The following is a 104,605-nucleotide window of genomic DNA, read 5'->3' as shown; positions in this document are numbered from 1 at the left end:
CGGGCAGCCCGGCTGGCCAATGGGAGCCGAGCGGGGAGCGGCAGCAGCCAATGGGGGTGCAGCAGGGGCGGGTGTGGGCAGGGCAGGTGAGGGGTGAGGGTGAGGAGTGCGACTTCCTCCCCAAAGGTCATTCAAAGATGAGTTGTGTCCGGGCTCAGCCCAGCACTTATCCTGCTCCCTGGGGGGAAACGACATTTCCCAGATGCTTGTCCAGTGTCACCTTCCCAAAGGCTCCCGCCACCCCCCGGGAACACCCATGTCTACTCCAGCTATTCCGGGATGCGGCGGGAGGGAAACTCGGCACTCCCGTCCCTGCTCTGGTCCCTGCGGAGGTGAAAATCCAGGGATGGGATCCGAGCTCTGCTCACCCGCTCCGGAGGAGCAGGGAGCCTGGGTGGGATGGGGAGCGCGGCAGCCGGCACCGCGGATCCGCCAGGGATCCATTGGGAAAGCAGCCGCTCTTCCCCTCCAAGTTGCATCCCGGGAGCCTCATCCCTGAGAGCGGGAGCCACTGCTGTGCCCGGAGCTGCTTCCTTAGGGAATGGGGCTCGGCAGCCCCTGCTGCAGTAACTGGCAGGACGCTCGCAGGGCTGTGGAGAGGAAATGGGAGAAAAAAAGCCTAAATTGGAGCTGTTGAGTCACAAGCTCCAGGCTCCGGAGGGGGAGCCGCGGGATGGGGCCTCCAGGAGCCTGTTGCACCAGGTCTGCAGGAACCGGCCCCACCTGTGACGGGCAGGAAAACGCCCGGCCCGGCCCATGCCCAGGGCCACTGCCCCGCTGGCGAGGAGGAGGAGGAGGAAGAAGCTGCTTCATCACCAACATGAGCTTTACACCCTCGGTTGAATGGATGAACCCCACCCTGGGCGGATTTCTTGGGTGCATCCCGTGTTTCCCTTGCAAACGCCACCACCATGCCCGGAAAGGAGGCTCTGATGTTGTCCCCTGTGTCCCCCCCCGTCGCGCTGTGGCGCTTCCCCCGCGACGCGGCACGTGCAGGGCAGGAACGCCGGGACTTCCCAACGGAGCATCCGCGTGGGCGGCTGGACCTGGACACGGCCGGCCAGGAGTGCTAGGGGCCACCTCGCTGGCTCGGCGTGGCCCTGGGTGCTACGTGTCCCTCGTTGTCCCCAAGTGCTACCGGGGTGGCCTTGCTGGTCCACGGCACTGCCCGGGCCGCAACGCACGGGGACAACGGAGCGCGCAGGAGCTCGCAGCCTCCAGCAAGGCATTTGGGGACCTGTTTGTAGCTACTAATATTTTTTTAATTATTACTATAATTTCTCAATATTTCCCACCCCCAGCAGCTGGGCTGCTGCTTCCCAGCCTCTGGGGCTCCCGGATGCGGGCGACGGTGGCACCGGCTGATGGTGGCACCAGAGGGATGGTGGCACCACGGTGGCATTGCCCGTCTCCCAGTGTGGCATCACCCGCTCCATGGGGACAAACTGGGCTGAGCCCCAGGGCGCTGCCCCTCGTCTCACCCCAATTTATGGCCAAAAGGGAAATTTGGGTGCGATCCCAAAGAGAAGCTGCTGCCGGAGGCTGTTGCACTCCCGAGGCTGGGAATGGGGCCGGCTCCAGCCTCTGCTTCCCGGCCAGTGCTCATCCCGTTCTCCCGGAGCCAAGAGCTGATCACGGAGCATCCCCCAGATCCGGGAGGAGGAAGAGGCCTGGGAGGAAGTCTCAACATCCCGGCCCACTTCAACCCTCCGGCATTTCCCAATCACGAAGAGACGGAAAACCAGGAGCAGACGCCCAAGTTTCTTAAGTAATAATACTTTAATAAAATTAAGTTCTTAATGTAATTTAGCACATTTAATACATTAACCCTTTCCCTTCTTTGTTTTCTACAAGTTGTGCAACATCATTATTTTAATTTTTTATTTTAATTTTTTTTTCCTTCTCCCCTTATACTATATGCCTCAAAACTCAGACAACGAGCCTAACTCTACTTCTATGTTCGCTTATGTCTCTCTCTCAGGCCTTTATTTTTGCGGAACGCCAGAGAGAGGAAAATACCTGGCTGGAACGTGCGATGGGTTTCCAATAGTAACAATCCCGACTACGGGTTTCCTATGATGGTGAAAGCAAAGAAAGAGGGAAAAAATGGGCTTTAAAGGCCGGGCAGACGCGGGGCAGCTCGGCGCGAGGCGGGTCGGAGCGTGCGGGGCCGGAGGCGACGGCGCTGGCCGAGTGGAACCCGGTTTCTTTTTGCTTTATTTTTTCCCCTTATCCCATGGAGAATCCTGGGCTTCTCTGAGGGTTTTCCCAAGGCCCCGGAGGCCGGAATGGAGGTGTCAGCACTGGCCTCCGCATCCCCCGGCCTCCGCGGTCGCTTTTAGGAGCAAATCTTAAGGGCGAAGCAGGATCTGGCCCCTGATTTCCCCTTGTTTTTACACCTATTTTGAACAGGCGCTATATTCCTAAAGGAAAAAAAAAAAAAAAAGTGCTGCTGGTTTTAGGGATGAGCGGAGCGGGCTACGATCCCGGCCTGGAGCCAGCAGGGACCAGCCGGAGCGGAGACTCGGAAACCTCATCCCGCGGCTGAGCACCGCTTCCAATGTGCATGGAGATACCGGGAATAACGGCGGAAGCACAAGCCGTCCCTCTGTGCCAAGTGTATTGGAGTCACAGGACTGGGGAGAAAAACCCCGATAAAAGAGAAATTGTTCCCTAACGGCCTAGAAAACCTTGGTTTGGCTTTTGGTTTCTTTTTTCTTTTTTTTTTTTGCCTTTTGGGAAGAATTGACCCATTCTGGGTCTGCTCCTTTCGGCAGCGGCCTCGGCCTCAGCAGGACGGACCCCAGCGGGGGGAAACGGGTTCCTGTAAAGTGCGACCGCTCGGCAGCCCCGCGCGTCCCCGCGCGCCCTCCGTCACCGGCCCTTCTTCAAGTATCAAAACCAAAAAATGAGGTAAAACGAAAAGGAAAGAGCCAAGGGCCCGGCACGCGCCGCGGCGGAGTCACAGTGCTGGGAAAGGGGAAGGCCGGCTCGACTCGGAACCGCTTCCGAAAAAAAGAAAAAACCCAAAAAAAAGGGAATGAAACAACCCAAATGTCCTACGTTGTCCCCGCTCCGGCTCCTGGCACCGTCCTCCCCCTGGAGCCCCGCGCGCTTGGGGGGGACACGAGCGGCCCCGGTGCCCCCGGTGAAGCCCCGCGGGGCAAAACCAGGCAAAAACAACGGCCTAAACCTTCCTGGGTTTGCTCAGTGACTAGCCAAATCTTTATAGTTTTTTTCTCTTTTTATTAAAAAAAAAGCAACATAAAAACCCAAATGTATCTTTTTAAAAAAATACATATTATTAGATCCCATCTTTTTTTTTTTTTCTTTTTTTTTTTCTTTTTCCCCTCTATAAAAATAACTTCAGTCCTTTGATTGGCAGAAGGGACTGGGCTGCTATTTTCGTTAGGCTTTTCTGTTGCTCGCTTGGTTTGCTTGCAGAAAAATAGTACCCAAATAAAAGCCAAAAAAAAAAAAAAAAAAAAAAACCCAAAAACATGGACTTTCTGGGGAAGCTAAACCCGAAAAGGGAGCGCGCATACACGGTTATTTTACATTCTGCTCTGTCTGGGATCACTTGGATCTACTATAGATTAAACAATATGGATAGCATCTACTATTTGAGCTAGTTAATTTTCTTTTACTCTTTACTCTAGGATTATATGAAATAAATTTGAACGTTTATTATTATTATTATTATTATTTTAACTTTTTTTTTAATACCCCCTCAACACAAACGTTTTCCCCTCCCTCCCTTCCCCTCCTTCTTTTTGGTTAAAAAACAAACAAAACCGCTCATTTTTCGCTAATGCTTCTTTGAAAGGCAGCGGAGCAGGAGGGTCCCGCGGCCCCGCTGGTTCGGTCCCCCCGTGGGCCTGCACAAGCCGGGGGTGTCGCTGCCGAAAACGGGGCCCCGCTCGCTCCGGAGGCCGGGACGGCCCGTGCTTGCCGGCACCGCGGCCACGTAGGCCCGGATGGGCCGGGAGGGCCCCGAAACGCTCCGAACGCCCCCGTTTTGGCGACGGTGCCTGCTCGAGTGCCGACGGGACCGGGACAAGGGACAGAGGCGACGCCGAGGCCGCGGCCTCCCAAAAAGCCGCCCCAAAACCCCACGCTCAAGCGCTCGGGCAGCCCCAGCGCTAGACGCGCGGCCTTCCTAGTGGTTTTTTCTTTCTGCTTCTCCGTTTTGCAATGATTTCCTTGGGTTTTTCTTTCTTCCTTTTTTTTTTTCCTTTTTTTTTCCTTTTTTTTTTTTCTTTTCCTTTTAAATACATCCAAGGGGGTTAATTCCGCATTTCTGGAAAGGGCTATCTGCACCATAACTATCACCTTTTACATACACGCACGCACACACAAAAAGAAAAGGAAACATATATTAAAAACACTTTTTAAGCAATACTCTGGATACAAATGTATTTTTTAACCTACATATATTCTAAACCTTCTAAACTTTTAAGGATCACTTTATCATAAAATAAAATATCCTTTTTTTTCTTATAATAAATTACCTAATAAAAAGTATTTTTATTAGCCCAGTTCCTTGCTACATTTACATGTAATAAATGCATTTATTAAAATAGAATATTAAATTATAAAGAAATGTTCTAATTTTAAAATCTTCATCTGTTTTTTTTTTCCCCTCCTCTCTCTCTCTTTAAAAAACACCAGAAAATGCATCAAAATAAACCCTTCAAATACTAAATAAACAGGTTGGAGCATTTTGATTAAAGAGGTTCACAACAGTAACAGTCTGAGCCTTGGTACATATGGAGTTTTGTTTTGTTTTCTTTTTTTTAAGAAAGAAAGAAAAGAGAAAAAAATAATAGTTATCCCTCCAAGCTGAAAAATACTTTTGCAAATGGGAGCTAGGACAAGATATTTTTATAGTATCTCCTCATTAAATATAAATCCAATTTTGGTTCTTTTTTCCTTTTTTTTCTTTTTTTTTTCCCCCGTTATGTATTATAATACACGCTATTCTCTATATAATTTCTGTCGCTGAGGATGATGCCGCAGCAGGATACTACTCCACCCCATTCCCAAAGTCTGGAAGCCTGCGGGTGCCCTGGGGCACCTGGAATGCTCCGGAAGCAAGCGGAATGCTTCAGGAGCACCTGGGATGCCCCAGAAACATGCCAGATATTCTGGAACATGTTGGATGCTCTGGGTGCACACGGATACTTTTGGGATGCTCCGAGTGCACGCGGATGCTAAGGGTGCACGCAGGACGCTCTGGGAGCAAGTGGGATGCTCCAGAATTTGGAATACTGCAGGAGCATGCAGGATGCTCCGGGAGTATGTGGGATGTTCCCGGAGCTCACGGGATGCTCCAGGAGCACTCGGGATGCTCTGGGAGCACAGAGGACTCTCCAGGTGCACATGGGATGCTCCGGGAGCACACCGGATGCTCCAAGCGCATGCGGGATGCTCCGGGTGCACACATGCTCCAGGATCACACAGGCTGCTCTGGGAGCACACGGGATGCTCCGGGAAGCACTGAGGGATTGGGAGCGAGCGGAGCGGAGGGAGCCGGCTGCTGCCTTCAGCTCAGCGCTATTGCTGGTGATCGAGACCAACAAGCCAGTTTTAGTCACCTACCAAGGAAGATACAAGTCAGAGCAAATAGTTAAGGTCGTGGGCATTTTTGTCATTTTTTTTCTTTTTATTTCTTTTTTTTTCTTTTTTTTTAAGATTTTATATATATATATACATATATTTAAAAAAAAAAGAGGAAAAAAATTGAAAAAGGAAAAAAAAAATTACGCAAGATTTGCCGCCGGAGCCGTGCGGCCGGGCCGCCCTCAGTGACAGGCCGGGACGGCCACCAGCCCCAGGTGGCACCGGGGACGCCCCGGTCCCCGGCGCGGTCCGAGGTGGCTCTCGGTGCGTTTACAGCACCTGGTTTGCTCTTTTCCAAGGATGCTACATCAAACCATGGGAGTGTGGGATCGGGAAGGGGGTACTTTAGGCAGGGGGACGGGGGTGATTAAAATAAAACAGGGGCCGAAATACTTCTATTCGTTTTAAACTAGAGCTGCTACATCAAGCTTTCTTTTAATATATATGTATATGTATAGATATATGTATATATATAGAGATAAAGGTTATTGGAGCTGCAGGTTTTATTAAAGGCCAACTTGGAGGCTTGCGCAGGAACCGCGGCCGCGGGGACGGACGGACGGACGGCCCCGCGGCCGCCCCGCTCCCCGCGAGCCCGGACGTTTCGTTTGGGTCAGGACTTCTTTTTTTTTAATATATATTTTTTTTTTTGCGTGTGGTTTTTTTTTTGTTTTGTAAAAAAAAAAAAGGACTTTTTTCTTTTTTTTGTCTTTTTTTTTTCCTTTTCTACCGTTTTCAGCATGCAGGAGGCTTTCGCATCGCTCTTCCGCCCGGGGAGGGGAACGGGGCTGGGGGTGTCACAAGGTGCCCCCCATCCCCGCGCCGTCCGTCCGTCCGTCCCCCCCCGCTACCCCCATTCCCTTCCCACCCCCTCCCAAACCCCCTCTTCACAACCTGGCACCGAATACAGACACGGATCAAAACAACTCGCTCACATCATCACCACGACAGACGTCACTCGGCCAAGAACCACTACAGCCACTCAACGAACACAGCGGCCCCGCGCGGGCCGGCGCCTTTCCAGCCCGCTCCGGGCACCCCTGCGACCTGCGGGATCGGCTCGTGTCCCCCCCAAACCCCGCCAATCTGGGGCCCTCCGGCCACGCTCCGGAGCGCGCGGAACCCTTCGCACGAACGGCTCCAAATGCAGCTCCCTGCGGAGGGCACGGGTGTGCGGGGAGCCCGGAAAGGAGAAAACGCCCCCTCCGCCGCTGCCGCTTCCCCTTCTTCCCCTGGGAGCAACCGGAGCCCCTTTTCCAAAGCGAATTCCGCGCAGGATGGTCGGAGCGGGGCTCCGAAGGGCCGAGGGAAGGAGGCGCCCGCGGGGCGCCCGGATTCCCCCCCGGCCCCACATCCCGGGAGAAGCAGCCGGCCCAAGATGTCTTAAAGCTTCCGGGAAGGAGGCGACGACAAATCCGCCCGGACCGCATCCCTTTAGCACCGCTTCCTTTTGTTCTTTCTTTTTTTTTTACCTTTTTCAACTAAAAAATCATTCCTAACTGGTGGCCGAAGCCGGGCACGTCGCCACTGTCCGCCTCCGGCCCCTCCACATGGTTTCCCATTGCGGAGGCACCTCTTTTCCAAACCCTCCGCCTGAAATCCGCAGCCCGGAGCACCGGATAACTGGATCACCGGCTCAAGCAACCAGCCGCCGCAAACCAAGCAGGAGGAGGGGGGGATGTCCCTGGGAACGTTATTTTACGATGAAAATTAAAGTCTCCTGGAACTGAAGGGAAAAAAAAAATCTCAGGTGATTTTTTTTTTTATTTCTGTTTTTTTGGGGGGGTGTTTGTGTGGTTTTCGCTGTAGAACCGGCTCTGCCAAGCTGCGAAACTTTGCGGGTTCGGCTCGAAACCAGGGTCCCCGCGGGATGTGTGAGCAGAAGTGGAGGGGCAGGAGAAAGGGGAAACGGCGCTGGTGGGAGAAAACAACATATAGAGAATTTTGTATACACATACATATATATATAGGTGCTCGACGCATTAAGTGCCCCTATATATATCTATATATGTATATATACACATATATTTATAGATTTCTATATAGGTTAACCCACCGCAGCGTTTGGGCATCCAGAGAGCATCCGAACAAACCTGGCGCCGGCTGAGCCAGGTCCGAGGACCATCCTCTCCCCACTTCCCAATGGTTTAAAAAAAGGATCTGATTTAACCAAACCAGGAGTCTTGAAATGCTTAAAGGATGTTCGACAAGGCAATTCGCTTTTGTTTTGTATTGTTTTGTTCCATTCTGAAAAAAATATAATATATAAAAGCGGCCAACCTCAGGAAGATCCAGGTAAAGGACAGTTGAAGAGGTTTTGGTCCATAAAGAAATATTTTTTCTTCTGTTTTTTTTTGTTTGTTTGTTTGTTTGTTTTCCTCCACTCGGTTTTGGGTAACAAAACTTTTGGTCCAGTTTAAAAACGACAACAACAAAATTATATATATAAACTCGGGTGGTTTTTTGCTTTCTGTTGGGATGCATGTTGGTTTCATATGGGCTCATTGCCTGTATTGCATGATCGTCTTTCTTAGGTTTTGGTGTGATATATATATATATATATATTTAAGAAAAGAAAAGCACAACATTGTGTGTGTGTGTGTTCGGTGTAGCTGCAGCTGGCATCACTTGGAAAAAAGGATGAAGTGTGAATTACGGAAAGACGGAAGTCGAGACACTCCCCGCACGGATGGGAACTCAAGACGGCTTTTGAAATACCCTGTTAGTGACTCCTGATTCGTCGGATGAACAAAATCCCTGCTCGGATAAGGAAAAAAGAACAAAGTTCCAGACTCCGCGGTGGCTCAGAATAATAAAATAAATGCTAATCGCCCAGTGCGATTCCAATAGGTTCTTCCAAACCTTCTTCAGTTTCACTGGCGTCATTTTAATTTCTTCTTCTTTTTGTGATTTTCTTTTTTTTGTTTTTTTTTCATATTTTTTTTAGAAAAAAAGGAAAACAATAAAAGTTCTTTAGCTGCTGTGGTTTTTGTTTAAATCTTTGAGGTAATACAGTTGTGCCCTCGTTCTAACAGGTTCCCAGAGGTTGATGGTTTCTTTTTTTCTTTTTTTTTTTCTTTTTCACATCCCCGTCATCCGTTTTCCTTTCTTCCTATTTGTTTCCTTCCGAGCTCCCAGTTGGGCTGACGTCCCTGGGGGGGAGGAGGGTGGGGGCTTCGGACCAAGGCGGCCGGAGAAGAGCGGCAGGGCCCTCCCCGCATCCCTGCTCCCTCCTCCATCCCGGCGGGAAGGCCCGGCTTGGTCAACGCAGAGAAGTCCCAGTCTCGCCACCAAAAAAAATGGAACTAAACCGCTTTGCTTGCAAGATCCGAGTGTGCGTTCAGAGTACTTGCTTTCAAGAAGACATCGCAGGCTGGAGCATCGTTCGCCCTTCACAATTTCTGGCTTTGCTATTCATTTTAATTTTATTATTCACTTTCTTTTTCTGCTTTTTTTTTAAAAAATAACATACATTGCTCGTAAAATAATTTCTTTTTTTCTTCTTCTTCTTCTTCTTTAAATTAATTTATCCTTTCACTCATTCGTTTGTTCTTCAGATGTCATTATTATTATTATTAATTATTATTATTATTATCAGCATCTTTTCTTTGCTTCCTCCTGGAGCCCTCCCTTCCCCGCCACGCTCCCTTCCTCTTCCTCCCCCCTCCCGCCGCCCCATCCCCATCCCATCGCCCTGCTCTGTCTTTTTTTTAGGAAAATATTCTAATGGCCTGAGTGGCTGCAGCGTGGCAGACGGGGCACTCGGGATCAGTCCTCTCGCAGATCCTCACGGCGCACTCCATGCAGAAGAGGTTGTGGCCGCACGGCACCAGCGCGGCCGTCACCTCGCTTTCGAAGCACACCATGCACTCGCGGCTGCTGGACACCGACGTCCGGGCGGCGGCGCTGCTGCCCAGCTTGGAAAACCCTTGGAGCGGTTCCCCTTGCGACCGCCGCGGCAGCCCGGAGAGACCGGGCTCTTGGATGGAAGAGGAAGGCGAGCGATGGGAGTTGGGGTGGATGGCGCCGGTGCTGCTGGACCGCTGCTGCTTGGAGAAGAGCACGGAGACGGGGTTGGTGTTCTCCTGGCCGGCCCACATGGGAGCACCCGACTCCGGCACCCCGTAGTAGAGATCTTGCTTGTTGACGCCGTAGTTGGGGAAGAGGTAACCGTAATTGAAGTCGTTTTGGTCGTTCAGCCGCGGGGTCTCGTAGACGGGGTCCACGGAGCAGTCGCCGATGCAGCCCAGGCTGTTCTGCCGGAAGGTGGAGAGGGGCTTGCAGCCCGGGGCCGGCGTGTGGACCCGCCAGGCCTCCGAGTAGCGGTTCTCCATGCCGGAGTCGGGGCTGCTGGAGAGGAAGTCGTTCTCGTTGTTGTACTCCAGGATCTTGCCCGTCCGCACGGCGATGTGGGTCTCGATCTCCTCGCGGGCGCGCTCCACGTTGCCCGGCGCTCCAGTGATTTCGAAGACGGGGTCCCGGTCCCGGCTGGGCGTGATGATGTAGGTGTTGGTCTGCTGCTGGATCCGCTTGATGGTGGCTCCTTTGGGTCCCACCACCAAGCCCACCACGCGGTAGGGCACCCGCACCCGGATGGTCACCTGGCCCGGCAAGGTGGGCGCGCTGCCGAAGGTGGTGCCGGCCTTGTTGCGGGACGCGCGGATCATGGAGAAGTGCTCGGCCGCGGAGATGATCTCCCGCCGGGCCATGGCCACGTCCTCCCGCCGCCCCGTCACCATGAAGACCGGCTCCTCGCCCCGCACCGGCGTCTTGATGTACGTGTTGGTCTTCGCCCGCAGCGCTTTGATCTTGCAGCCTTGGAGGGTGAAAGAGAGGGGAGAAACAAGCAGGGAGGTTAGAGGAGAGGCCGCCTCTCCCGCTGCCCGCCCGCCTCCTTGGGGAAGCCCTGGAGCCACCATGTCACGAGGAGAAACCCCCAAGCTGCCATGGTGGGAGTGGGCCCCACACTGCCCCGGAGCGGCTCTCGGAGCAGGGAAGAAGGGGGAAAAATGCTCTTTTAGGTGCTTTTCCCCCCAATCCCAGCATGGGGAAGAGTCCAGGGAAGGCTCCCTCCTCTGCTGGCCACCACAACCCGCCTCAGCCCCCGTGAAACCTTCGAACCCTGCTCAGAACCAACCCGTTTTAGCTACCCCTGGGAGGTTTTTGGCCAAGCCGGCGCTGCGGGTGGCAGGAGCAAGGCCAGGAGATGGCCGGGAGGGACAACCAGCCCACAGGCAGCAACGGCCAACACGGAGCCCGTCACCACACGGCTCAGGAGGGGCGGGAAGGGAAAGAAATCTGCCCCAAATCAGAGCAGGGGGATCTTCCCGGGGACTTCTTGCTCCAGAGAGGCTTTGGGGGCTTTGGGAGCCCACCCAGCCGCCCCCCTGCTCCTTGCAGCTCAGAAAACAGCTTTCTGCTCTTCCAAAAAAGGCAAGAGACTTTTCCATGTGCCTTGGCTTCCGAATATTTTTTTTTTTTGGATGGGAGGGATTTTGCAGCCAGAAATGCAACACTGGGCTCCTAGGTGGCACTAGGACATCACCAAGGAGCAGAGGATTCTTAGAGCCACGGCGCGTGGCTTCCGAAACCTTCTCCCTTCGGCCCTGGCACCGAGCTTGTGTTCGTCTCCAGTGGGAAGTGGCAGCCTTGCTCCAAGCTCGGATCTCCAAGCAAAACCCAGGAATGAGACTCCATAGGGAACCGTGCTGCTACCAGTGCCAATGGGATAAGAGGAATCTTGCCCCGGTTGGCCAAGGATCCTGGTGTCCGCGGCCAGATACGGCATGGAAAGCTCCCTGAGCTCCCTCACCTCCTCCCCGGTCTCGGTGCTCCAAGAGGAGCCCTCTCCTTGTGTTTTCCTCAGACACAAGCGTCATGTCATTAGCAAACTTGGTCCCAGAGCTGGACTTGGCCATCGCAAGCGTAGAATGAAAACGGCCAGGCAAAAATCGCAGGATCAAGGTTTATTCCAAGGAGTCATCGGAAGGCTGGATAAAACCCTAAGGGGTCACCTAGGCCACAGCGCAGGCCTGGGTCTGTCCCTAGCCCGTCCCTGGCAGACATGTGCCTGCCCTGCCCCTGTGGCACTCGCTCCAAAGCCGGTGATTCCATCTTAGGAAGATGATGTGAGATGCCACCATTTCCCCAGGGATATCCCCGACGCTTCGCATGGCAAGAGAGCGGGTGCTAGCAGCGAGCACGCATGCTGGAAATGACTTCCACGTGTGTCACCTAGGACCAAAGTGACAAATTCCTCTGCCACCAGCGCGTCTGCCTCCCGGGAGCACGAGGAGCTCTGCTTTGGGCTGGATTTGGGCCTCGTGTTTCCTAATGGATGCGGACGGGGGCAGCGGACACGAGCCCGGCACAGCAGGAAACAACACGGCAGTGGCAGAGGGTTGGGCAGCGGAGCGGTGACAAAGGACCGGGGGGCTCCATGCTGGGGACGGATGCAAGGAAGCGGCGGCAACGAATACACACGGACGAGGGCAAACGGAAGCGAGTGACACGAGCGGGCGAGGGCGTTCCGGAGGGAGGAAAGGTGCTGGAAATCGCGGGAGAAGCCTGGGGAGACCCTTCGGAGCCAGGGGAGGAATCGGAATCGGCTCCCAAGGGAGCCGGACAAGGAGCGAGGCCGGCGCGAGAGGGGGAGGGAAGATGCGGGAACGGACAAAAGGACTCGTGGTGCAGCCGATGGTGCGAGAGGGAGGAGGAGGAGGAGGAGGAGGAGGGTCTCCTGCAGACGGGAAAGGCGGCTTTGCCGCCACGGACAGATGGGGGAACCCTGCGCTTTAACACGGGAGAAAACAACCCTGCAGGAACCGAGAGCAGGGCCAGCGAGGCCGCCCGGATCGTCTCGGAAGCGCCGCAGACCCGAGGCCAAACCCGGGCACCGCCGCCAATTTCCAAGCGTTTTCCAGCACCTAAAACCAGGCCGGGCTTTTCAATGTGATCCCCCTACTCAGTGCCAGGCTGTGCCCAAAACGGGGGCTGCATTTCACACCGTCCGGACGAGGCCTTCTGCACCCTGCCCCGAGGAGCAGCACAGCCCTAGGGGCATTTTTTAAAATGAAATTTGCCCCTTAGCTCATTTAAACAAAAGCTTTTCCTCGTGCGGGACTGAAATTTGAAAACGACACACAACAAACTGCATTACCCGGTATTGTTAAAAGGGGAGAGAACTGCTTGGTGGGTGGTGTTAAAAATGTAAAACTAGGAGAAGAAAAGGACCTGTAGGAACTATAATAAAACACAACTTTGCCGTAGTGCTCCGCTCTTTAAGGCAGCACTCAGACACCACTAATTGATCCCTGGCAGACCCCTGCCAGGTAGATATTTATATTAGTGAGAGAATTAAACCTTTCTTCTTGTGTTTCCACCACCTAAATACTACTATGTTGTGCTTTTTTTTGCCAATAACACAGATCTCAAAGCATCTTGCAAAGGAGGCCGGTAGGGCGATTTCCTCTCCCCATCGCTGCCTCCTTTGAACTCCATTTAACTCCTTGCCAATGGACTCGGTGTAAATGCACTTGCCCATGAGCAGAGCAAGCCACGAGCACCGTCCCCAGACCAGTTAGCTCGCTGGAATTAATCTGCAGAGCAGCTAGGGAGAAATAAATATATAAATCTAGTCTAGACGGAGGCAACGGAGGGGTGTAGGGAGGGAAAGTGGGGGAAGATTTGGATGCAGGGAGCCAAATTCTCCTCTCTTTTTACACTGGCACAAGGTGTGAACAAGGATTTTTCCCCTTCTCCTTATATCGAGGCTCCTTTGCACTGCGCTGGTATAAATTACACCTCTAAATGCCCCACTTAAGACATTTTGACATTGCTGGTGTGGTACAAAAGAGCCTGGAGGCAAATTAGGACTTGGTCTTTTTCTCTTTCTTTCTTTTTCTGTAATGGTTATAAAATTAAAAGGGACCCTAAAATAAACAACCATCAAATATCTCCAGGAAGGTGGGGCATTCTTCTCCCATTTAAGATGAAAGCCACGCTAAAAGACAAGCACACAAAGAACATCGCAAACAAACCCTGCTGAATATCTGGGGTTGGGGGGGAAATTTCGCTGCATTGAAAATCTGATGAAAGGGGTGTCAAAAAAAAGAATCCCAAAACACAAATACACACAAAAGCATCACAAACAAACAGCCAAATCCCTGGCACGGAGTTTTTATTGTACGGAGGACGGGTTTTTATTGTACGGAGGACGCAAGTTGTGTTTGCAAGAAAGGAGGGCGGGGGGAAAAATCAGCGCGCCACGAAAATAAGGAGCCACTTTGGGGCGGCGATTTGGGCTTTCCCCACGCAGCGACGGAAGTTGTTTTGAGGGGGGAAAAAGCAGAAAAACAACTCGCCCCCCTCCCAAAGCAGTGAATCCGTGTGAATCCACCCCATCCCGATGCCGCGGGCGCCGGAGCGTTGGGAAGCGCGGAGCGGGCGGCACGCGCGCCGGAGCTCACGCGTGCGCGCGGGGCCCCGCCAGCCGCCCCGCGACGAGGCCGCCAGACAAAGGGAGGGCAGGGGGAGGGAGGCCGGCGGCCTCCGGCGCTTCCCCGCTGCCCTAGATTCGGGCCGCCCGCGAGGCTCCTTGGGGCATCCGGCGGCCGCGGTCGAGTGCGGAGCCGGTGCCTTTGCCCCTGGAAAATTCCCTTTGTCTCCCTCCCGGAGCCGCCTTCTCCTCCCACCTCGGCTTCAAACGGCATCGAGTGGATCCCGCTCGGCACTTTCCCCCCACCCCAACCTCGATCCAGGCGGATTCTCATTAACACTTTCCAAGGATGTGACGCCAACCTCCCTCTGCCCCCACGGGCCACGCCAGCAGCACAAGGACCTTGGTCATCGGCCCCGGGTGGCCTCAGCCCTCAGGTTGACGCCCAGCGAGCAGAATGTGGCCTCCTTGCTCCTCCTGGGATGCTGGCGGGGAAAGAGCTGCAACCGGCACATTTCCTCAATGGAAAAGCCTTCCCGGGACTATTATTAAACATGGAGCGAGTTAGGAGCTACACAAAGAGCCCGATCACCTGGGGCGAGCGGGGCCTCCTGCTATTCGGCTTCACCTTGCCGAGAAACAGAGATTGATGTGAAGCTCCCCTAGCACACACGCTCCTTCCCGGTGCCGAGGTTGGGAGATGCTCCATTGCGGGATGTCACCGGACGCAGGTGACAATGGAGGCCGCGTGGATGCGGAGAGGAAAAAAACACCCTTGCAGGGAAGGTAGCGGCAGAGGGACCGGCCACCTCGTCCCCACGCGCACAAAGGAACGCGCCCGCGCCGTCCGCTTTCCCACGAGGAGCGGAGTGAAAACGGCCGGAGAAGTCAGTTCTGCACCTTCCTTGGGCTGATCCGCGCCGATTCCAGGCGATCTCTGGGGAAGAACCCGGCTGTCCCGGTGGCCAAGGGTTTCTGCTGTTCCCTAAGTTTGCAGCCAGCGCGCTCCCCATCCAGGCAGCCTCCGCCCTTCCCCACATCCCATCCTCTCTCCGTACGGCTGTGCCCTGGGTTGCGGGAAGCTTTTCCTTCGCAAGTCACCAGCTCTTCACAAATCACCCGCGAAACACTTGGGTGCTTTGTTTTTCCACCCGGGCAAATTTCCCCGCGTCGCGGTGAGCACACGCGCGCTCCGGGGAAGCGACTTGGAGGGAAAATGCCCATGGACGGGCGATGGACACGGGAGCGCCGCACGGGCCCGGGTGGCTCCAGCCGCAGGGAGCATCCGCGCGCTCCGCACCGGGAGCTTCGGCCCATTGCGCGCGGCCCGGCTGGAGCTCACGCCGCGCTCCGACCAAGGGGGAAACGGCCACAGGAACGGCGGGACAGGCAGAGACATCCCCACTCCTCAGCCCAGAAGCAACGGGTGGGGAAACACGGAGCTTGCCAGGACTTCCTGGCCTCATCCTGCCTTTCCCAGGTTGCTCCCTTTCCCTCCAGTTTCCAAAAGTCCTTGGCACACCCCAAAAGCCGCCCTTGGGGTCAGATGGTGGAAATAGCACTTCTGGGCACCCGCGCAGCCCAATTTCCACCCCAAAAGCCGCCCTTGGGGCCAGATGGTGGAAACAGCAGCTCTGGGCACCCACACAGCCCAATTTCCACCCAGTTCCCTCTTTTTCTTATCCCAGTCGGATCCCCCATCCCGCTCAACTGAAGAAGCTCTGCTAGGATCCAGCGCCAGGGCCGGCAGCGCCGCACGCTCCCGCAAGCTTCCGAACGCGCGCGCGGCTCCGGGAGGGCACGTCACAGCGCCTGGGCACAGCAGCAGCCCCCGAGCCGGCCGGGCATCCTGCAATCCCATCGTCTCCGCAAGGAAACCTCTTGGCAAATCGCACTCGCAACCATCCCAATAAAAATACATGGGGCTCGAGCCTTATTTATGCTGAAGTCGCTTGGCGCACTTCTGGCAAAGCAAAGGGTGCTCTTAGAGCAGGTGGAAATGGGCCTCGGATCCAGGCCTCCTACGTGCCTGCGCTTCTCCAAGTTACACTTTCCAAGACAGGAAACGCTATTTCCAAAAAAAGATGAAGGCACCTGATGGTTCATCAGGTCAGCACACTTTAAGATCCGAAAAAAAGCCAACCTTGACACTGATTAAAGCCCTGCAGTGGATTTTATTCCAGTATTTCACATTTTTCCCCTCTTTTCCAAGGTGTTCATCAGAAGTATCCCTGGAAACACTCATTTCCTTGGGAAAGCAGCCTGCAGCAGCCCCTCGAGTGGCGCCAGCAAGGGGGTTGGTGCCGAATCTGCAGCCTGGGGGCTCCGCTGTCCTCCCTACATGTGCACCCTGGAGCGCGCAGCCGCCCCGGGAAGGAGCCGGGTGTCCCAAGGGCTCTGGACTCGGCTCTGCCAGAGGGGAGACCCTCCCGAGCCGGATTTCCAGGCAAAAGCAAGGCAGAGGCAAGAGCCATGGCTGGGTGGGATCCAGAGCCATCTCGGCCAGCCCAGGATCCAGCCCCAGGTTCCAGTTTGTCGGATCCGCCGCGCCTGGCGCGCTGCCTGGCCGGGGCTCCAGCCCACGGACACTTCCCAGCTGCGGGAAGAGCCTCCTCCACGCATCCCGCATCCCCGCGCACACACACACACAAAAAATGGTGGAAGCAATCCAGCTCGGCACGCTCCTCTCCATCTGTCCGCGCGCTACAGACGCGCTGCCGCGTAGCCGGCGGATGCGAACACACCCCCTTCCCTCGAGTTAGCCGGGGTGGAAACGCAGCTCCCGGCACGGCCCCGCGGTCCCCCCACCGTGCGACGGGTCCCCAACTCGGTTACACAAAGGGGACCTGATCCCCCCGGTCCCAATCGGCCACCCTTTTCCCACGCCGTGATGGGCTGAGGCTGGAGGCCGCCGCGGATCAGGCCCAGGCGGGAGCTCCCGGCCCTGCCGTCACCCCGCTCCATTCCCAAGGGCCAGGAGCTGAGCGCAGCAGATGGGGACACAGGGCTGGCTTTGGGGGGGGGACAGCACCGTAGCGCGCGCTCCTCCCGCTCGCCGGCCACCCAGGGCCCTGGACGCGCTCGGAGCGGAGCCCGCGGGTGCGAGCGGAGCCGCCGGAGGCCCCATTGTTCCCGCAGCACGTTCCAGCGGAGCGCCGCGCGCTCCATCCGGCTCCCGCTCCGGCGCCCGCATCCCGCCCCCGGAATGAGCATCTCCCGCGGGGACCCCCCCCCGCCCCCTGCACCCCTTGCCAAAGTGCAAAACTCCTGGAGCGCAGAGGCGGCTCGGGATGCGGAGCCGTGGCCCGGCACACTTCCCGAGCGGCAAGTTACTCGCTTGGGAAGAGAGGGAGAAAAAAAAAACAAGGAAAAAACCCACTTAGCCACATTATTATTATCCTCCCCCCCAAAAAAACCCCAACTTCTCACCCCGCAATGGCCACGGGGGGCCCGTGCCCTCCCCCAGCTCACCTCGCCCCCACCCGGGGCGCCGGTGGTGGGCGCGGGGTGACTTAAGAGTGGGTGTGGTGTGTACATATATATATATATATTTCTATATATATTTCTCTCTATATGTGATTTTTTAAAGCCCTCCTTCATTCCACCTCGCTCCGAGCGGGGCCGGAAAGGAGAACAAAAGCATCGCTGTGGCAGAGCGCGCTGGGCGGGGGGGGCCCGCGCCGTGTCCCCCCCTTGTCCCCTCCACGCCCCCCAACCCGCAGCGCCGCGGTCCCCGGGTCCCCACCGGCCCCGCGCAGCTCCGGGACCGGCGGCCCAACCACACCCCCCCCCCGCGCCGTTTTCCACCCAACAAAGGGGATTTTCCCCCCTCCGCGACGCCGAGTGTCGCCGGGGCGGGCGGGGGGGCGAGCCCGGCTCGGCCTCCCCTTTAACCCTCCCTTAAAAAATAATTTGGCGGGGGGGCGGGTGGGTTAATAAAGGGACATTTGGCGGCCAAGCGGCTGCATGGAGGGGGGGTCGGTGCAGACGGGCGCGCACATTCCTATGGACCCCCCCGGCCGGGAAGCGGCGCACGCCCCCCCCCACGCCCCCTCCAAAGCAGCCCGGGCCCCGGCGCCGCCGCCTCCCGCTTTGTCCCCGGGCCGGCGGCGGGAGGTGGCGGAAGGGGGGGGGGGTAACAAAGGGCGGCGGCGGCGGCGGGGCAAGTTTGCGGCACGGAGAGGGGGGGAAGTTTGCGGACCCCCCCGGCGGGGCGGTCCCCGGCGGCGCGCGGGGCGGCGGCGGCGCGTTCGCCCCGCGACATCGCGACAAAGGCTCGGGGCTGGGGACCGCGCGGCGGCGCGGGGCGCGGGGGGGGGGGTCCCGGTGGCCGCCCCCGCCGCTCTCACCTTGTCGTCCCACGATCTCGGCCACGTGCTCGGAGCTGGGCACGGGGACGCACTCGGTGGTGTTGGAGCTGCTCTTGAGGCGCAGCTCGGCCTCCTTGTAGAGCGCGCACAACTTGGGCTCCGCCGCCGCCGCGCTCGGCCCCGACGAGCCCTTCGGGGCCGCCGACGGCGGCGGCGGCGGCGGCGGTGGCGGCGGCGGCTGCTGCTGCGGCGGCGGCGGCGGCTGCTGCGGCGGCGGCGGCGGGTTGTTGTTGTTGTTGTTGCTGTCCTCGACGAGCACCACGGCCGAGGAGGAGGAGGAGGAGGAAGGCTCGCCTAGCCCCAGCAGGCAGAGCTGGTCCAGGGCGAGCTGCAGCGCCCGGTCATCCTCGAGCAGCGCTCTCTCTTTGCCGCTCCCACCGAAACAGCCTAAATCGCCGAAACCGCCGTTCCTTTCCATTATCCCTGGTACTACCAGGCTAGGCATGGCTAACAAAGACTTGAGAGGGGGGTTGGGTGCTGGTGGTTGGTTGGGGAGGGTGGGGGGGGTGTGAGAGAGAGAGAGAGAGAGAGAGAGAGGAGGGGAGTGGGGGGGGGGGACACAAAGAGCTCGGGAGGGAGGAAAAAAAAAAAAAAAAAAAGGCAGAGAGGGAGAGAGAGAGAAACGGAGAGAAAAGGACCCTCCGCCCACTCCCCTCCCGCCTGGCCAAGCCCCTTTCTCCTGTAACCCGAGCCCGCCGGGGTCCCCCCGCCGCCGCCTCCGCCCCCGGCCCCGGCCGCCGCCGCCGGGGCTGTGCGGGAGCCCCGCCGGGCCGGGGAGGGGGGGGGACGAGGGAAAGGGGGGGGAAACTCTTTTGTTTGAAGGCGCCTGGGCGCAGCGGGAGCTGCCCCGGCCCGCGGGCTGCTGGGGCTTGTAGTCCCCGGGCGGGCGGTCACACCCCCCTCCGCGCCGCCCGCCCCGGGGCCGCGCGGGAGCCGCGGGCGTGGGGGGGGGGGGGGCACGGGATGGGGAGGGGGGGGTCAGATCGGAGGGGGGTCCAAGCGACCCGGCACCAACGCGCGAGGGAAGGGGGGGCTTAGTGGGCTGCCCCCCCCCCCCCAATCCAGGCAACGGGGGCTGCTGGGGGGGGGGCAGCGCTGCTCCCCCCCCCCGCTGGATTTTCCCGTTGGGATAAAGGGAGCTGGAGCGCCGCGGGCTCCGCCGCTCCCCCGGCCGGGGCTGGGGGCGTGTGCGCTGCCCCCCCCCGCCATCCCCGTGCCCCCCCCCCCCGCCCCCGGGGCGCCCCTTGCAGCGGCGGGGGGCGATGCGGAGCCTGCGCGGCGCCCATCGAGCCGCGTCGCGCCGCAGCGCGGGGGGGCGGCCCCGGTGCCGCGTCCCCGAGGCAGGAATTTCCGCCCCCCCGCGCCGTATCCCGTGCGATTTCCTCTCTCCCCCCTCCCCCGCCTCTATTTTGCCCCCTTTTCCCTCTTTCTGGGTCTCCAGCAGAAGAGCGAGCTCCGCTTGCAAATGAACTGAGCAGATGGGGACACGGCGCAAGGAAATGGCTCATGCAGTGACTCAGACGGTAAGGTGCTGCCACAGCGCTCCCCGCAACTTCGCTGGGGTGTTTTGCTTCTGTTTTATGTGTTTTGGTGGGTTTTCTTGTCCTTTTTAACGCTTTTTGAACATATAAGTATTCATAGAATTTTAATAGAATGCTTTTAATCCATGCTCAGCCCTATGTGGCCCACAAAGGTACAGAAACGAGCGCGTGTATGATTTAATAATCCTGGATGTTCCCGTGCAAGCAGCCCGTTACTTTTGCACACACCTGCTGCCCGTGGCTCACTTGCACGCTTAAACATACGTGCAAAAAGGCTGCGTGTGCACGTGCGTTCCAGACACGTGTGTGCAAAGGCAGATGTGTAAAGTGAGTGTGCAAGTGGCTTAACTGGAATAAGTATATATGTGTGTGTGTACGTATATGGGTGTGGATCTTTATATTAAGGGTTTTGTGTGTGCATATATCTATATGCAGGCGTGTTCGTGATGGACTTGTGTATTTATGCACCTCTATGCGTACACACGTGTCCAGTACAGGGCTGCATTGTTGGGAATCACCGTATTTTAACATGCAATTTATAGAACTGCCTTTCCACCGGTCAGAATTTGAGCCTGCTGATGAAGCTGATGATGACGCCTCATTTCTAGGTTTCAGGTCATTTTAGGGAGTGATATGGGGTGGGTATGGGAGCACATAATTTTGCTCCCAACCTCCATTTTAAGTTCAGTAGCTCTCAGAAAAGAAGTGTCCCTCCAAACCGTGAAGTGAGAGGCTCTCAAACAGCATGAAACAGGCCCAGAAATAACTAATCTAGCTAAAAAAGTTGTGGGACTCGGCAAAAATAGTGATGTGGGGTTCCTTTCGGTCGCCTCCTCCTGGATTGCGCTTCAGTTACATCACCTCCCTTTCCTCCCCTGCCACGAGGTCTAGAAACTTGCTTAAAAAAATGCAAATTCATATTCTCACATATTCACATGACTCACGGAGCTGGGAATTGCAGGCAAACATGAATGCTCCTAGAAGAATCGCAGGATTTGGCAGCACGGGCAGTGACTAATCCTGATGGGTCCCTGATAGCAGCGGTTTTCGGTGCATCCAGTGTTTTGGGGCTGCCCCTGAGCTCCAAGCGAGGCTTTGATCCTCCTTGCAGGGTTGTCCACTGCTTGGGAATGCTCTTGGCTGCCGTCTGGCATCGCTGCCCTCCGAGCAGTTTTCCGCGGATGAGGACGGTGTGCGGTTACGTCCGCGCCGTGACCTTCCCTTCTGGAAAACTTGTCCGGAGGGTTCGATTCTGCTTAAGGAGTTGGTGTTTCCAAATGCTTTCGAATCCACATCCCTGAATTACTGTCCGGGGAAAAAAAAAAAAAGAAAGAAAGAAAAGAAAGGAAAAAAGAGCATTAATTAAAACCAGGGAGGATGGAAGGCTCTGCTGAGCCAGAGGGGTTGGGATCGAGTAGCAGCATCACGTGCTCCTCACTCCTTTCCTGGGCAAGTGGCTGCAGTGCAAGCAAAGAAAGGGGAGAAACTGCAAGTGCAGTCGATGCCGGAGCCGCCGGAGCGGAGCCCGGGCACCACCGGAGCCTGGGATAAAGCTGCCCTTGCCGGAGCTGGTGCCAGGAAGGTGTCATTAGGCCAAAGAGCAACTTTTGCTCTTCATTAGGAGTGAGCACAAGGAGGAAACTTTTCTCCAGGAATTTGTATGGCGGGAGAGGGTCGGGATTTGGAGCCGCGGCCAGGGTGGTCCCTGCAAATGCCACATGCTAATTTTAAACCTCTTTGCTTTATAGACGGCACCAAGAGCGAGAGGTTTCTTAACGTAAAGTGCTTTGCCAACGTGTTAATTAAGCGCCTCTAGGAGATAAGTAAATTACCGGAAAGCTTTGGAGCTCCTAGCAGTCCATTGGCTCCGTCGAGCCCAACTCCATGGGATCAGGCCCGTGGGAGCAGGTTTAAGAACCCCTCGGTTTTGCTAAGAGCTCAGCACCGCAGCCGGCGCACTAAGGGACCAGGCAGTCCGGCCGTGGGCACTACGTGCTTTGCAGAGATCCCTGCAAACGGAATTGTTGGGATTTGGGATTTCTGGACCCGCGGCACACGGGAAAAGCAGTCTTGGGCTCCTTGAATAAACCTGGACTTGGAATTCGGATGATTTCTGGGATCTAACGTGGCGTTCGCTTGCAGGCCCACGTGCTGCTCCTCGTGTTGATGGTTTTATATCCGTGTTTTCTGAGAAATGTCTTGTGACATCGGAGCCCCATGGCCTGCACGGTGCATCTGCAGCCGCCCGGACAGCGATGGTGACAAGGCCCCTTTGGGGACAAGCCCGAGCCTGGCGTGATGCGGCAGGATGGGGCCCTGAGCCAATTTAACCCTTCTTCTTATCAGTCTAGACATCCTCATTATCCAGATAAATGTCTGATCCTGTGCTGAATCCTGCTAAGTCGCTGCCTTCGCGAGGCCGGAGGCTGGGGACACTCCCCAGCCATTCCTGATGTTATTGCCATTATTTAATGTATTGTATTAATTGTTATTATTGGTTGGCAATCTTGTAGCAACGGAGAGGCGTGTGCTGCTATTGCGACCCGACAAGAGGACATGTCCCCCGGTCGGCTCCGAACGGGGCAGACACCGGGGTTCTTGGGAAGGAGCTGGGGTTCTCCAGCGCTGCTCAGTGTCCCGGACTCCTGGATTCCTGGGAATTCGGTGTCCTTTGCCCATTGGTAGCGCCAAGAGCTGCCGCCCTCGGGGCCAAGCAGAGGGTCCCCATGAGGCCGGGATGAGCCAAACTGTCGCCGCGTCCCTGTCGTGGCAGCGTCTGCCTGGCGCCGCGGTGGCACCGGGGAGCGCCGGTGCTGCAATCGCGATTCCCGAGGGCGGGAATTGGTTCAGAATCGGTCGTTTTGGGGCAGCGCGCGGCCACGTGAGGCAATCCAAGGTGGCAGCTCCTAAACCAGGGTCTCAAAGTGGTGGCCTTAGGGGACCGCTCGGCTCCGCAAGGACAAGGGCAGGTGTTTGGGGGGTGGCACCGAGTTGCCCTGCGATGAGGAGGGGGGACAAGAGCCTGCGCTCCCTCTGCTCCGCATCCGCACGGAGCAGCACAAAAGAGAGGCAGGAGCCGGGCTGGGAGCCGGGGCGGAGGGCGGGAGCTTCCCCCCCTGCCCGGCAGCTAATCCCGGCTCCGCTGCGCCAGGGAGCTCGGATAACAACCGGCGCGGCCGCGGCCAGATGGATTTGATTTAATAACAAAGCGGGAGCTGGGGGCGGGATCGGGATGGGGATCGGGTCGGAGGCTGCCGAGGGCCGGATCCTCCGCAAGCAGCCCAGCCAGGGGGAAAGTCGCTCCCCTTGTTGCCCAAATGGCCGCGGTCCCAGTTTGGGACCAGCGCCGGAGGGGAGGATGCTCAGGGACCGCCTGGAGCAGAGGGAGCATCACGGAGCAGCCGTGCCGCAAGGCGCGCTCCGGAGAGCTCCGATGAGCTCCGGAGAGCTCCGGGGGGCTCCAATGAGCTCGGATGAACTCCGGAGAGCTCCAGAGAGCTCCGGTAAGCTCTGGGGAGCTCCAGTGAGCTCCAGAGAGCTCCGGAGGGCTCCGGTGAGCTCTGGGGAGCTCCAGTGAGCTCCAGAGAGCTCCGGAGGGCTCCGGTGAGCTCTGGCACACTCTGACAAACCTGTCCCCATGTCTGCCAGGTGGTGCCCGGGCAGCCTCCCCCGAGATCCCGTTTCTGGAAACCGGAGAAGCTTTGGCTCTGCCCCCGGCACTGCCGCGGTGCCCGACACCTGCAGCTCATCCCAGCTCCCAACCCGCTGGCCATTCCCAGCAGCATCTCCTGGCGCTCCGCCCCGGAGCAAGGAGATCCCGCGCCAGGAATGTGGCTGCAGGACACAGCGGAGCCGTTAGTGCTCAGGGGATGATGCTGGGGGCTGCGAAGGCGACAGGATGGAGGAAGGAGCCAGGAACCATCCTGCGCCCTCGGGGACACCTGGAACCGCGGGCAGGTTTGTCCCAGGACTGGACTCGCCCGGACTGCGCTGCACGCGGCGGACACGAGATGGAGCTGCCGGTCGCGCTTGTGCGGGCGGCCGGGATGGCTCCGAGCCTCCCACCTCCACGCGCAGCAAAGCAGCCGGGATGGGCATCGGGAAACCAGGAGCTGCCGTATCCCGCTTGCCTGGTCATCAGTAACATCCCGACTTCCCTGGTACTGCAGGAGTTTCCAGCACGTGTGAGCAGGACCTGCCTTGCATGGGGATGGATGCGCGCTCCAAAGGAGCGTTTCCGCGTGGAGAATGTCCCCGGCTAACGGCTGAGATGGGAGAAGGCTGGGAGAAGGTGGGTATCCCAGTCTGGCTGGGGGAGCGGGAGCAGCTGGAAGGACAAACTCACCAGCAGCCGGGGGCTTGGGCGGGTTTTGCATCCCAGGCCTGTCCTGCAGCCCCCCTTGTGCAGCGGCTCCGGGGTTTCGCGTGCGTATCCTCCGGGATGAGCCGGGTGGGTGACATCCCCAATATCCTTCCATGCACTGCTTTGGTTGCGCTTCCAGCAGACTCATCCCGCGCGGTCCGGCGCAGCCCCGCAATTAGCTCCGTATCCGCCAGGATCAAAGGCAGGGATTTCCCTGGCACCCGCCCGCCGCCCCAAAGTGCCTCTGGAAGGAGCACGGCAGCCGCGGCGCTGCCGCCTGCGCCCGCAGCCACGGGGCACGTAGCAACGGCAAACAAACAGCGCGGCCGGGCCTGCCTGCCGCCGCAGCCCGCGGAAAGCGCCCTGGGTCCGCCCCGACCATCTCCTGCGTCCTGGGAGAGCTCCTGCAGGATGCGGGATGAGCTCGGGGGCGGCGGAGCTCTGAGGGCTTTAGGGAGGAATAATCCCCTGGATCCCTAGGGAGGAATAATCCCCTGGATCCCTAGGGAGGAATAATCCCCTGGATCTCTAGGGAGGAACAACCCCATGGATCCCTAGGGAGGAGTAACCCCACGGTTCCCTAGGGAGGATGGGGAGGAATAACCCCATGGATCCCTGTGGAGGAGTAACCCCATAGATCCCTAGGGAGGATGGGGAGGAGTAGCCCCATGGATCCCTAAGGAGGATGGGGAGCAGTAGCCCCATGGATCCCTAGGGAGTAGTAGCCCCATGGATCCCTAGGGAGGAGGGGGAGGAGTAACCCCATGGATCCCTGTGGAGGAGTAACCCCATGGATCCCTGGGGAGGAATAACCCCATGGATTGTGAGGGACAAATAACCCCATGGATCCCTGGGGAGGAATGGCCCCGTGGATGCCTAGGGAGGAATATCCCCATGGATGCCTAGAGAGGAGTAACCCCATGGATGCCTAGGGAGGAGTAACCCCATGGATCCCTAGGGAGGAATATCCCCATGGATGCCTAGAGAGGAATTGCCTTATGGCTGCCTAGGCAGGAATGGCCCCATGGATCCCTAGGGAGGAGTAACCCCATGGATCCCTATGCAGGAATGGCCCTGTGGATCCCTAGGGAGGAATAGCCCCATGGATCCCTAGGGAGGAGTAACCCCATGGATCCCCAGGGATGAATGGCCCTATGGATGCCTAGGCAGGAATGGCCCCATGGATCCCTGGGGAGGAGTAACCCCATGGATCCCTAGGCAGGAATGGCCTTGTGGAGGGAATATCCCCATGGATGCCTAGGGAGGAGTAGCCCTGGCAGCAGCCGCGGGGTTGACCTGCCGGCTCCCCGTGCTGCACCGTGTCCCTGCTGTCCCTGCTGCTGCTCTGCGCAGCCTCCCAGGGCTTTTCCTCCTTCGGGCTGCGGGACATCCCCGGCGGTTCCGTCCCGGGCTATTTTTAGTGCCCTTCTTTTGCAGCGAGCTAAATGTGCAACGTGGGCAGCCGCAGCCCCGCTCCCCCCGCGCGCGGAGGGAAATGAATGAAGCAGCCGTGCGTGTCCCATGCGAAGGTTACGGAGCGCTGCGGTTCGTCTCCAGGAAATACAGAGGGGCCGGAGCAGGGAGATAGAGCACGAGCGTTTTCCCCTCCGGCTTCTGCTTGCTGCGCTTTTCCAGGGATGTTTTTGCACAACGGGGCCCATTCCCGGGATCCCCAGCAGCGCGTTGCTGCTTGAGCAGAGGGTTTAACCCAGTGCCCAGCAAAAACGGCCCCGGCGCCCGCTGCATCTTCACCCATCCGCCCTCGATTCCCTGGGTCCGAATGTGGCATATTTGGGAGCGTCACGGGAGGCTCCTGGCTCCATAGGGATGCTGGGGAGCCCCGGGCTCCCCCCGCGCTTCCCTTCGCACGTCCTGGCCAAGCACCGTCCTGGATCTTTTCCAGCCCCATCCTGCACAAACATCCCCATTGGCACCTCCAGTGCCCCACGAGGAAGCCCATAAGTGGCCGCCCTGGTGACTCAGCCCGGGATCTCCACGGCTTGGGATGAAGCCGGGCAGCTCCCAGTATTTTATGTGCCGGGGCGGACACGGCTCCGCGTGCGGAAGCCTTTCATTTAGAGCAGCCCCAAAGCGCCCCTATTTTCCCTCAGATTTCCAGGCAGGAGCGCAGCAAGGAGGGGTAGCTCCATCCTGGAGTAACTGGGCGGGCGCATCCCTGTTGCTGCGAGTTTCGGCTCCTTCAATAAACACAACTGCTAAATCTATTAACTTTGCAGCTCTAGTTGATGCAATTCCATCATTACCTTTTATAACGAGGCAATTAAACCCTGTTAGAGATTATTAGCTAATTAAAACTCCTCCACGCACACGCGTGAGCCCCCTTTACGTGCGTGGATGGTTGGTGGGAAGAGTGGGAAGCTCCAGGCAGCTTCACGGCTCATTCCAGAGGCTGGGATATTGGTCCTGCCTCTGTTACCACGTCATCTCCATGGGCATCGCTGCTGGGGGAGCCGCAGCCGTGATCCGATGGGAACAAGCTCGGAAGCCGGGATGTTCCCTTCCTAGCAGGGCGCTGGGAGAGGCCGGGTGAACGGTGCAGCTCCATGTCCTGTTTGCCAGCAAAGGGAAAAATCCCCCTTTGGAGCCAGGGTGTGGCTGCATGGGAATGGGAAGAGCTGGAGCGAGGGCTGCTCTGGGGCCTGGAGCAGGGGGGTATTTCGAAGGTGTCTCCATGGGGTCAATTCCTGGTTGAAATCCCAGGGATGCGGCTGCTTTCGGCCTTCGCAGGGCCCAGGAGCCGCGCGGTCTGTCCGTGTGTCCGTGTGTCCGTCCCTCGCGGTGCCTCTCGCTCGGCCCCGGCCGCCGGCAGCCCCACGGGAGAGCGTGGTGGAAACCGCAGGAATTTGCGTGCCGGAGCGGCGGGATGGGCGGCGCGGAGCAGAGCCCGGCTCAGCTGCTTCCCATTAATCCCTCCCGCCTCAGCGGCATGGAGGACACAGCGGGGCCGGCGGCCGCTCCGGGCCGTGCCGGGCTCCTCCATCTCCAAGCGGTTGGATTCTCCATGTGTGCGGGAGTCAGGGCCGCATCCTGGGACGGAGCGGCCCCATTCCCACTGCGGGATCCGCAGCAGGAGCAGGGATGCAGCACCCCAAGCTGCCTGTTCTCCATGTACTCGGGATCACAGGGTGGATGCAGCCCCAATCCCAGGATCCCGGTGCCTGCCGGGACCGGCCGGGCTGCACCGTGACCCTTGGTTCTGATTTTCCCGATTGCTCAAGCCGGAGCCTCCCTGCCTTCACCCCGGCCTCCATTTCCCCTGCAGCTGAGGGAAAAGGATATTTCCCCTCGGAGCGGAGAGGGGGCTGGGGGATTCAGGGCGCTTTTCTCCCGCCCGGGCCGATGATTTTCTTTTTCCCTTTTCCTTTTTTTCCCCGCTTTCAACCCAAACAAAGCTGCGGAGCGGCGGAGGCCGCCGGCCTCCCACAGTGCCCCGCGGCTTGGCAGGCGCCGCGGCCAGACCCCGCCTCCGCGCCGGGGAGGGGGACGGGGGACACCGCGGCCACCGTCCCCTGCCCTGGGGACAGCGGGGGGACACACGCGGGGGGACACGTGGGGACACACGCGCGGGGGGACAAGTGGGGTACAATGAGCGGGACCCCACGAGCGGGAGGCCGGCGCCGTGGGTGTCCCGGCGGCTCCGTCCCCGTCGGGGCTGTTGATTTTCGAAAGTTGGCCCTTGGGTTTGCGCTCCCCACCCGGCAGCGGCCGTTGGCGGCCGTGACTCACGGCCCCCCGCGCGCGCGCGCGGAGGGGGATGTGTCGGTGCCAGGCGCGCGGGCGAGCGCGCGCGCCCGCCGCTCTGTTTGTGTGTGTTGCTCCGGTTGCTGCGTGAGTCATTCCCGGGGGCTCCGGTTCGGCGCAGAGGGAATGCGGCGCTCCGGCGGGCTCGCGCCGGGCACCGTGCCTGGCGGCCTTGTACCATGATCGCTGTCGCGCGCCCGGCGTCGGGGAGCGCGGGGATGCAGGGCACGGCCGGCCCCTCGCTTTTGGGGCGAGATTTGCCCCTTTGGGTGCAGGGGCTGGCCAGGAATTGAGGGACTGGGAATAGCGCTGGAGGAGCTGGGAATAGTGAGCACTGGGAATGGGGGGGAGGTGGAGCAGGTTGGGGGGGTCGGGGGAACTGGGGGGAGCTGGTCCTGGGAATGGGGAATGTTTGGGATGGGGAACCGGGCACGGGTGGGTGCCACGGAAACGTGGGCAGAGCCGGAACGGGGCGAGCGGGAGCTGTCCCTGGATAGGGAGGTTTGTGGAACGGGGAGCACCGGGAGCGCCGAGCGGGCACGGGGGGCACCCACCGGGGTGGGTCCCAGAGCGGGGCGGGTTCGGGGGGGTCCCAGAGCCCCCGTGTCTGGGGGGGGTCCCTTGGAGCCGCCTTTGTGATCCCGGGTGTTCCGGGCGCACGGGGTGATCCGGGGTTGCCGGGGCAGGGGACAGCCGGTGTCTGAGGTGCCACCAGCCCGAGGGGCAGCATCGTGGTGCCGCAGGGGGGGCCATCCCGGTCCCCGCGTTCCCAGCGCCGCTTTCCCGAGGAAAAGGGCCCCGTTTGACGCACGAGAGCTGCCTCCTCCCCGCGCCGGTGACTCCACCTCCTCCTCCTCCCGGCCCGCAGCCCGGCTCGCATATAAGCGCGCTGCCGAGCGCGCCGGGAGCAGCGGAGCGGGACGCGGGACGCTCGCCGCGTCGTGCCGGGTCGGTGCCGCGTCCTCGCCAGCAGGCCCCATGGCGACGCCGTCGCAGAAGCGGAGCACACGCAGCGGCGCGGGGGGCACCCCGCTGTCGCCCACCCGCATCACGCGCCTGCAGGAGAAGGAGGATCTGCAGGAGCTCAACGACCGCCTGGCCGTCTACATCGACAAGGTGCGCTCGCTGGAGCTGGAGAACGCCGGCCTGCGGCTGCGCATCACCGAGTCCGAGGAGGTGGTGAGCCGCGAGGTGTCCGGCATCAAGGCCGCCTACGAGTCGGAGCTCGCGGACGCGCGCAAGACCTTGGATTCGGTGGCCAAGGAGCGAGCGCGGCTGCAGCTGGAGCTCAGCAAAGTGCGCGAGGAGCACAAGGAGCTCAAAGCCCGGTGAGTGCCGGCGCGCTCGGCACGCGCCGGGGAGGATGCGGGCGGGCGCGCTTGGCAGGAGGATGCGGGAGGAAGGAGCGAGGAGGAGGAGGCAGGGAAAACGGTGCCGTGGCCGGGCCGGGAGCGCTGGAGCAGGGGGAGCCCTGGCGGTGCCGTGTCCCGGCGCCCTTGGAGCGCTCCGGCCCTGCTGCCTTCGTCATCCCGGCGCTCTTCCCAGCGGCATCCGGCGCAGGCGGGGAAGCGCTGCCAGGCAGCTGCCTCCGTCCTGCCCACGGCTCTCTCCGGCTCGTCCTATTTTCCTCTGCTCTCTTTGGCTAAGGAACCTGCTCGGTGCGGGGGGGGTTGCCTTAACCCTACCAGTGCCGACACTTCGGGAACGCCTGGGTCCCCTCCGGCGCTTCCCCTTCCTCTGGCTCGGGAGGGCCAGCAGCGGGATGATCCCGTTTTCCTCCATTCGGGCGCGTAGCTCTTATTCTGTCTACCCCACGTCAAGTCGCTCCCGAGGCTAAAATTAACTTGCTGGGAATATGCTGTAAATAATCCGCCTCCCGGGAAGCCACGCAGCCTCTCCCAGCTGCCTCGGAAAACTGGGCAGCGTTTTATATTTAGCTTTCCCTTTCCTTCGGCTCCGGGCTGTGTCCGGACAGCAGCCGAGCCCAGGAGCCGCGAGCCCCGGGCTGCTTTGGCTACGCTCTTCCGTGAGCCACACGCCGGAAAAAATGCCGAGCCCGCAACCACAAATAAAAATACAAAAAAAGAGAAGGGTGAGAGGGGATTCCCTCTCTCCGCGAGGCCGGAGGTGCTTTCGCGGGCGCTGGGCTCCGTGGTGTGGGGAGCCCAGGGCTGGCATCGCGGTTTCGACGAACGCGTTGAGTCACCTCTGAGTCACGCGGCTGCGCGCGGGCAGCTCCCCTGCCCCGGGCTGGTGGCGTCGGGGTGTCCCAGCGGGGACGGGACCTCCCCGCGGGCCCCGGATTCCCTCCTGGATGGCTTGGCCAGGGGAGAAGGGCCCAGGCGTCCGGGTGCTGCCGCCCGCCGCCGCTCCGGCCTCCCCGTCCGGCTGGGCAGGGAGGTACCGGTCCAGCCGGCTCTCTGGAATCCCGGGTCAGCACCGGGGCCGGTTCTGCCCGCTCGCGCCTTGCCCAGCTGCGAGGAGCCATAGGAAACGCTCGGTTCCTTCCCGCCCGGAGCGCGCGGAAGCGCCGGGTATCGCCCGGGCGGTAGGCGGCCCCGGCCGGGCGTTATCAGCTGCCCGCAGCGCTGCGCCCGCCGCGGGGCCCGCGGTTGTCTGTGGCGCCCAGCGGGTGCCCACCCGGCACCGCCTGCCCCGCCGGAGCGGGCCGGGCCGCGCGGCGGCTCCGTGCGCGCCGGAGGCTCCGGATCGGCCGCCCGGGGCGCGGGATCGCAGGGCAGAGCCGGGCTTTGCTCCCTGTCCCCATCCCGCTCCCGGCTCCTTGCGCCGAACGGGCCCCCCGGGAGCGCCGTGCGGGCAGCGCAGCCTGGATCCTGGCTCCGAAACAGGAACCAGGCGCTTGTTGGCGGCTCGTCTGCCCAGCGCCGGCTTCCTGAACCGCGGCCCCTAACTCGATTAAGCGGCCGCCTCGCCCGCCCGCATCCCGGTCACGGCATTAATGAGGAAAAATCACCTGCCCGTGCGTGCTCTGCCGGGGAGAGGCAGCGTCGGGAACCCGGCCGCGGTGCCATGAGGCCGGGGTGGCCCCCAGCAGGTCCCTGCTCCCCAGGGCCACCATGGTCCCATTGCGTCCCCCCCCACCCCGATCCCAGGGAAATCTTTCCTGCAGAAACGCGGCTGGGAACAAGTGAATAAGAAAGAGGTTGTGCAACGTGATGGGTGACGCCGGGCCGGGTCCCCGCGGTGCCACCGCCCTGGGGATGCCTCGGAGCCCCTTGCAGTGTCCAGCAGCCCCTGGGTTCATCCCCTCCATGCGGATCCCTGCTCAGCGCAGGCCGGTGCAGTCCCTGGCTCCCGGGAGCGTGCGGGTACTTGTCACCCCCCGAGGTCCCTATTCGAGGAGACAAATCCTGCCGTTTCCAGCGTTTCCTCCCACTGGGATCCCCCCAGCGCATCGCAGGGCTGAGCTCCCCAACAGCAGCGATTCTGGGGACAAACAGGGCCACTTTGGACACGTCGGCATCGCCGGGGAGGCGTCCGGCCCCGCGGAGCTGCTAGCGCGGCGGCTCCGAGCTCCTTCCAGCCTCACGCACGTCATCCCCATTAACGCTTGGGCGGCCGGTCCCGCTCCCGCCGGGAATGCTGCTCCCACCCTGTTTGCCAGGGCCCCTGGGCCAGCGCTGGCCATGACTCCGCGGTTGCGGATGAGCCGGGCGCGTTAAAGCTCCGGGGATCCATGTGCTGCTTCCCGGGGTTTTGCAGCCCTGGGTCCCATGGAGCGAGCGGGGCCGGCGGGTGCAGGATGCTGTGGGAGCTGCCTGAACGGAGCCATGCGGGTATCATGAAACCCAGCAGGAGCCCCGACTCCCATGTTGGCTCCATGAGCCACTTTCCATTCTGGGAAGCGATGCCAGAGGCTCAGCCCCGCACCCATCCCTCCTTTTCCACATGTGGGTGCGGGCGAGGGAGGGCAAAGTCCCCAACGGCCCCGAGGAGACACGTCGAGGCTCCGAGCGCCCGGACTTTGTCCCCCTTCGCTTGGGTCGGAGCTCGCAGGTGTGGCGGAGCGGGAAGCGCGCGGTGCGGAGCGGCTCTCCGAACCTTTGGCATCCCGCGCCATGGCCGTGCCACCGAGCTCGCGTGCCGGCAGCTCCCGGCGGCCCCTCCGGCTCCAACGCGGCCTCTCCATCCCCGCTCCCACATCCTTGCGGAGCGACACTTAATGCGTCCCAGGTGGAGCGCTTGGCCGGGGGCTTCGCCTGGCGAGTGCTTAAGCCCCAGCTCCAAGCCACGTATCCGCGCCGGGAAGCGCCGCGCTCGCCGTGCCGAGGCGGAGGCCGCGCCGGGCGCGCGCGGTGACTCACGCTCAGCCGCGCGGCCGCAGGGTGCGGCCGGGCTTCCCCGGCCTCCTCCGCGGCTCCGGCCGCGCTCGCCGGCCCTTTCCTTCCTGCCGCCGCGTGCCGGGAGCGCGCCGCGGCTTCCCGGGAAACGAGGGGAGCCCCGCGGGCTTCACCCGCCCGTGCCTCTGTTTCCCCAAACGTGGAAAGGAGGTGCTGCTCTGTCCCTGGCTCCTTGGCAGCCTCCGAGCCGCGCGCTTGCAGCGAGCCGAGGGCCGGGGAGAGCAGATTTGCTCCCTGGCGTGCCATTCCCGGGCTGTTCCTGCAGGCCGGGACACGGCCGTGCGGATCGGGAGCAAACCCGCAGCGTGCGTGTCCCAACTAGCGCGGGGCTTTTGCAACCCGGCTCTCCCGCTGCGCTGCAGCAAGCGCCCGGGGAGGCGCCGGCCTCTCCCTGCGGCCTCCGTTTGCGCCCAGGCGCTTCCCAAGGGACTCGGATCCGCAGGAGGATCCTCGGGATGCGCTGGGCCCTGCCGAGCGCGCGGGGCTGGAGCACATAACTGTGTGCGCGGGCGGGCGGCGCGGGCGGCCTCGCCGAAACGCGCAAACACGGCGCCGGCCTTGCCGCAATGTAAATACCGCGGGCGCCGTTATCAGCGCCGGCGGGAGCGAGCGCTCCGAGTGTGAGCACTTTTGTTCCCTGCCACGACAGCGGCAGTGGCAGCTGGAGCCAACAATTCCCCTCTTGTTCTGTAGGGAAATGCGCCCGGCGGGCAGCTTTGCATGCCCAAATCTATGGAAAACGGGGGCAGCTGCATCGTGCCTGTGGCTCTGGGGTGGCTTCGCGCTCGCTGTCCCCTCTCCCGAGGTGTCCCCGCCTTCGCCTGGGGACGCTGGGGCTCTGCACGCAGAGGGTGACACGGGATTTCCATTTCCAGCCGGGATGAGTCACCGGCGCTGGCAGGACCGGCAGGACGGGAGTGACACAGGGGCTCCCCAGGCAGCGCAGGGCGCGGGAGGCTTTTTGATGTGGCGGTTTTTCCCCAAAAATCCCATTTCTGGTGGCTTTTAAGCAGTTACGGGGAGGAGAGGGGAAGGGGGAGGAAAATCCCCTCATCCACACAGAGAACACCGACCGCTTTTCCTCCAGGGAATATTCGTGCACGGATCCCAGTCCCCCTTGGCCATGTCCCCCTGCACTGGTCACTTGTCTGTGCCCGCTGCTCCCAACAGCATTTGGGGATGGGCAGGGATGATCCCACTGGGAAAGCCCAGGCCAGGCAGGTCTCTCCATTGCCAGGGACAGACCGACGAATCCATCGTGGCCCTTCTGGCTCGCAGAGTTTTGCCTCATTTTTGGCGGGCGAGCAAAGGGGAGCATCCCAATTTCTGGAAGGGCAATGTCAGCCCTTCAGAGATGCCGAGTGGCTTTTCCTGCTGCACAGGGGGACGCAGGCGCGCCGGGAGCGAGCGGCGCAGCGGCTCCGGTGCCCGGCAGGATGCCAGCGCCGTGCGGATGTTCCCCTCGCTATACGTTGCGGGGCTGTTTATGGCTCCCTCGCTAGGAGACCAGCCCGTGTTTATCCTGGTGATTTGGCCCGGGCCTGGCGGCACCGATGACTCAGGGGCTGGGAGAAGCCGCTTTGCCACATTCCCAGTGCCGAGGTTTTTCCCAACCCGCCTTTCCTCCCGCACTCACTGCTTGGGGACACCCAGGGACGCCTGGGCCCATGGGAGTCATGATGGCACCAGGGACCCGTTCCCGGCACTGGGATGCAGGAATGAGCCGCGGCTCATGGATGGGTCCACGGGAGCTTGTGAGCTCCCGGCGAGCACGGCCGGCTCCCGGCTTTGTCCGGGCTGGAGCAGCTGCAATTCGGAGGCAGGGCAGGAGGCACTGCCTTAATCCCTGTGCCTTGGTCCCCTTCCAGCTTCCCAAAGCTCCGTGTTGCCCTGCATGCCCAGATGTGCGGGAAGGAGCTGGAGCACAGCTGGCCGGGGGGCTTTGCCCTGCACCCTCCCGCTCGCTCCGACGCTGCGGCTGTGTCCGTGCAGCCAGAGCCGCTCCAACTTTCCATGAATTCTGCGTTTGCTGGCAGCTCCACCACAATTTTCTTTTTCTTTTTCCTCCCCCTCAACCCTTCCTGCTTTAAAAAGCTAAAAATAAAGTGTCTGGAGGCCCCTTTTCCCCTCCACGCTCCCTCCCAAGACGTCGCCTCCGGGCGGATTTGTGCCTTGGCTCCCTGCACGCCGGGATCCCAGTGCCCCGGGCCGCATCCCGCAGCCCTCTCCTTCCTGCAAACCTGCTCCGGCCCCGCTGCCGCCCGGGATCCCTGGCGGCTCCGGGCGGCTCCGGGCCTCGGCAGCCGCGTTTTTGAGCCATGAGTCACTGGCACGGGAGGAGGAGCGGGGCGTGCGGGAGCGCCGGGCTGGCAGGCGCCCGCCGGGCGGATGGCGGGATCTCGGCATGCCGGGATATCGGCACAATGGGATATTGGCAGCAAAAGGGCACCGGTGCCAGCGCTGCTGGTGCGCGTTTGGCCCGTCTTGCTCCCGGGATTGCCCAGCCGGACGCAGATGCCACCCCGGGGTCTGATCCTGCTGCTGGTGCCCAGATCCCCACCAGTGTTTTTACCCGTGATCTCACGGCTCGAGCCCGTTCCGGGAAGGAGCACCCGGATGGCGGCCGAGCTCATTGAAAGCAGGAGGGCTCCCGGGTACCGCGAGCCTCTTTATATAGGACCCACCAAAACAGCACTGGGTTCCCCGGGGATTTTTGGGATAGGAAATTCTCTGGAGTTGCTGGGGTTGAGACCACGTGGGAGCAGCCAGGACCTGGTGCCGGAGGGATTCAGAAAGGCCCAAATGCCCCTGGCCGGGGGGAAACTGAGTCACGCGACGGGGAGGAGGCAGAGGGAGGCTGGGAGATGTGGCCGGGATACGAGGGGATCGTGGGGATCATGGTCCCGTCCCACTGCGCTGCAGGAATGCCAAGAAGGAAGGGGACCTGCTGGCGGCCCAGGCGCGCCTCAAGGACGTGGAGGCCCTGCTCAACTCCAAGGAGGCCGCGCTCTCCACGGCCCTGGGCGAGAAGAGGAACCTGGAGACCGAAGTGCGGGACCTGCGCGCGCAGGTGGCCAAGGTGAGCGGGGACACGGAGGGAGGATCCCGCCATCCCGACGGAGCCGATGTGGGGGACAGCACAATCTGCCTCCATCCGTGGATCCCTCCCAGCGGTGCCCGTCCTTCTCCTCTCCCCGCAGCTGGAGAGCGCCCTGAGCGAGGCCAAGAAGCAGCTGCAGGATGAGATGCTGCGGCGGGTGGACGCCGAGAACCGGCTGCAGACGCTCAAGGAAGAGCTCGAGTTCCAGAAGAACATCTACAGCGAGGTGAGCGGGCACCGAGCGACCACTAGCGGCTCCGTGCAGAAAGCCCGGGCCGTGCGCTGGCCCGGGTTGAGCCTCCGGTCGCCTGGGTCTCATCCCGCCTCCCGGCGTCCCCAGGAGCTGCGGGAGACCAAGCGGAGGCACGAGACGCGCTTGGTGGAGATCGACAACGGGCGGCAGCGGGAGTTCGAGAGCAAGCTCTCCGAGGCGCTGCAGGAGCTGCGCAGCCAGCACGAGGCCCAGATCAAGCTCTACAAGGACGAGCTGGAGAAGACCTACGGCGCCAAGGTGAGCGGCGCCGGGGCGGCGCGGGGACGCGGAGCAGGCGGCGGCGGCGCGCGGCTCACGGCCCCGCGCCTGCCCCGCAGCTGGAGAACGCCAAGCAGTCGGCCGAGAGGAACAGCAACATGGTGGGCGCTGCGCACGAGGAGCTGCAGCAAACGCGCATCCGCATCGACAACCTCTCCTCCGAGCTCAGCCACCTGCAGAAGCAGGTGAGCCGCGGCCGCGGGCTCTCCCGCGGGATGCTCCCTTGTGGGAACGCTGCCCAGCGGGAATGCTCCCTTGTGGGGATGCTGCCTTGTGGGGATGCTGCCTTGTGGGGATGCTCCCTTGACAGGGATGTTCCCTTGCTGAGATGCTCCCTTTCCGGGGATGCTCCCTTCCTGCAGGATGCTCCCGTGCCAGGGATCTTCCCTTGCTGGGATGCTCCCTTGCTGAGATGTTCCCTTGCTGGGATCTTCCCTTGCTGGAGATGCTCCCGTGCCAGGGATCTTCCCTTGCTGGAGTGCTCCTTTGCTGGGATGTTCCCTTGCAGGGATCTTCCCTTGCTGGGATGTTCCCTTGCCGGGATGCTCCCTGGCTGGGGATGCTCCCTTGCTGGGATGTTCCCTTGCTGGGGTTGCACCTTGCACCCTTGTCAGGAATGCTCCCTTGCAGGGATCTTCCCTTGCTGGGGATGCTCCCTTGCCGAGATGCTCCCTTGCTGGGATGCTCCCTTGCCGGGATGCTCCCTTGCCGGGATGCTCCCTTGCTGGGGTTGCTCCCTTGCCGGGATGCTCCCTTGCTGGGATGCTCCCTTGCTGTGGATGCTCCCTTGCTGGGATGCTCCCTTGCTGGGGATGCTCCTTTGCTGGGGATCCTCCTTTGCTGGGGATGCTCCCTTGCAGGGATCTTCCCTTGCTCGGATGTTCCCTTGCCGGAATGCTCCCTCACTGCGGATGCTCCCTTGCTGGGATGCTCCCTTGCCGGGATGCTCCCTTGCTGGGGTTACTCCCTTGCCGGGATGCTCCCTAGCTGGGGATGCTCCCTTGCTGGGATGCTCCCTTGCTGGGGTTGTTCCCTTGCCGGGATGCTCCTTTGCCGGGATGCTCCCGCATGGAGCAGCCTCCCTCACCCCCTTCCCGCCCAGCTGGCCGCCAAGGAGGCCAAACTTCATGACCTGGAGGATGCCCTGGCCCGGGAGCGCGAGAGCAGCCGGCGGCTGCTCTCCGACAAGGAGCGGGACATGGCCGAGATGCGGGCGCGCATGCAGCAGCAGCTGGACGAGTACCAGGAGCTGCTGGACATCAAGCTGGCCCTCGACATGGAGATCAACGCCTACCGCAAGCTGCTGGAGGGCGAGGAGGAGAGGTGCGTGCGGGCCCCGGGTCTCCTCATGGCTTGTGCCGGTCTCAGCCCTCGCATCCTCACCAGCTCCATCCCACCTTCTTCCCCTTCCCAGGCTGAGGCTGTCTCCCAGCCCCTCTTCCCAAAAAGGAGCATCTCGTGGGCACGGCGGCATCCACTTCTCCGCCCCGGGCTCCTCCAAGAAGCGGAAGCTGGAGGACAGCGAGAGCCGCACCAGCTTCTCCCACCACGCTCGGACGAGCGGCCGCGTGGGCGTCGAGGAGGTGGACCTGGAGGGCCGCTTCGTGCGTCTCAGGAACAAGTCCAACGAGGTGCGTTTAGCCTTGGGGAGGACCCGCTGGCTTCACCCCACGGCAGCCTGGAATGGGGACCCGGGAGGGCTCACGGGTGCCTCTCCCACAGGACCAGGCCATGGGCAACTGGCAGATCAAGAGGCAGAACGGGGACGACCCCCTCATCACCTACCGCTTCCCACCAAAGTTCACCCTGAAGGCCGGCCAGATGGTCACGGTGAGTCGCTGCCCGTGGCACCGCCGGGCCCAGACCCTGTCTCCAGAGCAGCCGGGAGCACTTGGAGGCGATGGGGAGCCGAGGATCCCGTCGGGTTCCTCAGCGCGTGGCGCTGCCCATGGCCTGACCCATCTCCTTGGGTCTGTCCCGCGCCGCCACTTTTCTCTTTGCCTTTTCTTCCCTCTCTAGATCTGGGCCTCGGGGGCCGGGGCCACCCACAGCCCGCCCAGCGACCTGGTGTGGAAGTCGCAGAGCAGCTGGGGCTCTGGGGAGAGCCTGCGCACGGCCCTCATCAACTCCAGCGGCGAGGTGAGCCCCGGCGCGCGCGGCGCCCGCGGCGGCCCGGCCCGGCCGCCCATGGCGCTCACCACCCGCTGTCCCCTCCAGGAGGTGGCCATGCGCAAGCTGGTCCGCACCGTGATCATCAACGACGAGGACGAGGATGATGAGGACGACGAGGTCAGCATCCACCACCGCCATCACCACGTGAGTGCCGCGCGGCCGGGGAGGTCGTTGGGCGCCGCGGTTGGGTTTGGTTGTAGGGAGGCCGGGTCCGAGCTCCCGGTTGGCGCTTCTGGCTCATTCCCACTGCTTGGATTGGGGTGGGGGGCAACTTGGCACTGCACGGGATCAAACCCGATGGGAGGAAACCACCGCATGGAGGGACGCAGTAGACTTGGAGAAAGCTTCTGGAGAAGACGCCTGCTTGCCAAGAGGGCTCTGCAGACCTTGCTGGGGACACATGGGGCGAGTCGAAAGCATCTCCCACCCAGAAGGACCTTGAGCGTGATGAGACGGAGGAGCTGGGAGGAAGCCAGGCTGGTACCCGTAAAGCCTTCCTGGAGCTGGAGGACAAGGTGCACAAGGCCGATGGAAGGTGCTCCCCGACGGAAGGTGCTCCCCAACGGCAGCTGCTCCCACCTCTCTGCTTCGCCAGGCCAGAAACATTCCTCATCCACGGAAACATCCCCAGCTTCAGCAATGGGAGCTCCCACCAGCTCATCCTGGCGGCAGACTGGTGTCTCCTGCAGGATTTGTGCTCTCTGCACATCCATGCCCAGATGCTGCTGAAAAATCTGCCGGCTCCCTGTGGAGGAGCTGGATGCAGGAGCTGGATGTGAGGCAGATGATCCGCTTTCCTTCTAATCGCTCTGGATGTGAAGCTCCGAGAGGGATATTGATTATCCTGGGAGGAACAAGCCAGGCTCCTGCAGGCCAGCACTGCCCATTTGTCAGGGGGCTGAATCCTTTCCAAGAGCGACTTTCCCATCAGGAAGCAGGAAGCTGACATGAGTCGGACCCTTCAGAGGAACTAGGGAAAGAGGATGCCAAAGATGAGCACAGATAAAACCTCGGCAGAGCAATGGGAAGAGTTTGGTCAGGCCACACGTGGTGCTCCCAGGTCCCCAGGGAAGGATGCATAAACCAGAAGATGCTCGAGCAGGTGCTCAGGACCCTTTTTGTGTGTTTTTCCCCCCATTTAGGCCAGCTGCAGTGGCTCTGCTGACCCTGGCGAGTACAACCTGCGCTCGCGCACGGTGGTCTGCGGCACCTGCGGCCAGCCGGCCGAGAAGTCCGGGAGCCAAAATGCCGGCATCGGCACCATGTCCTCAGGATCATCCACCTCCAGCGTGACCGTCACCCGCAGCTACCGCAGCGTCGGCGGCTCCGGAGGCGTCAGCAGCAGCCTGGGGGACAACCTGGGCACCAGGTCCTACATCCTGGGGAGCTCCAGCCCCCGTAGGCAGGTTAGTGCTGTTCCCAGACCCCGCAGAGCCCAGGGGAAAGACTCTTCTTGCTCTGCTTGGTCATTATTCTCCTGGGCTTGCATCATCCTTGCTCCACCAGCCAACATTGTGGGTGTCTCTTCACTCTCCCATTGCCTCCTCTTGTCTTCTTGCCCTGGGCATCTGCTGGCATGCACAAGGTCTACAAGGTCTACAGGGTCTGTAAGGTCTACAGGGTCTTTACGATCTAAAAGTTCTACAGGGTCTATAAGATCTGTAAGGTCTACAGGGTCTACAAGTTCTACAGGGTCTATAAGATCTGTAAGGTCTGCAGGGTCTATAAGATCTACAAGGTCTGCAGGGTCTATAAGATCTGTAAGGTCTACAGGGTCTATGAGATCTGTAAGGTCTACAGGGTCTACAAGATCTACAAGGTCTACAGAGTCTATGAGATCTATGAGGTCTACAGGGTCTACAGGGTCTACAAGGTCTATAAGGTCTACAGGGTCTACAAGATCTACAAGGTCTACAGAGTCTATGAGATCTATGAGATCTGCGGGGTCTGTAAGATCTGTAAGGTCTACAGGGTCTACAAGGTCCACAGAGTCTATAAGATCTGTAAGATCACAGGGTCTACAAGATCTGCATGGTCTATAAGGTCTCGAATAATGAGGTTTTTTTATATAATAAGGTCTATAATGAATGCTCTTCTTGTCCGTATTATCACTCTCAATCATTACCACTGGTTCTCCTGACATCAACACTATAAATACCCTGGAACTTGGCGCAGCCGGGGCCAGCAGGATGGGAGCCAGGGCCGCACGCGGTCCCGGCGCTCGGGGCCGGCGCACGGGGCTGCCGAGAGCGCGGCGGGAGCAAGCGGGTACTAACGCTCCCTTTTTTCCCCTTCTTTTCCTTCTCTTTCCTTCCAGGCTCAGGCTCCGCAAAACTGCAGTATCATGTAACTCCATGGCGCCATTCCCATATTTCCTGGCCATCTTGAGCTAGTTTTTCCCAAAGCAACAAATTTCTTTTTTTTTTTTTCCATAAAAAAGGGGTCAAAAACCAAGGTTGGGGTTTTTTTGTTTGTTTTCTATAGCAGGAATTTTATATATATATATATATAAAACGCTAAAAGATGCTTTTTTTTTGTAAAGAAAAAATCTATTTCTAAAAAGAAACCAAAAAAAAGAAAGCTTTTCAGCTTGAGCTTTTTTTTAAAAAACTTCAGCCAAAGACACCGAGGAATTGTTTACTGAGCAGCAATGCAGCAGCAGAGCGTAGTTTAATAGCTCCATAGATTATATCTTTTTTGCCAAAGCTTTTTATATAGGACAAGGAGAAGTAAAGCCATCCTCAGCAGTGCCGGGGCAGACCTAGAGCGTCCCCATGGGGCTCAATGTCTCAAGGAGAGCAAAGCACCATTGCAACCTTTTTTATTAAATCTTTTTTTTTTTTTTCCTGGATTTGGACCCAAATTCCTCTTTTTTTCTGTGTGTTTTTTAATATTTTTCCCCCTTTCCCCGCCTCTGCTTTTTTTTTTTTTTTTTTTTTTGGGTTTATTTTGTTTTTCAAACCACCAAGTTGTGCCTTAAGGAAGGTGCCAAGAGGCTACGGGTGTTGCCGGACACCGCGGTCCCACAAGCCCCCGACGAGTTTAATGCAGGACAGGTTCACTCAGAAAGAGCATTTTGGGGCCAAACAAAGCGGTTTGGGGGCCAGCTCCCCCTGCCAAGGCCGATGCAGCTCTCGACGGAGATTTTTGCCTTTCTTTTCCCCACTTTTTGGAGGGGAGAGTTCCCAACGTGTCCCCGGGCACCTCGGGCTGCCGGCACCCGCGTCCCCGCTCCGAAGCATCGCCGTGACCCGAGCTCGCGCATCGCTCCGCGCTCGCAAGCTTCTGTACCCCCAAATCAATACACCCGAACCTCCCCAGCCCGTGTGCTGTCGTGCTTGGTGTCACCCCTGCGCCTGGGGAGGGAACGCGGGCGCCCAAATCCGGCAGCGCCACGAGGGGATGGTTTTTGGGGGGAAATCGGTGACTTTCTGCCCCGCGGGAGGGCTGGGGGGCCCCGTGCCAGGCGGTGCCGGCGGGTGGCACCCGCGGGCGCCCTCCGGGGTGGCTCTAATGCGAGCGGGAGGGGACGGAGGGCGAGGGAGCTCCGTAAAGCCGGCGCCTAATCCGCTTTGCGGGGCAGCGCGCTGGGGCGCCGCGATGTGAGCGGGGGCTCGCGCGCGGCCGGGGCGCACGCACAGCCAGGTGGGTGCCCGGGGGGGACGAGCGGGTGCAGAGGGGGGACACGGGGGGGCCCCGGGGGTCCCTCCTTCGCTGCGGGCCGCCCACGCCAGCGTCTCGTCCCGTGCGAGCGCTCGGAGCTGCCCGAGCGCCCGCTTGCCCCGCGGCCACCGCAGGGGACCTCGCGTATGGGCGCGTGGCGACTGGCTCCCCCAGGACAGGGGGGAACCCACCCGGACGCTCACTCGTGCACTGAGTTCCACGGCCTCTGCAGCGCCCCGCGCTGTCAGCTAAAAGACTCGCTGGGGGAAATAGGGCCCGGTGGGTGGCTCTGGGGCGGGGGGACGGGCCACCCGCAGGGACCTGCGGCCAGGGACGGTGCCAGGAGCGAGCCGGGAGCGCACCGGGTGGCCGGCGCTTTGCCAAGTGGTCGCGGGGCCCCGTAGCCCCCCACATGCCCCACGGGATTAAGGTCAGGCCCTGCTAATCCCGAGGGTGTTAAGGAGAGGGGGGAGCCGCCGGCACCCCTGTCCCCATGGGCGCTCTGGGTGCTGCCACCCCAGGGTGGCCGCGGCCGGCGGGGTCCCGGGTGCCGGGGCAGGAGTCCCAGGACCAGCTCGGCCGCCCGGCGCCGGCTTTGGCTAAGCCCCGGCAGCCGGAGCGGGCAGGCACGAGGCACAAGCTCCTTAGAACCGGGGCCAGGGCCGGCGGCCTCCCGAGCCCCGTGGGAAGGGCCAGGCGCCCGGGTTGGCTCCAGGCTCCTTCGTGCTCCCGCGCCTGGGAAGGAGGAAGCGCCGCGAAGCAGAAGTGGGAGCTGCTGTCGCCAGCCCGGCCGGGGCTTCCTCTGCCAGGGGATTTCGGGGGGGAAGTGATTTGGTGATTTGGCAAGAGGAGAGCGGGACAGGCCGGAGCACGGCACTGCCAGGGGCTGCTCTGTGCATGTCCGTGTGCGCACGCATGTGCAAGCATGCACGAGCCTGCACACATCCATGTGCACGTGTGTGTGTAAGCATGCAGGGCATGCACAAGCCTGCACATATCCACGTGCACATGTGTGTGTGCAAGCATGCAAGGCATGCACGAGCCTGCGCACATCCATGTGTGCAAACATGCAAGGCATGCACGAGCCTGCACATGTCCATGTGCATGTGTGTGTGCAAGCATGCAGGGCATGCACAAGCCCGCACATATCCACGTGCACGTGTGTGTGCAAGCATGCAAGGCATGCACGAGCCTGCGCACGTCCGTGTGTGCAAGCATGCAGGGCACGCAAGAGCCTGTGCACATCCATGTGTGCAAACATGCAAGGCATGCATGAGCCTGCACATGTCCATTTGCACGTGTGTGTGCAAGCATGCAAGGCATGCACAAGCCTGCACATATCCACGTGCACATGTGTGTGCAAGCATGCAAGGCATGCACGAGCCTGCACACGTCCGTGTGCGTGTGCAAGCATGCAGGGCACGCAAGAGCCTGTGCATGTCCATGTGCGCACATGTGTGCAAGCATGCAAGGCATGCGTGATCCTGCACACCTCCATGTGCAGACGTGTGTGCGGGCATGCATGAGCCTGCATGCTTGTGCATGGCCGTGTGTGTGTGTGTTTGCAAGCATGTGTGTGACTGCACACTTGTGAATGTCCGTGCACACACTCATGTGCAAGCATGCATGCTTGTGCATGCATGTGCAAGCACGCAAGCCATGGTGATCCTGCACCCTTGTGCATGTCCGCGTGCATACGTGTGTGCAAGCATGCATGAGCGTGCAGATCCATGCGCGCACACGCGTGCGAGCCAGAGCCTGCCCGCGGGCTTGCGCGTGCCTGCGCGCCGGTCCGTGCCGGGACATGCAGCGGGCGCCGGGGCAGGTCCTCGCGTGGCTGCGCGTGCGGGCGGCCCCGGGCGAGCGCGTGGCGCCGCGCGAGGGGAGCTGTAGCCATGGTGATGTGAGCAGCATCCGGCGACCCACAAGGGATGCCGGCCCCGCCAGGCCTCCCCCGCGGGCGCCGCGGCGCCGCTCGGCCAGGTCGGTACCGCCCCGCGGGGACGGGGACAGGGACGGGGGGCCCCGGGGCACCCCCAGCTCCGGGGGCTTCGGGATAGGGATGCGGAGCTGCGGCCGGGCCCGGCGGGTGGTGCCGCGGGGCCGCAGCTGCGGAGGCGACGGCGCTTGCAGCCCTGCAGCCCCCGCGTTGTGTCCCCCCGACCTCCTCTTTAGCCTCCCGCCCTTCTGCTTCCTCCGCTTGGGAAGCCCCCTTGGAAGCCCCCTTTGCTTCCCCCCGACTTTGCTTCCCCTCCGCTGCAACAGCCCCTTTCAATCCCCATTGCGACCCCCTTTGCACCCTCCTCTCACACCCACCCCCTTTGCACCCCCCGTTGCATCCCCTTCCTTTTCTCCTCTTTCGCCCTGTACCCCCCAAAATGCCCCCCCATGTGCAACAATCCCCCCCCCCCAGCCTTCCCGTATCCCCTGCTTTGTGTCTCACCCCCCGTTTTGTTTTGGCCTGGTGCTAATGGCACCCCCATGTCCCCCCATCCCCGGCCACAGGGAGGCCCCAGGAGCTCCCTGCACCCTCGGGAAACTGAGGCACAGGGAAAGCCCTGCCGGGAGCTGAGGATTCCCAGGGCCGGGAGCAGGGGAGGGTTAATCCGCTCTTTGCAAAGCGCCTGTATTTTTCCCAGCTCACATCATATTCCCCAGCTGGGGAAAAAGAGCAACAGCTGCAGCTGGGATGGGGGAGCATCAGCATCCCTGGGCCCCCCCCCCGGCCCGGTGCTTCCCGGTGCTGCTGGGAAGGAGCCGGGAAGGAGCCGGGCCGGGGCAGCACGTTGCTCTCCGGAGCCGCTGGAGCAGCCGCTGGAGCTGCTCTCGCTTCCCGCTGGCTCCTGTGCCAGGGCTGGCGGCCAAGCCGGGGGTTCCGGGGGCTTTTCTCCGGGAGCGAGGAGCCGTGTCCTCGTTTTTCCCACCCCTCCGGTGGCCCCTGTGGCTCCGGCCCAGGGAGCAACAATGCGGCCGGCGCGAGGCTCCCGGCGGCCCCGTTTCGCAGCCAAGCGGCCGCCGCCGGCGGATCCACTGCCCTGGTCCCCCGGCTCCCGGGGAGCTTCCCGGGGGAGCAGGCAGGTAGGGAGGTGGGCAAGGGGGGCAGGATGCCGGGATGAGGGGCAGAGAGGTAGGGCAGGACCCTGGGGTGTGGGGCAGGATGCGGGGATGCAGGACACCGCGATGGGGAGCAGGAGGTTGGAGCATGGGGCAGGATGCCGGAATCGGGGCCAGGACACCGGGACGCAGGGCAGGACACCAGGATGGGGACCAGGACGCTGGGACGCAGGGCAGGACGCCAGGCTCTTTGCTCCAGCACGGGGATACCCCCCCAGCACCACGCAGGGGGCCCAGGCGTCCGGGCGCCGCCGTGCCGCGCGGGCGAGGCGGGCGCGGGGCCCGCGACCTGCCGGGGCTCGTCCTCCCCCAGCAGGACTTTCAGGTTCACGGAGGCCCCGGCGGCACCACCGGCTCCTCCCCAGCCGGAGCAGCCGCCGCGGGAGCCGGGAGCGCGGCCGGGCGCCGGGCACGGGCCCGACGAGCCCCCGCCGCCCCCCGGGGCCGGGCGCCCTCCGGGTGCCGCCGCTCGACGCCCGCGGGTCACCCGGCTCCGTCCCCCGCAGAGGTAACGCCCCGGGGATGCTCGGGCGCCCGTCACCGCGGCGTCGGGCCTGCTCCCGCGGCCGCGCGCGTAGAACCCCCCCAAAACGGGGCCGCGCGAGCACCCCCGCCCCCAGCCCGGCGTTGCCACCCCCGGGTGCCCCACGAACTTCCCGCTCTCGCTTCCGCTCGGCGCCGCTCACGCTGGATCTCCGCGCAGGCACCGTGCCGGGGCCCCCCAGGACGGCGGCGCGCGCCCGCGGCGCCGGGCCCCCCGCCATGCCCGGCGCGGCGCTCCGGCTGCTCTGCGCGCTGCTGCCCGCCGCCGTGCTGCGCGCCGAGCCCCTGCCCCGCGTCACCTTCGCCGCCGGTGAGCGCGGGCGAAACGGGGCGAAACGGGGTGAAACGGGGGAGAAAAAGCAACGGGGGTGGAAGGGGAGCAGCCGCTTTGGGGGGACGGGTGTTTCTGCCATCCGTGTGGCACCCTGCCCGGTGGCATCATCCGGCTCCGGGTACCACGGGGCCAGCTGGGATGGGGCAGGACCGCAGCATCCCGACAGCGCCGGGGTTTCCCGTGCGGATGGGGATTACGGAGCGGGAATTTGGGGGCCTTGGAGGGCTGCAGAGCGGGGGGCGGCCGGACCGGGCCGGCGGGGTCCCCGCGCGGCCCCGGCGCCACTTCCCCTTTCCCGCCCGGCCGCGGGAGGTGGCAGCGCCCAAGTCACGTCCTGCCCGCGCAGCGGATCAGAAGCACCAGGGGCGAGCGGGACTGGGCGGATCTGCTCTCCTGGGGGGCATCGGCTCTTTTGGGGGGGATCCGCTCTGGTTTTGGCACTGCAGTGGCAGAGGGGGACAGGGTGGAGTGCCCAGACGCGGGTTCTGACACCGCCGGGGGGGACCCCGCGGCCAGGGGACCCGCGGCGGCCACTGGCGCATTTCCGCGCGCCCAACGTCTCGCACTACGACGCGCTGCTGCTGCGCGCCGACGAGGAGCGGCTCTACGTGGGCGCCCGCGACCGGCTGCTGGCGCTGGCCGTCGGCGGCCCCGGCGCCATCCTGGGCCAGGCCTCGGTGAGCACGGGCGCGGAGGGGACGGCGGGAGGCGCCGCGCGGCCGCGCCGGCCCTTACGGAGCCTCTCGCCTAGATACCGTGGGGCCCCACGGCCGAGAAGGCCTCCGAATGCGCCTTCAAGAAGAAGAGCCAGGAGGTGAGCACGGCGCCGGGGACATTCGTGGGGACACCCGTGGGGACGCTGCTGGCACCCATGGGCCACCTTTCCCACCTTGCCCGCTCGGCCTTCCGCAGACCGAGTGCTTCAACTTCATGCGGGTGCTGGTGGCCCTCAACCAGAGCCACCTCTACGCGTGCGGCACCTTCGCCTTCAGCCCCGCGTGCGCCTACGTGGTGAGCGGCCGCGCGCGCCGCGGTGACAGCTCCTGGCACGGGGGACGTCTGAGGGTGACGATGTCTCTCCCATTCCCTCCTATCCATCTCCAGCACCTGGAGAACTTCACGCTGGTGGCCAGCGGCCGGGGACAGCCCTACCTGGACGGGAAGGGCCAGTGCCCCTTCGACCCGCAGCACACGCACACGGCGCTGCTGGCCGGTGAGCCAGGGGCGCCGCCGCGGCCCTTTTGGGGGGGACACGCGGCGGGTGACGGTGCCCGGGGCCGCCCGTCACCGCCGCTGCCCCGCGCGCAGACGGCGAGCTCTACGCCGGCACCATGAACAACTTCCAAGGCAACGAGCCCATCATCTCCCGCTCGCTCGGCGGCCGCACGCCGCTCAAGACGGACGCCTTCCTGCGCTGGCTCGCAGGTGGGACGTGGGGACAGAGCGGGGGACACCCCCACCCACCCCATCCATGACGATGGCCACATCCCGCAGCCGACGCCGCCTTCGTGGCCTCCTTCTCCGCGCCGGGCGACGACAAGGTCTACTTCTTCTTCGAGGAGACGGCGGCCGAGTTCGACTTCTTCGAGCGGCTGCTGGTGGCGCGGGTGGCCCGCGTGTGCAAGGGGGACGTGGGCGGTGACAAGGTGCTGCAGAAGAAGTGGACCACGTTCCTGAAGGCGCAGCTGGTGTGCGCCGAGCCGGGCCGCTTCCCCTTCAACGTGATCCAGCACGCGAGCGCCGCGCCGCGCCGCCCCGGCCACGCCGACTTCTACGCCGTCTTCAGCTCCCAGTGGTACGGCGACGCGAGCGGCGGCGAGGAGGGTTGGGATGCATACGGGGATTTGGGATGTGCATGGGGATTTGGGATGCGTGCGGGGATTTGGGCATGCACAGAAGGCTGGAGGTGCATGGGGGTTTGGGAGGTGCCTGGGGATTTGGGGTGTGTGCTGGGATTTGGAATGTGCACTGGGATTTGGGCATGCATAGGGATTCGGGATGCGTGCGGGGATTTGGGATGTGTGCAGGGATTTGGAATGCGTACTGGGATTTGGGCATGCATAGGGATTTGGGATGTGCATGGGGATTTGGGATGTGCATGGGGATCTGGGGTGTGTGCAGAGATTTGGGCATGCACAGAAGGCTGGAGGTGCATGGGGGTTTGGGAGGCGCCTGGGGATTTGGGATGTGCATGGGGATTTGGGCGTGCACAGGGATTTGGGATGCATGTGGGGATTTGGGATGTGTGCAGGGATTTGGAATGCGTACTGGGATTTGGGCATGCATAGGGATTTGGGATGTGCATGGGGATTTGGGATATGCATGGGGTCTGGGATGTGTGCAGGGATTTGGGCATGCACAGAAGGCTGGAGGTGCATGGGGGTTTGGGAGGCACCTGGGGATTTGGGATGTGCATGGGGATTTGGGCGTGCACAGGGATTTGGGATGCATGTGGGGATTTGGGATGTGTGCAGGGATTTGGAATGCACACTGGGATTTGGGCATGCATAGGGACTTGGGATGTGCATGGGGATTTGGGATGTGCATGCGGGTTTGGGATGCATGCAGGGGTTTGCGCATGCACAGAGGGTTGGAGGTGCTTGGGGGTTTGGGAGGTGACTGGGGATTTGGGATGTGTGCAGGGATTTGGAATGCGCACTGGGATTTGGGCATGCATAGGGATTTGGGATGTGCATGGGGATTTGGGATGTGCATAGGGATTTGGGCATACACAGAGGGTTGGAGGTGCTTGGGGATTTGGGATGAGTCTGGGAATTTGGGATGCGTGCAGGGATTTGGGCATGCACAGAGAGTTGGAGGTGCTTGGGGGTTTGGGAGGTGACTGGGGATTTGGGATGTGTGCAGGGATTTGGGCATGCACAGTAGGCTGGAGGGGCATGGGGGTTTGGGAGGCGCCTGGGGATTTGGGATGTGCATGGGGATTTGGACGTACACACGGATTTGGGATGCATGCAGGGATTTGGGATGTGTGCAGGGATTTGGAACGCGCACTGGGATTTAGGCATACATAGGGATTTGGGATGTGCATGGGGATTTGGGATGTGTGCAGAGATTTGGGCATGCCCAGAGGGTTGGAGGTGCATGGATGTTCGGGAGACACCTGGGGATTTGGGATGTATGCAGGGATTTGAGATGTGCATGGGGATTTGGACATGTACAGGGATTTGGAGGTACATGGGGGTTTGGGATGTGCACGAGGATTTGGGATGTGCACAGGGATTTGGGGGCAGGTGCAGGGATTTGGGCATGCAGGGAGCTTTCAAGGGGATGCACGGGGATTCGGGGGGTCTGCAGGAAACTTTTGGGGCATGCACTGAGATTTTGGGGCATGCACTCGGATTCTGGGACACACACTCAAGTTTTGGGCCATGCACTGGGATTTTGGGGCACGCACTCAGATTTTGGGGCACGCACTCAGATTTTGGGGCTGGGGACGTGCCGGGGGTCCTGCCTCCCATGGCCGTGGCCGCTCCACAGGCAGGCGGGCACGGAGGGCAGCGCGGCCGTGTGCGCCTACAGCCAGGAGGCTGTGGACGAGGTCTTCGAGGGCAAATACAAGGAGCTGAACAAGGAGAGCTCCCGCTGGAGCGTCTACGCGGGCCCCGAAATGAGCCCCCGGCCCGGCAGCGTGAGTGGGGGGCGCACGGCGGCACCGGCTCTGGCACCGGCACCGGCCTCACGTCGCCCCACGCCACCTCCGCAGTGCTCGGTGGGGCCCTCGTCGGACAAGGCGCTCACCTTCCTCAAGGAGCACTTCCTCATGGACGGCAAGGTGCAGCCGCGCGGCGGGCGGCCACTGCTCGTGCGCGCCGGCGTCACCTACACGCGCGTCGCCGTGGACGAGCCCCGCGGCGTCACGGGGGGCACCTACCGCGTCCTCTTCCTGGGCACCGGTAGGTTGGGGGCCTTGGCGCCGGGTCCCGGCCCGCGGCGACGGCGGTGGTGGTGGTGACGGCCCCGTGTCCCTGCCGCAGCCGACGGCTTCCTGGACAAGGTGGTGGAGCTGCCCGGGGCGCCCCACATCATCGAGAGCATCCAGCTCTTCCGCACGCCCGAGCCCGTGAAGAGTCTGCTGCTGGCGCCCGGCAAGGTGGGTGCCGAGCCCCGGTGAGGGGAATCGAGTCCTGTTGAGCCCTGTTGAGGCATGTTGAGCCCTATTGAGCCATCGAGCCCTATTGAACCCTGCTGAGCCCTGTCGAGCCCCTATCGAGTCCTGTTGAGCCCTATCGAGGTGTGTTGAGGCGTATTGAGCCCTGTCGAGGCATATTGAGCCCTGTCGAGCCCTGTCCAGTCCTGTTGAGTCCTGTCAAGCCCTGTCAAGACCTGCTGAGTCCTATTGAGCCCTGTCGAGCTGAGTTGAGGCATATTGAGCCCTATCAAGCCCTGTCGAGCCCTATCGAGTCCTGTTGAGCCCTATCGAGGTGTGTCGAGGTGTATTGAGCCCTGTCAAGGCATATCGAGCCCTGTTGAGTCCTGTTGAGTCCTATTGAGCCCTATTGAGCTGAGTTGAGGCATATGGAGCCCTACCAAGCCCTGTTGAGCCCTGTCAAGCCCTATCGAGGTATGTCGAGGCATACTGAGCCCTGTCGAGGCATATCGAGCCCTGTTGAGCCCTGTTGAGTCCTATTGAGCTGAGACGAGGCATACTGACCCCTATCAAGCCCTGTAGAGCCCTGTCGAGGTGTGTCGAGGTGTATTGAGCCCTGTTGCGGCATATCGAGTGCTGTCGAGCCCTATCGAGTCCTGTTGAGCCTTATCAAGCCGAGTTGAGGCATATTGAGCCCTATCAAGCCCTGTCGAGCCCTGTCGAGGTGTGTGGAGGCGTATTGAGCCCTGTCGAGGCATATCGAGCCCTGTTGAGTCCTACCGAGTCCTGTTGAGTCCTATTGAGCCCTATCGAGAGCAGTTGAGGCATATTGAGCCCTATCAAGCCCTGTCGAGCCCTATCAAGGTGTGTCGAGGCGTATTGAGACCCGTCGAGGCATATCAAGCCCTGTTGAGCCCTGTCGAGTCCTGTTGAGCCCTATCAAGCCGAGTCGAGGCATATTGAGCCCTATCAAGCCCTGTCGAGTTCTGTTGAGGCCAATTGAGCCCTATTGATGCATATCGAGCCCTGTTGAGCCATATTGAGGTGTATTGAGCTCTATCAAGGTGTATCGATCCGTATCAAGTTATATCAAGGCTTATCGATCCATATCAAGCCATATCAAGGCGTATTGAGCCCTATCAGGCCCTATTGAGGCATATTGAGCTATATGGAGGAATATCGAGCCCTATTGAGGTGTATTGAGCCCTATCAAGCCACATTGATCCATATCAAGCTCTATCGAGACATATTGAGCCATATCAAAATGTAACAAGCCCTACTGAGGCCTATGGAGCCTTATTGAGCCCTATCAAGCCCTATTGAGGTGTATCGAGCTATATTGAAGCATATTGAGCCCTATCAAGATGTATTGAGCCATATCAAGGTGTATCTTGAGACGTATTGAGGCATGTCAATCCATACTGGGCCATACTGAGCTGTGTCAAGGTGTATCAGAGTCTAGTGAGGCATACTGAGCCATATCAATCCGTATGGAGGTGTACCGGAGCATACTGAGCCATATCGAGCTATAGCGAGGTGCATTGAGACATATTGAGCTGTATTGGACTGTATCAAGACATACCAAGCCATATCAAGGCCTACTGAGCCGTATCGAGGCATATTGAGCCATACTGGGCCGTATTGAGCCATATCAAGCGGTATCAAACCATATAGAATAATAGAATGCTTAAGGTTGGAAGGAACCTCTAGAGGTCATCTAGTCCAATCCCCTGCACATGCAGGGTCACCTAGAGCACGTGGCACAGGGCTGCGGCCAAGCGGGTTTGAAGATCTCCAGAGAAGGAGACTCCACAACCTCTCTGGGCAGCCTGTTCCAGGGCTCTGGCACCCTCACTGGGAAGGGATTTTTCCTGAAGTTCCTGTGGAACTTTTGGTGCTTCCGTTTGGGGCCGTTTCCTCTAGTTGTGTCGGTGGCCACCAGTGCAAAGAGGCCGCCCCATCCTCCTCACGGCCTCCCTTGAGGTACTTCTAGACACTGCTCAGGTCCCCTCTCAGCCTTCTCTTCTCCAGGCTGAACAGGCCCAGCTCCCTCAGCCTGTCCTCACAGGGCAGATGTTCCAGGCCCCTCCTCATCCTCGGAGCCCTGCGCTGGCCTCTCTCCAGCAGCTCCACATCCCTCTTGTCCTGTGGAGCCCAGAACTGCGTATCACAGCATATCGAGGTGTATCGAGCTGCCGGGGCTCAGCGCGGCGCCTCTGTCCCCAGGGCGTCCTCTACGTGGGCTACTCCGACGGGGTGGTGCAGGTGCCGCTGGCCAACTGCAGCGGCTACCGGAGCTGCGCCGAGTGCCTGCTCGCCCGGGACCCCTACTGCGCCTGGGACAGCCACAACCGCTCCTGCCGGGCCGCACGCCACGCCGGAGCCCACGCGTGAGCGGGGACCGGGGCGGCGTGGGGGACACCGGGCATGGGGACACATGGGGATAGGGAGCCCGGGCAGGGTCACTCAGGCCCTACTGAGGTGTATTGAGCTGTATTGAGGAATATCGAGCCCTGTTGAGGTTTATTGAGCCCTATCAAGCTGTATCAAGCCCTATGAAGCCACATTGATCCATATCAAGCTCTATCAAGACATATTGAGCCGTATCAAAATGTATCAAGCCCTACTGAGATCTATGGAGCCTTATTGAGCCCTATCAAGCCCTATCGAGGTGTATCGAGCTATATTGAGGCATATCAAGCCCTATCAAGAGCCCCATCCCCCCAGGGGATGGGGACACAGGGGAGGGGCCTTGGGGACAGGAGGACAGTGACACTGGGTGGAGGGCACCGGGGGATGAGGGCAGGGATGCTGGGGATGGGGACATCAAGGGGATGACACTGGGGATGGGGACACCAGGCAGGGGACACTGGGGATGGGGACAATGAGGGGAGGTGGTACCGGAGATGCTGGCGGTGGGGATGCTGGGGACAGGGCTGGGGACAGCAGGGATGGGGCTGGGGACAGCAGGAATGAGGCTGGGGACAGCAGGGCTGCTGGGCACGGGGGTCCCCAGAGATGGGGACACCGAGAGGGCTGAGCAGCCCCCCAGGCGGGCAACTGACCCCGGCGCGCGGTGGCCGCAGCAGCGGGTGGCTCCAGGACGTGGAGGCCGGGCGGCCGGCGGGCGCCTGTCACCGCGGGAGGAGCGCGGCGGCCCCGCGCGACGGCGCCGTCACCGTAGAGAGTTGAGTACCGGGCACCGGGATGCGGAGCTGGGATGGGAGATGAGGAGAGGGATGGAGAGATGGGGGATGGAGAGAAGGAGAGGGTGGAAGGGAAGGGAGGACGTGGGGAGAATGAAGGGGGAGATGGAGGGAGAGGATGGCGGGATGAAGGGGGGGTGTATAGAGGGGAATGCGGGGGAATGCAGGGGGATGCAGAGGGATACAGAGGGATGCAGGGAGGATGTAGGGAGGGCTGTACAAGGAGATTCAGGATGGTGCAGGGGGATGCACAGGGCATGCACAGAGGATGCAGGGGACACAGGGTGGATGCAGGGGGATGTCAGGGGTGCAGGAGATGCACGGGGAGTGCAGGAAGATGCACAAGAGGTGCAGGGGATGCTGGGGGAATGCAAGGGGATGTTAGGGGGGCAGGGGATGCAGGGGGGATGCAGGAGGGATGCAGGGGGATGCAGAGGGGTGCAGGGAGGTGCGGGGGATGCAGGGGCATGAAGAGGGGTGCAGGGGGATGTCAGGGGTGCAGGAGATGCACGGGGAGTGCAAGAAGATGCACAAGAGGTGCAGGGGACGCTAGGGGAATGCAGGGGGATGTTAGGGGTGCAGGGGATGCAGGGGGGATGCAGGAGGGAGGCAGGGGGATGCAGAGGGGTGCAGGGGGATGTCAGGGGCGCAGGAGATGCACGGGTAATGCAGGAGGATGCACAAGGGGTGCAGGGGATGCAGGAGGAATGCAGGGGGATGTTAGGGGTGCAGGGGATGCAGGAGGGATGCAGGGGGGATGCAGAAGGGTGCAGGGAGGTGCAGGGGATGCAGGGGGGATGCAGGGGGATGCAGAGGGGTGCAGGGGGATGTCAGGGGTGCAGGAGATGCACGGGTAATGCAGGAGGATGCACAAGGGGTGCAGGCGATGCAGGGGGAATGCAGGGGGATGTCGGGGGTGCAGGGGGGATGCAGAAGGGTGCAGGGAGGTGCGGGGGTTCAGGGGGATGCAGAGGGGTGCGAGGGATGCAGGGGGGGTACCGGGGTGCGGGGGTGCCCCGCGCCCCCCGACACGCCGCTCCCCGCAGCGCTGCCGCTGCCGCCGCACGCGGTGCTGCGGCTGCGCTGCCCGCGCCGCTCCGCGCTGGCCGCCTACGCGTGGCAGCAGCCGGAGGGGCCGCCGGCCGCCGCGCTGCTCCCCGACAACTCGCTGCTGGTGGCGGCGCGGCCGGGCGCCGCCGGCTCCTACCGTTGTCAGGCCACCGAGAACGGCTACACGTGGACCGTGGCGCAGTACGAGCTGCGCGAGCCGGCGCAGGGCCCCGCGGACGGCGCCGGCGGCGGCCGCCCCGGCTCCTACTGGTCGCCCTTCGTGGCGGTGACGGCGCTGCTGGCCGTGACACTGGCGGCCGCCGCCTGCGCGGCCCTCGGCGCCTACCACGAGCAGCTCAAGGCGCGCCGCAAGGTGCGGGGCTGCGCGGCGGCCGCCCCGGCGCCCGGGCGCCCCGAGAAGGAGCCGCTGCAAGGGGAGCCCCCCGCGCCGCCCCGCGCCGACGGGGACCGGCCCCCGGCCTAGGCGGCCCCGCTGGCCCCTCCTGTCCCGTGTCCTCCCCACGGGATGTGGCCGGGGGCTCTTGGTGCCAGGATGGGGACTGGGGGGCCCGTGAATGTGAACGTTCTCCTTTCTTTCTTCTTCTTCTTTTTTTTTTTAATTTAATATAAATGGTTTAACGAAAAATTGCCTTTCGCGGTGGCAGGGGGCAGAGGGGACATGGGGACGGAGAGGACGTGGCCGTGGGGTGAGGGCATGGGGAGGGGGAAGGACATCGGGAGCACGGAAGGACGTGGGGACCAGGGAAGGACATGGCCATGGAGCCGTATTGCCTGGATGGGGCAAGGATGTGGGGATGGAGGGAAGGAGATGGGGAGAGGAGATGGATGTGGGGATGGAGGAAGGAGATGGATGTGGGGATGGAGGAAGGAGATGGGATAGGGGAAGGAGTGGGGATGGAGCCGTGGGAACAAGGAAGCAGGTGGCCCTCGTTTGGGGGACATGGCCATGGGGCAAGGTCCCCGTCCCGAGCCCCGGCTGTGCCCCCACCGCTCCTTTGATCATGTGTAGCCTTATTTTGCAAGGAGGAACAGCTGTAAATCTTCCTGGTCTTTGTACATTTTATTTTGTATTAAAACAGAAAAGCTGCTCTGCTGTGTGGGATTTACAGAGCGTGTGTCACGTATGCACGTGCATTGTGTGTGGGTGTGCATTGTGTAGGGGTGTGCATTGTGTGTAGGTGTGCATTGTGCATGGGTGTGCATTACCTATGGGTGTGCATTGTGCACGGGTGTGCATTGTGCATAGGTGTGCATTACCTATGGGTGTGCATTGTGCACGGCTGTGTGTGTGCATGTGTGGACAGTCCTTGCAGGGGCCCTGCAGGAAGGGAAAACGCCCTTTGCCCTTCGCCCTTCGCCCGTAGCTGCTTTTCGGCCCCCTCCAGGACGAGTCCCTTATTGCAACTCACTAACGGGCTCTGGCCCTTTAAGAGGCTTTCGCTGCCGCTGGCCCTTTAAGGCGCAGGCGCCGCTCGTGCGCATGCGCGCTCGCTCTCCCCTGGGGCACGGCGGCTAGCCGCCATCTTTACTGCGACCCGGAAGCACGCTTGGGTTCCTTCCGGAGCGGCCTCAGCCCTTCTCCGAAATGGCGCCGGCTGCCCGCGCGCTGATTGGCCGAGCGGGCGCCCGAGGCCCTCCCGCGCGCCGCCTCCGCCGCCGCTCACTTCCGGGCGGCGCCGCGGGCCGGGGGGCCGCGGGGAGCCGGGCCATGGGGCGGCGGGAGCGCGGGGGGGGGCGGCGCCCGCCCGCGTGAGGTGAGCGGGGGGGGGCGGTACCGAGGCCCGAGCGGGCCGGGCCGGGGGCCGCGCGTTGGGGGCGGACCGGGGCGGGGGGACCTGGGGGGACCGGGCGCGTTCCGGGCGGGCAGAGCCGCGCGGGGCCGGTGTCACCCGGACACGCGGGGTCTGGACCCGCCGCGACGCCGCCCGGCGGGGAGCTGCCCCACGAGCCCCGTCCCCCGGGGGGCCGCGCGGGCCGCAGCACCCGGTACGCGGGAAACGGGGGGTACCGGGTTCGGTACCGGGCTCGGCACCGCGTGGCCCGGGCGGAAGCGGCAAGTCCGGAGCGGAGCCGCTGGACGCGGGACGGTCTCCCCAGGCAACGGCGGGAAGCGGCGGGCGCCTGGACGGCTCCCAGGCCTCCGCGCCGGGCATTAACATGCGGGGCGGGAAGCGGCCTCGGCCCGGGACACAAAGGCCCTGTCTTCGTTCCCGAGGATTCCCGTGCGGATGCGGGCGCAGCCAAAGGGGCCCGGAGCCCAGCTCGGCGGGGGCCGCCCGGGGGTGACATCGCGGGGACGGGTGTTTCGTGCCGGGCGTGGGTGACGTTTGCGCCGTGACATACGGGCGGCTGCTTCCTAGGGACAGGTACAGTCTGCCCGTTAACCCCCCGCTTTAAATTCCAGGCAGGAATTCAAAAAAAAAAACATTCTATTTGCAGTGGCGAGTCACCGTTCCTCCCAATTTAGTTAAATTTGTTAAGGCTGCTGCGTTGGGATAGAGAGCAACTCCAGGGACCCTGGGGCCCTGCGACCCCATCCAGACCTCCCTGGCCAGGGGCTCCGTGCCCTCCAGGGACATTTACTGCCCCCCGTGCCCGTGGGCCAGGGCGTTAACGTGACGCCAGCTGCCTCATTGGGATCCAGAATGAAGGAAGCTGTTCAGGAAAGCCCAAGGAAAGCAGATATTCCCCCAGGAAGTGGCTACGTTTTCCGTTCTAAAAGCATTGGAGTACCCAAAGCTACTTTTAAGGAAGTATCCTTGATATCCATGCGCTCTTTTCTCTCCTATATTAAAGTGCGTCGGATTTTCCGTAGCAGGGAACTTGCCTCCCCGGAGCCGAGCTCTGGGTGAGGATGATGCAGTCTGGGGCGGCAGAGGAATCCGGAGTTCAGACCACGCACCTTTATGGAAAATATTAAGCGAGTGGGACTCGGTGCGAGCTGAGAAGTGATAATTCCTCTGTAGGAAGCTTTATCCTGTCTAATTAGGCATTTATTCGTGAAGCAGCAAAGCTTTAACGATAATTAAGGCAGCACCAGTTTTGTTTACGTGAGCCATTAGCTTCATTAGCATCATTGATCAGGTCAGTGGACTGTAACAGTCATTGAGTTGTCTTTGTACCGGGCAGAACAGGGTCTCAGTCCCTGCTCGTGTCCCCCCCGTGCACCCAGGTGCCCTTTTTTTAACTCCCCCGTCCATCACCGGGAGCCGGGACAACCTGTGACACTGTTTGCTGATGTTAAGTAAATATTTTGCTGGCAGATGGGCTCGGAAGCGCTTGGATAACCGCCCTGCCACGCACGCGCGCAGTGTGATTTCAGAAATTTCGTAAATAATTGGCAGTAATTCTCTTACGGCCCCTTCGAGCACCGGGGCTGTCCAAGCTCCTGGTTCCGCCGGCGGCTTGGGGGGGATTTGGGCCATCGGCACCGCGCGGGCGGAAGCCAGAGCTGGAGCCGAGCCCGGTTTAGTCCTTGGAGACGCTCTTGTCCCAGCCCCGCGCGGAGCCCGAGCCCGGCCGGGAGCAGGAATTCCCGGAGGAATCCTCCCGCCCGCGCCGGGGTTTCCCCTCGCTCCGGCCGCCCCCGGCGTCCTGGATGGACCTTGCTCCCGGAGCCGGACGGCGCCGTTCGGCCCTGCTCCTCTGAGCTCGCAGGGCTCCTTGACCCCTTTTTTTCCAGCATCTCGCACCGTGCGTAACGCTTTGCTCTTGCTTTTTGCTCCCGCTTTCGGTGCCCCTTTCCCTGCTCCGCACGGCTCGCGTTGCCCCTTGGCTTTGGGAAAGGAGGGACCGGGATGCCCCGAGAAGCCGTCCGGTCCGCGCGGGGAGTCGGAGGGCGCGCGCGGAGGCTTCAGGCCTCTCTGCTTTCTCCGTGCAGAGCCTGGAACTGAAGGGCGGCGTCTGGGAGCATCGGGAACCCGGAATGCCTGCAGGAAAGCTGCCCTGGCCGGCGGTCCGTGAGCCCGCGCGTCCGTGAAGAGGTAGCGCTCGCCGCTGGAGCGGGGCTCTTGTGTGCGCCCCCGCTAACGAGGGGCCTTAATGAGCTTCTGAAGGTGCTTCTCTCTTTGCAGGCGCCGGCGCTTCCAATCCGGGCGCTCGGGATCCGCGGGCTGCGCCTAGGGCCGCTCGGAGGGAGATCCGAGGCCGGCCCGCCCTGCTCCGGACGCCGGGAGCCATGGAGGACAAGCGCAACATCCCCATCATCGAGTGGGAGCACCTGGACAAGAGGAAGTTCTACGTGTTCGGCATCTGCATGACCATGATGATCCGCGTGAGCGTCTACCCCTTCACGCTCATCCGGACGCGGCTGCAGGTTCAGAAGGGCAAGAGCCTCTACAACGGGACCTTCGATGCCTTTGTGAAAATCCTGCGGACAGAGGGGGCCGCCGGGCTCTACCGCGGCTTCCTGGTCAACACGTTCACCCTCATCTCCGGCCAGTGCTACGTGACCACGTACGAGCTCACTCGCAAGTACGTGTCGCGCTACAACAACAACAACGCCGTCAAGTCTCTGGTCGCGGGCGGCTCGGCCTCCCTGGTGGCCCAGAGCATCACGGTTCCCATCGACGTGGTCTCCCAGCACCTCATGATGCAGAGGAAGGGGGAGAGCATGGGCAGGTTCAAGGTGCAGAGCCAGGACGGCAAGCGCCTGCTGGTCTTCGGCCAGACCAAGGACATCATTGTGCAGATCTTCAAGGCCGATGGCTTTCGAGGCTTCTACCGGGGCTACGTGGCCTCGCTGCTCACCTATATCCCCAACAGCGCCGTGTGGTGGCCCTTCTACCACTTCTACGCCGGTAGGTGAAGGGAGGCAGCGGGTGCCTCCTGTCTCGGGAGCCTGGAAGGGCCACAGATCAGCTGGGAGGCTGCGGGCCCGGCGCGATCCTGTCCCCGCGTCGCTCTGGGCTTTCTCCATAAACTCGTGTTCCCGCTTCCAGCAATTCCGCAGGGGTCGGGTGGAAGCCTGACAGCGGCGTAGCTCTGAACAGGGCATTGAGGAACGCGAGGCTGAGAGCCAGAGGGCTTCAAACGAGGGGGCTTTGGGCAAAGGGACTCGGTGCATCTGCCTTGGCCGTCCCGGGGAAGCGGGGCCGGCTGCTCCCCGGCCCTGGGCAGCGTTTGGAATGCGCTGAATGAAGCCGTAATTCGTGTTTCTGCTCACGTGGGCTCGGGGTCCTTGTGCTCAGCAAAACGGCTTCTAGAGCCTCCAGTGCCAGAGCAGGAGGAGGCCGAGACGAGGGCCGAGCCCTCGGGCCGCGTGTCCACGTCAGCTCCAAGCGCTGCGGGTTTTCAAGCCTGGTGATAGGGAACCGTGTTTTGCAGCGTGTCCTCTCCCAGCTCGGGCTGTTCCCAAATGCTGGACACGCTGCCCAGCTCACACTTCTCCCCCGGGTAATTCATTGGATTCGTCGTGCTGCTTTGCGAGGTGGTTTTGGACCCATATTCACCTAATAACCATCTAGCTGCAGGTGGTGATAACGATGGGCCTAGATTTCACTGTACTAAGTTTCAGGTAAAGCCAGGAAGGCTCCAGTTCGTGAAAACACGGGCATCTCGAGGGCCCCCTTTGCTTTCAGTGCAGGCACTTTCTGGAAGCAGCAGGGAAAACGGGTTGGGGTCAGCGCCGCGTCGAAGTGGCAGCAGCAGCCAGGGTGTTCCCCTGCCCTGGGCTTTGCAAAGCTGCTCCCTTCCTACTCTGACTTCCTCACGTGCAAGCGTTTGGTGTTTATATATTCCTAAATATAAATTTAGCATTTCTAAATGTGCGGGGCGCTGCGGAGCCCCGGGGCCGGGCAGGCGGACTCGGCGCGCGGGGCCGGGGCCGGCGGAGCAGCCGCTGGTTGGTGACTCCCCTCTCCCTCCCGCTCCCAGAGCAGCTTTCCAGCTTGACTCCGAAGGACTGTCCCCACCTGCTCCTGCAAGCCATATCGGGGCCGCTCGCGGCCGCCACCGCGTCCACGCTCACCAACCCCATGGATGTCGTCAGGGCGCGGGTGCAGGTAAGAGCTGGGCCCCTTGCTGGGGGGCTCCTGCGCTCCTCGGGCTGGATTTGTCCCGGGAATCGCGCAGGAGGCAGCTCTGGGAAGGCCACCCGCACCCTTCGGGGCGGCTCACGTGAGCTTTCCCCTCCGCTTTGCTTCAGCGCTTCCAGCAGCACCAGTTGGAGCGATGCTTGAGCTGATGCTCCAGGATTTCTCCCTTTTTGACGGGTCTTCATTTTGATTTGCTGGTTTTCCACAGATCCCGGTTTGCGGCGTGTGGACGGGCTGCCCCTGCAGTCTCTGCCGGAGCAGCCGCCGTGCAGCCGAGCCCTTTTCTGCATGTCTTTGCTCTGCCTTTGCAGGTGGAAGGCAAGAGCTCCATCGTCCTCACCTTCAAGCAGCTCATCGCAGAGGAGGGGCCCTGGGGGCTCACGAAAGGCCTCTCCGCCCGCATCATCTCGGCCACCCCCTCCACCATCGTCATCGTGGTGGGATACGAGACGCTGAAGAAGCTCAGCCTCCGCCCGGAGCTCGTGGACTCCAGGCACTGGTAGAGGCGGCCGGCGGGATGGAAACCTCCTTTGGAGCCTTCCGGACCTGGACCGTCGCGGTGGCAGCTCGGGAGAGGCGGCCGGAGCCTCCCGTGTTCCCGTTGCAGGGAGCAGGATTCACGGGACAAGGCACGAACGGGAGTGCCAGGAGTTCCCTCCCATCGCTGTGACTGCAACCCCCTGCTCCGCTGCTGTTTCTGGTTAAAATCATCAAAAATGTGACCTTTGGCAACGCTCTTTGCCCGTGACGGTTCCCTCAAGAGCAGCCAGGTGTGTGAATGAATCCTGGCAAGTTCCGGCAAGTTCTTTTTTTTTTTTTTTTTTTTTTTTTTTTTTAATTAAAGACTTACCAGTCGGAGCAAACGGACAGCTAAATCTTTAAATTATTTTAACATTATTTTAATGTTTGCCAAACTTCTGAGCAGAGCCACCCAAGAGACTGCGGCGGAGCCCTCTCGTGGATCCTGTGCTGATTGCAGCTGTACTGTGCGAAGGCGGAAAAATAGGATAGGCAACAAAATGTTCCCAGTCTTGTGCTTCTAGAGGTGAGAAGACAATAACCTGGAGCCACCTACGACCTTATTTACGGCCTTTCAAATAGCTCTGTACATACCTTTTTTTTGTATATTCTTGACAAATGTTTCCTATCTCTCATCCATCAAACAGCAAAGCAGCTGTTAGTCGAGTTAAGAATCGTGTTGGTTGTCTGTAATTAGTTGATGGCAATTTTGACACCTAACCTGTGTTTTTAATCTGTTGTTATTTGATTTTTCTTTATTTGAGGGAAGCTTATTGTGATTTCTGGGGGGCTGAGGGGTTCTGGGCCGTGTTCGATGTGAGTGTCAATCCTGCACGGGCCGGGGAGACGGGGGCTGCTGCTGCTGCCCCCCTGCAGCCGGTTTAAGCACAAATAAACCCCAAGCCGGGGGAAAGCGGCGCGAGGCGGGGAAGGAAACCGTCTCCTCCCGGCTTTTGGTTGGAACATGGAACAGGGAAGGGTTGGCTAAGGAGGCAGGTTATGCTGCCGAGCGCCCCGCTGGGGACGCGGGGCTGGTCCTGCCGGGCTGCAGCTGCCCCTGGGCCTGGGATCCACCTGAAACGGCCCAGAAAAGGGACCCGGTCCGGCTGCGCGGCGGGAGCGGTTTGCTGAAAACCCCTGAAATTGCCCCTTTTTGCTGGCGGGAAGGCGCCCCCCCGCCCCGCTCGCAGCCCTCTTGCCCGGCCGCCTCCCGCGGCTGCGGCCCCCTCGGGTAGGCTGGTGTCACGTGTCCCCGAGTGACGTCACTAAAGTTTTTGGGGGTGATTTCTGGTTATTTGTCGCACTGTGACTCTCACTGCGGGGGGGGGGGGGTGAGACGCATGCGCACTGCGCCGCCCCGCCCCCCACGGGTGCGGCCCGCGCGGCGACCAATGGGAGCGCTGCCCGGCGGCGGCTGCAGCCAATAGGAGGCGGCCGCGGTTGGCGCTTGAAAATGGCGGCGCGCGACGGCGCTGAGGCGGCGGGCGCGGAGCCGGAGCGGGAGGAGCGGGAGGAGCGGGCGGCGGGCGCGGAACAGGAGCAGGAGCGGGAGGAGCAGGCGGGAGGCGACGGGGCGGCCGCGGAGGCGGCGGCGCCGGGCCCGGGCCGCGGGCAGCTCTTCGCCGCCGTGATCGACACCTTCCTGGAGAAGCTGGTGGAGGCGGGCAGGTGAGGAGGCCCCGCCAAGTCTCGCGAGAGCCGTGTGGGGCGCGCCGGGGAGGGGGGCGTCTCGCGAGAGCCGCGGCGATCTCGCGAGACTTGGCGCTTGGCCACACTCCTGGCCTGTGGCTCCACCGCCCCAAAACCGGCCGATTTTGGGATTTCTGCACCAAAGCGGTCGGTTTTGGGGTCTCCGCAGCTACCAGCGGTTCGTGGGCTGCTACCGCGAGCTCTACCGGCTGCAGCCTGCGCTCACCAGGGGCATCTACGAGCAGTTCGTGGCGCAGCTCCGCGCCGCCGTCACGGTGAGCGGGGCCGGGCCGGGGGCCGGGCACAGCCGCGGGCCGGCTCCGTGAGCCCCGTGCGTCCCGCCAGGAGGAGATCCAGGACGTGAAGGACGAGGGGAACCTGGACGCGCTCTTCAACGCGCTGGACAAGATCGTGGCGGAGGCGGCGGGCCGGGAAGAGCCGGCGTGGTGAGGGCCGAGCGCGGGGCCAGGCCGTGGCGGATCCCCGGGCGCCGCTCGGGTCCTGCGCTGGGAGCGTCGCCTAAAGCCGCATCCCAGCCCCCATGTCACCACGTCCTCCCCCACAAAGGAGCTTCCCCTCTGGCCGCTTCCTTTCCGCAAAGAGGAGCCGGGTGCTGCTCGGAGCGGAGGGCAGCCGAGCCCCAAACGCTCCTGGGTCGCGCGGAAGCCGGAGCCGCAGGGTCTGTCCCAGCCGGGGAGCCCCCGGCAGCGCTCGCTGCTGCCACGCGGGCACGGGGGGCCACCCACACGGGTGGAGCGAGGGACCGGCCGCGTTGCGGAGCTGCTGGGGTGGTGGAGCGGCCGTGCGGAGTGGCCGGGATGGCAGAGCCCCTGGGATGGTAGAGCTGCCCTGTGGAGTGGCCGGGGTCATGGAGCCATCGGGATGGCGGAGCCACCGGGATGGCGGAGCCGCCCCGTGGAGCGGCCGGGATGGCAGAGCCCCTGGGATGGCGGAGCCGCCATGCGGAGCTGCCAGGGTGGAGCCACCGGGATGGCGGAGCCGCCACATGGAGCGGCCGGGACAGTGGAGCCCCTGGGATGGCAGAGCCGCCCTGCGGAGTGGCCGGGATCATGGAGCTGCCGGGATGGCGGAGCCACCGGGATGGAAGGGCTGGGATGGCGGAGCCGCCCCCCGGAGCCGCCGCGCTGACGGGCGCTGCCGCAGGCGCCCCAGCGGGCTGCCCGAGGAGGACGCGCGCGGCGCCCTGCTGCCCTTCCTGCTCAAGCACCGCGGCTACCTGCGCAGAGCGCTCCGGGAGCGGGAGGACGCGAGCCGGGAGCTGGCGCAGGCCGTGCTCGCCGGCAGGGACCGGATCGCGGCGCTGCAGCGGCTCGTGCGGGAGCGCAAGGAGGCCTGGCAGGTAAAACCCCTCGGCACGGGAAAACCCGCGTTTCCTTCTCCAAAGGACTGGGCGGTGGGGCAGGATCCGCTCCGGGACGCGGAGGACAAGGGAGGGACAAGAGCATGGGAATTACTTAGGGAAGAGCAGCCTGGCTGGTACCTCTGGCAGCAGGAGCTGCCCGAGCGGTTCCGGCTTCCTGGGGGTTTCCCTGGAGACCCCGGGTGTTTTCCCTGTGCATCCAAGGCAGCGCTCTGGGGACGAAGGGCTCCATGTCCCGGGGCTCCATGTCCTGGAGCTTGGGCGCCTTTGTCCCCGCAGGCCGCCAGCCGAGAGCAGCAGCAGCTCCTGGGGACGCTCAAGGAGCCCCAGTGAGGTGGCGGCGCCGCGAACGCTTCGCCCGGGACCCGCGGTCGGAGCCCGCGCGAGCGGCGGGACCTTTGGAACCAGGTGACGACCGCGGCGCGACGAGCCTGGAGCCGGAGCGGACACGAGACCCTCAGCGCAGAACCCGCACGCGGGAAGCACGCGGATCGCACGGATTTAGCCCCATTTCTAGCCTGAGCCTTGGTCTTTGCCACCTCCCCGTGGGAAATCCGCGGAGCAGGGCCGGAGCATCGAACGGCAGCCGCAGGCTCCGCGGGGCTGGGCACGCGGCGGGACGCTCGCTGCGTCGGCAGGATCCGGCGGGAGGGATCCCGATTTCCAAGCGTGGCCGGGGCAGCGGGTTCCCTGCGTGTCCCCGCGGCGGCCCCGTCCTGGCGAGCGGATGTGGACAACAAAGGCGGCAATTTCCAGCGCGCGGAAGCTGCTGTTTCCAATTAGAGGATTTGGGAATATTTTCCTGTTGCCGTAACCAACCTTCCGTCGCTGCGGTGTAATCCGAATAAACAGGGGCTGCGGCAGCCCTGCTCCTGGCTCCCGCCGCGGCGCTTGGCCCGTGCGCCCTGTACTTAGGGTTTGTCCCAGAGCCTCTGCGTCCGCTTCTCCAGGCAGGCCTGGGTTTATGGGATGGGAAGGGCTGGGAAGGGGACAGGGCCGGGTCTTGGACATCTCAACGTGACTGTGACCTTAGAGCCCCCCTGGGGCCCAGGGGGAGCTGGGGCAGCTGCCCAACCCCGGTGCCACCCAGTGGGAGCAGGACCAGGACCGGGACCGGGTGTCCCATCCCGGCTGCCCTGGCACCGCTCCAGCCCCATGTCCTATCCCGGCTACCCTGGCACCGCTCCAAGCCCCGTATCCCATCCCGACTGGTGCCGTTCCAGCCCCGTGTCCCATCCCTGCTGCCCCCAGTGCCACTCCAGCCCCATGTCCCATCCCGACTGGCACCGCTCCAGCCCCGTGTCCCATCGCAGCTGCCCCTGGCCCTGGCACCGCTCCAAGCCCCGTATCCCATCCCGACTGGTGCCGTTCCAGCCCTGTGTCCCATCCCGGTGCCGCTGGCGCCGCTCCCGCCCCGTGTCCCATCCCCACTGCCCCCAGCGTCTCTCCAGCTCCGTGTCCCATCCCGGCCCTGGCACCGCTCCAGCCCTGTGTCCCGGCTGCCCCCGGCGCCGCTCCCGCCCCGTGTCCCCTCCCGGTGCCGCTGGCGCCGCTCCCGCCCCGCGGCTCCGCTCACCCCAAACCGCAATTGCCGCCTGCGCCGGCAGCTCCGGCCGGGCGGATGCAGCAGAAATAGCCCGGGCCCCTCCCGGCCCGCGCTCGGCGCCGGTATAAAGGGGCGCCGGGCGCTGCGAGCGCCCGCGGCACCATGAGGACCCTGGCGCTGCTGGCGCTGCTGGCCCTGGTCACCCTCAGCCACCAAGGTAGGGGGGACGGGGTGGGTTGGGGGCGTGCGGGCCTGGGAGGGGACCCGGCGAGGAGGAGGAGGAGGATGGGGAGGAAGGCGCAGCAGCGCCCAGCTCTCCCGAGTCCTCACAGCTCCACCCGTAGCCTCGGACCGCTCCGGCGGCGCCGCCGACTCGCCGGGCTCCAAAGGTGAGTGCGGGCGGCCGGCCCCGTCCCGACCCGTCCCCTCCCCTCCCGACCCGTTCTCTACCGTCCCATCCCATCCTGAACCCTCCCGTTCCGTCCCCTTCCCTCCTGTTCCGTCCCATCCCATCCCGACCCATCCTGTCCCGTCCCGTCCCGACCCATCCTGTCCCATCCCGTTCCATCCCATCCCGCCCTGTCCCGTCCCTTCCCGTCCCATTCCATTCTCTCCTGTCCCCTCCCTACCGCTCCCGTCCTCTCCCCTCTCGTCCCGACCCGGGCGGGAGCCGACGCGGCCCCTCACGTCCCCGCAGCCTTCGTGTCCCGCCGGGCCGGCGCGGAGCTGCTGCGGCGCCACGAGCGGAGCGTCGCCGCGGGCAGGTGAGAGCCGGGGACGCGGGGCGGCCGCTGCCGGGTCCCGCCGGCCCGGGTCCGGTTCTGGGTCCCGCCGGGTCCGGCGGCAGCGCCCGCTCCGTCCCACTCCGTTCCGCTCCGTCCCGCAGCCCCGCGCCGCCCGACCCGCTGGAGCCCAAGCGCGAGGTGTGCGAGCTGAGCCCGGACTGCGACGAGCTGGCCGACCTCATCGGCTTCCAGGAGGCCTATCGGCGCCTCTACGGGCCCGTCTAGCGCCGCGGGCAAATAAACGCGACCGGCCCCGCCGGCGCCTTCCTGCACCTCCGCCTCCTTCTTACCCCGCGAGGCCGAAGGCTCCCGGCCTCCTCCTCCGCCCCCCAATCCCACCCCCAGGCCGTGCTGAGCAAGGCCGGCCTCCCCCTTCCCTGGCCTTGGTGAGGAGCAGCTATTCCCACGTTATTCCCATTGAATCTGAGGCCGTTTGCGCCCGGCCGCTTGCTCTGCCCCACAGAGCTGCTCTGTTCGTAGGTCTCCAGGGCACAAGGGGCACCCGGGGAGCCCATCTCCTTCCGAGAGCCCCCCCTGCCCCATCCCCTTCCGAAAGGAGCCCCCAGACCGGCTCTGGGAACGCTGCGATCCCCCTTGGCAGCAGCGGTGACATGAGGGGCCACGAGGGCCCCGGCTGCGGAGCGGGAGGAGGGAGGGAAACATTCCCGGAGTGCGGGGAACGTTCCCAGAGGAAACATTCCTGGGGAGGAGCAGGGATTCGCGCTCGGAGACACGTACGGCCGCGCGGAGGGGCCGACACGGGGGCTACAAACGTCTGCTCTTTATTAAGCCGGTCACGGGGGGTCACAGTGGGACGGGGCCGGGTGCCCGTCCCCGGGCGGGGGCCCTCGTGCCATCCCGGCCTCCCGCCCTTCCCGCCCCAGGCCGGCGCGCGTGGAAAACGCGGGTGAAAACGCAAAGGGAGCAGGGCCGGGAGGCCAAGGTGAGCCCAGGGCCACCAAGGGCCCCTAGGGCCATCCCGCGAGGAGCCCTCGGCCACCAACAACCACTGGGTCCCCCCCAAGCCCCTGGGAGCTTGTGCAGAGCAAGGAACAAAAAGGAAAGAAAAACCAAAGCCCAGAAACAGCCCAAAGCCCCTCAAAGCCGCAGCGGGGCTCGGCCCCCAAAGCTTCTCCTTGTTTCCTGGTTGCTGCCCAGGGGTTGGCCCGGAGCGGGGATGGGAATAGCACCATAGGGAGCAGCAGGGGAGCAGAGGGGACTGTCCCCAGCAGGGGGGACGGGGAAAGGAGCAGCTTCCAGAGGGGGACAACCCACAAGAGCCCCTGGGTCACCCTGGAGCCCCACGGGGACGGGCAGGTCCCGTCCCCGAGCCCAGGGCCACCCCAGAGCCCCTGCAGCCCCGACCTGCAGCTTCGCCCGTCCAGAGCTTCCCAGAGCTGCCGGTTGTGTTTCCAGCTGCCCCCCTTCCCGCCCGGGAAAGGGATCCCAAAGACGGCACCGCAGTCCCGTTGCCGAAGGCTAAAGGAAGGCGGGGAAGGGAGCGGGGGGCTGTGACCGTCCCCAGGATGGGGACAGGCCAAGGGTGCCGGGTGCCGCAGGACAGCCCAGGCTCGGCCTGTGCTCTCCCGCTTGGCAAAACCTGGAAAGGAGCCTCAGGAGAGGGGGTGGAGGAGCAGGACGAGCCGGGGGCGGCCGCAGCGACGGGACATGAGGCTCCCGCCGGCGATTCCCGAACAGCCCCGGGAGCCTCTGCGGAGGCTCCGCTCTGCTCCCGCTCAGGACAAGGCTCTTTTCCTTCCCGGCCCCCTCCCGTAAAAATAACAAAGAGGCGGCTTAAAATAAAACCCCGGATAGCGCCGAGGGGAAGAACCACGATGGAGCTTCCCCGGCTGGCTCCGATCTCCGAGAGCGGCCGAGTCGCGCTCGGCTTTCCCTGCCCTTCTGCCCGCGTCGGCGCCTTGGCGAAGCCGGAGAGGCTGGAACGGGGACGCTCGGGAAGCCCGGCCGGTCCCATCCCATCCTTCGCCTTCCCGGCAGGACCCGCTCCAGCGGCGGCGTTCCCTGTGCCCGGGAAGGGAAGCTGCAGCCGCACCAGGGAGCGGGGCCGGGTGCCACCGGCTTTGCTTTTACCTGGAAACAAGGCAGGTCCTGCAGCTCCGGCGGGACGCGGGGGACCGGGAGCGCTTCCCAATCCCAGCCCTGGCACAGCAGCTTCCAGCGGGTCGGAGGAAGCGGCCGCAGGGAGACGAGGGGGTTCTTGCATAGCTGCAGTTAGTTCAGGGGGGTGGAACGGCCGGTCCTGGACGATGCCGACGCGGATCATCCACGGAGAGGCCGCGCGGGCCGGCGGGGCTGGGAACAACCTGCTTCTTCATTTCCCAGTGCGGGAAGTCGGACACAGGTTGCCCGGAGATGCCATGAGGATGGTCCGTACGGTCCCTTGCAGGTCCCAAGGGGAAACGGGCTCTTCCGCAGCCGCCCGGGGAGCCTCTTCCCTTCTTTCCGGGATGCTGGAAGCGGAGGAGCGCGGCGGTCCCTGCGGCGCCACGCGAGTCCGGCCGCCCTCTGGAGCGCGACGCAGCAGCACGAGGGATAACGGCTTCGAGATGCTCCTCCGCATCCCATCGCGGGAGTCAAAAAGCAAGAAAAAAATGGGAAAAAAAAAAGAGCGGGCTGGATCCATGGGAGAGCCGCTGGCGTCAGCCGAGCCCGCATCGCCGCGCTCGATCCAAGCGCGGGCTCCGCTCCCTCTCGCAGCGACGCCGCTGGCTCCGGCTCTTCCCGAGGGAGCCGGGAAGGGGGAAAAGGAGGAAAAGGTGGAGGGGGGAAGAGAGTCCTTGTCACCGTCTCGCCGGAGCGCGCGGCTCACATGGAGACCAGGAGCGCTCCGTACGCGTCCCCCTGCACGGGCAACTGCCCCGTGCGCTGAGCTCGCTCCTCGGGGCCAGGGAGGGAAATAAATACGTTGTCCAAAAGGAAAAAAAAAAAATTATATTAAGAGTTTTTTGTGTTCCCCCCTCTTTTTAAATAGCATCGTTTCCTTTTCTACCATTGGAAGAGCATCGAGAACCCCAAAGGAACTCCACTTTTTCTTTTTTTTTAATATTATATATATAAAACTAAGAATTAAAAGGAAAAAAAAAAAAACAACTTGAAAAATAATTAACTCAAAAGGAAAAAAAAAAAGAAAAAAAGAAAAAAATCTGCTTTCCTGTCACCAGATTGCCAAGCAAGAGCGCAGCTCTCCGGGTCGCTCCCAGCGGGAGGCTCCGCTCCGGCGCTCCGCGGGGACGGCCCCGCTCCCGGCGGCTTCGGAGGACGGAGGGAAGGAGCCGCCGCGGCCTCGCGCCCGGGGGCCTCTCTCTCCTCAGAGCGGTCGGCGCCGTCGCAGATGCGCAGCCGCCTGGCCGGGGGCGGGCGGGTGCCGTGTGCGTGCCTGGATCGGTATTTTATTATTATTTTTTTAATTTTTGGGGTTTTTTTTTTTCTTATTGTTGCTGCTGCTGCTGCTTCTTCGTGTCTAAGTGTCGCCTGGATTTTTGTTTCCTTCGTTCAGACGCTGCTCGTTCCGAGAGGGGGAGAGAAAGGTGCACCAACCCGATGCCCTCCTGCACGTCAGCCCATCTCCTTCCACTGCTTGTAGAACTCCAGGACGTTCTTGATCTCCACGCTGGCGCTGGCGGCCGCCTGCATGGCAGACTGCAAGGGAACACAGCACGGGGGTTATTTTCTCCACTGAGGGCTCCTAGGTCCCCCACAGCTCCCAGAGTGGCAGGGTCAGCTCTTCCCGGCTAAACGGCCCCTTTTTCCCTCGTGCCAAGGCTGATTTAGGGAGACCTCTGCACAGTCATAGGATCATGGAATGCTGAAGGTTGAAAGGGAGCTCTAGGGATCATCCAGTGCAGCCCCCTGCACACGCAGGGTCACCTAGAGCACGTGGCACAGGGCTGCGGCCAAGCGGGTTTGAAGATCTCCAGAGAAGGAGACTCCACAACCTCTCTGGGCAGCCTGTTCCAGGGCTCTGGCACCCTCACTGGGAAGGGATTTTTCCTGAAGTTCCTGTGGAACTTTTGGTGCTTCCGTTTGGGGCCGTTTCCTCTAGTTGTGTCGGTGGCCACCAGTGCAAAGAGGCCGCCCCATCCTCCTCACGGCCTCCCTTGAGGTACTTCTAGACACTGCTCAGGTCCCCTCTCAGCCTTCTCTTCTCCAGCTGAACAGGCCCAGCTCCCTCAGCCTCTCCTCACAGGGCAGATGTTCCAGGCCCCTGATCATCCTTGTAGCCCTGCGCTGGACTCTCTCCAGCAGCTCCACATCCCTCTTGTCCTGTGGAGCCCAGAACTGGACACAATCCTGCAGATGTGGCCTCAGCAGGGCTGAGCAGAGGGGCAGGATCCCCTCCCTGGACCTGCTGCAGACGCTCTCCTTAATGCAGTCAAGCAAATTCGCGCTCTCCCTCCGCCCCCAGGACACTCTAAACCACAACAGCACAAGGGACCAAGGGGCCTTCAAGAAAACAGGAGAGGGAACTGGATTTGGGAAGCCCAGGAGAGTTACTCCCAAAGAAGAAAACACCAGAACTACCCGTGGCCAAACGCGCAGAGTTTAACCTTGCTGGGAAGCAGGAAGGTGAAGTTGAGCCAGAGCAAAGAGCTACTGACCTGCACGGGCCCGGAGAAGGCGCTGGGGTCCTCCAGCGGGAAGCCCGTGATGATGGTGACCATCCCCGTGGTGTCGTCCTCTCCACTCGCCTGCGACACCGTCAGCTGTTTGCAGCTGTCCAGGATTTTATAGAGGTTCCTGCCCCAAGAGAGACGTGGAGGGGAAGGTCAGAGGGGAGGGCACTTCGTGGGCCAGGCTGCTGCCCCCCGAGGCTCCTCTGGGACCAGCCCCAGACGTGTGGGGATGGGGCACACACAGATCCAGGTGCCTCAGATTCCCTTAGGGAATTCTATGGCCACCAAAGCACGCAAGCCGTGCAGCCAGCCCCAGCGCGAACAGGTCTCCCCGAATCCACGTGCCTGCCGGGAACCAGGCTCAGGCATTCCAGACGCTGTAAGTCTTACCAGGCGTCCAAGTCTTGTCTCTTCAGTTTGTGCCTCTCAAAGCTCTTCCCGACGTCCTTCTGGCACCGAATGTACCTAAGGGAAGGTTGGAGTCACTGAGCCCGCACGGAGACGGCCGCAGTCTCCTGCCAGCCCCCAGGAACAGCTGCACTTCCCAGATGAGGAGCAACTAGGAGAGCATCTGGGGAAGCAGCTCCCCCAAACCTGCTTCTTCCCGACCTTCCCTCTCACCAAGAGCTTTCCCGAGGCCTCGGCTTTCTCCAGGCCCGCTCCTCACTCCACTCCAAGGGATGCCAAGCACATTCCCAACATTTTCTTCCATCCCCAAATACACCCACCCTAAAAGCGAGTGCAACGCGCGTCGCTCTCCCACTCTCACCTGTTTCCCTTTTTAAATTCTGCCTCCAGGTATCGGATGCTGTCCCGAGCGCCTGCGTTCTCCTTCTTCAGGAAGTCTAAGCCGTCAATCACTAACAGAAAGAAAGAAGCAAGAACACGTGGCCCACAGCCCTGCTTTGGCAGGTTAACCCAGACCTGGCTGGAATTCCACATCCCGCTCCGTTGGCCCCGATGCACAGCAGGAATCGCTGCCGTGGGAGTTGGAGGAAGCAGGGGGTGGATGGGGTTCTTCTTCCAGGTGTCCTTCAGGGAACGACGCTGCCCTCCGAGCAGGCCCCACAGATGAATGAGGCCCCAAAGGGCCACATCAAAGGGTGTCTCAGCTGCTCCACGGCAGCAGGATGGGAGAAGCCACCTGGTCCCAAGGGGCTTTTCTTCCTAGCAAAGCTGGGAAGGGGAAACGGGCGCTGCCCGACGCGAGGCCCGTACCTGTGCGGGGGATGATGATGATGAACCTGCCGCTGGCCGCCAGCTGCTTGACCACGGCCAGGTGCTGGCAGAGGGCCTGGGTGTCCGGGACGAGGTACGGCGACATCGCGGACTGCGCCTTGGGCTGCTGCAGGCTGCCCTCCAGCTGGGACACCTCCAGCTGCGACACACACAGGGGCCAGCTCAGCGCCACCGCGGCCGGGAGGGCCCCAGCACGGCTGCCCCGGCCCTTCCCACCTCCCAGAAGGAGCCGAAGAGCCTGGGATACATGTGGGGATAGGGGGTAGGTCCAGCCCACCCATCGCTTCTCTCTCGGCAGGACATGGGAACCCCTTCCCCATGAAATGGGAGCAGGGAGCTCTCCCTTCCCTTCCCCGTGAAACGGGAGCAGGGAGCTCTCCCTTCCCTTCCCCGTGAAACGGGAGCAGGGAGCTCTCCCTTCCCTTCCCCGGGAAAGGGAAGCAGGGAGCTCTCCCTTCCCTTCCCCATGAAACGGGAGCAGGGAGCTCTCCCTTCCCTTCCCCATGAAATGGGAGCAGGGAGCTCTCCCTTCCCTTCCCGTGAGGCAGGAGCAGGGAGCTCTCCCTTCCCTTCCCCGTGAAAGGGGAGCAGGGAGCTCTCCCTTCCCTTCCCCATGAAATGGGAGCAGGGAGCTCTCCCTTCCCTTCCCCGTGAAATGGGAGCAGGGAGCTCTCCCTTCCCTTCCCCGTGAAATGGGAGCAGGGAGCTCTCCCTTCCCTTCCCCATGAAATGGGAGCAGGGAGCTCTCCCTTCCTTTCCCTTCCCTTCCCGCTGTCACACACCGCAGCCTTCCCAGTGTCCAGCGGGAAGCAGCAGCCCCCACCTGCAGCCGGAGCTGAGCCATGTCCCTCATCAACCTGTTCCGACGAGCCTCCTCCGCGGCCTGTTACAAAAACAAACTTCCAAATCAATTAGCAGGAAACACGGAAGCGGACAGTCCCCGTCACAAGAGGGAACATGTGGGAAGCCTGGAGGATGCCAGGAGAGAGGCTTTCACCTCCCAGCCCCGCAGTTATCAGCAGTAACCCACAGGGCACCGCACCGGCCGCGGAGAAGGCGCCTACCTCTGCCAACTCACCATGTGGAACTGGGCCTGCGCCTGGTGCAGCAGGCTGTCCTGCTCCGCCTGGGCGATGCTGATGAAGATGCCCAGCTCCGAGTTGAACTGCAGGATGCTGCCCTGCAGGCGGGTGATGAAGTGGCCGAAGCTCCGAATGCAGCAGATCCGAACGACCGACTGCAAGGAAGCAGAGAGTCACCAGCCCTGGCTCCCCGGGCGAGTCGGAGCCCGAGCCAGCTCTGACCCCGGAGCTTACGCTTTTAGAAAAGACAGAAATTGTTATTAATATATATATATATATCCCAAGGAAACATTTCTGATGGAAACGTGCTTCTGGAGGGAGTAACACATGGAAAGAGCTGCAGAAAAGTCTACGACTGGCCAGAAAGCTGAGGTGTTTGCAAACAGCATCTCCCCAGCTTGAGAAAACCACAGAGAAAGCAGCTGCTGCTTTTTTTTTCCCCCCCACAAATCTCTGCCCAGCCCTCAGTGCTGTAAAAACGAACCAAATGAAGACACTTTATTCACTGCTCCCTCAGGAGGTGAAGAGATAACGTGCTCCTGCTTGGGCTCCTGCAGCAAAGCTGCCAACATGTCACTGTGCTGCACAGGGACTTTGGGACAGACAGGGACCTGCAGCAGCCACCAGCGGCGTAAACCAGCTTCAAAAGTTTGAAGAAGTTTGGGGGCTTTTTTGGCAAGAACCAGCCTAGATCTTCACTTGTGTAACCAAATCCGGCTGCACTTCCAACGAGGGAAACGCAGCCAGCGCCAAAACGCAGAGTTTGCCCCCACTCACCTCCTCCACCGCAGAGAAAACGGGCCGGTCCTGCTCGAAGTTAAACCTCTTGTGGGCGGCTTTCAGCGGGGGCAGGTTGCGCAGGGCCACGTCCTCGGGGAGCAGCGGGTGGGCGCTCGGCTCCGGCAGCTCCGAGGCGCTCAGGACGTCCCGCACGTCGTTGCACAGGGCCAGCCCTGCAGGACAGGGAGGGCAGGACAGCGACGCGTGACCGAAAGGACTAAAGAGGCGGCCGCGCGAAGGGACGCGCGCGAGGAGCGACGGGAGGAGATTTTGAGGAAGCTGCACTTGTATCGTGAGCACCTAGCACCCAAAATACCAAGAGGAACTGTCTCGGGTGACCTGCTGGGGTGTAACGCCCCGGGAAATGAGTGTGCAGGGCTAGTGCTTCCATGCTTTCCAGCAGACTCGCTCCAGGATCTGTCAGGCACCATGGAAACTATGGATAACGAGGCTTGCTGAACCACCCCTTTCCACTGTTTGCTCCAGTACCTGATTCCTGCAGGTCTGCGGCGGAGGGCAGGAGGTTCAGGAGCACAGACAGCCTGTTCCAGAGGCTCTGAGAGCTCTGCAAGAGCGAAACACAACAGGGCACAGAAGACATCAGGACAGATGCAGACAACAACCAGGCCTCTCGGGACCTTCCGCAGCTCTACTGGTAAAAAGGCTTTACAAACAGCCAAATTCGGATTTCCTGAGGTCAGAATTAGCTTAACTCAACTGGCAGGACGGGGAAACACCACTTCACATCGCGGGGTCGGGACCAGGCCGGGCTTCCAGCAGGTCCTGGACATCCCAGGCCAGGATTGCTGGCCGGATGGACCCGCCAAGGCCAGCTCCTACCTGCGCACACATGATGATGAGGTCCGTGTTTGTCCTCAGCCAGTCCAGGAACACCTTGACCGTGGGAAGCAAGCCCTCGTTGGTCACAATCTCTAGCTTCTCCTGAAGGGATCGCTCGTTCCTGCAGGATTTGTTGCTTGAAATGCTTTCTTCAGAGTCAGATACGTCATCTGGAAGATGAAGGGAAGAAGCAATTCATTCAGAAACCATCCTTGGCAGGGGATTGAAGCTCTTACGTTTCCTTCACCTTCAGAGACAGGCAGGGGCAGCTCTAGTTCTGGAACAGCCCAGCTGAAGCAAGAAAAAAAAGCCCGTGGCTCAGCTGAGCCTCCCTGTCCCTGCGTTCACGGAGCCATCACGGCGACACCGCTCCGCTCTAGTCCTGAAGCAGCAGCAGCTGCTTAACCCGCTGCATTTATAAAGGAAAGTGTTAAACAGAGCAGGAGTCGAGCCCCGTGTTTCTTCCTTTGCCCTCATCTCTTCCCGGCGGTCACGAAGCGGGAGCCGCTCCGACATGACCTAACGCTCCCCCTTCAAATCCCAGCCCTGGCAGTGCCCGAATCCTGCCAGGGCCGCGGACCCACGAGCTCGGCAGCGTTTCCCTGCTCCAGGGAAGCCGTGAGGAACGTCGGACAAGACCCGACAGCCCCCGTGGCTCTAGCCAGAAAATCCAGCAGATCGAGGGAGGGGATCCTGCCCCTCTGCTCAGCCCTGCTGAGGCCACATCTGCAGGATTGTGTCCAGTTCTGGGCTCCACAGGACAAGAGGGATGTGGAGCTGCTGGAGAGAGGCCAGCGCAGGGCTCCGAGGATGAGGAGGGGCCTGGAACATCTGCCCTGTGAGGAGAGGCTGAGGGAGCTGGGCCTGTTCAGCTGGAGAAGAGAAGGCTGAGAGGGGACCTGAGCAGTGTCTAGAAGTACCTCAAGGGAGGCCGTGAGGAGGATGGGGCGGCCTCTTTGCACTGGTGGCCACCGACACAACTAGAGGAAACGGCCCCAAACTGAAGCACCAAAAGTTCCCCAGGAACTTCAGGAAAAATCCCTTCCCAGTGAGGGTGCCAGAGCCCTGGAACAGGCTGCCCAGAGAGGTTGTGGAGTCTCCTTCTCTGGAGATCTTCAAACCCGCTTGGCCGCAGCCCTGTGCCACGTGCTCTAGGTGACCCTGCGTGTGCAGGGGGCTGCACTGGATGATCCCTAGAGCTCCCTTCCAACCCTAAGCATTCTATGATTCTATGATCCGAAACGCAGCCAACGCTGTGCCGGGCGCCGCAGCTCCCTGCCGGGTGTTTTTCCCCCCTGGACGCCGCTCCGTCCCGCGAGGGCCAGAGGGAGCTCGTGGCTCCCGCCCGGACACGCTGCAGCGCCCCACGGAGCGGCTCATGCCCATTGGCCCAGTAGTGCCTGACTACAGAGGTTTCATACGGGGGGAATAAAAAACAAGGGAAGATAATCCAAAATTCTAATTCCTGCTGGATTTATCCTATTATTAGCGCTGCTTATTAGAATCCTAACTCTGCCCATTGAGCAGAGAAACAGGGAACAGGGCCTCGTCGCAGGCATCCCTCGAAGTCAGCGCGCGTGGCCCTGGAATTGGAGCATGAACAGCAAAACTCCCTCAGGACAGGGCTGGAACAAGCTCTGCCCAGCACCTGGAAAACCTGCTGCTCCAAACCCGAGTGAAGGAGGGCCGGAATGAGGGAAAAGGGTGAAGTTTTGGCAAAGAGGCCGCTGCAGCTTGCGGTTTGGCTCACCTTGCTCTGCCAGGCCGGGCTTCTCCAGGTCTCCGTTGACGCACGGCTTGTTGTCTGCTCCATCCTTGAGGCCGGGCGGCTCGCTGGGGGGTTTCAGGAGGATATTGCTGAACGTGGGAGCCAAGCGGAAGCAGCGCTTGGTCTGGAAGAGCTGGGTCGACATGGCCTGCAGGTTGCTGGCGATGCTGGCGTCGCTCGTGCCAAGGGAACCCGGCCCGTTGGTTGCTGGATCTGGGGCCTCCAGTTTCGAGATGCTCGGGCTCTTAGAGTCCCCCAGCCCACTGCCATCCACACAGTTTTTTAAGGCCTCTTTGGGCCCACTTTTGCCTCGGCCACTTCCCTCCTCGCCCGGCTCATCCTCCATGTCCTCCAGGTCAGAACGGGATTCCTGGCTGTTCATGTCCGAGTCCGTCTCCACGTCGAAAGCAGCTTCCGCCTCCTCGTCGCTCTTCTCGGAGCCGCTCTCGGAGCCGTCGCTGCCCTTCGTGGAGCCCTGGCTGGAGTCAGAGTCAAAGCCCTCGCTCAGGTCGCTCTCATCACCTTTCTGGGGGTGGCGGCGGCGGCGCAGGCAGGACAGCCGCGAGTATTTCTTGCTTTTCTTGCAGTCGTTCTTGGGCTGTTCTTCACCGGGCTGGTGATTGGCCAAGGCGGCCTCCGCTTCCTTCTCGATGGAGTTCAAGGGCTCCCGAGGCTCCTGCTCATCTGCAGGGATTTCAAACACAGGGTGGAAGAGGCCTCGTGAGCTGTACCAGCGCCGAGCCCAGGGATCGCGCCGTACAAATCCCAGCCATTCCAGAGGACGCTTCCTTAGCGTCCTCTACCAGAGAGGCAGCAGCAGCAGCAGGAGGAGGAGTCACTCTCCGAGCGGCAGCCAGGATTCCTGCTGCTCGCTCCGAACTGCCTGTTCCCAGACAGCTCGGTGCTCCGTGCTGTCAGCACCGTCCAAATCCCCACGCGAATCCCAGCCCTCCGTGGGCAGGCAGCACACGAGGATGTCCCTAAGGCCACCCCCTTCTCAGACACCTTTCCACACAGCCCACGCCTGCGGGATTTGGGAAACAGCCTCCTCTGGAGGTTGGCAGCTGGGCAGACCCCGTCCCCTTACCTGTGCCGTCACTCTGGAAGGCTGGGACGGGATTTTCCCCTTCCTCTAGCTCTGCCTGCAGGCGAATATTGACGTGGTTTATCAGATGAGAGAAGAGGGCCAGCGTGAAGGCGATGGCCGCGCTGTACTGCTTGGAACCTGCAAGGAGAAGGACACCAAGATGGACTCGAGCAGCAATGCCAGGTCTGGTGTCCAAGCGGGAACGCTTTCCGCCAAGGAAAGGGCTGGACAACGCACGGATTACCTGCCCTCTTGAGGCTGTGAACGCTCATGAGGCAGATGATGACCATGCGGAAGATCAGGAGGTCGGGGAGGAAGGAATAGCCGCTCTCGTACTCTTCTTCATCTTCACTAGTTGAGTTCAGGTGAGGAGGGGAAGGCAGGTAGAACAAGCACAGGTTGAAATCCTCCAGCACGGACTGGCAGAGGGATGTCAGCTCGGAATCCAGGGAGCTTCACAAGAGGGAAAATAAACACGAATTATTATTTGGGACTCGGGATCCTGGCAACGTCTGCATGGAAACGGAACCGAAACCGGCAGAGGTTTCACTTAGGTCATCTAGCACCAGACAGGATGAAGCACTGGGGAAAACACTGCAGGCAGCAGTGGCCACGGGAAGCAAGCGAGCTGAATCAGACTATGGCTTTTCTCTCCAAAGCTGCTAATGTAAGGACAAATGGTAAGTGGATCCCCTGCAAAGAAAAGGGAACAAATGCATGGAGGGACTTGGACATTCACCCCCAGGGTGACACTTCTGTGGACAGCAGCAGACACAGCCCCAGACCTCAGGGCACTATCAGGAGCGGCAGCTCATTCAGTGCTGCTCAGTGTAACGGGCTCATGTCACCAAATATGACATATTGGTTAAAAAATACCAAAACCGGAGATTAAACTCATTCTTTGCATTACTCCATGTCATCCAAAGATCTCAGAAGTACTTTACATTTAATCTAACTGCTGAAGAACTTGCTCCCTGGGAGCCAGGCAGTGCCCATTAAGATGGGCAGTGCACTTCAGTGTCAAAAAGCACAAAAGTGTCGTATCCACTGCCCAGTGCTGCACTGCAGCACTCGAACCAGGGACTCGACCTCTCTTCCTCCCATGGCTCCACCTTGCAGCCCCACAAGAAGCTCTCAAAATCCTGCTCTTTCAGAGAAAGCCCCCACAGAATTCAGAGCAATGGACTACGGAGTTTCCTAGTCACCACATAAAAAAAATCCCTGTCTGCAAAACATCTAGCAAACGCTTTTCAAGGGCAACACACTTAGGATATTGAAGTAATTTCCTCTTTTCCTATGCACCAAACGTGTTAGGAGGATATTAAATGAGCCTTGAAGCTCAGCTCTCGTGCAAGTCACTATTTGAAAGCTAAGCACACGCAGGGCTGCATTAGCAAGAGCACAGCCAGCAGCTTGAGGAAAGGGAGCATCCCTCTGGCTTGGGCCCTTCGGGATGGCACCTGGAATACCATGGCCAGCCTGGGGAGGCCCAGGATGAAACAGTGACAAACTGGACTTAGTGCAGCAGAAGTCTATCAAGGCAACAGCAAAATGACTATATGACAATATATACCCATCATAAAACCACTTTATGAAACGAGGCAGACAGAGCTTGGTTCAGTCCACTGGAAAGAGAGAAAATCCGAGGGGATATAACCTGCCCTGAAAGCTGTTTCAAGCAGTAACAAGCTAATTTAGAACCATTTGAGAACCTCCCAGCAGAAACAGGGAAAATCCTGGAAAAGCCAAGCAGCTGTACAAAGCTTTCCATTTATTCCAACACAAGCAGGTTATGTTATTCATTCTCTGAACAAGGTATTTGGTTACAGGTTTCCAAGCACAATGAACTGCTCTGCACACACGTGGACGGTGACTCTGTGGCTGGATCAGCCTAAATCCAGTGCTTGCCAGGAGAAACTATGTGAAAGAGGCATTAGAACACACCAAGGGCATGGGGGAGAGCACGGATGAGCTTGGAGGCTCAGGGCTCGACTGCTGGCTCAATTTATCTGGAATTGCAAAGTATTTAACCCTCTGATATTTCAGCTTCCCTCAAAAGGTGACCATCTTCACACACGGCACGGTTAGAGGGCTTCCCAAGGCTTGGATTTTGGCAGGAAGACTCAGCACCGACACTGCTGTCCCGCAGGGAACCATCCTTTCCATTTCTACATACTCACCACCAGGAGTTATTAAGAGGAGATATCGTCTGTTGCAGCCTTACCTGCTTTTTGGCTGCAAAAGGCTCTGCAGGTACATAAAGCTCACCAGCAACCTCTTTATGTCTTTGCATCTAAAAAAATGAAGGAGAAAACACTGTATTCCACCACAGAAAGAGGGGAGGTCAACATAGCTTTGTTAAAAAGGTCAATCAGGTGCCAAATGATACCTACATACGGAGGGAAGAAAGTCAGTTTAGATGCTTCTACTTTCCCCCAGTGCATCTCAACCCTCATCTACAGCCAGGGGAGAGTGGGAAGCCCCTGCCCTCAACCCCTACCAGCTTCTAGGTCTCAGGGGAGAAGCTAGGAGACCAAGCACGATATCGACATTGGGGCAGCTTAAAATTAATTAATTAAATAGCAAAAGAAAAAGCTCTCCAATTCCAGCAGCCCTCAGAAGGGCCAGGAGCCTTTTGTCCGGAATGGCACTGCCGTGTCCCAGGGAACGGCGATGGCTCTGCAGGCTGCAGCCCTTCCCCTCCGGGTGCGTTACCGTTTCTTGCTCGGGGACAGCTTCCTGCTTTCACACTTCTTCAGCTGGTGATACATCTTGGCTGCTTTGTCGTAGAGCCGCTTCAGGTTCCCGTAGGCCCCTTCGAAGGACACTTCGGACTGGATGCTGCGACACCCAAACAGAACACACCAAGGGTTACACAGGGCTGCCCACAGTTCATGGAATCATGGAATGCTGAAGGTTGGAAGGGACCTCTAGGGATCATCCAGTGCAGCCCCCTGCACACGCAGGGTCACCTAGAGCACGTGGCACAGGGCTGCGGCCAAGCGGGTTTGAAGATCTCCAGAGAAGGAGACTCCACAACCTCTCTGGGCAGCCTGTTCCAGGGCTCTGGCACCCTCACTGGGAAGGGATTTTTCCTGAAGTTCCTGTGGAACTTTTGGTGCTTCCGTTTGGGGCCGTTTCCTCTCGTTGTGTCGGTGGCCACCAGTGCAAAGAGGCCGCCCCATCCTCCTCACGGCCTCCCTTGAGGTACTTCTAGACACTGCTCAGGTCCCCTCTCAGCCTTCTCTTCTCCAGCTGAACAGGCCCAGCTCCCTCAGCCTCTCCTCACAGGGCAGATGTTCCAGGCCCCTCCTCATCCTCGGAGCCCTGCGCTGGCCTCTCTCCAGCAGCTCCACATCCCTCTTGTCCTGTGGAGCCCAGAACTGGACACAATCCTGCAGATGTGGCCTCAGCAGGGCTGAGCAGAGGGGCAGGATCCCCTCCCTGGACCTGCTGCAGACGCTCTCCTTAACGCAGCCCAGGATCCCATCGGTCTTCCTGGCCACGAGGGCACCTGCTCCCTCATGGTCACCTTGTCACCCACCACGACGTCCGGGTCCCTCTCTGCAGAGCTGCTCTCCAGAACGGCACCACCACTCGGTCCGACCAGGCCCCGCTCCCGCCATCCATCCTGCCCAAGGGGGCAACAACCCAGCTCTGCTCCTTCCACCCCCAAACCCAAAGCAAAGGAGCCCAAAGCGAAGGAGAAGACCAGGCGGCAGCACCCGAGCGCCCGGTTCCTCCCCCAGGACACGCGGAGATGCTCACGGGCACTCACCAGCGCAAGTAGCAATACGTGGCCTCCACGTTGTAGTACTTGCTCCCCGCCAGCGTCCCCAGCTGATTGAAGGGCATCCCTGCGGTGCAAGACGGGGACGGGGGAATCAATCTGCAATTCCAGCTGGTCCCTTCCTGCTCATTGCGCTTCCAGGGGGAGGGAGGCCAAGTGGCACACGCAGCTCTAACAACAGTCCAAAGGACTGCTCTACTCTCTCCTTTAGCCAATTTTCCCCCCCGTTTTACAGTGTTTTTACATCTTCCCTACCTTCCTGCTGGGTGTCTGCAGAAGAGAGAGCAAACAACTCCTCCTCCTCGACAGGCACCTGCCCTTGACCCCACAACGTTGTGTTTCTCTTGACCTGGTCAACCTCTTCTCAGCACTCGAGTGCTCTGTCCTGGCCAAGTGGGCTACCTAAGTGCTGCTCAGGGCCTGGTTTTGGGGATCAGGCACAGCAAACAACTCGGAAGAGCCCCACAAAGACAAGGCAGGGAAAACCTCCGGGAGCTGCTTCCTCTTTAAGGTAAGGCATGGTGCTCAAGTAGAATAATGACTTAAAGCACATAGAAACACATGAGATTTGTTATTGCTGCTGTTCTGGCTGGAACAGGGGATAAGCAGGAATGCTCTCCTGTCAGGAAGGGCCAGCTGGAGCATCCCTGAGCCCCAAGAACATTTCCCATTCATGGAAGTTCAAGCTCGGAATTAAACAGATGGATAACCTGGCACCCCTGGAGAACACCAGCATTCCTTAACTGCTCTCCCTGGCTATCCCGCTGAAGAGAGAGTCACAGAAGGAGCCACCTCTAAGTAGGGGGCAAAATATCCCCCTCTCAGCAACCGCAGAGGAAGCTACACAGAGCAGTGTCCCAGAACGTTGCTTTTGGGTTACAGCAGCATGACTTGAGCAAGGGAAACTCACAATAACTCACTCACCGATTTGTGGCGCGACAGAAAGTGCTTGGTAATAAAAGCGCTCGGCCAGCAGCTCTGTGTCCACCCCTGCCAGCTCGTTCTGATAGCGAGCTGCAAGAATAAACACACGGCGCACATGAGGAATCAGGAGCCACTGTCCTCTCTTCCCTTTTCCAAAGCCTTATGGAAACTGTGTAAAAAGCCCACAAACCTAGAAATCCCGGCCAAGTCAACAATCCATCAAATAGGAACTGCTCTTGGATCAGAGACGCGCAGGGCTTGCCAGGATGGTTGGAAACACTTCTGTTTTACCTGCACATCACAGCCCCGCTGCTGCAGGCGGAGGGGACATCTCTCAACACGTGGGGTGTGCAAGCAAAGGAGCAAGATCTACTGCTCCATGTGTTCTCCATGTGCTCCAAGTGCTGATTCACTCATCCTTGAAATAACCCAGTGCTGTGCTCTGCTTCCCAGCACCCCAGACAGACCACATTCTGCTAGAGCAGGGTGTGAAATCTGAAGTCAACCCACTTAATAAAACGCCTGGTGTGCAGACCGGGCCTTATCCATCCTTATCCTTTTGCAGTAACAGGGGGCATCCTGCAAAACTTGGGCACATGGGAGCACGTGTTTCTGCTGCTCGTCAGGCAGGACATTGCCCCAGGCATCAGGAAAGCCCAGGCTTCCATCCTCACACAACCACAGCCTCCTTGTCACCTTCTGGCAGGAAAGCAAAGCTCCTGCAATGTGCAGCAGCTAAAACCAGCCCCTGACAAATGTGTCCAGGAGACACCGGCGGCTGTGGCAGCTCATTAACCCCCTTGAAAGCAGGGGGCTGCACAGCCCCGTCGTGTACGTGCCAAGGGTTGTAATGATGGTGCTGCTCTTACCTAGATCTCCCAGATACACCAGACATCTGTGACACGCCATCTGCGCCCACTCCATCTCCTTCTCCGACGCAGACACAGGTTTCTTGCAGCCTACACAAAAAAGGCAAAAAAAAAAATTCACATAGGCCATTGGGGAAAGGCAGGAGGGAAGAGCCATGAGCAGCCCACACCTGAGACACGACGTTTCAGGGGGTGCAAACAGGTCACACGTGCTCAGCCCACGGCGCTGGCTACTGCCCGGGGGTAAAAAAAGCAGGAAGGGAAAGGGGTGCCGGAGCCGGTCCCTGCCTCCAAGACACCCTATCTGTGATTCTATCGGCACCAGGAAAAAGAGCAGCTCAGAGGAAAGGGGCAAGAGCAAAAGGAGAAGGTTCCTGCCCGCTCTTCTGGCTGACTGGAGCCTCCGAAGGTGACTCAGTTCCTGGGAGGGGCTGCCACAGGACACGATCCCACCTCCGGCACAGGGACCGATCCCACCTCCGGCACAGGGACCGGAGCGCCCAGCCCGCCTTCCGCCTCCCTGTTCCACCTTTGGGGAGAGAAACCAGCCAGCAGGGATCCCGCAGGAGCCGTGCCCAGGAGCGCGGGGCAGCCTGACTTCCTTCCCTCCTGGCTTAGTTTAAAGCGGAGAAGAGCAACCTGGATTAAGGGAGCGATGAGGAACAAAACGGGCACCGCAGGAGCCACATCGGGGACACGCGGCCGCTCAGCCGGGCCACAGACCCCAGGGGACCGGCCCTGCCTTCTCTTCTGCTTTCAATCCCGTTGCCATTACACAACGGTCAAGTTTTGCCCACCCCAATTTGTGTTTTGTGGGTGGTTTTCCACACGCATCACCCTGCACACACGGGGTTTCGTCGTCCATGTCCAGCTACAATTTTCTCTGCTGCATTCGAACACGTTTAGAAGAATCTCCTCCCTCGGCTTCCTTAACGTAGGCAGAGCTCGGAGCACAAACCCAGCTGGAACACGCGCTCCGGGGATTTATTAATCCTGCCATCCCAAGCGGCATTGCTCAAAGCAACAGTTGCCAGGGACACCTGCCTTTTAAAACGACATCTCAAAGCTGATCACGATACAGTCGTCTCCCAGAAGCTAAGAATAGGATATCTGCACCTAAAATGTGCTACTGTTAAAGACATCCAACGTTTTTTATTCCAATTTCTTTGTCGTCTTCCCCCTGCCAGCTTTAAAAATATCAATTAAACCCTCGCTAATACGGTTCACCAAAACCCCCAAGGCTCCGCTGCTCAGCGGGATTGGAAACGTGTGCCTTGAAGTTCCACAGGAACTTCAGGAAAAATCCCTTCCCAGTGAGGGTGCCAGAGCCCTGGAACAGGCTGCCCAGAGAGGTTGTGGAGTCTCCTTCTCTGGAGATCTTCAAACCCGCTTGGCCGCAGCCCTGTGCCACGTGCTCTAGGTGACCCTGCGTGTGCAGGGGGCTGCACTGGATGATCCCTAGAGGTCCCATCCAACCTCAACCATTCCATGATTCCATGAAGCTGCAGGGCACAGCAGGAAAGCAAAGAGGACGCGTTATAACACGGCCATCTACGAGGTGAATCCTAGAGCTGCAACCGCCTCTCAACGCTCTTCCTCCTCCTCCTCCTCGAGGGTACCCCCAGTCACCCGGTGCCCGCGCCGGACACCCCATGGCAGCATCCCGGGTCACGGCAGCCTCCTCACGGCCGCATTCACCGTAGGCTGAGCACGAGCTCTTCAGGAATCAAGGAAATCCCTCAAACCCCAAACCAAAGGTGTCCTGGCAGGAGGGGAAGCCACCGAGGCCGCAGGAGCACGGCGGGCCGAGCACTCACCCATGAGCGGGTCCGTGACGTGGGTCCAGTCGATGCAGCACTGCAGCTCCAGCTGGTAGTGAGACTGGATGTAGAGCAGGAGGTGCTGGTAAAAGCCGATGCCGGCGACCAGGTGAGTCCGGTACGCGCACTCCAGCGTGCTCCGGCTGTGGATGTGCTGCAGGGAAGAGCAGAGCCGCGTTCACGCAACCCGCGGAGCAGCCCACACCAGACAGCTGCTCTCTCGGCTGGAATTTCTGCACATCTGTACCTCTTTGGGCCCAAAAACGTGGAAACCAGTGGTATTTACTAAGGGTCAAAACCAAGGAGAAACGCTCGCGGTAAGAAGGAATAAAAAATTAACACATCTGGTTGGATAGATTAACACATCTGTCTTAACGTGTTCAGACAACCAGATCACGCAGTTCATAACGTTAGAAAACACAACTACGCGTCGGCGTCTGGAGTGTTTTCCAGTGATCAAGTCTAGAAAAAGCCAACGCTTCGTCAGGGCTGGCAAAGCCCCTCAAGATGATCGCTGGCATTCCCCTGACACGGAGATATGCCTATTTTGAAGATGGGAAAACAAAAAATAAGTAAAAAAAAAGCTGAAATGCCCTCAGCATCTGCAGCTCTCTGGGTAGATCGTTAGAAATTACCTGCCCACAGCTAGACAGAAAGCCTAAGTCAGCTCCGCATTAACATTCCGGAGCTCCTGGCTTCCTGCCCTGTGTTCAGACCACAATTTCTCCAGGCAAACGAGGAATTTAACTGGGTCTGAGCGTTGCGTGGGCAGAGACTCTCTCAGGCAGCAGCCACAGATACCTGCCTTTTTATTTGTTTTAATGAGCTGGATAACTTCATAGTAAACCTTCCTCCAGAGCAGCTCTTCCGCTTTCCGCCCATAATCCACGGGATGCAGGAACATCAGCTTCACACACAGCTCCCGCAGCCTGCAGAAGAGGGCAAGGAATGAACATTCAGCTACAGTGGCCTCAAACACAGCAGGGAAATCCCATTCCAGGACTGCGGATGAGCCAGGCCAGCTGGTGATGGAGCAGCCTGTGGCACTGGCACACGGGAGCAGCTGGAAAAGCCAGCAGCTGCAGCGGTTACCTGGCCTCAGCAGCGCTCTCAACGGCACTCGTGCCAAAAGCTGTCTAAAATAACAGGTAAAAAGCTCCACCGTCCTTTCCAGCCCACCCCAAAAGCTGATAAAAACATTTCCTGCTCGGGTAGGAAGTTTCTTCACCATATAGATATTGGAAGGTAATTGCAAGGAAGTCATTAGGCACCACGAGGATGACTTATTTGTCTTGCAGCAGCACTTGGGAAAGCCCCTGACCACAGACTTGGACTCTGACTAGGCACGTTCAAACATAGACCTCAAGAGTGGCCTCTGCTCCAAAAACCTGCAGAAATCCTTGCCCGGTGGGTACAACTGCTGATGGGCGACTTCCTGGGCATTTTTCCAGGTCAAATATAGACTCCATCCTCTGCCCACACTTACTTGTTCCTCAAGCTGATGTTCTCGGGCTTGAACACCTCCTGATACGCCGCCTTATTGCCCAGGATGAGGTCCAGCCGGTGAACAGCCTCCACCACGGCTCTGCAAAGCGACACACGAGCGTCACACGACGCCCGGCCTCGTTAACCCCATCCTTAACGAGCTGCAGCACGGCGGCACCGGCGCACTCATCCCATGAGAGCCTGGGGAGCGAAGCAGAGCTCTGCACACTTTAACACTGTTCCAAACAAGCTTGCAGGGTCAAAACTGCCAGTTATTTCTACAGGAAGTGGCGGCTTGGGACATATCAGTAACTTTCAACCCCGCAATTAAAATACACACACGGATAATTTAGGTACAATAAAGTGCATGACTAAAGAGCAGGTTTGTTTCCAGTGCTGTTTCGATAGCGCAAGGGTCAGGAATCCACCACTTCCTGCTCCTTCCATTCCTTCTGCCAGCGCTCGCTGATCCTGGGCGACTCGCTGAACGCGGAGCTATCCGGATGAGACGCAAAAACGCTCTAAAACACCTCATTTATCACGGGCTGATGCCGAGCAGAGCATCGAGCGGCTCCGCGGGGGCCGTTGGCAGGGGACGGACTCGCGGTGACGCTCGGCGGGAAGCGGATGCCGAAACCAGCCGCCCTCCCTGCGCAGGAACCGGCGCCTCCGGAGGCTCCTTCCCCAAAACAGAAGGGACGCTCCGGAACGGCACCCGCCGCAGGGCAAGGACGGCGGGGAGGAAAAGCTGCCCCGGCCGCTCGGGAGGCCCAAACTCCGCGGAGCTGAACCAGCCGCTTCCTAAATCCCCATGGGGGAAACCAAGGAGAGAGCGAGAAGCACAAGCGGGGGCTGTTATGAGCCCCCAGACCCAGGTCTGGGCCCAAGCGGCTCCCCCGGGGCCGGCAGGTCCTTGGCAAACTCTGCCCGACTCCCTCCCGGATCCTGGTTCTTTCCGTGGAGAAAAAGCCACCTGCTGCGGGCTGTGACGCAGGGAGCGCGACTGGGAAATGGGAGTGCGGATCCACCGGGATGCCCGGGACGCACAGGAACTGCTGCCCTTCCATCCCCAACGCAGGGAGCCCCCGCAGCTCCGAGCGCCCCGGAGCCGCTCCCTGCGTTCCGGAGCCGCTCCCTGTGCTCCGCTCCAGCGGGAAACGGCCTCCCGGCACCTCGGAGCGCGGACGCCTGCGGCCAAGGCCCCGGGCAGCCCGGGACGGCGCCGGCGTGAGCCCGCGCGCGGGTTAGGGGCCCTCGAAGGCCCCGCGCTGGCCCCTGTTCCCACGTTTATTAAATTGCGGTCCCTTTATGGGCGCAGTTCGAGTTCTCTCCCTGCTCCCTAGCGCTCACCTGAAGGATCTCCTCCCAAAATCCGTATAATCTTTTTTTTAAGGCACGTAAAACAGCGTTGCAGGGTCTCACCAAGGAATCCGGCTGAGTTTAACAGCGGGAGAAACGCGTCTCGACGCTGCCCAGCGCGACCCTGCGCACAGAGACCCGGCAAGGACCCCATGACAAGGACAAGGGAAAGGGCCGCCATGAGGACACGGAGGGCGGGAGACAGCATCATTCCAAGGTTTGGGAATACCAAGGAGAGGCCGAGTGCGCCCGGACTAAAACGCAGCTCAGCAGCTCGTGCCCTGGGCGGCCCGAGGCCATGGGCTGTGACACGCAGGGGTCGGGGAGGCAGATTTTGCCACTGCCCCCGTTTTGGCGCTTGCTGCGTGTTAACCTCCTTCGGAAGCGCCGACGGAGCAGAGCGGAGCCCAGGATATTAAAAGAACCAAGGCAGGAGCTCACGCCAAGCGGGTGGGAAGATCCCGGCGCCACGTCCTGCGGGAAGGGACCCAGCGCTTCCCCGCGGAGCCGCCGCCGCCGCGACACGGGCGAGACCGGCGGAATCGCAGCCAGGCTGCCAAATCCAAACGGCTCTGCCGAAGCCGGGGAAAAAGTTTCCAGAGACTTTGGAGTCGGCCAGACAGGAGGATCGCGGGGCTCCCCAAGCTGGCACCGAGGTTCTAGGGTGCTGGAGAGCGGGAGCCGCTGCGATTTACTACACGCCTTGCAAGGAAAATTATTATAGCAACAACGTAAAGTCCGAATGCAGGGGGCGGCTGGTGGGAAGCACGCTAGGGAGCTGGGAATAAATCCAGGCCTTTAGGCAAGGCTCTGGCCACGCTTCCCAGAGGGAGGCGACGCTCTCCCTGTTTTACCAAGGAGGGCACAGAGGTTCCCAAAGAGGAAAGGCCTTTTCCAGCGGGTCAGTAACTGGAAACGGAGCCTGAACTGCGTTTCCTGCCCTCCCCTTCGCGCTCATCTGGGAAAACTCCCGGAACTCCGCTCCGAACCCGCTCTGCACGGGAAAGCGGAGGCAGGAGGCGTAGCGTGGCCGGACGGGGCCCTCCCCTCCGGAGCGCGCAGCGATGCGATGGGGAGCGGAGCCGGGAGGGCTGCGCTGGGAATGCCGGGGCCCCCGCGCAGCGGAGCCGCCTCTCCGCCCTTCCCGGGCTGATTCCTTCACCAGCTCCTCCATCCTCCGCATTCCCCATCCGCGCCGACCCCTCGCATCCCGCAGGCCTCCTTCCCTCCGTGCCCCCAGCGGCCCCTCTCCCCACATCCCACATGCCTCTTCCCTCCTCATCCCGATCCTCCGGACACCCCACAGCCCCCTGTCCTTCCCCACCTCTCCCCAGGACACCCCCGTCCTTCCCCTGGTCTCAGGGATCTCCCTCCTCGTCCCGGATCCAGCCCCAGCGACCCGCAGCGCCCTCCGCATCCTGCCCCGTCTCCACGGATCCCGCAGAGCCCCTCGGCCCCGCGACTCTCACTCCTTCCCTTCCCCAACAGCCTCCTTTTCCCCGGACCCCTCCACCCCTTCCCCTACAGCCTCCTTTTCCCTCCATCCCCACCCAGGACCTTCCCTGAGGCCGCGCGTCCTTTCGCGGGGCCCGCGCTCGGCGCGGCCCCTCCGCGCCCGCCGCTCCGCCGGGCCGCGCCGCTCACCGGTACAGCCGCTTGGTGTGCAGCGCCTTGGCCTCGGGCTCGCCGCTGTCGCCGGGGGCGCCGCCGCCCTGGCTCATGGCGCCCGGCGCGGCCCGCGGCCCCCTCAGCACCGCCCGCGCCGCCGCCGCCGCCGCCACCGGCCCCGCTCGGCCGCCATGGCTGCGCCGCCGCCGCGCGAGACTTGGCGCGAGCTATCGCGAGACTTGCCGGGGAGACCAGGAGGGGGGAGCGCGGCGTGGCCGCGCGAGAGCTCCCTCTACCTGTGTGCCAGCAGGAAGTACTGGCAAACATGGCGGCTGCGCGGTGTCGCCTCGCGAGACTTCCCCTTTCACCACCCCCAGTACCGCTGCCAGCACTAAGTGTTGGCGGACATGGCGGCCTCGGCGGCTTCACTCAACGAGCTTTATTGTCACCCCCGCGCGGCGGACACGTACAGCAGGGCTGCAAGGGGACCGGCCCGGGGCCACCGGGCGAAGCCCACCCGCCATGTGCACGGGACAGCCCCGTCCCCGGGTCCCGTCCGCCGCCATCTCCTCTAGGGAGCCCAATGGACCCTTGGGATCCCCCCCGCTCCCCGTGGCCACCCCGGGCTGCCCCCCGGGCTGTCCCCCCTTCACTTCGTGTCGCCCCGGGCCCCCGGGGCTGCGGAGCGCCCTGGTGGCAGCCGCGGCCCTGGGGGAGGCGGCGGCGCCGGCCCCGCCTGCGCCGGTCGAACCGGTTTGAGCTGCGGACGGGGCGGCCGCGGCGCCGCCCGGGCTCTGGCGGGCGGGGACGGCTGGGTCCGTCCCGGACGGGAAACGCGGCCATTCCCAGCTGGAGCACCCGCTCCCGCCGCGGCAGGCGGCACCCGGCGCCATCCCGTGCGGCCCCAGGTAGGAAGCGGAGCCGCCCGCCCGGTGCCTGCGCACGTTTCGGGACGGCCGCAGCAGCCCTGGGATCGGCCCTGCGGATCCCGCGGGATCTCACGCTCCTGAGCCACTCCAGGACCGGCCTTGTGGATCCTGCATTCCCAAGCCGCTCCAGGACTAGCCTTGGGGATCCCGAGCTGTTCTGGGATCGGCCCTGCGGGATACCGTGCTCCCAAGCTGTTCCGGGATCGGCCCTGTGGATCCCACACTCCTGAGCCGTTCTGGGATCTGCCCTGCAGGATCCCATGCTCCCGAGCCACATGGCTCCGATCCCTGCAACTGCGGGCGCTGGGAGTAGGGGGGGATCCCTGTGCCAAATTGTCTCTTTCCTGTCTGCTTTCCATCCCTCAGCTCCCTGCCGGCGCAGGGCAAGGCCGGCACGGATGGGATCCTGCTCCTAGTCTGCTCCGGAAGCCGGGAGAGCCCCTGCAGCGCCATGGCCGTGGCTGATCCCGTCGTGCCGCCCGAGGAGGTGGCGCTGCTGGAGCTGCCGCCAGCCAAGGAGCCCCCAGGGGACACGGTGGCCAAGGAGCCCCCTGAGGATGCGGTGGCCAAGGAGTCTCCTGCGGACGCAGCGGCGCCCAAGGAGCCTCCTGGGGACACGGTGGCCAAGGAGGCCCCGGGGGACGCGTCGGCCACCCTGCCCTGGGAGCAGCGCCCGCCGCGCGGCCGGGAGCGCCCGGAGCCGCCCGCGGAGGCCGCGCGGCGCCGCAGCCCCGAGGGCGCCCGCGAGGAAGCCGCGGAGCCGCCCGCGTGCCGGGTGGTGCCCATCGACCCGCAGCGCTCGGAGCGCTGGCGGCAGCCCAGGGTGTGCGGCTACGCGCGGGCCCGGCAGCGCGAGGCGGCCGCGTGGCACAGGGAGGCCCTGCTCCACGACAAGGCGCCGCTGCGCGAGGGCCCGTCCTGCTGCCCCGACCCCGCGGACGGCGGCTCCGAGCGGCTCCGGGCCGCGGCGGCCGTGCTGGGCGCCCTGGTGCTCTGCCCCTGCCTCGTGTACGGCGCCTACGTCTTCCTGCCCTTCGACGCGCCGCTGCTGCCCGCCGCGGGCGCCCGCCTGCTCTACGCGCTGCGCTGCGCCGCCTTCGCCACCGTCCCCGTGGTGCTCGGTGAGTGCGACCGCCGCGCTGCCCGTCCCGCCGCGCTCCCGCGCCGCCAGCCGCCCGCTCTGCCCGCAGGGATCCTCGTCCACGGCATCTCCTGCCTCTGCTCGGCGGCGCCGGAGCCCTCGGGGGAGCTGCGGCGGGAGGTCGCGCTGCACCGCGGCTATGTGGCGCAGTCCGTGCAGCTCTTCGTCCTCTACTTCCTCAACGTGGCCGTGCTGGCCACCTACCTGCCGCAGGAGGCCCTCAAGCTCGTCCCGCTGCTCACGGGGCTCTTCGCCATCTCCCGGTAAGCGGCTCCGCGCCCCGGCATCCTCCTTTCCCACCCGGGGGGACCAGCCTGGCTCTGACAAGCCCAGAGAATTCCCTGCGCTGGGAATACCCCTTCCCGCAGCAGCCACCCGGCCCCGCTGCCGGGGCTCTGCTGTCCCCTCCTGCCAGCCCGACCCATCTCCCGTCTCCAGGCTCCTCTCCTGGCTCCTCTCCGCCTTCAGCCGCTCTTTCCGCGCCTTCGGCTTCAGCCTGACCGTGGTGCCGCTCCTGGCCATGCTGCTCTACAACCTGTACGGGATGTTCGTGCTGGAGCCCGAGAACCTCCTCGCCGTGGCGGGCGCCGGCACCACCCCCAGGAGCGGCCGGCTCCGCTTGTGGGGCTGAGCGGGGCCGGGGGCTCTGCCGCAGAGATGCCCCTCGATGAGGCCCGGAGCCGGACGGGGCCCGGCCCAGCAGCTCCCTGCTCAGAGCCGGCAACGTCCCGCTGGATGCGCTGCAAAACGGCCCCGTGCCGGGGGTTCCCACAGGAGGGTGGAGAGGGGACCCAGGGCAGGACCCGCCGCGCGGGGCCGGGAGGGGACCCGGAGCTCCGTCCGGAGCTGCCTTTGCCCAATAAAGCCCTTCCCCACATGCCCGCGTGATTCCATGTCCCCAGCCCTCGCCCTGGCCACGAGGACTCGCGGCAGCGTCTCTGCGCCAACCCCTAGACGGAGCATCCGAACGGGGAATGTTCCCATCCCTGCCGCCCGGTGCAGCCTCCAAACCGGCCGGCCCGGTCTGGGGAGCCCCTGCCCGGGTGGGACGTGGCCCCGGGGCCGCAGCGGCACCGACGGATCCCCCGGCCCGGCTGGACATCCCGGCTGCTCCCCCCGGCCCTGGCACCCTCCGTGAGACCGGGGCAGAGGAACCTCCCTGCGCTCCGGCCGCAGGAAAACGGAACCGGCTCCGTCCCGGCTCCCGCTGCCTTTAACCCCGCGGCTGCTCCCCCTGGCCTGACGCTCCTGCGGGAACCGGCTCCTAGAAATCCCTTTTATTTGGTCCGAGACCTTCCGTGGTTGAGAAGCCCAAAAGGCAGCGGCTCCCCAGGCGCCGCCGGCTCCCGGCACGGAGCCCGCAGCCGCAGGGAGCCGGTGGGAGCGGGAGGCGGCCGGGCGTCCCGCGCGGCTCCAGGAGCAGCGGCGCCGGCACCGGCCCCGCTCCCGCCTTGGAGCCCCCGAGCGCGGGGCCGGCAGTGGTTCAATCCCTTGGAACGGGGGAAATAAAACCCTTCCCCCTGCGCGGAGCGACCGCCAGCACCTCCAGTCACTTCCCAGTGGGAAAACAAGGAAAACGGGGAGAAGAGGGATCTGGCCCAGGCCCCGGGCAGCAGGAGTGAGCAGGACACAAGGATGTGACACAGGTGGCAGCAGTGAGCGCTGCTCTGCTCCCCTCCGAGCCTGGCAGAAAGGGACAGAGCCCAAAGGCAGCAGCGGGAGCCCCCGCGTCCCCCCGGGCCGGCCGAGGGCTCCGGGCGGTGCCGTCCCGCTCAGTTGATGGGCTCGTACTCGGAGCGGCGCCGGCGCCGGGCCAGCAGCACGGCCAGGCCGCCCAGCAGCAGCAGCGCCGCGGGGGTGCCCAGCGCCACGGCCACGATGGCCACGACGAGCGCCGAGAAGGCGTCCGCGGGCGGCTGCCCGAAGCCCAGCAGCGCCGACCTGCGGGGAAGGGGGACGCGGCTCGCGGGGGGACGCGGGGACACGGCCACCGCCGCCCCCGGCGCCCACGCACCAGCTCAGGTAGCGCCTCTCCTCGTAGACGGCGCCGTCCTCGCCGCCGAAGGAGATGTTGAGGGCGCTGGCGGAGCAGGCGTCGCCGAAGTAGCCGCGGACGATGGCGGAGGGCGGCAGGGAGCAGTTGGCCGCGCGCAGCTCCCGGGCCCGGCAGCGGATGCCGTCCTCGCGCCGGGGGCTCCGCGAGCCGTAGGCCGTCGCCTTCCACTGCAGGAAGCTGAGGACGGCGCCGGGCGCCTCGGCCGCCAGCGAGAGCGTCTGGGGAGCGAGCGGGGATCATCACGGAGCCGCGGGGGACGGGCCCCGCGGGGAGCTGCGCGCGCTCGCGCTCACCTCGAACACGGTCGGCGTGTACTCGTCGTCGATGGAGCGCGCCGAGCGCAGCCGCCGCGTGGCCCCCGCCGCCTCCACCGCGGTCACCTCCAGCGCGAAGCGGGAGCCGTTGCCCCGCGGCGCCACCCCGGCCAGCACGAACTCCACCTTGGAGGTGTTGGCCGTGTGCAGGAGCCGCGGGAGGAGCCCGTCGCGGCCGTCGGACTCGTAGGCCGTCACCTGGCGGGGACACGGGCGGAGCAGCTGGGACACCGGGAACCGTCGCGTCCTCCCCGGACGCCTCTGGGACGCTCGGCCAGGCCACGGGGCTGCGAATTCCCCCCGGGACGTACCCGGAAGGCCAGGCTGCCGTTGGCGAAGCCGCCGCGCGGCTCCGCGGCCGGGACGCCCCGGAACTCGGCCGTGAGCGCCGTGCGGTTCAGGGTCCCGTTGACGCTGTCCCACGAGAAGCCGGACAGGTCGTAGGGCGGGTAGGAAAGCTCCGGGGAGCCGCCGGCCTCGCGGAACTCAAACACCTGGGACGGAGGGAGAGCGGAGGGGCCGGCGCTGGCAGCGGCGCCGCCTCCGGGGACGTCCGGGGACGTCCGGGGCCGCGCGGGCGGCGCTACCTTGGTGAAGACGACGGCGCTGGCGTGCACGACGCTGTCGCGGGGCTCGATCCAGACGGCGCCGGCGGGCGCGGGCGAGAGCAGGCGGGTCCAGTTGAGGCGCAGGGCGCTGCGCGGGGAGCGCGTGGCCACGAGCAGCGCGCCCGGCACGCCCAGGCTGCTCCACACGTAGTGCAGGGTGTCGCGCGCGCCGGCCGCCCGCACGTGCAGCACGTCGCCGCCCGCGCCGCCCCCGCCGGGGTTCAGCTCCAGGGACACCTGCGGGCGGCCGGGCTCTCCTGTCCGGGGGCTGCAGATGCTGCCGCTTCCCCCGCCCGAGCCCGGCCGCCGGGCCCCCTCGATCCCCGGTTCTGCTCCCGGCCTGGTGGGGACCACAGCACCGAGAGCGGGGCTCCCCTCGGGGCCAGTCCCAGGGCTCCCCCTCCCAGTCCCAGCACTGAGCCCCGTCCCGGGGCCCCCCCTTGGCTTAGGGCTGGTCCCAGGGCTCCCGCCCCCCCGTGCCGGTTCCGCTGCCCAGGCCCCGCGGCCCCAGTCTCAGGCCTCCTTCCCTCTCCCGGTGCCGCTCCCGGAGCTCCCCCCGCCGGCTGGTGCCGGTTCCGCTCGCAGGGCTCCCTGTCCCGGTGCCGATACCCATCCCCGCAGCCCCAGGCTCCCTCCCCGGTGCCGGTTCCGGTCGCACCTCCCGCTGGGCGCCGCCCGCCGCCGCCGCCGCCGCCAGCAGCAGCAGCCGCCACACGCCGACCATGGCCGCCCTGTTGCGAGCGCCGCTCACGTGACCGCGCCCCTCACGTGACCGCAACTTTCCCCCCCACCCCCCGCGCGGGGCAGCCTTAAAGGAGCCGCCGCCTCTTAAAGACATTGCGGGGCTGGGAAAAACGGAGGGGGAATTTCATGGAGCGGCAGCAGCTCCCGGGGGAAACGGGGCCGCCGCTGCCACCGGCTGCCGCCCGCTCCCCCTGCCCCGCCTCCCCGGGGGGCCTCCTGGCCTTTCCTGGCCCCTTTTTTGGTTACAAATGCAGCGATTTGGGCACTTCTGCCAGGGGCAGGGATGAGCTGAGTGGCACAAAAGGCGGCCACATTCCCCCCCTCCTTTCCCGCTCTTCCCTGCTCAGGCTCCATGCCCAGCCTGGCATTCCCAGGAGCGAGGGAATGCCGGGAGCAGCTGCCCCCTTCCTCCCCCACAAACACGGGACAGGGGCTGAGGCCAACGTGTTTTATTGTCGGGGCGGAGGGAAAGTACAAGCCTAGACTTAAATTAACCACCAGTGGCTCCCAGGGGGACGGGGCACAGAGGGGACAGGGCTCCTTGTGCCACTCCCCACCCTTTTTCCACCCTCTCCTGCCTTTAGCCCAACTCATTCCTGGATTTTGCCCCCCAGCAGCTGCTCCGCACGCCCAAGCTCCGCGCGGGCGGCAGCGGAGGCGCCAGCTCCTCCGGCGACTCCCGCTACTCCTGGGCAGTGTCGGGCGCCGCCGGCTGCTTGCCGGCATCGTCCCCCTTCTTCTTGTGGCCCGAAACGATGTCGTCGATGCGCAGGAGGAGGACGGCGGTCTGGGGAGGAAGCAGGCGGGTGAGGGGCGCCCGGCGCGGGGGCGCGCGCGGCCGCGGCGCGTCCTCACCTCCACGGCCGTCTTGTAGGTCTGCAGCTTCACGGCCAGCGGCTCCCACACGCCCAGCTCCCTCATGTCGGCCAGCGCGCCGCTCTCACCGTCCACGCCGCACGTCTGGCTGCCCTCCTGCGTGTGCTTGGCCTGGGGACAGGGCAGGAGGGCGCTCAGGGGCCGCGGGCACCGCGCGCAGCTCGAGCCAGCGCTCACTCAGCGGCAGGGTTAGAAATCATTAATGTTTTCTCAGTTGTAGGGTTTATAGCAAAGTATCCGACCTGGAGCAACCCCTGCCACCTCGAGCCTCCCACCCTAATCGCAACGGTTGAACCTTCGATTTGTTCGTCTTCACATTTGAACTGAGGCATCAAGCTACTTCATTCCCCCTTCCTGTTTCCATGTTTTGCCACAAAGCTTCAGTTAAAATGCTGTAGGCCACCTAATGCAAAATCATAGAATCATTGGATCATGGAATGGTTGAGGTTGGAAGGGAGCTCTAGGGATCATCCAGTGCAGCCCCCTGCACACGCAGGGTCACCTAGAGCACGTGGCACAGGGCTGCGCCAAGCGGGTTTGAAGATCTCCAGAGAAGGAGACTCCACAACCTCTCTGGGCAGCCTGTTCCAGGGCTCTGGCACCCTCACTGTCAAGAAATTTTTCCTTTACCACCCCAAAACCCCATTTATCCATCACCTTCAGCAGGTGGGTTAGTTCAAAAAAGTTCCCTTTGGTGTAAAAAACCCTGTTGTAACTATAAAAAAGCAGCACCCCGTGTAGCAAAAGCTGGGATAAATCAGGGCGGATCTGCAGGTTGGGAAAGGGCAGAAAGGCTCCGTCCCTCGGGGATCCTGTGACTGGCGCCTACCCGGAGCGAGGTGAGCACGCGGATGGTGCTAGCTCCGCAGTTCTGGATCAGGGTTCTGGGAATGACTTCCAAGGCCTGGGCTACCGCCCGGTAGGGCCACTGCTCCACACCCGTCATGCCCTTGGACTTCTCGGTCAGCGCGTGCGCAACGGCCATCTCGGTGGCGCCCCCGCCGGGCACCAGCTGCGGGTCGATGAGGACGTTGCGACAGACCTGCATGGCGTCCTGCAGGTTCCGCTCCACCTCCTGCGCGCACAGAAAACCGGCGGATTCAACAGTGCAAAATAACCTGCACCCCGAGGCCCCGCGTGCAGGTTTCCCTTGGCGGCAGCACAGGGGAATTTTGTCGCTCCGAATCCCCAAGGAAACGGGCGCCTGCTCCACTCGCGCGCCAGGAGGGAACACCGGACGCGGAGCAACTTACTGCGAGGATCTCCTTGCTGGCTCCGCGCAGGATGATGGTGCAGGCCTTGGGGTCTTTGCAGTCCGTGATGAAGGCAAAATACTCATCTCCGATTTTCTTCACTTCGAAGAGCCTGGCTCCGGTGCCCACGTCCTCCTCGCGCAGCTCGTCCGTGCGGCTCACGATGCGAGCGCCGCAGGCCCTGCGCACACGCAGCGCTCGCGACGTCCCCCCGAGAGGAAGCCGCAGCGCCGGCACGCGCGGACGAGCGCCCCGAGCGACACACGGGCAGGGAGGCCGGGGTACAAGCGGAACAACCCGTGCCACGGCCCCGCTCCGGTTACCTGGCGATCCTGTTGTTGTCCGTCTTCCTCACCCTGCGGATCGCCGTGACGTTGGCCTTCATCAGGTAGTGCTGCGCCAAGTCTGCAAGCAGGATGGGGCAGTGTCATGGAGCAGACAGCAGCACGGTTACAAATGTGCTACTGTTTTAGACACCCATCGTGGGCCACGGAAACACCTAAACGTTGCCTCTCACTGAACACCTAACACCGCAGCCAAGGCAAAATGCCAGTGAGGGGGTTACGGTCTGCTAGAGCAACAGGGTCATATTCACAGACTCTTTTTCCATTTTTTTAATCATTAGACAGTGCACGTTAACACAAAATCAGCCTTATTTGCTGTGAGCTGATGTAAATAAGAATCACAAGGGTTATTACGGAGATGCCTTTCTCTGTGATGACCAGGTCCGGCTTGACGCGGATCGATCCTCGCAGATCTGCTGGATATACTCCTCCTCCATCTGCAGGATGCGGGCGAAGTCTTCCTCCCGGGTGATTTCAATATCGGTCTGCGCAGAAAGAGGTGTCAAAACCTTAATGCTCTCCTCCTGGCCCTGCACTGGGTTAAACAGGGATTATTCCCCCCACTTGAGCAACCAGAGTTGATCTTTTAGGCTAATTCTGCTGGGGCTCAGCAGAGAAACAGGTTTTGCCTCAAAAAGAGGTGACAGAGAGCACTGTTTGCCACTCGAGTTGCTCATGGATTTGTCCACTTCCCTAGTTTTACGAGTTGTGGATACCTCTAACAGGACTTGCTTTACCTGACTCTCTCCTTTCTTGTACTCTAGCGAGCAATCCAGAAGGACGATGCGGGGATTCTTGATAAGGCGCCGCATCCGGGGATGAGTTACGTCTTTATTCACCATGATGCCACGCAAAACACACGAGTCTTCACTAAAACCACCGGGAATCTGACACCAGAAAGGGGGAAACGGGGGGAAAACAAGGTGAGTTATTCCACTCTAGGAGAACACGTGGATCTGTGCTCCTGGGTTTGCAGGTTGCATGTCCTAACGCGTATCCTCCACGCAACTGCTTTGGAATAAGGGAAAGAAACGGCCCAGGACACATTCACCTTTTCTACTTTAGCGTATTTTTTGATATCTATTTCCCTCCTGCCGTTTTCCTCAAACTCCACGGTCTTGACGGCGTCGAGAGCGATGCTGCAGGCCAGGTCAGACCAACGGTTTATTGCCTTGGTGTTTATAGCGCTCTTGATTATTTTAAGCATCATCTCTCTGTTGTTCACATCCACTGGAGTGCTGAGACAAGAAAAAGCAGTAAATTGAGTATTACTCCAAGCTATAATCTAGTCATAATTCCATTTCAGCCTTCTCTAATTACATTTAATTGTATCTTACTAGTGTGTTTCCCTGAAGAAACATTTTTAAAGAGTAATAAAACCCTGTACCCCTTCCTGCAGCTCGGACTTACCCGATTTTCTTTAGAATACTGATCATGTCATCCAGGGCCTTCCGATAAGCTCCGATGATCACAGTCGGGTGCATCTGCTGTTCGAGGAAGTGTTCGGCAACGGAGAGCATCTCTCCAGCTAAACAAACAGAGTCCCCCAGGTGAGTGAGCAGAACAATCATCGTGATGACAGCGTGGACAAAAAGTATTTGCTATCGGTGCAGAGAGCTTGTGATGCACGGATACGTTTCCATATGTTTCCCCTATGGTTTGCAAATGAAACCCATACGTTTCTTTGTACTTAATTGTGCTGATCTTGGGGAAAGAACATAGCCTGCCCCAAAGCAGAGAGCTTGGCCACATAACAAGTGTGTAATGAACCTAACGAAACCCTTCATGTTTGTTTGTTAAAAACGTTGTAGGGAAGGGAAATCACAACCCTCTGGCTCATCAAGACACTCTGGGTTCTGATGAGCAAACACGGGTGAGAAACAAGGGGAGAAAAGCAGCAGCAGATACATAGAGGACACAAGCTTCAGCGTAACTCCTGTGTGTATAACCAAAGACCTGAGAGCAGAAGCAGAATGTTTTTCTGCTAATTGCTTAGATGACAAAGTACGTAACTGCTTGACCAAGAAGTAGAACTATATTAATCACAAATACCCGCTATCAAATGCGGTAATTAAATTTGCCTGAACCAGGACAAACTTCAGCCTTACCCTTTCATAAAAGGCACCCGTCTTAGTCACTCTTCTTACCAAGGATAATTACAGACGTGGTCCCGTCTCCAACTTCTTCGTCCTGAGTGCGACTGATCTCAATCATGGACTTTGCAGCTGGGTGCTGGACCTGAATCTGCAGGGGAGGGAACGAGGCTTTTGGTCAAAAATATATATATTTTTATTTGTATTACTCAATGGGACAAGTACCAGACCTTTTAGACAGTCAAAGGGATTCCACCCAACTGTAGCAAATATTTTAAACAAAGTCCTCCAGGAGGAACTTGCCTCTCTAAGGATAGCATTGCCATCGTTGGTCATCACAATCCCGCCCATAGGGTCCAAAAGCATCTGTGACAGAAGAGGAGAAATATTTGCAGCAATCCGTGCCATATTCCTAGCCCATTCCGGGCACAGGGATTTCAGGAGTTCTCACCTTCATCATAGCTCTTGGCCCCAAACATGTTCGGATGATGTCAGCAATAGTCTACGAGAAAAGAAGCAAAAACAAAGAGGAAGAACATTTTTAACCCTGAAAATTCATTCCTACACTCCAGGCTCATTCATTTCTAGACTCCAGACTATAGAAAAACCCTCCAAATCAATTTTCCCCTTTTAAATTCAAATAATACTCGCATAGTAATACAGTACCTTAGCAGCAGTGATGTTCCCAGTCTGGACTTTTCTTCCAGACTCACGTTTCATATTCTGACCTAAAGCACATAGGAAAGTAAAAATCTGTAACAATCTAAACAGACCCAAAATTTGATTTTACTAGAAATCCACCTGGAGCAGCAATACTGAGACCATCCCAGTCACACACACAGGGTCTAGGATTATAAACACTGAAGTAGGGGTTTAGGAGATAAACGCAACTGCCAGGATAAGGGAGAGAAGAATATTAATAGAAAATCAGTAGAAAATAATTAATGACAAACTGAACTAAGGAATTCCTGGTTATCAGCGTAATTCAACCAAGACAAGACTTGGCGCACCCAAAACATGACCTATACCCCCCCTAAAAAAACAGAAAGCCGTGATTTTAGAATCTTTAAGTCCCCATAGGGCACAAATTATCGCCCAGTAGCTTTCCGAGGTCTGAAGTTACTCATGGACAGCAAATGAAGGAGCGTTGCCAAGTTCATACACCAGCAACACGCAGCCCTCGGAGCCTCACAACCGGATCAGGGGAGCGGCTGTCAGGGGTTTTGCTCCAAGGAATCGCTCTGGGAATGCTTCTCCGTGGCCACAAAAGCCCGGAGGGCCTGAGAGCAGCTTTACTGCGGGGGAAGACGCTCGCAGTTGCCCAGAGGATGCGTTGGGCAGAACAAAAGAGGGAAGAAAAGCAAGGAAGGAGCCGAGGAGACTCCCAGCAGGGCAGGAGCAGGGAATGCGGCGCAAGCGGCTGGGATGGGGCAGCAAAAAGGCAAATGCCGAAACACTTGGGAGGGATAAGAGAGGAGCGGCCGCGGGGGGCGGATAAGGGGTGCGAAGGCCCCAGGCGGGGCGGGGCAGGGGGACGCTCGGGGGAATAAAGCTCCGGTTGTGTCAGGAGCGCGGACGGCGCTTCCAGGGAGACCCTCGGGGCAGAGCGGGGCCGCGCGGGGCCGCGCGAAGGGCAGCGGCGGCCGCGAGGGCTCTGCGGGGAGCCACATGGCGGCAGGGGGAGAAGAAGGGGACTCCCCAAATAACCACCCGCGCGGAACTCACTGAGAACGAGCACAGGGCGCGGGCCCATCATGATGGCGGCGACAGCGGCGGCACCGGGCGCGGAACCTTCTGGAGACGCGAGCGCAAGGCGGCCGCGCCGAGGAGTGCCTCTCCACCGCGCCGCGACAGCCTACCCCGCTGCCACCAATCAGCACCCGCACCGCCGGCACGACGCCCAATAAGGAAGGCGGAATCGCCCTGCCCCGCCCCCTCCCCGGCGCTCTGCAGCAAGTTCGGTTGAGAGGCGGCGCCTCAGCGCGTGTGACGGCGGGGCTGGGCCGGGCGGCACTGCGCATGCGCGTGCCGTGCGCGCCGAGCACACCGCGCATGCGAACGGGTTCGGCGCACCCATTAGCCGGGCTCACGGGGGTAGCGCTTGTTCCGCGCTCTTTGTCGCGCCTGGCGGACACCGGGACGAGGCAGAACGGAATTACAGGCGAGGGGATAAGGAGCCAGGCGGTCTCGGGGAGCAGCGTGTTAAACCAACGCCCTTAAGGCCAACCCGTACCCCCAATTCCGTAACCGCTGTGGTCTCGCCCCCGCGGGGCATGCTGGGAGCGGTAGTTCGCGCCCCCGCCCCGAGGGGCCCGGCGGCCTCGCGGACCCCCCGGTCTGTCCCGGCGCCCCCGGCTCCTCCTCGGGCCGCTTCAATGACCGGCCCGCTGCCTTCCTCCCCTTTCACAGCTACCCTTCAGCTCCTAGGGAGCCACCCAGCAGGAAAACCCCACAGGGAAACTCGCATCTCTCTGAAAACCCTGAGGCGTTTTAAGCCCTGCAGGTCTGGGGGTTTCCTGGTGCTTCAGCGAATCCCCCCGGGGAATCTCCTGCCTCCGTGCAGGTTTCACCCTCCCCTGCTGCTGTGGTGAATGGCCCTGAGGTGTCTCCTGTAGCCTGTGGTTTGGCCGAGCTCTATCCGGTTGCGGGATCGCTGGTTCCCAGTCTCCTGCTCTCTCAGTGTCCAGGTTCACGCGGGAATGAAGAAACCAGACGTATGGAGGGCTGCAGCCAAAGGCTGAGAGCGGGAGTCTGGGGTGAAAGAAACCGAGGAGGGACCTGGAGCCTGTGGCTAGGAGGCCTCTCCCAAGAATCATAGAATCATAGAATCATAGAATGCTTAGGGTTGGAAGGGACCTCTAGAGATCATCTAGTCCAACCCCCCTGCATACGCAGGGACACCTAGAGCACGTGGCACAGGACTGCATCCAAGCGGGTTTGAAGATCTCCAGAGAAGGAGACTCCACAACCTCTCTGGGCAGCCTGTTCCAGTGTTCTGTCACCCTCACTGTTAAGAAATTTTTCCTTAAGTTCCTATGGAATTTTTGATGTTTCAGTTTCCAGCTATTTCCTCTAGTCCTATCAGTGGCCACCACTGAAAAGAGACCATCCCCGTCCTCTGCACTCCCTCCCTTGAGGTATTTATATACACTGATTAGATCCCCTCTCAGCCTTCTCTTCTCCAGCTGAACAGGCCCAGCTCCCTCAGCCTCTCCTCACAGGGCAGATGTTCCAGGCCCCTCCTCATCCTCGGAGCCCTGCGCTGGCCTCTCTCCAGCAGCTCCACATCCCTCTTGTCCTGTGGAGCCCAGAACTGGACACAATAGTCCAGATGCGGCCTCACCAGGGCTGAGTAGAGGGGCAGGATCACCTCCCTCGACCTGCTGGAGATGCTCTTCTTAATGCAGCCCAACCCAAGGTGGGTTCCTGGGGCGTTTGTTCATGTGTGTGAAGAGGAACAGGGGATGTGGATTTGAAGGGGTGTTCATGGATTCAGGGAGGTTCTCCTGCCTTTGCTGCCCTATTTCCACCCCAGGTCTGCAGGCACCAAGGGCCCTCTCGAGGTTTCCTCCTGGAAGCGGAGTTGGCAGCTTTGGTTTTGCTCGCTGATTTTTGCAGCAGGGAGGTCGTTGCTGTTCCAAATCTATCGGAAACAGAAGGGTGGAGCCTTTCCGGTGTGAGACGAGATAAGAGCGGCCCAAATACACGAAGATGCAGCAGGAGGTGTCCCGCAGAGCCAGCGCCGTGTGTAAGGAGCTTCACCCTGTTGCCGCGCTCGTCCTCGCACCGTTTGCCGTGTGCCGGTGCCGCCCTCGTTCTGCCGCTCGCCCACCTCGTCTTGGGCACTGCTGCTGCTCCGGGTGCGCTCTGCCGTGCTCCTGCGCTACCTGCTTGTCACCTGCTGAGCACAGGGACACGGGGACGGCGCCTCCGCTGCACCCAGAGCTCCCCGGCGGGGATGGAGAGGGGAAACGCGCAGGAGCAGGGTGGGAAGCACCAGCAGCGCCGAGGGGAGACACGGGCGGTTCGGGGGCTTCCCGCCTCCTGCCCTTGCTCGGCTGCACCCCCAGGGCAGCAGCTCCGGCGAGGGGTCCCCAGCAACCTCGAGCGGACACAGGTCCCACCTGCGCGAAGGAGCAGCGGCTCCCGCTGCGGGGACAGGCTCTGCCCGCGGCCCCGGCGGCCCTGCCGCCACCGCAGCCCCTTTTGGCAGGTTCCTGGCATTTTTTTGCGGTAAAACCTCGTGTTTTGCAGGCGCCGCCGCCGCTGCCCCTTTTGGGCGGTTCCCGGCGTTTTTCTGCGCTAAAACCTCGGGTTTTACCGACGCCGCCGTCAGCGTGGGCCGGCGCGGGGCGGGCGCCGCTCTGCGCACGCGTGGAGTGCCGACCGGTCCGGACTACATCTCCCAGAGGGCCGTGCGGCTCCTTCCGGCCCGCGGGGCCTTCCTAGTGGGTCTGCGCTGACTCGGCCTTCCGCTGTGGCGCCGTGGGACGAGACGGTGAGGGGGGCCCGGGGGTCCCGGTGCTTCACGGGGGCCTGGGGGGGGCCCGGGGGTCCCGGTGCTTCACGGCGGGGCTGAGGGGGACCCCGTGCTTCACGGGGGGCTACGGGCTGGGGGCGTGGATCTGGGGGGCAAGAGAGGCCTTGGAGGGAGCCCTGGAGGCCTGGGGGGCGGGAGAGGCCGTAGGGAGGTTTCCTGTAGGGCCAG

At 61.7% G+C, this 104,605-nt stretch overlaps 10 protein-coding genes across 10 annotated transcripts; 6 read left to right on the top strand and 4 right to left on the bottom strand.

The window, feature by feature from the left end:
- Positions 1–9,332: 9,332 nt before the first annotated feature.
- MEX3A (mex-3 RNA binding family member A) lies at positions 9,333–18,919 on the bottom strand. Its single transcript, XM_088537305.1, has 2 exons — positions 18,409–18,919; positions 9,333–10,438 (listed from the first exon to the last, which is right to left on the bottom strand). Exons 1-2 carry the CDS (start codon positions 18,872–18,874, stop codon positions 9,333–9,335), a joined length of 1,572 nt encoding a protein of 523 aa, XP_088393431.1. The 5' UTR covers positions 18,875–18,919.
- Positions 18,920–29,055: 10,136 nt separating this feature from the next.
- LMNA (lamin A/C) lies at positions 29,056–40,664 on the top strand. The gene is made up of 12 exons (XM_088537334.1): positions 29,056–29,423; positions 35,379–35,535; positions 35,657–35,782; positions 35,897–36,067; positions 36,148–36,273; positions 37,191–37,411; positions 37,503–37,719; positions 37,811–37,918; positions 38,108–38,227; positions 38,306–38,404; positions 39,403–39,666; positions 40,578–40,664. The coding sequence occupies exons 1-12, from the start codon at positions 29,074–29,076 to the stop codon at positions 40,608–40,610; spliced, it is 1,992 nt and encodes a 663-aa protein (XP_088393460.1). The 5' UTR covers positions 29,056–29,073; the 3' UTR covers positions 40,611–40,664.
- Positions 40,665–45,103: 4,439 nt separating this feature from the next.
- Positions 45,104–54,762, top strand: SEMA4A (semaphorin 4A). Its single transcript, XM_088537349.1, is given in 16 exon segments — positions 45,104–45,420; positions 45,422–45,548; positions 45,550–45,705; positions 45,707–45,890; positions 46,431–46,591; positions 46,666–46,728; positions 46,827–46,925; positions 47,019–47,127; positions 47,223–47,339; positions 47,409–47,709; positions 49,413–49,563; positions 49,639–49,828; positions 49,910–50,025; positions 52,249–52,412; positions 53,109–53,209; positions 54,275–54,762. Coding segments are annotated over 16 exon segments (2,844 nt in total).
- Positions 54,763–58,435: 3,673 nt separating this feature from the next.
- SLC25A44 (solute carrier family 25 member 44) lies at positions 58,436–60,867 on the top strand. Its single transcript, XM_010220988.2, has 3 exons — positions 58,436–59,098; positions 60,174–60,301; positions 60,646–60,867. The coding sequence occupies exons 1-3, from the start codon at positions 58,477–58,479 to the stop codon at positions 60,835–60,837; spliced, it is 942 nt and encodes a 313-aa protein (XP_010219290.1). The 5' UTR covers positions 58,436–58,476; the 3' UTR covers positions 60,838–60,867.
- Positions 60,868–62,306: 1,439 nt separating this feature from the next.
- PMF1 (polyamine modulated factor 1) lies at positions 62,307–64,256 on the top strand. The gene is made up of 5 exons (XM_088537348.1): positions 62,307–62,521; positions 62,712–62,817; positions 62,888–62,988; positions 63,707–63,902; positions 64,203–64,256. The coding sequence occupies exons 1-5, from the start codon at positions 62,307–62,309 to the stop codon at positions 64,254–64,256; spliced, it is 672 nt and encodes a 223-aa protein (XP_088393474.1).
- A 1,375-nt stretch (positions 64,257–65,631) lies between these two features.
- On the top strand, positions 65,632–66,479 carry BGLAP (bone gamma-carboxyglutamate protein). Its single transcript, XM_088537347.1, has 4 exons — positions 65,632–65,686; positions 65,802–65,858; positions 66,167–66,233; positions 66,356–66,479. Exons 1-4 carry the CDS (start codon positions 65,632–65,634, stop codon positions 66,477–66,479), a joined length of 303 nt encoding a protein of 100 aa, XP_088393473.1.
- Positions 66,480–69,747: 3,268 nt separating this feature from the next.
- Positions 69,748–89,655, bottom strand: SMG5 (SMG5 nonsense mediated mRNA decay factor). The gene is made up of 22 exons (XM_088537336.1): positions 89,576–89,655; positions 86,574–86,672; positions 85,893–86,016; positions 85,085–85,241; positions 83,268–83,357; positions 82,399–82,488; positions 81,463–81,541; positions 80,400–80,525; positions 79,909–79,977; positions 77,929–78,137; positions 77,685–77,822; positions 76,580–77,281; positions 74,830–74,999; positions 74,479–74,554; positions 73,987–74,162; positions 73,206–73,364; positions 72,951–73,010; positions 72,107–72,266; positions 71,658–71,748; positions 71,279–71,353; positions 70,874–71,012; positions 69,748–69,914 (listed from the first exon to the last, which is right to left on the bottom strand). Exons 1-22 carry the CDS (start codon positions 89,650–89,652, stop codon positions 69,831–69,833), a joined length of 3,150 nt encoding a protein of 1,049 aa, XP_088393462.1. The 5' UTR covers positions 89,653–89,655; the 3' UTR covers positions 69,748–69,830.
- Positions 89,656–90,919: 1,264 nt separating this feature from the next.
- TMEM79 (transmembrane protein 79) lies at positions 90,920–92,240 on the top strand. Its single transcript, XM_088537346.1, has 4 exons — positions 90,920–91,003; positions 91,097–91,589; positions 91,659–91,872; positions 92,048–92,240. The coding sequence occupies exons 1-4, from the start codon at positions 90,920–90,922 to the stop codon at positions 92,238–92,240; spliced, it is 984 nt and encodes a 327-aa protein (XP_088393472.1).
- Positions 92,241–93,373: 1,133 nt separating this feature from the next.
- Positions 93,374–95,352, bottom strand: GLMP (glycosylated lysosomal membrane protein). The gene is made up of 6 exons (XM_088537330.1): positions 95,246–95,352; positions 94,567–94,824; positions 94,291–94,473; positions 93,959–94,177; positions 93,624–93,883; positions 93,374–93,550 (listed from the first exon to the last, which is right to left on the bottom strand). The coding sequence occupies exons 1-6, from the start codon at positions 95,309–95,311 to the stop codon at positions 93,382–93,384; spliced, it is 1,155 nt and encodes a 384-aa protein (XP_088393456.1). The 5' UTR covers positions 95,312–95,352; the 3' UTR covers positions 93,374–93,381.
- A 652-nt stretch (positions 95,353–96,004) lies between these two features.
- On the bottom strand, positions 96,005–101,739 carry CCT3 (chaperonin containing TCP1 subunit 3). Its single transcript, XM_088537331.1, is given in 15 exon segments — positions 96,005–96,118; positions 96,187–96,318; positions 97,037–97,282; positions 97,461–97,641; positions 97,784–97,868; positions 98,161–98,205; positions 98,208–98,289; positions 98,542–98,691; positions 98,856–99,042; positions 99,215–99,332; positions 99,952–100,048; positions 100,201–100,263; positions 100,349–100,399; positions 100,564–100,625; positions 101,623–101,739. Coding segments are annotated over 15 exon segments (1,635 nt in total). The 5' UTR covers positions 101,654–101,739; the 3' UTR covers positions 96,005–96,013.
- Between the last annotated feature and the right edge of the window lie 2,866 nt (positions 101,740–104,605).

This window comes from Tinamus guttatus, unplaced genomic scaffold (assembly GCF_059628265.1).
Source record: "Tinamus guttatus ecotype Peru unplaced genomic scaffold, ASM5962826v1 Tinamus_guttatus_pri_ptg000744l, whole genome shotgun sequence".
NCBI lineage: Eukaryota > Metazoa > Chordata > Aves > Tinamiformes > Tinamidae > Tinamus > Tinamus guttatus.
Note: the sequence above shows the minus strand (reverse complement) of the source record. Positions and strands in the feature narration are given on the sequence as shown.

Coding starts and splice junctions, on each gene's coding strand:
- SMG5 (XM_088537336.1), bottom strand. CDS start 89,652: ATGAGCCAGGGCGGCGGCGCCCCCGGCGACAGCGGCGAGCCCGAGGCC. Junction 82,489..83,267: donor GGTGTATCTGGGAGATCTAG/GTAAGAGCAGCA, acceptor TTATTCTTGCAG/CTCGCTATCAGAACGAGCTG. Junction 73,011..73,205: donor CGCAGGCCCAGTTCCACATG/GTGAGTTGGCAG, acceptor TTTTTGTAACAG/GCCGCGGAGGAGGCTCGTCG.
- LMNA (XM_088537334.1), top strand. CDS start 29,074: ATGGCGACGCCGTCGCAGAAGCGGAGCACACGCAGCGGCGCGGGGGGC. Junction 35,536..35,656: donor TGCGCGCGCAGGTGGCCAAG/GTGAGCGGGGAC, acceptor CTCTCCCCGCAG/CTGGAGAGCGCCCTGAGCGA. Junction 37,720..37,810: donor TCAGGAACAAGTCCAACGAG/GTGCGTTTAGCC, acceptor CCTCTCCCACAG/GACCAGGCCATGGGCAACTG.
- MEX3A (XM_088537305.1), bottom strand. CDS start 18,874: ATGCCTAGCCTGGTAGTACCAGGGATAATGGAAAGGAACGGCGGTTTC. Junction 10,439..18,408: donor CGAGATCGTGGGACGACAAG/GTGAGAGCGGCG, acceptor TCACCCTCCAAG/GCTGCAAGATCAAAGCGCTG.
- PMF1 (XM_088537348.1), top strand. CDS start 62,307: ATGGCGGCGCGCGACGGCGCTGAGGCGGCGGGCGCGGAGCCGGAGCGG. Junction 62,522..62,711: donor AAGCTGGTGGAGGCGGGCAG/GTGAGGAGGCCC, acceptor GGGTCTCCGCAG/CTACCAGCGGTTCGTGGGCT. Junction 63,903..64,202: donor AGCGCAAGGAGGCCTGGCAG/GTAAAACCCCTC, acceptor TTGTCCCCGCAG/GCCGCCAGCCGAGAGCAGCA.
- BGLAP (XM_088537347.1), top strand. CDS start 65,632: ATGAGGACCCTGGCGCTGCTGGCGCTGCTGGCCCTGGTCACCCTCAGC. Junction 65,687..65,801: donor GGTCACCCTCAGCCACCAAG/GTAGGGGGGACG, acceptor GAGTCCTCACAG/CTCCACCCGTAGCCTCGGAC. Junction 65,859..66,166: donor CGACTCGCCGGGCTCCAAAG/GTGAGTGCGGGC, acceptor ACGTCCCCGCAG/CCTTCGTGTCCCGCCGGGCC.
- GLMP (XM_088537330.1), bottom strand. CDS start 95,311: ATGGTCGGCGTGTGGCGGCTGCTGCTGCTGGCGGCGGCGGCGGCGGCG. Junction 94,474..94,566: donor GCGCCGTCGTCTTCACCAAG/GTAGCGCCGCCC, acceptor CCTCCGTCCCAG/GTGTTTGAGTTCCGCGAGGC. Junction 93,551..93,623: donor GAGAGGCGCTACCTGAGCTG/GTGCGTGGGCGC, acceptor CCTTCCCCGCAG/GTCGGCGCTGCTGGGCTTCG.
- SLC25A44 (XM_010220988.2), top strand. CDS start 58,477: ATGGAGGACAAGCGCAACATCCCCATCATCGAGTGGGAGCACCTGGAC. Junction 59,099..60,173: donor CTTCTACCACTTCTACGCCG/GTAGGTGAAGGG, acceptor TCCCGCTCCCAG/AGCAGCTTTCCAGCTTGACT. Junction 60,302..60,645: donor TCGTCAGGGCGCGGGTGCAG/GTAAGAGCTGGG, acceptor CTGCCTTTGCAG/GTGGAAGGCAAGAGCTCCAT.
- TMEM79 (XM_088537346.1), top strand. CDS start 90,920: ATGGCCGTGGCTGATCCCGTCGTGCCGCCCGAGGAGGTGGCGCTGCTG. Junction 91,004..91,096: donor AGGAGCCCCCAGGGGACACG/GTGGCCAAGGAG, acceptor ACGGTGGCCAAG/GAGGCCCCGGGGGACGCGTC. Junction 91,873..92,047: donor GGGCTCTTCGCCATCTCCCG/GTAAGCGGCTCC, acceptor TCCCGTCTCCAG/GCTCCTCTCCTGGCTCCTCT.